At 45.4% G+C, this 144,179-nt stretch overlaps 2 protein-coding genes across 2 annotated transcripts in view; one reads left to right on the forward strand and one right to left on the reverse strand.

The window, feature by feature from the left end:
- uox (urate oxidase) overlaps positions 1–15,890 on the forward strand; it is a 21,636-nt gene extending 5,746 nt beyond the window's left edge. The window contains exons 4-8 of the mRNA XM_059983744.1: positions 1–60; positions 5,841–6,027; positions 8,437–8,560; positions 12,051–12,134; positions 15,720–15,890. The exon at positions 1–60 is cut by the window's left edge and continues 19 nt beyond it. Of these exons, the coding sequence (XP_059839727.1) occupies positions 1–60; positions 5,841–6,027; positions 8,437–8,560; positions 12,051–12,134; positions 15,720–15,794 (530 nt within the window). The 3' untranslated portion in view covers positions 15,795–15,890. The remainder of the gene's footprint in view (positions 61–5,840; positions 6,028–8,436; positions 8,561–12,050; positions 12,135–15,719) is intronic.
- An 11,965-nt stretch (positions 15,891–27,855) lies between these two features.
- Positions 27,856–106,061, reverse strand: samd13 (sterile alpha motif domain containing 13). Its single transcript, XM_059983746.1, has 8 exons — positions 104,858–106,061; positions 104,265–104,722; positions 71,348–71,480; positions 60,324–60,418; positions 55,121–55,202; positions 52,410–52,503; positions 48,351–48,459; positions 27,856–36,826 (listed from the first exon to the last, which is right to left on the reverse strand). Exons 2-8 carry the CDS (start codon positions 104,718–104,720, stop codon positions 36,677–36,679), a joined length of 1,119 nt encoding a protein of 372 aa, XP_059839729.1. The 5' UTR covers positions 104,721–104,722; positions 104,858–106,061; the 3' UTR covers positions 27,856–36,676.
- Positions 106,062–144,179: the final 38,118 nt, after the last annotated feature.

Below are 144,179 nucleotides of genomic sequence, written 5' to 3' on the forward strand. Positions count from 1 at the left end.
ACGCCTTCATTCATGGTGGAGACGCCACCCGTTTCTGTGTGGTTGAGGAGACCCAGAATGGTACGTTCCTACTCCCCGATCTGCTCAGAGGCTCAGAGTCCATTCAGTTTGGCTCGGCGGTGGGCTACCTCTGACGGGAAGGGGAATGCTCAGTGTAGCCTGGGCAATGCTGTGATACTCGACCCATGTGGGGAGGCCTCTGTGAGCGGTTGATAAACGTCACATACAAGGGAATATCTGCTGATGCTGGAAATCCAAGCAACACACACAAAATGCTGGAGGAGCTCAGCAGGCCAGGCAGCATCTAGGAAAAGAGTTCAGTTGACGTTTCAGGCCGAAACCCTTCTGCAAGACTGGAGAAAAAAGATTTAAAAGGTGGGGGGAGGGGAGAGAGAAGCACCAGGTGAGCTGGGAAGGAAATTGATATAAGAGACAGAAACCCATGGGAAAAAGAAAAGGGGGGAGGAGCACTATAGGGAGGTGATAGATGGGCAAGGAGATAAGATAAGAGAGGGAAAAGGGGATGGGAAATGGTGAAGGGGGAAGGGAGATCAGTGGGGAGGGTCAAATAGATGAGGGAGTCGTGTAGGGAGCAATCCCTGTGGAAAGCAGGAAGTGGAGTGCGAGTGTGGAGGGAAAGATGTGCTTGGTGGTGGGCTCCCATTGGGTACGGTGGAAGTGTCGGAGAATTATGTGCTGGACACAGAGGCTCATTCATCACCTGTTCCCAGGAGGCATGGCTCATAGGACATGGAACAGTACAGCATAGGAGCAGGCCCTTCAGCCCACAATGTTGTGTCAAAACAATTCAATTTGTAATCAAATGGCCAACTAACTAATCCCCTTTGCCTGCACAACATACGTATCCTTCCATTTTCCTACATTCATGTCTCTATCCAAATACTTCTTAAAAGTCCCTACAGTATCTGCCTCTACCAACATCCCAGGCAACACACTCCAGGCACCCACCACTCTCTGTGTAAAAAACCTGTTGCTCGCATCTGCTTTGAAATTACCTCCTCTCATCTTCAATGCATGCCCTCTGGTATTAGACCATAAGAACATAAGATAAAGGAGCAGAATTAGGAAGTATGCCCCATTGAGTCTGCTCTGCCATTTCATCATGGCTGATCCAATTTTCCTCCTAGCCCCAAACTCCTCCCTTTTCCTCCCTCCCATATCCCTTCATGCCCTGACCAATCAAGGAACTATTAACCTTTGCTTAAATATACATATAGACTTGGACTCCATTGCTGTCTGTGGCAACGAATTCCACAGATTCACCACACTCCTCATCTTCTTTCCCATCCTCATTCTATAAGGAAGCCCCTCTATTCTGAGGCAGTGTCCTCTAGCCATAGATCTTCCCACCATAGGAAACATCCTCAGAGCCATCGAATGCTCTTCATATGACAATTATTCAATCCTGGAACCATTTGTGTGAACCTCCTTTGAACCCTCTCCAGTTTCAGCACATCCTTTCTAAGACAAGGGGCCCAAAACTGCTCATAATATTCCAAGTGAGGCCTCACCAGTACTTTATAAATTCTCAACCTTTTATCCTTGCTTTTATAGTCTAGTCCTCTTGAAATGAATGCTAACATTGCATTTGCCTCCTCACCATTGACTCAACCTGCAAATTAACCTTTGGGGAATCCTGCACAAGGACTCCCAAGCCCCTTTGCACCTCATTTTTTTGTATTTTCTCTTCATTTAGAAAATGGTAATCCCTTTCATTTCTTCTACCAAAGTGCATGACCATACACTTCCCAGCACTGTATTCCTTCTTTGTCATTCCCCCAATCTGTCTAAGTCCTTCTGTAGCCTTTATACTTACTCAAAACTATCTGCCCCTCCACCTATCTTCATATTGTCTGCAAACTTTGTAACAAAAGCATCAATTCCATCATCTAAATCATTGACATATAACGTAAAGACAATTGATCCCAACATAGACGCCTATGGAACACTAGTCACTAGCAGCCAACCAGAAAAGGCCCCCTTTATCCCATTCTTTGCCTCCTGCCGATCAGTCACTGCTTTATCCATGCTGGACTCTCTCCTGTAATACTATGGCCTCATAGCTTGTTAAGCAGCCTCATGTATGGCACCTTATCTGACTGTCTTCCAAGTAGAAAACAGCAACTGATTCTTCTTTGTCAATCCTGCTTGTTATTTCTTTAAAGCATTTCAACAGATTTGTCAGACAAGATTTTCCCTTGAGGAAACCTGCTGACTACAGCCTATTTTATCATGTGCCTCCAAGTACCCTGAGACCTCATCCTTCATAATCGACTCCAACATTGTCCCCACCACTGAGGTCAGACTCGCTAGCCTATAGTTTCCTTTCTTCTGCCTTCTCTCCCTTCTTGAAAAGTGAAACTTCCACCATACAGCTGGTGTTTCCACAGTGAAGACTGAAGCAAAATACTTATTCAGTTCATCTGTCGTTTCCCTGTCCCACAATACTCCCTCTCCAACATCATTTTCCAGTTGTCCGATATCCACTCTTGGCTCTCTTTTACACTTTATGTATTTGAAGAAACTTTTGGTATCCTCTTTAATATTATTGGCTAGTTTACTTCATCTTTACCTTCTTAATGGCATTTTTAGTTACGTTCTGTTGGGTTTTAAAAGCTTTCCGATCATCTAACCTTTGCTCTATTTTAAATCCTCTAACCTTTGCTCTATTATGTCATCTCTTTGGCTTTTATGTTGGCTTTGACTTCTCTTGTTAGCCACAGTTGTGTCACCCTGCATTAGATCCTTGGGGATGTATATATCTTGTGCCTTCTGAATTGCTTCCAGAAATTCCAGCCATTGTTGCTCTGCCATCATCCCTGCCAGTGTTCTTTTCTGATCAATTCTGGCAAACTCCTCTCTCATGTCTCTGTAATTCCCTTTACTCCACTTTATTAGACATTACAACCATACTGTCGTCAACTCTATCTATGCCTCTTAGATCTCCACTCAACCTCCACCACTCCAGAGAAAACAACCCAATTTTGTCCAACCTCTTGTTATAGCACATGCCCTCTAATCCAGGCAGCATCCAGGTAAACCTATTCTCACCCCCTCCAACCTCTCAATATCCTTCCTGTAATGGGGTAACCAGAACTGTATGCAATACTCCAGATGTGGCCCAACTAGAGTTTTATAAAACTGCAACATAACTTCCTGATTTTTGAACCTGCACACCTAACTTCCTCTATCTACAACACTCCCCAGGAAACCCTGTACTTATACCCCTTGCTCTGTCTGTTCTACAACTTTAGGACACTCTCTCTGTTCTACAATACTCACCAGGACAACCTGTACCTATACCCTTCACTCTCTCTGTTTTACAATACTCACCAGGACACCGTGTACTTGCTGTGTTTCTAGGGATCTCTCAGTCCACCACTGATTCTTTATTACCCTTACTCTACGCTGGACTACAGGCTTAGCTGTGGAGTGTGCTTATCATTTTGCTTTACTGTTGACGTTCTTCTGTCAGGAACAGAAATCTTTCCTTTTGTTGATGATTAGCTCTACTATTTCATTGTCATTGTCATCAAACCGATCTTTGTTTTGCCTGGTCTTGTATCCAATGATTTTTTTACAAGTATCAAAGATGGTGGTCTTCAGTCTGGTCCAGTGTGCTTTGGGAATCTTTCAGTAAGGGTAGTCCGGAGATGTTGTATACTCGCTGTCTTCTTTAAGCTCTCGATGTTGAAACTGGGATGGCCCAGCTTCTTTTACACTCTACTCTACAAATGGACATTTGTGAGCAAATAAACTGTTGGTCTGTCCCGCCATCATCAGCATTGATCATGGCTCTTATATTCTTTACACCTCTGCGATCCTTCCTCCAAACAATGGCATAATCTATAAGATGCCAAGTCTTTGAACAGGGATGCATCTGTGAAGTTTTCATCTTTTTTTCTCTGATGGAACAGGGTGTTGGTGATGGTCAGATCATGTTCAGCACACTTGGATAGTAAGAGCACTCCACTGGAGTTGATGTTACCAACATCTTCCTTCCCAAATGTGCCTTTCTATGAGTCATTGTCCCTGCCAACTCTAGCACTGAAATGTCCAAGAAGAATAACCTTATTTTCCTTGGGAATACCTGATAGTATGTAGTCCAGGGGGGCACAGAATGTCTCCCTAACATCATCTGGTGAGTCTAGGGTTAGAGTGTGAGCACTCATAGCTGTAGCCATTTGGTTGTTAGCAAGCTGAAGGTGCATGGCCATGAGGCGTCCATTGAAGCCAACTGGCAATTCGGAAATGTGACCGATGATGCCGTTCATTATGGTGAATCCAACTCTATGGATTCTGCGTTCATCTGCCGATCTCCCTACCCAGAAAAAGATGTACCCACCCTTCTTCTCCTTCTCAATTGTCCTTCCTTGGCCAATCACACTTCAGAGAGAGTGGCAAAGACAATTCCGGATCTTTTCAGCTCTTTGAGGTGATGGCAGTACGTCTTTCAGGGTGATTGCTGGTTTCGCTCCCAGGATCCAAATTCATATGCTTTTGTTTCACACCACAGTATGGTGGTCCTGCTGGATGCAGTAATCCAGTCAGGAGTGAGGAGGCAGGCTACTTTCAGGGTACCTTTACTAGGCCCTTTCCCATGAGGGGTGGGTCCGGAAGAGAGCTGCTCAGCCATGGGGCCAGCTGCCAGTCTGTCTCAGTCCAAGATCAAGTGCCAGGTTGCAGCTGGGAGCTCCCAGACTTCACTCTCTTGCTCCTGTCACTGCTTCCTGATCGCCACAAGTTGGCTGATCCGACTGCCAAGCCAGGAAAAATACCTAGGCGTGAGGCCTTTTAACGTGGGGGGACTGATGCACAAGCAGCCACCTCACAGTCCTTGACAGAGAAAGGGCCAAAATCCAGTGGCGTGGAGACCGAGACCCTCTTCTGCTGCAGACTCTGATTTACCATAATCTCCTGCCTGCTCTACTGTTGAGGTCTTAGCTGCTCCACACATCACCTGGATCCTCCCCCTTGCCTTTACCACCAAAGGTGACCCTACCAGGGGCTAAACAGACAGCATCGCTCTCAGGATCACACAAGTGTCTCCATCACCATAAGGTACAGTACTCCGGACACCCTGTATAGGTTCTTCATGCTGGATCTATCTATTTATCTATCTATCTGTCTACCCATCTGGCTGCCTGCCTGTCTAATTTGCTTAGATCTATGTAGAACAGGGAACAAGCTGTGCCACCAACCAACCCACTTATTTAACACTAGTCTCATTACAGGACAATTGACAACACCAATTAACCTACTAACCCATACGTCTTTGGTCTGTGGGAGGAAACCGGAGCACCAGGAGGAAATCCAAGTGGTCACAGGGAGAACATACAAACTCCTTACAGACTATGACAGAAATGAACTCCAAACTGTGCGTTCCCAAGTGGTAATAGCATTGCGCTCACCGCTACACTACCGTGGTGCTGCCTCCTTTTCAAGATGTCCTTAATGGTGGTGAGGTTAGTGGCCATAATGGAGCTGGCTGAGTCTACAATCTTCTACAGCTTTTCCTTTTCCTGCGCATTGGAGTCTCTATACCAGATGATGATGCAACCAGTCAGAATGCTCTCCTCAAAGTGCTGGAGGAACTCAGCAGGCCAGGCAGCATCTATGGAAAAGAGTAAACAGTTGACTTTTCAAGACAAGACCCTTCATCGGTCATGCTTCCTGGCCTGATGAGTTCCTCCAGCGTTTTTTGTGCATTGCCTGTATTTCCAGCATCTGCAGCTTTTCTTGTGTTTAATAATGCTCTCCACGGTACACCTGTATAGATTTGATTATCTTTGGTGACTTACCAGATTACCTATTTGCAGAGCCAGCCGTGATTCATTCTGGAATCAAGGACATGCAGGTGTTGAAGACGACGCAATCTGGGTTCGAGGGCTTCCAGAAGGACCGCTTCACCACACTGCCTGAAGTGAAGGATCGGATCTTCTCCACCGTTGTGTACGCCAAGTGGCGCTACAGCACATCAAGGCCAATCAACTTTGATGCTGTCTGGTACATTGGTGCAAACAAAGTGCTGCTGTTGGTGGGGTTATTCAAGGCAACATCCCTCACATCAACCCCTCTCTCCTCAAATGTCCCGGCCACCGTGTCACTGGGATTGGGGATCAGTGTTTAGACCACACATCGCCCTGCAAGGAACAAGGAGAGATTCCTTGGAATGATCATTGTGAACAGTTTTCAGTCCCTTATCTGAGAAAGGATGTGCTTGCATTGGAGAGGGTCCAGAGAGGGTTCACAAGAATGAACCCAGTTATGGTGTGAGGAGCGTTTGACGGCTCTGAGCCAGTACTCGCTGGAGTTTGGAAGAATGTGGGGGAGGTGGGAATCGCAATGAAACCTAACAATTATTAAAAGCCTGGATAGAGTGGACGTGGAGAGAATGTTTCTTTTCATGGCGGAGTCTGGGACCAGAGGGCACAGTTTCATAATTGTCTTAAGAACAGAGATGAGAAGGAATTTCTTAGCCAGAGGGTGGTGAATCTATGGAATTCATTGCCACGGGTGGCTGAGGAGGCCAAGTCATTGAGTATAGAGCTCGAATAAGGCAATGTAACAGACTTCTAACATCGTAAACCAGCAAGGTGTTTGTTATGTCTCCCCACTCACTGGAAAAACGGAGACACCTTTTTCTCCCTTATTGGGGAGAGAGAGAATCTGCACTATGTCGAAAGCCAGGTGAAACTGCAAGTCTGTGTCTTTGCTAATGCTTTGCTCATTCGCGAGTGCTCAGTGACGGGCGCCGATGCTTGCTGGTGGGGAGAGGGGGGATTGTTGCTCGCTGCCGCTTCCGCGCGGGAGAGGGGAAGCTGGGGGGTACCTTGGGGTTCTTAGTTTATCTGTCGTTCATACTCTGGGACACTTCTCTGTTTTTGCAGATGGTTGCGAAGAAAAAGCATTTCAGGATGTATACTGTATATATTTCTCTGACAGTGGACCTTTCAACCTTTGATATTTAAAGTGGAGGTTAATGGGGTCTTGATTAGTCAGGGATCAATAGTCATGGGAGAAGGCAGGAGAATGGGATTGAGAAGGATAATAAATCAGACATGATGGAATAGTGGAACAGACACAATGGGCCGAATGGCCTGATTTTGCTCCTGTGTTTTATGGTGTGATGGTCTATGGACTTACATTCAGAGTGATGGATGCCTGGAATGTGCAGTCAGGGATGGTGTTGGACAGAGATACAATAGGGGCATTCAAGAGGTTTTCTTTCAGGCACATAAATGAGCAGAGATTGGAGGGAGAGGGAGGGATATGGACCATGTGGTGGCAGAAGAGATTGGGTGCCAGTAGCTCGGTCAGGTTTGTACAATGTCATGGGCGCCGGAAGTGTGGTGACCCTTGCACAATCATTGGGTGCAAAATTACACATTTCTCTCTGGGTTTCAATGTTTGGATGTCCATGTGACTAACAGAGCTAAACTTCTGTCTTCTAAAGCTAAGGGTGTGCTGGGGGCAGCCTACATGAGTCCCAGCACCAACATTGCATTCCCACAATGTTTGGCAGAACAACACAAACAACTACAAACCAAAATAACAACAACAAAAGAAGCCCCCTTTCTCCACCCCACCCATCCACTCACACACAGACACACACAGATGTAAATGGGAAACACACACAAAATGCTGGAGGAACTCAGCAGGCCTTGTAGCATCTATGGAAATGAATAAACAGTCAATGTTTCAGGCCAAGAGCCTTCATCAGGTCTGGGATGAAGGAGGAAGAAACCAGGACAAGAAGGTGGGGGGAGGAGAACAAACTGTCAGGTGACAGGTGAGACCAGGTGAGGGGGAAGTAGGGAAGGGGCGGTGAAATAAGAAGCTGGGAGTGCAAAACGTAAAGTGCTGAAAAAGGAGTCTGATAGGAGAGCGAAGGAGGAGGGGGAACCAAAGGAAGGTGGTAGGCAGCTATTGAGAAGAGAAGAGGCAAGAAGGGATCCAGAATGGAAAATGGAAAAAGAGAGAAGTTCAAAGTTCAAAATTCTATTATTGGCTAAGTTATTTATACCACATACAAACTTGGAATTCATCTTCTTGTAAGCAGCCACGAAACAAAAACAGGGAATCCACAAAAAAAGCCCACAACAAAGATCAACAAACATCCAATATGCAAAAGAGGATAAATTGCACAAACTGTTAAAAAGAAGTCAACAAGCAGTACATGACCCACAGAGAACAGGGAGTGGGGTGGTGGGAGGAATTACTGGAAGCTGGAGAATTCAGCGTTCACGCCGTACGGTTAGAGGCTACCCAGACGTTGCTCCTCCCTGTGAGTCCACACATTTACCAGTAAGGGTTCTGCCCTTCACCACCCTAATGCCGCTGGGGACCACGCAGCCTCTGAGAGAGTGGGAAAACAGAGGAAGCAGCTAACATTGAGTATATTGTTTCTCCTAGGAATACTGTGAAGGATTCCATCCTTGAGACATTTGCCGGTCCCTACGATCGTGGAATCTATTCTCCGTCTGTTCAGCACTCTCTCTATGAAGCTCAGTGTCTCAGTCTCCGCAGGGTCCCAGAGGTCAGTGCTTGTTCTCTGGAGTTGGTTTCTCCCATCGTGAACCCCTGAGAACCCAATAAATCTGGACCAATCTTTCGTTCACTTACCTGCCTATGCTTTGGACCACTCCACCCTCAATAAGCAACCCAACCTCAACCATCAGTTGCCCCGTCTCCTCAACAACTTCTCTTGTGGACTAATCCTCACCGACAGACTCTATATCAACCAGGTCATGGGAGTGACCCTGTTACTGGAATCATATTCTGTCTTCATTAACATAAGGGATTCTGTAGATGCTGGGAAACAGATACAGTTTTAGATTTAATATCACTGGGATATGTTATGAAAATTGTTGATTTGCGGCAGCAGTACAGTGTAATGCATAATAATAAAAAATGCAAATTGCTATAAGAAATATATATCTTAAAAATTACATTAAATAAATAGTGCAAAGAGAGAGCAAAAAAATAGTAAGACAGTGTGGAGATACGTCTCTACCAAAGGAGGTATAAGGCACTCCGTCCCTCCGCCAGCCTGCAGGGTGTAGGCATAGTACCTGCATAGCCCCCCCACACCGATCAGGGTCATGTGAAGCCACGGGAGCCGGTGGTGGATGGTCGTATGAGCAGCTGGTGCATATCACAAGTTCTAGTAATGTGACCACTGACACCAGGCAGACAATCTCTGAAGACTGTTGACAATGGCTGGGGTCACCTGTCTTGTAAAGACACTGTCCAGAAGAAGGCAATAGCAATTCATTTCTGTAGAAAAATTTGCCAAGAACAGTCATGGTCATGGAAAGACCATGATCGCCCATGTCATACAACACAGCTCATAATGATGATAAGTTCATGGGCTTATTGTCCATTCAGAAATGTGATGGTGGAGGGGAACAAGATGTTCCTGAAACAACACAATACAGGAGTCTTTGGGCTCCTGTACCAACTCCATGATGGTAGCAATGAGAAGAGGGCATGTCCTGGGTGATGGGGGTCCTTATTGATGGACACTGCCTGATGCTCATTGGTGGAAATCTTGAGCAACACACACAAAATGCAGAAGGCACTCAGCAGCATCTATGAAGAGGAATATACCGTCACCATTTCAGGCTGAAATCTTTCATCAAGATGGCCAGTTTCAGCCCGAAACACCAACTGTTTGTTCCCTTCCATCGACGCTGCCTGACCTGAGTTCCTCCAGCATTTTGTGTGTGTTGCTATATTCTATCTTCATCACATTCTTCCTTTGATCAGTCTCCAAACCAACCAACCCACTAACCTGTATGACTTTGGAGAAATTGGAGCACCCAGCGGAAACCCATGTGGTCATGGGGAGAATGTGCAAACTCCTAAACAGGCAGTAGTGGGAATTGAACCCAGGTCTCCTGTACTGTGTAATTGAACCCCAGTTGCTGGCTCTGTAGCCTTGTGCTAATGGTTACGTTAACATGCCAACCTCAATTAAAGCATTGTTTCTTCATCTTTGAATCCCAATTTCTCCTTCTAGAATTCTTAACTCTTTTAGCTAACAAGAAGCACACAACCCTCTCCCTCTGCAACAGAACATCACTGTCCCTATACTCCATGCCCGGACCAATGAAGGCCAGCTTGCCAAAAGGCCTCTTCACCACCCTTTCACCTGTGACTAGGAAACTATATATTTGTACCCTTAGGTCCTTCTGTCCTACAACACTCCCCAGGGACCTCCAGTGTAGGACTGCTGCAAAAATGAAAGCTTGATGGTTAGCAGGTTTCATAGCCAGGGGAGGTAGTGGGGATGAGCTCCCACTACTTATTAAATGTCCCCAATGGCGTATGTCCCAATTAACCACTGACAACCAAGTCCAGCTCCCGGCCTTCACGTGTGGCTTAGCTACTAAGCCCAGCGGAACTGTTTCTACTGACAGGAGAAGGGCAAAAGGAGGCTTAAGACCAGTCGCTTTGGGCAGATGGGGTTTGTCAGCTGTGATTGGCAGCTCATCTAGGAGAAGGAAAACTCCGAGTTCGAAGCTCGGCTGCCTCTCTACCCACTCATGGGGAAGGCTCTGGGAGCAAACCCAGAGGGGAAATTCTTGAGATGGAGTTGCTAAGGCAGTCCTACGCTGAGTTCAACACTGAATGGCAACTCCTGTGACGCTGCTGGTGCCAAACCGTGTTGGTCTCTGCCGTTTCTTTGGGTTCATTAGCTGCATGGAAAGGCAGAGACTGTTACGTAAGCAACAGCTTTCTCTCCATGACAGCTGGGACATAACATCCATGGTTGACCCTGGCCAATGGAGGGCCTCCTCTGATGGATAGGATGGACTTGATGGACTGAAGGACCCCTAGGTTCTCTAGTTACCTTGCATGCCCCATGGATTGTTAGTGAGTATGGCTGTATGTGGTGTGTGGGGGGGGGGGGGTGTTGAAATACCAGTGGGAAGTCAATGGGCAGGTGTGAGGGAACAGGATGTAGGGAATTGTGTGGGAGAACAGGACTGATGGAAATGTGCTGAGAGCTAGCATGGATTTGATGGGTGAAGTGGCTTCCCCATGTCGCATGTAGTCAACTAAATATGAGAACGTAGACAAATTTTAAAGTTCAAAGTAAATTTATTATCAAAGATAACCATATACCGGCCTGAGATTGATTTTCTTGTGGGTATTCACAATAACTCCAAGATACACAATAGAATCGATGAAAAACTGCACACAAGGAGACGGACAAACAACTAGTTGCAAAAGACAACAACTTGTGCAAATACAAAAAGAAAAATAAGCCATAATGATAATTAATTAATGAGCAACAAATATTGAGAACATAAGATGAGGAGTCCTTGAAAATGTCCATAGTTTTTGGGAACAGTTCAGTGTTGGGGTAAGTGACATTATCCCTCTTGGTTCAGGAGCCTGATAGTTGAAGGGTAATAACAGTTTCTGAACCTAGTGGTGTGGGTCCTGAGGCTCCTGTGCCTCTTTCCTGATGGCAGCAGTGAGAAGAGAGCATGGCCTGGGTGGTGGGGGTCCATGATGACAGATGCTGCTTTCCTTTAATAGCGCTCCATGTAGATGTGTTCAATGGTGGAGAGGGCTTCACCCACTTTTTGTGGGATTTTCCATTCAAGCGCATTGGTGTTTTAATCCCAAACTGGAAATCAGTTCAGAAAGAGGATAAAAATGAGAAGCGCAGCTTCATGATGTAGTTACCATGAGAAAATAAATACCTTTTTAAATGGAGTTAAACAAAATCCTGGAATTGTGGATGTTCCCCGAGTCAGAAAGCAACTTTAGGAACTCTGATCGGATGTGAATCTAATACAGAATATAGAATAGTACAGCACAGTACAGGCCCTTCGGCCCACAATGTTGTGCCGACCCTCAAACCCTGCCTCCCATATAACCCCCCACCTTAAATTTCTCCATATATCTGTCTAGTAGTCTCTTAAATTTTAAGTGCTGTAATACGGTGTTTAATCTAGGAAGACATACACTGCCAGCTGTAACACTTACCTTTGTGTGTCTCTGTTTTTCAGATGGAAGAGATTGAAATAGTTATGCCAAATAAGCATTACTTCACAATTGATATGACAAAGTTTGGGATTTCAAACAATAATGAGGTGAGTGTTGGGATCTGATGTTTTTAGTCGAAGGTTCTTTCACAAGTCAGGAAAGAGGCACAAAACTTGTTGTTTCATGATTATTTTATTATGTGTTAATACAACAAAGAAAAATTTTAAACAACAACACACACAAAATGCTGGTAGAACGCAGCATTTTGTGTGTGTTGTTGTTTGAATTTCCAGCATCTGCAGATTTCCTCGTGTTTGCTCAAAGAAAAGTTTTAAATGGGCAGTAACAGGATCAGATGCTAATGAGTGATGAGATAGAGAAGCAAAAAGAAAGAGGGCACCATAGATACTCCATTGATAAGAAACTTCCATTCAAATTCATGGATAAGAGTCCACCAATCAGATAGCTCCTATTCAAATAAGACAACACTGGAGAAGGTTCCAGAATCATACAAATATATCCACCAGGGATATACTGAACAATTGCATATACATACTGTGACCACTGGGGAACATACAAAACAATTACATGTAGTTATAAAAAATGCAATCAGGCATAAATTGTTAAATTGCAAACAAAATAACAATTAAGCTGTCTAATCCAACATGAGTCTGACGTGTTCTATCGGAAAGAGTGAGCTAAATTCCTGGAGACAGCAACAAGCTCACTGGATTCATCAAATCTGTACAGACTCCTTAATGTCAGACCTTAATGAAGTGTACGACAGCTTTGAAGTGGCTCGGTACATTGTATGTTGTTGGGTGTAAAAATATATGTTATAAAAGCAGTGTGCCATCTGAAATGCCACAGTTTTATAAATTAAATCCAGCATGTAAGGTAACAATGCAATTTGATCATAATGAGTACAAATTTCAAAAGTACCAGCAGGGCCATTTGACCTAAGGCAGTTAAGGATTCGAGATCATTTAATGTAATTTCCAGTACACGTGTGTAAAGGAGAATGAAATAATTGTTACTCTGGATCCAACGGAACACAAAAACACAGTAAGATAAAGAACACAATGACAATAAAAACACAATATATATATATATATATATATATGAAAATATATATAAAGGTGAAAAAAATGTGAAATGTGAAATGCAGAATTTGATTGTATGTCCATACAGTGACACCAGGCACAGGAATGTCTGGACATAAGGTGACTGACAGGAAATGATAAGGTAATGGTGGTTGGGAGTGTGGAAGGGTGGGTTACTGAGTGGAGATGTTGATCAGCCTAACTGCTTGGGGAAAGGAACTGTTTTTGAGTTTGCTGGTCTGGTTATAATGAATTCATTTAACTGCAGCTGTTGGAAATCTGAAATGAAATCAAAGTGCCATGAAGACACAGCAGGTCGGGCAGCTTCTGTGGAGAGAGTGATGAGGTGAAAACATCTAACTCAGAAATAGGGTTGGAATCAGATTTATTATCACTGATTTATATAGAATATATAGAACCAGCATTTGCTCATCAGCCCACAATTTTGTGCTGTCATTATTCCCCCACTTCCCACTAATTCCCATCAATTCACCCCAGATTCCAGCCCTCACCCACACACTGGGGACAATTTACAGTGGCCAATTAAAACTGCACAACACCTGCAGAATCCCTTGTATCATAGAACACTAGAGCACGGTACAGGCAGCCCTTCAGCCCACAGAGCTGTCCTGACCTTTTAACCTACTCTAAGATCAATCTAACCCTCCACTCCCACAAGCCCTCCATTTTTCTATCATCCGTGTGCCTATCTAAGAGTCTCCTAAATGCCCCCAGTGTATCTGCTTCTAGCAGCACTCCTGGCATGGCACCCGACCCTAAAACTCACAAGAGGCATGAAGTTTGTTGTTTTGTGGAGTAGTCCAGTGCAAAGACATAAAATGCTATAAATCACAAAATAAATAAGCGGGTCAAAAGGGAATAATAAGGGTTCAGAGTGTAGAGGAAAGACCCTTCATAGATGGAGTGGCCAGCTAAAGACTTTCTCCCAGGGCTGATGTGGCTAATACAATTGAGCATAATTTTAAGGTGTTTGGTGGGAAGTATAATGGGGCGTGTCAGGGGTAGCTTTTTTTTTTACACAGAGAAAGATAGATGCATGGAACTCCTGGCCGTGGAACTAGAGGCAGATACACGAGGGACATTTAAGAAACTCTTAGATAGGCACGTGGCTGATAGAAAAATGGAGGGCTATGTCAGAGGGAAGGGTTAGATTGATCTTCGAGTAGGTTAAAAGGTTGGCACAACATTGCCTGGGTTCTGAAGGGAGTACGTGGAAAGGTACAGCACAGAAACAGGCCTTTCAGCCCACTACACCAATGCCAACCATGATGCCAATTCAATCTACTCAGTGGCTGCACCTGGCCAATATCCCCCCCACTTCGTGTCTGGCTCCTTTGCCTGTATCTTTCAGAATTGATTTTAAAGTTCTCTTCCTTGTCTTTAAAGCTCTTAATGATCTAGAACTGGGTTACATCACAGCGGGATACACTTGTTTTACAATCATGCTCGAGCTCTCAGTTCCTCTCTTGCTGCTCTCTTGAAACTGAACCATCTCCCTCAAAAGATAATTGGCAGGTCAGCTTTTCTGACCTATGTTCCTAAACTGTGGAATTCAACACCTAAAGCTGTAAGGGATGCAGACTCAGTTGATAATTTTAAGCACTAGCTCAAGACTGATTTATTTAACCTTGCTTTTAACTGATATTCATGTCTCCTAGTTTCATTTTGATTTTTATCTTGACATTTGCACTTTATCCCAGTGTAAAGCACTTTGAACTACATCATCTATGTGATAAGTGTTTGATAAAGTTATTATTATCCTTATTATTTTTTCCTTCTTAGCTCAAGCTGGTAAAACCTGAGGTGCAGGCATAGCCAGGCCCGCTCATTTCTCAAGTGCTGGGAACTTCCGGACTGCTGTAGTGGTGTTTAGTATTGTGGCTTTCGATACTGGGTAACTGTTGATGAAGTTTTTCCTTTATGTTGTCATGTTGGTCCCAAGTTCTGTAACGCGGTAGTATACACGCACATTGAATGTGTTTACTTCTAATGACCATTTCGTGTGTGTCTTTCTTATCTTAACTGCTTGAGTGGTGGCAGTCGTAAGTGAACCACTCCCCTGAGCAGCACTTGTAGCAGTCACAGCCTGTGGTGTTGAGGGGCTACTCCGAATGCTGGCAGTACCTCTCTCGGGTTGCCCGGTGCCCACCCGCCTATTCAGCAGTGCACCGCTAGCGGTTTGCTTACCATCCTGCACAGCGCTCGCTCCAGGCATGTCCTGGCGATCTCCGGGCAGCGGCTGTATCACTCTGTTCCGTAGGCCTCTCTCCATTTCTAAAGTGAAAAGGCATTGCTTTTCATTCCTAACGTGGAGAAAAGACACTGACCTGAACACCACCCAATCTGGGTACAAGACGTGCCTGGATGCTATTATTATTAATGACTAGTTTCTTCATCCATAGAAGCTGCTTGACCTGCTGGGTGTTTCTAACACTGAAAGTTTCATTGTATGCCTGAATGTTCTCGTGATAAATAAACTTGAATCTTGAATCTGTGAAAGGCTGTTACCAATTAAGTGGATTCAATTAACTCACTCAAACACTGATGTCTGTTATTTACCTCCTATAGGTTCTGCTGCCGACGGATAATCCGTATGGGAATATTACAGGAAGTGTACGGAGGAGATTTGCATCCAAGCTGTAGAAAATGCCCAATTGGAGATGGTGCTAATCATGCATGCAGCAGAAATAACCACCGCTGTAGCCGTGTAATTGAAGTGTTCTGAATAAATGCAATAAAAATGTAAACCTTGTTTGGGGTTTGGTGGGCAGTCTAGGGCCCCCTATCTAGGAAAGGGTGCCCTGACATTGGAGAGGTTTCAGATGAGATTCACGAGAATGATTCTGGGAATGAAAGGGTTAATGTAGGAGGAGCATTTGAGGCCTCTGGGTTTGTACTCACTGGAGTTTCAAAGAATGATGGGGGGGATCTCATTACAATCTATTGAGTATGGGAAGCCCTGGACAGAATGGTCATGGTCATGGAGAGGATGTTTCCTGTAGAGGGGGAGTCCAGGACCAGAGTGCACGGACTCAGAATAGAGGGACATTCATTTAGAACTGGGTTAAGGAGGAATTTCTTTAGCCAGAGAGACATGAATCTGTTGAATTCATTGCCACTCCACGCTTCCCTTGCCTTTGAAACAGCAAATATCTTTTCGCAAAGTTTTCTCATTAAAAATGCTTTCAGATCGGGAGATTTACAACGTAGAAAACCTATGCCAAACATGTGCTTACTTCAGATATTACCTAGGGTTACCTGTAGCCCTCTATTTTTCTAAGCTCCATGTACCTATCCAGGAGTCTCTTAAAAGACCCTATCGTATCCACCTCCACCACCGTTTCCGGCAGCTCATTCCACACACTCACCACTCTCTGCATAAAAAAATTTACACCGAATACCTCCTCTGTACCTACTTCCAAGCACCTTAAAGCTGTGTCCTCTCATGCTAGCCATTTCAGCTTTGGGGAAAAGTTTCTGATTATCCACACGATCAATGCCTCTCATCATCTTACATGTTACCTCTCATCCTTCGTTGCTCCAAGGAGAAAAGGCCGAGTTCACTCAACCTATTCTCATAAGGCATGCTCCCCAATCCAGACAACATCCTTGTAAATCTCCTCTGCACACTTTCTATGGTTTCCACATCCTTCCTGTAATGAAGTGACAGAACTGAGCACAGTACCCCAAGCGGGCTCTGACCAGGGTCCTATATAGCTGCAACATTACCTCTCGGCTCCTAAACTCAGTCCCACGGTTGATGAAGGCCAATGCACCATACGCCTTCTTAACCAGAGAGTCAACCTGCGCAGTAGCTTTGAGTGTCCTATGGACTCGGACCCCAAGATCCCTCTGAACCTCCACACTGCCAAGAGTCTTACCATTAATACTATATTCTGTCATCGTAGTTGACCTACCAAAATGAACCACCTCACACTTATCTGGGTTGAATTCCATCTGCCACTTCATAGCCCAGTTTTGCATCCTATCAATGTCCTGCTGTAACCTCTGACAGCCCTCCACACTATCCACCTCCAACCTTTGTGTCACCAGCAAATTTACTAACCCATCCCTCCACTTCCTCATCCAGGTCATTTATTTAAAAAATCACAAAGAGTAGGGATCCCAGAACAGATCCCTGAGGCACACCACTGGTCACCAACCTCCACGCAGAATATGACCCATCTACAACCACTCTTTGCCTTCTGTGGGCAAGCCAGTTCTGGATCCACAAAGCAATGGCCCCTTGGATCCCACACCTCCCTACTTTCTCAATAAACCTTGCATGGGGTACCTTATCCAATGCCTTACTGAAATCCATATACACTACATCTACTGCTCTACCTTCATCAATGTGTTTTCCCACATCCTCAAAAAATTCAATCAGGCTTGTAAGGCATAACCTGCCTTTGACAAAACCATGCTGACTATTCCTAATCATATTAAGCCTCTCCAAATGTTCATAAATCCTGCCTCTCAAGATCTTTTCCATCAATTTACCAACCACTGAATTAAGACTCACTGGTCTATAATTTCCTGGGCTATCTCTACTCCCTTTCTTGAATAAAGGAACAACATCCACAACCCTCCAATCCTCCGGAACCTCTCCCATCCCCATTGATGATGTAAAGATCATTGCCAGAGGCTCAGCAATTTCCTCCCTCACCTCCCACAGTCATTGGCTGTAGGACTGTACAGGCCAATGGGCCTACAATGTTGAGCTGACCTTTTTTGGCACAGTTCAGCACTTTCTAGATGGGCCAAAAGGCCTGCTTCTGTGCTGTTGTACACTGTGAGTCTATAACTAATTTTGGAGTACAGGAGCTGGGATATTGTCCTGCTCTGTACATAGTTCATAGAAACATAGAAAATAGGTGCAGGAGTAGGCCATTCGGCCCTTTGAGCCTGCACCGCCATTCAGTATGATCATGGCTGATCATCCAACTCAGAACCCTGTACCTGCTTTCTCTCCATACCCCCTGATCCCTTTAGCCACAAGGGCCATATCTAATTTCCTCCTAAATATAGCCAATGAACTGGCTTCAACTGTTTCCTGTGGCAGAGAATTCCACAGATTCACCACTCTCTGTGTGAAGAAGTTTTTCCTCATCTCGGTCCTAAAAGGCTTACCCTTTATCCTTAAACTGTGACCCCTCGTTCTGGACTCCCCCAACATCGGAAACAATCTTTCTGCATCTAGCCTGTCCAATCCCTTTAGAATTCTATACGTTTCAATAAGATCCCCCCTCAATCTTCTAAATTCTAGTGAGTATAAACCTAGTCGATCCAGTCTTTCTTCATATGAAAGTCCTGCCATCCCAGGAATCAATCTGGTGAACCTTCTTGGTACTCCCTCTATGGCAAGAATGTCTTTCCTCAGACTAGGGGACCAAAACTGCACACAATACTCTGGGTGCGGTCTCACCAAGGCCTTGTACAACTGCAGTAGAACCTCCCTGCTCCTGTACTCAAATCCTTTTGCTATGAATGCCAACATACCATTTGCCTTTTTCACCGCCTGCTGTATCTGCATGCCCACCTTCAATGACTGGTGTACAATGACACCCAGGTCTCGTTGCATCTCCCCTTTTCCTAATCGGCCACCATTCAGATAATAATCTGTTTTCCTGTTCTTGCAACCAAATGGATAACCTCACATTTATCCACATTAAATTACATCTGCCATGAATTTGCCCACTCACCTAACCTCTCCAAGTCACCCTGCATCCTCTTAGCATCCTCCTCACAGCTAACACTGCCGCCCAGCTTCGTGTCATCCGCAAACTTGGAGATGCTGCATTTAGTTCCCTCGTCTAAATCATTAATATATATTGTAAACAACTGGGGTCCCAGCACTGAGCCTTGTGGTACCCCACTAGTCACTGCCTGCCATTCTGAAAAGGTCCCGTTTACTCCCACTCTTTGCTTCCTGTCTGCCAACCAGTTCTCTATCCACATCAATATCATACCCCCAATACCGTGTGCTTTAAGTTTGCACACTAATCTCCTGTGTAGGACCTTGTCAAAAGCCTCTTGAAAATCTAAATATACCACATCCACTGGCTCTCCCCTATCCACTCTACTAGTTACATCTTCAAAACATTCTATAAGATTCGTCAGACATGATTTTCCTTTCACAAATGCATGCCGTCTTTGTCCGATGATTTCACCTCTTTCCAAATGTGCTGTTATCACATCTTTGATAACCGACTCTAGCATTTTCCCCACCACCGATGTCAGACTAACTGGTCTATAATTCCCCGGTTTCTCTCTCCCTCCTTTTTTAAAAAGTGGGGTTACATTAGCCACCCTCTAATCCTCAGGAACTAATCCAGAATCTAAGGAGTTTTGAAAAATTTACACTAATGCATCCACTATTTCTTGGGCTACTTCCTTAAGCACTCTGGGATGCAGACCATCTAGCCCTGGGGATTTATCTGCCTTTAATCCCTTCTATTTACCTAACACCACTTCGCTACTAACATGTATTTCCCTCAGTTCCTCCATCTTACTAGACCCTCGATCCCTTACTATTTCCGGAAGATTATTTATGTCCTCCTTAGTGAAGACAGAACCAAAGTAGTTATTCAATTGGTCTGCCATGTCCTTGTTCCCTATGATCAATTCATCTGTTTCTGACTGTAAGGGACCTACATTTGCCTTGACCAATCTTTTTCTTTTCAGATATCTATAAAAGCTTTTACAGTCAGTTTTTATGTTCCCTGCCAGCTTTCTCTCATAATCTTTTTTCCCTTTCCTAAATAAACCCTTTGTCCTCCTCTTCTGGTCTCTGAATTTCTCCCAGTCCTCAGGTGTGCTGCTTTTTTTTGCTAATTTATATGCTTCTTCTTTGGACTTGATACTATCCCTAATTTCCCTTTGTCAGCCACAGGTGCACTACCTTCCCTGGTTTATTCTTTTACCAAACTGGGATGAACAATTGTTGTAGTTCATCCATGTGATCTTTAAATGCTTGCCATTGCATATCCACCGTCAACCCTTTAAGTATCATTTGCCAGTCTATCTTAGCTAATTCACGTCTCATACCTTCAAAGTTACCCTTCTTTAAGTTCAGAACATTTGTTTCTGAATTAACTATATCACTCTCCATCTTAATGAAGAATTCCACCATATTATGGTCACTCTTACCCAAGGGGCCTCGCACGACAAGATTGCTAACTAACCCTTCCTCATTGCTCAATACCCAATCTAGAATGGCCTGCTCTCTAGTTGGTTCCTCGACATGTTGGTTCAGAAAACTATCCCGCATACATTCCAAGAAATCCTCTTCCTCAGCACCCTTACCAATTTGGTTCACCCAATCTATATGTAGATTGAAGTCACCCATTATAACTACTGTTCCTTTATTGCACTCATTCCTAATTTCCTGTTTAATGCCATCCCCAACCTCACTACTACTGTTAGGTGGCCTGTACACAACTCCCACCAGCGTTTTCTGCCCCTTAGTGTTACGCAGCTCTACCCATATCGATTCCACATCCTCCAGGCTAATGTCCTTCCTTTCTATTGCGTTAATCTCTTCTCTAACCAGCAATGCTACCCCACCTCCTTTTCTTTCCTGTCTATCCCTCCTGAGTATTGAATATCCCTGGATGTTGAGCTCCCATCCTTGGTCACCCTGGAGCCATGTCTCTGTGATCCCAACTATATCATATTCATTAATAACTATCTGCACATTCAATTCATCCACCTTGTTACGAATGCTCCTCACATTGACACACAAAGCCTGCAGGCTTGTTTTTACAACACTCAGCCCTTATACAATTATGTTGAAAAGTGGCTCTTTTTGCCCTGGATTTGCCTGCCTGCCACTTTTACTTTTCACCTTACTACTTTTTGCTTCTACCCTCATTTTACACCCCTCTGTCTCTCTGCACTTGTTCCCATCCCCCTGCCACATTAGTTTAAATCCTCCTGAATAGCAGTAGCAAACGCTCCCCCTTGGACATGGGTTCCAGTCCAGCCCAGGTGCAAACCGTCCTGTTTATACCGGTCCCACCTCCCCCAGAACTGGTTCCAATGCCCCAGAAATTTGAATCCCTCCTCCTTGCACCATTTTTCAAGCCACATATTCATCTGAAATATCCTCCTATTTCTACTCTGACTAGCACATGGCACTGGTAGTAATCCAGAGATTATTACCTTTGTGGTCCTACTTTTTAGTTTATCTCCTAACTCCCTAAATTCACCTTGTAGGACCTCATCCCGTTTTTTACCTATATCGTTGGTACCTATGTGCACCACGACCACTGGCTGTTCACCCTCCCACTCCAGAATGTCTTGCAGCCGCTCAGAGACATCCTTGACCCTTCCACCAGGGAGGCAACATACCATCCTGGAGTCTCGTTTGCGGCCGCAGAAACACCTATCTATTCCCCTTACAATCGAATCCCCTATCACTATAGCTCTCCCACTCCTTTTCCTTCCCTCCTGTGCCGCAGAGCCACCCATGGTGCAATGAACTCGGCTGCTGCTGCCTTCCCCTGATGAGACATCTGCCCCAACAGTATCCAAAACAGTATATCTGTTTAGGAGGGAGATGACCTCAGGGGACTCCTGCACTACCTGCCTATTGCTACGCTGTCTAGTGGCCACCCCTTCCCTTTCTGCCTGTGTAGCCTTTACCTGCGGTGTGGCCAACTCACTGAACATGCTATTCACGACTTTCTCAGCATCGCGGATGCTCCAGTATGAATCCAATCGCAGCTCCAGATGCTCAATGCGGTCTGCCAGAAGCTGCTGCTGGACACACTTCCTGCACACATCATCATCAGGAACACTGGAAATATCCCTGATTTCCCACACACTGCAGAATGAACAAACCACGGGGCTGATCTCAGCTGCCATGACCTACCCAATACTTGCCTCAACTTTTGAAACTTTCTCCTTTGAAAGGAACTTACCCGGCCTTACCTCTCTTGGAGTGAAGTTCGTCCTCAGCCTCTGCTCGCTGAAGCCTCTCAAGACAAAGCCTTCCTACTCTGTCCCCCTCTACTCCGTCGCCCGCTACGATGTCACCCGCTCCGTCTACTGTTCTCTTTAAGTACTCCCGCTGCCTCACAATCCGACTTACACGCGCTTGCGCAGTCGTGCCCCCGTTAAACTGCAGAAGAAAAAGTCCTTTTGTTCCAGTCCCTTTGTTACCAGTGGGCTGTTTAGACTATTACAATGTCTCCTAACATCAGGGATTTTTTTAAAAAACCAGTTAAAATTATTAAATAATTAATTATTAAATTATTAAGAATTAAGAGCTTTAAATTTAAAGGCCCTTGGAAACTTCTACATATGCGCAGGTTTTATGGTCCGTTTTAGGCATCTTGCTAGATTACTGTTTTGTTCCACTTCACCCTATCTGATCAATTTTGTTTTGCTCTTTTGCTGAACAATCAGCTGGGATGGCATTGCAAACAAGATTTTTATTGTACCTCTGTACACATCACAATTATAAATGCATTCCCATCTACCCAAGTTACATAGCAAACATGAGGAATTCTGCAGATGCTGGAAATTCAAACCACACACACAAAATGCTGGTGGAACACAGCAGGTCAGGCAGCATCTATAAGGAGAAGCACTGTAGACGTTTTGGGCCGAGACCCTTCGTCAGGACTCATACGGCTGTAATAGCGGGTCTGGATCAAAATATGATCGAAAAGTTGAAGGGCCGAAGGAATTATAGATGGGGAGCAGCGGGAGAGGGTTTCACTGAACTCCCGTCGAAGAGAAGATTTAAACTCCTTCAGTGTAGGCATCACTGGCAGAGGCTTCGCAGTAGTGAATTTAAAGAGCAAACACGAGGAAATCTGCAGATGCTGGAAATTCAAACAACACACACGAAATGCTGGTGGAACACGGCAGGCCAGGCAGCATCTATAGGAGAAGCTGACGAAGGGTCACGGCCCAAAACGTCGACAGCACTTCTCCTTATAGATGCTGCCTGGTCTGTTGTGTTCCACCAGCATTTTGTGTGTATTGTTACCCCAGTTACATGCCACCTTTTAAAACCAATAATCTCCCTCCCTCAGTTCCTGTGCCCACTTCCTCTTGAAGAGGTAAATGGTTATTAATGAATAATCAATTTGTTAATGATCAAAGAATGATAAAATACAACTGAAATCATATTTAAATGACAGAAATCCAGAGCAACACACACAAAATGCTATAAGAACTCAGAAGGTCAGGCAGCATCTATGGAAATTAATTAAGTTTATATTTCAGGCCGAGACCCTTCTTCAAGACTGGAAAGGAAAGCAGAAGCAGCAGAATAAGAAAGTAGGGGGAGGGAAAGACGATGGCCATAGGCGATAGGTGAAGCCAGGTGGGAGGAAGGAATCAGACAGGGAGGGGAGGAGACTGGACCATGGGAGAAAGGGAGGGGTACCAGGGGGAGGTGATAGGCAGGTGAGAAGAGGTAAGAGGCCAGAGTGGGAAACAGAAGAGGGAAGGGGGAGAGAAAAATTTGTTTACTGGAAAGAGAATTCAATATTCATGATGTCAGGTTGGAGGCTACCCAGAGGTGTTGTCCCTCCAACCTGAGGGGGGCCTCATCATGCAACAAAAGGAGTCCGTGGACCAACATGTCACAATAGGAATGGTTGGCCACGAGGATGGAGCTGAGGTGCTCAATGAAGTGTTCCCCAATTTACAACAGGAATCAACACTAGCATTAATATTACTACTGATAATATATTTATAGAGCATCTTTCATACAGACGATGTACTTCTAAGTGCTTTACAGTGGGATAAAGTGCAAACACACAAATAAAAGACAGAATTATGTCGGCTAAAAACAAATGGACATCACGAAACATAGAACATCACAGTACAATACAGGCCTTTTGGTCCACAATGTTGTACCAACCTTTTAACCTACTATAAGATAATTCTAACCCTTCCCTCCCACATAACCTTTCACTTTTCTATCATCCATATGCCTGTCTAAGAGTCTCTCTAACATATCTGCCTGGCAGGGCATTCTATGCACCCACCATTCTCTGTGTAAAAAAAACTTACCTCCCCTAAACTTTCCTCCAATCACCTTAAAGTTTTGCCCTCTCATATTAGTCACTTCTGCTCGGGGAAAATTGTCTCTGGTTATTCACTCGATCAATGCCTCTCATCATTTTGTACTCCTCCATCAGGTCACCTCTCACCCTCCTCCTCTACAAAGACAAAAGCCATAGCTTGCTCTATGTATCTTCATAAGACATGCAAAAAGTGGACAAACTGGGCCTGTGGTTTAGAAGAGGGAGGAGACCTGGCTGATGAAGTCATCATTGAGGGGTCAGCGCTGGAGGGTGAGCATGTTGATGCAGTTACAAAGAAAGCACGGAAGTGGCCGTATTCATTAGGATTTTGAGGAGATTTGGTATATCATCAAACACACTTGCAAGTTTCTAAGAGCATTCTAACCACTGCATCGCTGTCCGGTATTGGGGTGGTGTGGGTGGGGGGCGGGGGGGTGTACACCACTGCACAGGATCAAAGTCAGCTGCAGAAACTTGCAAAGTCAGCCAGCTCTACAATGGCACTAGCCTCCCCAGCATCCAGGAATTCTTCAATGTGCCATGCCTCAAAAAGACACATTAGGTCCCCCATCACCCAGGGCAAGCCCTCTTCTTATTGTTACCATCAGGGAGGTAAAGGAGCCTGAAGACACAGCTTCTTCCCCTTTGCCATCAGATTTGTGAATGGACAATGAACCCATGTCACCACTTCACGATCTTTTCTTCCCTCTTTCTGCACTATTTTAAATCTGTAACTGTAATTTATTGTTTTTTTTTTAATTATGTATTGCAATGTACTGCTGCCACAAAACAACAAATTTCACAGCACGTGCCGGCGATATTAAACCCTATTCTGAAACATCTGGGATCATGAATGGTCTTCCAAAAAGTGTTTTCCCTCTAGTGGCAGAACTGAAAACTGCGGATCACCTCTTTGCACAGCGCCTGCAGAATCTGTTTCGATGAGGGATTCCCAGCCTGGGGTGTACTGACCCCTCAGTTAATGGCACAGGTCCATGGCACAAAAAAAAAGGTTTAGAAACTCCTGGTTTATGAGTTTATAAAGTAAAACCTGATTCTGATTCTGTTTCCATTTCCTCTTTAAAAGGAAGTGGACACAGGACCTGAAAAAGGAATTATTATTGATTAGAAACGTGACAGGTAATCGGGGTAGATGGAAGTGAATTTACAATTGTGGACAGAGGTACAGTAAAAATCTTCCGTTTGCAAAACACTCCCAGAAGAGAACAAAATTAATTAAAACAGAATACAACAGAACAGTAATCTAACAAGATGTATAAAAAGATCATAAAACCATCTGCAGATGTGCAAAAATAGCAAAAGTTTACAAGGTCCCATTACATTTTGAACTCTTTAAGTTTGTACATTTCAGTTAGTTCAGCTCTGAATTCTGGAGAGCAAGATTAATCCCTCTCCATACAACAAACCTCCCCCTCCCGGAATAAATCTGTAATAGACTGAGAAATAACTCTAAAACTTACCTCCTGTACCAAATAAAGTTGCTGCCGAGCACGTGTTTGTGGTCTTTGTTGCTGTAGCTGTACCTCTAGAGATGCTCTTCTGCACACCAGTGCTGTAACGTGTAGATATTTGAATTACTGTCACCTTCCTGTCAGCTTGAACCAGTCTGGCCATTCTCCTCTCTCATTAACAAGACATTTTCACCCACAGATTTTTGTCACTCAGTGGATTTTTTTCTGCACCATTCTCTGTGAACTCTAGCAGTGTTGTGTGTGAAAATCCCAGGAGATCAGCAGTTTTGGAGATACTCAAACCACCCCGTCTGGCATCAATCATTCCACGGTCAAAGGTCACTTAGATCACATTTCCTCCCCCATTCTGATGTTTGGTCTGAACAATAACTGAACCTTTTGACCATGTTTGCATGCTCTTATGCATCGAGTTGCTGCCAGATTCGCATTAACGAAGTGGCCACTGAGCATACATTGAGAGAGAATGAAAAGCTTTCGTTTACATGCAATCCAGACAGATCATTGTATTTACATCGAGGCAGTCAAACATAATCAGGATGCAGAATGGTGTTAAGAGTTTCAGAGAAAGTGCAGCGCAGGTAGACAATAAGAAAGGCCACCACGAGGTAGAATGAGAGATCAAGAGTTCATCTTTATTGTGTGAAGAGATCGTTAAATAGCTGCTTGGATCAGAGAGCATGTCTTATGAGGAGAGGCTGAGTGAGTCAGGGCTTTTCTCTTTGGAATGAAGGAGGATGAGAGGTGACTTGATAGAGGTGTACATAAGGATAGAAACATAGAAAATAGGTGCAGGAGCAGGCCATTCGGCCCTTCTAGCCTGCACCACCATTCAGTATGATCATGGCTGATCATCCAACTCAGAACCCTCTACCTGCTTTCTCTCCATACCCCCTGATCCCTCTAGCCACAAGGGCCATATCTAACTCCCTCTTAAATATAGCCAATGAACCGGCCTCAACTGTTTCCTGTGGCAGAGAATTCCACAGATTCACCACTCTGTGTGAAGAAGTTTTTCCTCATCTCAGTCCTAAAAGGCTTCCCCTTTATCCTTAAACTGTGACCCCTCGTTCTGGACTTCCCCAACATCAGAAACAATCTTCCAGCATCTAGCCTTCCCAATCCCTTTAGAATTTTATACGTTTCAATAAGATTCCCCCTCAATCTTCTAAATTCCAGTGAGTATAAGCCCAGTCGATCCAGTCTTTCTTCAGATGAAAGTCCTGCCATCCCAGGAATCAATCTGGTGAACCTTCTCTGTACTCCCTCTATGGCAAGAATGTCTTTCCTCAGATTAGGGGACCAAGACTGCACACAATATTCTAGGTGCGGTCTCACCAAGGCTTTGTATAAGAGGTATTGATTGGGTGGACAGCCAGAGACTTTTTCCCCAGAACAAAATGGCTTTAACCAGGGCATTGTTTTAAGGTGATTAGAGGAAAGTGGGGGGGGGGGGGGGGAAATGTGTCAGGAGATAGGGTTTAAAAAAAACAAACAGTGGTGGGAGCATGGAACTCACTGTCCAGGGTAGTGGTGGAGCAGATACGCTGGAGACAATTATGTGACTCTTAGATGATAGGAAAATGGAGAGCTCTGTGGGAGGGAAGGGTTGGGTTGATCTCAGAGTAGGTGAATAGGTCCAGACGACATCAGGACCTTCATGGTGCTGCACTGTACACTTGCACACTGTCATCCTTGCGTTGTGTTGGTTATTTCGATGTATACTTGATAAATCCGAATCACACGAAAGGAATATGGGCCAAGTCGACCAGGAGGGAATTTGAGGCCTCCATTGGTCCGCGTCAACCGTAGATGCTCTGTCCCAGCTATGTGATATGCAGAACAAGCATGCAGCAGGCTCCCCCTCTCCACACAGCTGGTGAACCCAAAGGAACGGCAGAGACCGATATAGTTTGGCACCAGCAGCATCGCAGGAGCTGCCAGTCACCCTTGAACTCAACGTCAGCTGACAGCTCCAGTTTTATCCCCTCGGGGTTTACTCCTGAAGTGTAGGTCTAGACACAAGGCGGCAGAGGTTTGCAATGAAAGTTTTCTGTCTCCGAGGTGAGCTGCCAACCATGGCCGACAAGAAACCAGGAGGAAGAAAGAATGCACGACCACTCTCCACAGTGTACACTTGCAGTTCTCAAAAGACCAGGCAGGACACATATTTCACCAGCACTTATTATTAAAAAAAAATCAATATAACATTTTCTCTCTTAAGCAAGAAGTATAAATACTTTGAATGTACATCTGTATTTTGAGATGACTGGTTACAATATGTTGATAAAGTCTGCAATATACACACAAAAATCATAACTTAACATTCCTCACACGTACAAAGCACGAGGGGAGAGGTCATCAGCTCTTTACTGCGAGGTGTCTCGCACAGGAGTTGCAGTCAACTCTTCCAAAGAGACAGACAGAGCCCATGAGGGGAGACAGAGGATCATTAGTTCCAACTGAAACAAAAGGTGTACTAGTCCAAAAAAACACTTACAGACACTGTGCAACGTTATGAGCTATGAAGTACGAGCAAGACAGGAAGGCAAAGGTTGTACAGAAGGGACTTCAGTATAGTCAAAGAGTTACCAATACAATTTTTAAACATTTGATCTTTCTCCCCCTTTTGCAAATTGCAAATGGTGTCAGTGTCACTGTGAGTTGGTCTGCAACTTCAAATTCCTCGGTAATCACGTGTAAAGCCCTCCCACATCACTGAGCTTGTTTACATGAAGCGCTGTCACAGGAGGGCAGCACCCAGCACCAGGGACCCCCCCACCATCCAGGCCTTGCTCCCTTCTCACTGTTGCCATCAAGGTGGTACAGGATCCACGACACCAGGTTTAGAAACAGTTATTACCCCTCAACCATCAGGCTCCTGAACCAGAGGGGATAACTTCACTTGACCCACAATCTATGGACTCCATTTCAAGGACTCTTCATCTCATGTCCTTGATATTTATTGTTTACTTTCTTCTTTATTGTCTTATTATATTACTATTTTACTTTGTTCATTTGTATTCACTGTGAAAGCTTGCAAGTAACTGGATCTCAGGGTTGTATATGGCGGCACATATATACTTTGATAATAAATTTGCTTTCAACTTTGATCTGGTCCAGCCTATGTTCAGGGCTGGCGACAGATCTCCCCCAGGCGTGGTCTCTGCAAGAACAGACTGGCAGTGGTGGGGAGAACACTCGCTTGCTGGCTTTGCGCTAACTGAGACTGGCGCACTGCACGGTGGGGTCTGGTACAACATTACCTGTACTCTGCCCTCAGCTGCGCCCCGTACGAACTCAGACACGAGGGAAGCTGGAGGGCAGAAGACAGACAAACAACATGGGACTACAGCTGACTGTGGAAGCTGTGTGACTGTCTTCTTTCTGAGCTGGGAGCTGATCCAATGATTTTTCCTCTCGGCTGTTAAATCTAAAAGGTGGCACAGTTGCACAGCAGCTGGCACAATGCTTTACAGCATCAGGTCCCCATTCTTACCCCTTCTCCTCTCCTCACCTGCCCACTGCCCCCCTCTGGTTTCCTGTTCCTTCCCTTTCTCCCATGGTTCACGCTCCTCTGCTATCAGATTCCTTCTCCAGCCCTTTACCCTTTTCACCCATCACCTCCCAGCTTCTCACTTCAGCTCCCTCACCTGTCACCAGCCAGCCTGTACTCCTCCCCCTCCCTCCACCTTCTCATCCTGGCTTCCGTCCCTTTCCGTTCCAGTCCCGAACTGAAACATTGACTGCCGATTCCCCTCCACAGATGCCGCCCGACCTGCTCGAGTTCCTCCAGCACTTTGTGTTTACAGCGGCAGCAATCGGGATTCAATCCCTGCTGCTGTCTGTAAGGAATATCTGTGCGGTCTCCGCATGGTCGTGTGGGTTTCCTCCTACAGTCCAAAGATGGGTTAGGGTTAGTGAGCTGTGGGCACGCCGTGTTGGCACAGAAAGGGTGACAACACCTGTGCCCTGTGCCCAGCACAATCCTCGGGCTGCGTTGTACATAACGTACGTCTTTGATGGACATGTGACAAATAATAATAAAAAATAATCTAACTACAAACGAATGCAAAACAAAGTGTTACCACGCCCTTCATTTGACACAGCAGCGTAGCCATTAGTGTAGTGGCACCACTGATGGGAAAAATCTGGACTCGCTTCCTGCTGCTGCCCACAGATGCTGCCTGATCTGCCGAGTTCCTCCAGATTTTGTGTTTCCTCCCACACTCCAAAGGTTAGTGAGTTGTGGGCATGCTACGTTGGCGCTGGAAGCTTGGTGACACTTGCGGGCTGCCCCCAGCACCATATTCGGACTGAAACAAGCCCTTCAGCTCATCGAGTTTGTGCCGATCATCAACACCAACCCTACCCCAGAACCATTTTATTCATGCCCCCTCATTTCCATCAACTCCCCCCAGATTCCACCCCTCACCCACACTAGAGGCAATTTACAGCGGACAATTAAAGTGGCAGATCAAAGAACATACATCACAGTACAGGCCCTTCGGCCAACAATGTTATGCTGACCCTTTTAAACCTACTCTAAAATCAATCTAACCCTTCCCTCCCCAATAACCCTTAATTTTCCTATCATCCACGTGCCTATCCAAGAGTCTTGGATAAATGTCCCAAATGTATCTGCCTCTAACACCAAGCCTGGCCAGGTGTTCCACACACCCATCAATGTGTGTAAAAAAACCTGCCTCTGACATCTCTCCAATCCTTTCCCCCAATCACCTTAAAATTATGCCCCCCTATGTTAGCCATTTCTGCCATGGGAAAAGGTGCTGGCCGTCGACTTATTTAGAGATACATCATGGTATGCTTCAATGGGTGCTTGGAGCTTAGATTTGCATCGAAAAGCGGACAGCCATCACTGCACCAGGCAAACGACAGAGAAGAAAGAAGAAACCACCAGTCATGCGACTGAACGTTAGGACAGTGGGCCCCGGCCTCTCAGACGACCTGCAGCAGATCAGCGACAGCAGGAAAACAGCAATCATCGACTCTGAGCTGAGGAGGCTGGACATCGACGTAGCAGCACTGCAAGAGAGCAGGCTTGCTGCGGGAGAGGGACTCTACCTTCTTTCAGCAGGGCAGACCACCTGAGGAACCTCGACCGCATGGTGTTGGCCTTGCTGTCAACAACAGCCTGCTGTCCACGATAGTTCCTCCCACCGGCGGGTCAGAAACCATCCTTTCCCTCAGCCCTTCAACGTCGTCCGGTAAAGTGAACATCCTGAGTGTCTACGCTCCAACGCTGGGCTCACCTCAAGAAGCAAAAGGTCAGTTTTACGAGGACCTCGATGCTACCATCAGCAAAATACCAGAATCTGAACGCATCATTCCGCTTGGTGATTTCGATGCTGGAGTCGGATCTGACCACAGCTCATGGCCAGGCTGCCTCGGACACTTCGGCTTTGGCAAGATGAACAACGGCCAGAGACCAGTGGAGCTTCGCTCCTATGGCAAGCTGTGCCTCACCAACACGCTCTTCAAGACAAAGCCTCGCCATAGAGTCTCCTGGTCCGGACACTGGCATCAGCGGGACATGATCACCACCAGAAGAGCTGCCCTCAACAGCTTGCTTCTAACACGCAGCTTACACGGTGCAGACTGCGACACAGGCCATTCCATGGTGTGCAGCAAAGTCCAACTGAAACCAAAGATCCACCACACCAAGCAGAAAGGATGCCCACGCGTCAACACCGCTAAGGCAGCGAACCCAGAACTTCGCACGAAACTCAACAACTAAATGGAGCAGGCTTCCAAAGCAAATACAGCCACAACCAATTCATTCGTGACACCGTCTACAACACCGCCATGTCATCCCTCCGGGAAGGAGGGAAGGAAAATCCAAGATTGGTTTGAATCTCAGCTGTCTGAGATTGAACCTGTCATCAATGCCAAGAGAGAAGCTCCGATCAACTACAAAAGGGACTTGTCAGAGCAGAACCTCACTGCACTGAGAATGGCAAGAAACAACGCTCAGAGGACGGCTAGGTGCTGCACAGTTGACTACTGGCAGAAGCTGTGCCAGAGCACGCAGACCTGTGCCGACAGTGGCAACGTGCAAGGCATGTATGAGGGGATGAAGAAAGCCTTCGGGACCAGGGACGGTGAAGTCATCAAGGACCGCGCTAAGCAGATGTAGAGGTGGGCCGAGCTCTACCAAAACCTGCATGCCGCTGAGAACATGGTCACTGAGTCAGCCCTTGCCAGTATCCCTGCCCCACTTGTCATGAAAGAGCTGGGCCTACCCCCAACAGAGGAAGAACACAACAAGGCCACCGACAGGGCACCGGGCAAAGACGGCATCCCTGTGGAAGTGATCCAGTGCGGGAAACCAGTGCTCCTAAGCCACCTTCAAGACCTGCTCGGCCAGTGCTGGGAGGAGGAATCCGTTCCCCAAGACATGCGAGACGCAAGCATCATCACATTGTTCAAGGATAAGGGAGACCGCAACGACTGTAATAATTACAGAGGCATATTCCTGCTCAACACCATTGGCAAGGCGTTTGCCCGACTGCAGACACCGGCAGAACGCGGCTACCCCGAGTCCCAGTGTGGTTTCAGAGCAGAGAGATCCACCATCGACATGATCTTCTCACTCTGGCAGCTGCAGGAGAACAGAGACAGCCTTTTTACGATGCCTGTATCGATCTGACCAAGGCTTTCCACCTGGTTAGCAGAAGAGGCCTCTTCGCACTCCAGAAGAAGATCGGATGCCCAGCAAAGCTGCTGAATCTCGTCGCCTCTTTCCATGACGGCATGCAGGGGACAGTACAATTCCCCATCCAAAGCGGAGTGAAGCAGGGTTATGTCCCTGCCCCGATGCTCTTCGGGATCTTCATCTCCCTCGTGCTGTTGTACGCTTTCAGGACAACTGATGACGGAGTGTACCGACACACTAGGCCCGAGGGCAAGCTCCTCAACCTTGCACGCCTCAGAGCAAAGACCAAAGTGCGTCAGGTCCTGATGATGCCGCCCTGACGTCACCCACACAGTCTGGTCTCCAGAGGCTAGTCAGTTCCCTGGCACATGCTTGCCAAAGAGTTTGGCCTCACCATCAGTCTGAAGAAGATGGAGGTCGTGGGCCAGGTCGTCAGCAAAGGCATCGGCGACCACACCCTGCAAGCGGTAGATGAATTCACCTACCGAGGGTCCACAGCCTCCAGCAACCTGTCCCTCGATCCAGCTGCCGAAGAGAGCGGGGAAAAACAACAAGCTCACCACAGCCACCGAGACTGCAGTGTACAGAGCCTGTGTACTGAGCACTCATCTCTACGGCAGCCAGAGTTGGACAACCTACGCACGCCAAGAGCACCACCTCAACCTATGGTGCCTGTGTCGGATCCTGGGCATTTCCTGGAAAGACTGCGTGCCAAACAAGGACGTCCTGGACCAAGCCAGCATGTATGCCCCTCTCACACAGTGACGACCGCACTGGCCTGGCCGCGTCCGCCGCATTCCCCCAGGACATCCTACACGGAGAACTCGCCGCAGGAGCCCGGCCCATAGGGCGCTCACTGCTGCGTTATAGGGACGTTTGTAAACGTGACCTGAAGTCTGCTGACATCACTTGGGGAGAGACACCTGCGAATCGCTGCAGCTGGCGACAGGCTATACGTCCGGGCGTCACCAATGCAGAGGAAAGACAAACTCGACAGTGGTGGGACAGGAGAGAGAGAAGGAAAGCTGCGGCAGTGACTACCCAGCTGCAGCCATCGGCCTTCGTGTGCAGCAGCTGTGCCAAGGACTGCCACTCCAGAGTCGGCTTATTCAGCCACAGCCGACGCTGTTCCACACCCAACTGAGTCCTAAACCGGCGCATCCATTGTTACTTAGACAGACTGAGCCATTATGGTAACAGGCCCTTCTGATCCAACGAGCCCACACTGTCAATTACAGCTATGTTCCCGATTACCTGCTAACCTGTACACCTGTGGAACGCGGGAGGAATGCAGCATGCCTGGAGGAAGCTCACGTGCTCACAGAGAGAGCATACAACCTTCTTACAGACAGCGGCAGGATTGAAAGCTGCTGTAACAGTGTTACATTGACCACTACGCTACCATGCCACTGTCATATTATACACCTCTATCAAGTCAAGACAATCTTCACATATCCAGACACAGGAACTGTTTAAATTCCAGCCACATCTTGATGTAAAGTTGTATGCTGAATGGAGAGATGATTGAATAATTTCCCTATAGTACTGATGGAAGTGCAGGAACTTCACATTATCTGGAAACCACACTACCCTTCCTGCTGGGATTATCCTGCTTTTACTGAGAGAGGTCACTGTAGTTTCTGTTAAACACAAGAAATTCTGCAGAAGGGTCTCAATTCAAAACATCCAACTGTACTTTTTCCCATTGATGGTGCCTGGCCTGCCGAGTTCCTCTGGGTTTCCAGCACCTCCAGATTTTCTCTTGTTTGAGACTCTGCAGATGCTGGAGATCCAGAGCAACACACACAAAATGCTGGAGGAACTCACCTATGGAAATGAATGAACAGTCAACATTTCAGGCCAAGACCCATCATTAGGATTGGAAATTGATTTCTCCTTCCAATACTTAATGTTTTCCTCCCTCCTCTTCCCTCTTCTTCAAGTCCCCACTCTGGTCTCTCCCCTCTTCTCCTCGACAGTCTATAACTTCTCCCTGGCGCCCCTCCTTCTTCCCTTTCTCCCACGGTCTACTGTCCTCACCTATCAGATTCCTTCTTCTTCAGCCCATTATCCTTTCCACCTATCACCTCCCAGCTTCTTACTTAGTCCTCCCCCACCAACCTGGCTTCACCCATCATCTTCTAGTTAGTCCTCCTTCCCTTCCCCCACCCTTTTATTCTGGCTTCTTCCACTCGATAAAGGCTCTTGGCCCGAAACACTGACTGTTAATTACTCTCCGTAGACGATGCGCGATGTGCTGAGTTACTCCAGACATGGGCATTGCCTGAGTTTCTGTCCTGGGATCCAGGCCTAAGGGTTGAATCAGGAGTCTGGAAGCCAAGGCCCACTGAACAGAGTCAAGCCTATGAACCCGGAGGTTAGTTGAAGCCCAATGTCTGCACAGCCCAATCCAAGACTGCTGGAGGTCAAAAGAAGATGGCCTGTCCTGGGGTTAAAGACCACGTACGTGCGTGGGTGGGAGGAAGGAACGGGGTTCGTTTTTACTGCTGCTGTTTTTTTTTATTTTATTAAACTGCTGCGTGGAACAGGCGCTTGCAGCCGCGCTGCCCGGCAACCCCCGATTAAATCCTATCCTAGCCACAGGAGCATTTACAGTGACCAAGGAGGAAACCGGAACACTGGGAGGAAACCCAACCCGTCGTGGGGAGAATGTACAAATTTCTTCCAGGCAGTGGCAGGAATTGAATATTGTAAATTATTGTGCCAACCACTACGCTGCTGTGCCGCCCGTTGTTTAGTTGCTTGTGTTCATCAAGGGCTACATTGGTGCCCGATCTGTGATGATTCTTGTCGGTCTGTCCCCAGCACATGGTTGGGTGTTGGATGTTAATGTAAAAAGACACATTTCACCATATGCTTCGATGCACACGTGATAAGTAAACTTGAATCTTTGTAAATTGAGTGTAGGCCTCAGCTCAAGCCTATCTCAGGCTGATACAATTAGCATTATGTCTTTTGCGTTAACAACCTACACGTGGCGATCTGCATCGAGGAGGACAGGAGCCTGAACACACCCAACATTTCAGGTACAGCATCTTTCCCTCCACCATCAGATTTCCAAATGGATAACGAGCCCATCATATACTACTTCACTATTTCTTCTCCTCTTACTGCACTACTCATTTAACTTAATTTTCATATATATACACACACACTTCTTACTGTAATTCACAGTTTTATTATGCACTGCTGCCGCAGAACAAATTTCACGACATATGCCAGTGATATTAAAACTGATTCTGAGCCTCAATACCTCACAACTTTCCACAAACCTCAAAGCAATTTGCTGAGATGTTTCCCGGCAACCACACCACAGCAAGGCTTCCTGCATCTGTGTGTGATCGATCATCTTCCAGCCAATCAGACCAGGGCGGGGGAGGCGTCAGGAATATCTGGCAAGTCTGCGCACTCCCTCCGTGAGGGACGCAGTGTCAGGAACCTCAGGATATTATTAACTCAGAGAGAGAGCACCGAACAACAGTTCCATCCCAATGTGTCTTACCGCCCAGCAACCCACCTATTCAACCCTAACCTAATCACAGGGCAATTTACATTGACCAATTAACCTACTAACCAGTATGTCCTTGGACCGTGGGAGGAAATCAGAGCACCCGGAGGAAATGCACATGGTTTACAGGGAGGATGTGCAAACTCCTTACAGACGGCGCAGGAATTGAAATCATACGCTCAGAGCTGTAGTAGCATTGCATTAACTGCTGAACTACCATGGTGCCCACCCCCACCTCATTCCAAAGTTCATGTGGTTCCCCTCGTCACCCAACCAGATTCCTTCCGGATAGGCACTGTCAGGCTGAAGGCCTCCCAACAGCGACACTGACAGCTAAACGTGACACTGAGAAACCCCGCTACCATCCATTTCCATCAAATCAATAGAATATATATTTCTTTTACAAATACAGTCACGTCTTTCCGAAGACATCCACAGTTAAGCAACGTGTTACTGCTGTAAGTGTGTGTCCCCATGGTTACAGCTTCCCACGATGCAACACCTCAGACAGGAGTTATGTACACAAAGTAAATATGCTTACTTGGGGGGGGGGTGCGAGGCAGGGGGGGTGCGAAACACAACTGCTCACAAAATCCAAGGCAAGGGTCCAGGCCAACATCTCAAGGGGTTTCGACAACACCTCGAACTTAAAAGAGGAGACTGACAAGTTTCTACAACACACAATCCACACTATTGAACATCCAATATCCTACATGCAACCAGGAAGAAGGGAGGTATTGACCCCAACGCACCACCTCCAGCACAGAAGTCGCCGGCCTCCTCTAACACTCCGAGGAACTGCCCTTCAAGTGACTCATTTGCAAGGCCTTCACGTGGAACTCGTAGATCTTCAGGGCGGGGCCCAGCTTGATCGACAGTCCTGTTAGAACGTCGCTCCGTTTCATGAGCAGCAGGGACTTGCCGTCGATTTCCTGCAGGTTTGTGGGAAGAGGAGACCGGATACAAGTCAGTGCTAGCCGGAACAGGAATGTTGAGTGATTGTGAAGGGGAATTGTCGTGCTGCAACGTCTTCATCACTGTGGCCTTGAGCACGTGAGACTGAGACTGTGAGAGTGCACTACAACCATCAGAACGTGAACCTCAGGTGAACACACAGTGGGACTCGTGAAGAGTAGTAACTGGTTCTGTTGGCTGGCTTACTTATTTAGCGACAGAGCTAACAGGCCCTTCGAGCCACCCACCCCAGCAACCCGACACTAGATAACCCACTCAGTGAGGGTTTGGACCGTGGGAGGAAACCCACATATTCCACGAAGAAGGCATAGAACCGTTCTAGAATTTAACTCCGGATTCCAGAACACCCAGCTAATAGTGTCTCGCTGACTGCTACCGTAACGTGACACCTGAGCTTGTGTTAATGTAGTGGTCCGTTTCTGCAGTATTTTACATTAGTGGGGAGGGTATAACGGTAGAGCACTTGGGGGGGGAGGGGGTGCAGACTAAGAGGCTTCACAGGTGGACCCCGGCTTGTGAACACTGGGGCTCGAGTTGGAAGTGCGCCTTCAAATTCGAACGCCAAAGTAAAAGGAGTTTCAATTTTTATTGACTCCTCTGTTGCATTTGTTCAACACGATATCTTTTCGGATCCGAATGGTAGATTTTTGTTAATTATGGGTTTACTTTGTAATAAAAAGGTTGCTTTGGTTAATGTTTATGCTCCAAATGTGGATTGTCCTGATTTTTTTAAGTCCTTATTTACTTCCTTACCCAATCTAAATGAATATAAATTAATAATGGGTGGTGACTTTAATTGTTGTTTAAATCCTTTGATGGATAAATCTTTATCTTCATCTGTAATGGAATTTGTATGTTTGTAATTTCTTTATTAACATATCATTTGTATTTTGTTCATATTATTATTGATAATAAAAAGATTGAAAGAAAGAAAATCTTTATCTATTCAGACTTTACCCAATAAGTCGGCCACTTGTATTAACTCCTTTCTGACTGATAATGGAGTTTTTGATATTTGGAGATTTCGGCATCCTAACGACAAAGAGTTTTCTTTTTTCTCACATGTTTATCATTCTTATTCGAGAATTGATTATTTTTTTATTGACTCTTGTTTTATTCCATCGGTAATTGGTTGTAATTATGATATTATAGCTACCTCTGACCATGCTCCATTAAAACTTTCCATTAAATTTACGGATACAGTTTCTAATGCCAGACAATGGCGATTTGACTCTACCTTACTGCAAGATCCGGACTTTATTAAATTTATGAAGGAACAGATCGATTTCTTCTTTTCAACTAATTCCACAGATGATATCTCTTGCGGAACACTTTGGGACACTTTTAAAGCATATATACGTGGACAGATTATCTCTTACTCTGTTGGTTTGAGAAAATGCATTAAGAAGGAAACTCTTTTATTGGTCGATAAAATTAAAGAGATTGATAAGAAATATTCGATCACTCCTAGTAAGGAGCTTTACAAACAAAGGGTTGAACTTCAAATGGAACATAGTTTATTACTTACATCTCCGATTGAAAATCAATTAATGAAAACCAGATCTGATTTTTATATACATAGTGATAAATCTGGTAAACTGTTAGCTAGTCAGTTGAAGAATGCTTTGGTTAAATGTCAAATCACTGAGATTCGTCAGCAGAATGGGGATTTGACAGTTAACCATGATGAGATAAATAAGTCATTTCAAGATTTTTATACCTCCCTGTATCAATCTGAATTCCCTCAGGATCGTAATACCATGTGTGATTTTCTTGGGAAATTAAATTTCCCAAGATTATCATCTGATGATCTTTTAATATTAGATACTCCTATTATGGACACAGAAATTAAAGGGGTTATTTCCTCAATGAATTCTGGGAAAGCACCAGGTCCAGATGGGTATACAGTAGAATTTTTAAAATGTTTTTCCACTACTCTTTCTCCTTGGTTATGTAGGGTTTTTGAGGAAGCAATTAGATTGGGGAATTTGCCACAATCTTTTTATAGAGCTTCCATTTCTTTAATATTGAAGAAAGATAAAGACCCTACTGACTGTGCATCCTATAGACCAATATCTTTATTGAATGTAGATTCCAAGATCTTTTCCAAGTTACTGGCATCCAGGTTGGAGAAGGTATTACCCCAAATTATTTCAGAAGATCAAACCGGTTTTATTAAAAATCGCTATTCTTTTTTCAACATTAGGAGATTACTGAATATTGTTTATACTCCCTCACATAGCACTTCAGAATGCGTGATTTCATTAGATGCGGAGAAAGCATTTGATAGAGTTGAATGGCCATACTTATTTAATGTGTTGGAGAAGTTTAATTTTAGTCCGACATTCATTTCTTGGATTAAACTGATTTATCACACTCCAGTAGCCTCAGTGTTTACTAATAATCCAAGATCTCCCTTTCTTTGCTTATTTCGGGGCACTAGACAAGGATGTCCTCTTAGCCCATTATTATTTAACATTGCTTTGGAACCTTTGGCAATTGCCATCAGAGAATCACAGGATATTTTGGGTATTAATCGTGGGACAGATATTCATAAGTTATCTTTGTATGCAGATGATTTATTATTATTCATTTCTAACCCTGAGAAATCTATTCCAGCAGTTCTATCACTGTTGGCTCAATTTAGTGAGTTTTCTGGGTATGTTAAATCTTAATAAGAGTGAATTGTTTCCTTTGAATAGACAGGTCCCAATATATGGAAATTTACCTTTTAAATTAGTTAATGACTCTTTTATTTATTTAGGGATCAAAATCACAAAAAACCATAAAGATTTATTTAGGTTTAATTGATCAGATTAAAGGCTTGTTTACTAAGTGGTCACCATTATCTCTATCTCTAATAGGCAGGATTAATGCTATTAAGATGGTTATTTTACCTAAGTTTTTATATATTTTTCAAGCGGTACCAATTTTTATTCCGAAATCTTTTTTTACTAATGTTGATTCAAAAATTTCCTCATATATATGGCAGAATAAAAATCCCAGGTTAGGTAAAATATATTTACAGAAGACAAAGAAGGAAGGTGGGTTAGCATTACCTAATTTCAGATTTTATTATTGGGCAGTTAATATTAGATATTTGTTATGTTGGTTGAAAGACTGGGGTGGATCTTTTGGCCCTCATTGGGTGAGTTTAGAAATTAAATCGGTACCAGGCTATGCTCTGGGTTCTATTTTAGGGACTTCTCTCCCTTTTGCTCTTTCTAAATTGCCGAAATGAATTGGCAACCCGATAGTTAAACATACTTTGCGTATATGGTTTCAATTTCGGAAATTTTTCGGGTTGACTCAATTCGTTTTAAATAGTCCTATTGTATCTAATTGCTTTTTCCACCCTTCCATTATAGATCAAGCTTATTCGGCTTGGAAAACTAAGGGATTACTAAGATTTTCTGATTTATTTTTGGACAATTGTTTTATGTCTTTTGGGCAATTATCTAATAAATATAATTTGCCTAGATTTCATTTTTTTAGATATTTACAGATTAGGCATTTTTTAAGTACTGTACTTCCTACGTTTCCAAATTTTGTGCCTTCAGATATTTTGGAGAGTTTGTTTGAATTAAACCCTTTGCAAAAAGGGCTTATATCAAAACTTTATAATATAATTATGAAGATACGCTCAGAGCCCCTTTATAAGACCATAAATGAGTGGGAAAGAGAGAATCTTATTATTCCTATTGAGAATTGGGATAGAATTCTTCAATTAGTTAATACATCTTCGATATGTGCCAAACATTCATTAATACAATTTAAGGTCGTACATAGGGCCCATATGTCCAAGGATAAATTAGCTCATTTTTACTCTTATATAAATCCTATTTGTGATAGATGTCAATTTGAAATCGCGTCTTTAACTCATATGTTTTGGTCATGTCCGCTTTTGAAAAAATATTGGAAAGATATTTTTGATATTATCTCTGCGGTTTTGAATATCGATTTACAACCTCATCCTATTATCGCAATTTTTGGTTTACCAATGATGGACTCACTGCACTTATCTTCTTCCGCCTGTCGAATGATTGCATTTCTAACTCTGATGGCTAGAAGATCTATATTGTTGAATTGGAAGGAAATTAATCCTCCCACTGTATTTAATTGGTTCTCTCAAACTATGTTATGTTTAAATTTAGAAAAAATTAGAAGTGGTGTATTTGATACTTCTATTAAATTTGAAAAGATATGGAGACCATTTATTCAATATTTTCATATGATGTAATATGACCCCGTTCCAAGTTCATTTGACTTTCCAGCTTTTAGCTTATGTATGTTGAGAGGATCAGAGTTGGCAACATTGATGATTATGTATTCTTGTCAGATATTAAAAACAGACCTTTTTTTTCTCTTCTAGTTTTTTTTTTCTTCCTTTCTTTGTCTCTTTTTTCTTCTTTATTAGTTATTAGATTAGTAGGGTAGTTAATTTTGCATTATATATATATTTTTTCTTTTTTCTGTTTTTTTTATATCATGTATTACGAAATATCTAACTTACCATGTTCATACATATACTGTATGGTTCATGTTTTGGTAAACTCATTTATACTGTAACTATTGCTTATGTATTTTTTCATCTGTAATGGGAATTTGTATGTTTGTAATTTCTTTATTAATATATCATTTGTATTTTGTTCATATTATTAATAATAATAAAAAGATTGAGAAAGAAAGGAAGTGCGCCACGGTGAGAGGGCTCGTGCATACCTAGTTAAGTATTTTTATGCTTCCTATTCTGTCCAAATGAACAAAGTATCATTACTGTCAGCGCAAAATTGGAACCTGCGACTTTCTGCCATACTGAGCCAATCCACAAAGCTTCTGGTACGGGTATCAGTGAATCAGGCCTGCAGCCCAACTTGTCCAAGATTCCCATCTAAGCCAGCTGCACCTGCTGGCGTTTCACCCATATCCCGCGAAACCAGGGGTTCCTAATCCGGGTTTAATGATATTAAAAAAGGTTGGGATCCCCTGCTGCTCTAAACCCTTCCTATCCACACACCTGTCCAAATACCCTTCAAATGTCGTTAATGTGCCTGCCTCAACCACTTCCTCTGGCAGCTCATCTGATATAGGGTTCACCTTCTGAGTGAAAAAGCTGCTGTAATGTTCTACATTCTGTGTTCTAAGTTTTATATCACAGAATCATAGAGCACTACTGCACAGAAACAGGCCTTTCGGCCCATTTAGTCCATGCTGAACTGTTATTCTGTCTAGTCCCATCTACTCGCACCTGGGCTGCAGCCCCTAAACTCCGTGTAACTATCAAACGCCTCTTAAATGTTGAAATCGAAGCTGCATCCACCCTTCCGCTGGCAGCTCGCTCCACACCCTCACCTCCCTCTGAGTGAAGTTCCCACTCATGTTCCCCTTAAACATCTCACTTTTCACCCTTAACCCATGACCTCTAGTTCTAGTCTCACCCATCCTCAGCAGAAAAAACCTGCTTGCATTTACCCTATCTATACCAATCAAGTCTCCTCTCATTCTCCCACGCTCCAGGGAATAAAGTCCTAACCTGTCCACCCTTTGAGAAAAGAGCATGGCTTCTGGTCAAGGTGGCACCTGTGTACAACATTCCTTTGGTCGACTTTTTCTGGCTAGGTCACGAAACCATCTTTTTCCACTTCTTTTATGTCCTTTACATCTGTTTCTCATCTTGAATGTGACCCTGGGACTGTTGGAGCCTGTGTTTTGCAATTTGGAGGTCGTTTGGGTGCTCTAGCAATCTGCAGTCTCTGAGACGGTTCTGGGAGGCAGAGGGAATGGGAGCAAACTTCGTGGCGAGACGGTTTCAGGACAACGCACGAGCCGATGTTTGACCCCCCATTTCACCGATTAAGGGAGAGCGAAACGTCAAGCCAATTGCAGGAGTTTGGAGATCGTTTGGGTGCTGCAGCGCACTGCAGTCTCACCGAGGCTTCCGGGAAACAGAGGCAGAGTGTGCGCGAACCTCGTGGCGAGAAGGCAGCGAGCCGATGCTTAGCTCCACTTCGCTGATTATACTTTCCATTGATTGCCGAGCAACGCACAGGCTGAGAGCTGGCTGTTTAACTTCTGGACAGTTGCTCGGCACCGCAGAGGGGAGAGAGAGCCTGTGCTGTGCCCGGAGAGTGTTACCCAGGTTTTTTCAGTGTCTTGGACTATAGACTCTATTTTTCAGACTTATAGCTTTCATATTCTGTGTTTTTCACCCAATCTTCTCATTTATTTTGTGCAGGGGGAAGGATTGGGCGGGGGGGGGGGTGTTGATATGACTGTTTCAATTTTTTTTATGCAGGCAGGGGTATGGATTTTGGGTTCAATGTGTCTGATCTGTTCTATTGTTTTTTTTGTGTGGGAGGAGGGATCTGGAGGTTGATCATGTCTGTTCCATTTTTGTTCATTCTTTTGGGGGGAAGGTGGGATTTGGGGGTTGATGTGCTGCCTTTCTTTTTTTTTTCTTGGTGTCATGGCGGAGAATTGAAGAATTTCAAGTTGTATACTTTGATAATAAATTAACCTTTGAACCTTTCCCTATAACTCAGGTCCTCAAGTCCTGGTAACATCCTTGTAAATTTTCTCTGCACTCTTTCAACCTTATTTACATCTTTCCTGCAGGCAGGTGACAAAACTGCACACAATAGGCCTCACATCTTGTATTTCCATTTCATCATAACACCCGAACTGCTATACTCAATACACTGATTAATGAAAGCCAATGTGGCAAAATGGCCGAATCTACCGCTAATGCCACCTTCAATGAATTATGGACTTGTAATGCCAGATCCCTCTGTCCCATGACACTCCTCAGCGTCCTACCGTTCACCATGTAGGATCTAGCCTAGATGGTCCTACCGAAGTGCAACTGAAACACTTTGCACTAGTCTGCATTAAATTCCATTTGCCATTTTTCGGCCTGTTTTTCCAGCAGATCCAGATCCTGCTGCAAGCTCAGATACTTTTCACTGCTGTCCACTACGTCCCCAATGTGGCTCATTCCTCCCAATCTCCTCAGCTCCGGAATAATTACGGATGTATAATAAAAGCTGACATTGTTAGAAATATCCGCACATCCTTGAATGAATAAAGAGAACCAGTGCCACTGGTACACAGTGAGACTGGGTACGTGACCTGTGAAAGCCTTAACATCAGACCGGCTTTAACAGAAAGTCTCCCGTGAGGACCTGATCTACAGCGAAGTTCTGATAAAACACAGACCTGCCTCTGACGCTGGTCTGCTGCCTGACATGCTGAGTTCCTCCAGTGTGTTTTAGACGTAACACACAGGAGCAGAATTAACCCATTTGGTCAATCAAGTCCGCTCCACCGTTCCACTATGGCTGATTTATTATCCCTTTCAACCCCATTCTCCTGCCTTGTCCCCATAACCTTTGACACCCTCTCTAATAAAGAACCTATCAACCTCCACCTAAAATATTTCCAATGACTTGGCCTGCAAAGCTGTCTGTGCCAATGAATTCCACAGATTCACCATCCTCTGGTTAAAGAAATTGTTTCTCATCTCTGTTCTAAATGGATGTCCCTCTATTCTGAGGCTGTGCCTGCTGCTCCGAGACTCTCCCATCATAGGAAACATCCTTTCCACATCCACTCTATGTAGGCCTTTCACCATTCGACAGGTTTCAATGAGATGCCCCTCACTCTTCTGAACTCCAGTAAGGATGGCCCACAGCCATCAAATGCTCATATGTTAACCCTTTCATTCCTGGGATCAATCTCATGAACTTCCTCTGGACCCTCTCCAATGCCAGCAAATCTTTTCTTAGATAAGGAGCCCAAAACTGCGCTCAATATTCCGACTGTAATCTCACCAATGCCTCATAAAGCCTCAACATTATAATCTTACTTTTATATTTTAGTCCCCTTGAAATAAACGCTAACATTGTATTTGCGTTCCTTACCAACAATTTTTTTTTTCTTCTTTTTCAATCTTTTTATTGATTTTCACATGTACACAAAACATAACATAATAATAAGTAAATTATGAATACAATAGACTTGAAATCACATTGATAATAAGATAACAATATCCTATTAAACATCAACAGAAGAAAATACCTTAATCAATCAAGTCCATATGATTATATATGAAAAAAAAACAAAAATAACCATTAAAAAAGAAAAAAAAAATTGAAAATATGTGAAAAAAAGTATATATTAAGAAAAATAAAACTCTAAAACTAAACTAACATGGGCAATAATAATAGTTTACAAGTATATGATAGTGTCAACCAACTCCGGAACTCCATACCTGAACATTAATAAGCAGAAAGAAGGTCTGGAAAAGGCCAAATTAATTCATATGAAAATGTCGAATAAACGGTCTCCAAGTTTCTTCAAATTTAATTGATGAGTCAAAAATAGTGCTTCTAATTTTTTCCAGGCTCAGATAAGAAATAGTTTGAGAAAGCCATTGAAACGTGGTAGGAGGATTTACTTCTTTCCAATTTTGTAATATAGACCTTCTGGCCATTAATGTTACAAAAGCAATCATTCGTCTAATTGAAGGGGAAAACTGATTACCATCTTCATTTGGTATGCCAAAAATTGCAGTAATAAAATGAGGTTGTAAATCTATATTCCAAATTGAGGAAATAGTAGTAAATATGTCCTTCCAGTAATTATGTAAAGTGGGACATGACCAGAACATATGGGTCAATGAGGCCACTTCTGAATGACATCTGTCACATTGAGGGTTAATATGAGAATAGAATCGAGCAAGTTTATCTTTAGACATATGAGCTCTATGTACAATTTTAAATTGTATTAAAGCATGTTTAGCACATATAGAAGAAGAATTAACCATTTGCAAAATTTTTTCCCATTTATCTGTTGATATATTATATCGAAGTTCTTTTTCCCATTCTTGTTTAATTCTAACTGATATTTCTGGTTGTATCTTCATAATCCTATTATAAATAAAAGCTACTAATCCCTTCTGACAAGGATTTAAGGTAAAAATCAAATCTGTAAAGTCCACCAAAGTTGAATTAGGAAAAGATGGTAAAACTTTATGTAAGAAATTTCTAATTTGTAAATATGCGTTCCTTACCAACAATTAACCTTGCAAATAACCTTCAGGGAATCCTACATGAGGAATCCCAAGATCCTTTGCACCTCCAGGTTTTCAGTTTTCTCCCATATTAGAAAATAGTCTATGCTTTTATTCCTCATGAACACACACCTCCCCGCACGGTATTCCACCTGCCACTTCCCCTTGAGGAATCCATGCTATTGCCTATTCTATCTTGGGCCTCCAAGCACCTCAAAAACTCATCCTCAATCGTAGACTCCAACATCTTTCCAACCCCCGAAGTCAGGCTAACTGACCATCTCTTCTTGTGTCTTCCTTTTTGTGTGTGTTGCTCTAGATTTCCCAGACTCCTGGATGTTCTTCCCACCTGAACTTCAGTTTATTTCGTTTGCAAAGCTGTTACACAGGGGTAGAATAACTTTTTCCAGAGAATATGGTGAGTTTATCAGGTTTACAGGAATCAAGCTCCTGCTAGGTTTAAAGGGAGCGGGAGACAGGGTCCCTGAGGGTTTAAAGGGAGCGGGAGACAGGGTCCCTGAGGGATTAAAGGGAGCGGGAGACAGGGTCCCTGAGGGATTAAAGGGAGCGGGAGACAGGGTCCCTGAGGGTTTAAAGGGAGCGGGAGACAGGGTCCCTGAGGGTTTAGAGGGAGCGGGAGACAGGGTCCCTGAAGGTTTAAAAGGAGCAGGAGACAGGGTCGCGGAGGGTTTAAAAGGGAGCGGGAGACAGGGTCGCGGAGGGTTTAAAAGGGAGTGGGAGACAGGGTCCCTGAGGGTTTAGAGGGAGCGGGAGACAGGGTCGCGGAGGGTTTAAAAGGGAGCGGGAGACAGGGTCGCGGAGGGTTTAAAAGGGAGCGGGAGACAGGGTCGCGGAGGGTTTAAAAGGGAGCGGGAGACAGGGTCGCGGAGGGTTTAAAAGGGAGCGGGAGACAGGGTCGCGGAGGGTTTAAAAGGGAGCGGGAGACAGGGTCGCGGAGGGTTTAAAGGGAGCGGGAGACAGGGTCCCTGAGGGTTTAAAGGGAGCAGGAGACAGGGTCCCTGAGGGTTTAAAGGGAGCGGGAGACAGGGTCCCTGAGGGTTTAAAGGGAGCGGGAGACAGGGTCCCTGAGGGTTTAAAGGGAGCGGGAGACAGGGTCCCTGAGGGTTTAGAGCGGGAGACAGGGTCCCTGAGGGTTTAGAGGGAGCGGGAGACAGGGTCCCTGAGGGTTTAGAGGGAGCGGGAGACAGGGTCTCTGAGGGTTTAGAGGGAGCGGGAGACAGGGTCCCTGAGGGTTTAGAGGGAGCGGGAGACAGGGTCCCTGAGGGATTAAAGGGAGCGGGAGACAGGGTCCCTGAGGGATTAAAGGGAGCGGGAGACAGGGTCCCTGAGGGATTAAAGGGAGCGGGAGACAGGGTCCCTGAGGGTTTAGAGGGAGCGGGAGACAGGGGCCCTGAGGGTTTAAAGGGAGCGGGAGACAGGGCCCCTGAGGGTTTAAAGGGAGCGGGAGACAGGGCCCCTGAGGGTTTAAAGGGAGCGGGAGACAGGGTCCCTGAAGGTTTAAAGGGAGCGGGAGACAGGGTCCCTGAGGGTTTAAAGGCAGCGGGAGACAGGGTCCCTGAGGGTTTAGAGGGAGCGGGAGACAGGGTCCCTGAGGGTTTAGAGGGAGCGGGAGACAGGGTCCCTGAGGGATTAAAGGGAGCGGGAGACAGGGTCCCTGAGGGTTTAGAGGGAGCGGGAGACAGGGTCCCTGAGGGTTTAGAGGGAGCGGGAGACAGGGTCCCTGAGGGTTTAGAGGGAGCGGGAGACAGGGTCCCTGAGGGTTTAGAGGGAGCGGGAGACAGGGTCCCTGAGGGTTTAGAGGGAGCGGGAGACAGGGTCCCTGAGGTTTAAAGGGAGCGGGAGACAGGGTCCCTGAGGGTTTAAAGGGAGCGGGAGACAGGGTCCCTGAGGGTTTAGAGGGAGCGGGAGACAGGGTCCCTGAGGTTTAAAGGGAGCGGGAGACAGGGTCCCTGAGGGTTTAAAGGGAGCGGGAGACAGGGTCCCTGAGGGTTTAAAGGGAGCGGGAGACAGGGTCCCTGAGGGTTTAAAGGGAGCGGGAGACAGGGTCCCTAAGGGTTTTAAACGGATTTTGGAAATTAGATCCCGGTGGTTTAAAGGGAGCAGGGAATGAGGTCCCGGTGGTTTAAAGGGAGTGGGAAATGGTGTCCTGGTGAATATAAAGGAAGCACAGGAACGAGCTTCCTGTCAAATTCCAAACCACTTTGGAATTGGAACAATGGGATTATCAGATGGAGATGGGGTTTGCCGAAAACTAAAACGATGCAGAGGGGCCATCTTGTGGAAAGAAGAGAGGATGCCTCACTCTACAATAGGAGGAAGACCAACTGAATAATTAAGCTGCTGAGGTTCGCAAGGCACCCACCACCTCCGAGGACCCTCCATGGACCCACCTGTTCCTGAAATGCTCCAGCCTGGTCCTCGAAGCCAGCTTTCTTGAAGTAGTTGAAAACGTCTAGGATCGTCCACTCCACTGGATCTAGCCGAGTGTTTTCCGTTGGACTAGGAAGACGGACACAATTCAAACAATCAGCCTGGATCTCTCAACTGCACCAGACAGCTAAACCAACCGTAAAAAATGAATCGGAACACGAAGATGAATGAGAGACAGGTGAACTGCAAGGGAAGGACTCTAACATCAGGGACATTTACAAAAGGCGATTTACAGGAAGGTGATCAGCCCTTTGCTCAGTTCAGTCTGCGTCCCCAGTGGAATTCTCTTTATGCAGGGGTGCTTCCCCTGTACACTGAGGACCCGGGGCAGTCCTGTATAACAGATTGCTGAGCAGGTTCACTGACTCCACGTCCAGCTGTCCATTCTGCAGGCGGGAGGAGTCAGTGTACCACGCGTACATGGAATGCGAGGGTCTTTTGAGTTTCTCAGGGTGCTGCTGCAGTTCCGGCTGCACTTTAGTCCCACGCTCCTCATCTACGGGCACCCAGTTCGGAAGGGTCTCCTGGTGGGCTTGGTTTTGGGCCTGGCCAAGATGGCCATCCAAGGGTCTAGGCGGCAGAAGGTGGACGGCCATCTCCATCCTGGGCCAACTGCCTGCCCCTTTTCTGAGGATACGTCTGTGGCCGGCTGTCCTTGGAGAGGAAGCATGCAGTCGCGGTGGACACATTGGGGGATTTCCCTGAGCGGAGGTCCCACCGCGGTATGGACTGTTCTATAGATGGTAGCATTGCAACCGTATTGTAACTTGAGTGTAGCAACCATCTTGTAAATATTGCTGGTCTTGTGCTGTAAATACACTTCTATAGTTCTGATATATAAAGAGAAAGGACATACCGGCTGATGGAAGGTGACTTTGGGACTACCTTTCAACCATTGGTATGTACATCGGAGTGTTGGCGTGTGGCCAAGTGGTTAAGGCTTTGGACTGGCGATCTGAAGGTCACTGGTTCGAGCCTCAGCTGAGGCAGCGTGAGTGTCCTTGAGCAAGGCACTTAACCACACACTGCACGTTTATAGCCCAGTGGTGGTGGTTGGTGCAGTATGGACAAGACCATAAAACCGAGGTATGGAAACTACACAGCGGCAGACAGGTAGTCCAATCTGCGCTACACATCACATCTCATGATAGGGGAATCTAGACTCAATAGAAGGATGCTCACTTAGATCAGAGGTGAGGGATTTCCTTAGTGAGAGGGTGGTGAATCTATGGAATTTGCTCCCATGGGCGGCTGTGGGACCCAAGTCGCTGGATATATTTAAAGTGGAGTTTGATCAGTTCCTGTTTAGCAAGGGCATCGAAGGTTATGGGGAGAAGACATTCAATGGGCTGAATGGCCCGATTCTGCTCCATGTCTTCTGCACAAGGTAACGAAAGCTGTGTGCTAAGCTATACAGTCAAAGGAATGCAGAGACAGGCCCTTTGACCAAAAATGATGGATTCCAGAACAAATTCAAAGGGCCGACTGGCCTAATTATGTTCCTGTGTCTTATGTACATTGAAGCACACATACAGTGAAATGCATTCTTTGCATCAACAACCAACACTGTCCAAGGGTGTGCTGGGGGCAGCCCACAAGTTTCACCGCACTTCCGACACCAACGCAGCATGCCCTCAACTCACCAACACTAACCTGTCCACCTTTGGAGGTCAAGTGTCAGCCTATGGCATCACACTTGAATTTAAACAGACAGTGTGGATTTTTGTCAATCATCCGAGTGCTATGTTCAGAAGGAAATGGCGTCTCCACTTGGGAAGAAAGATGGTACAGGGTTATGGGCTGGGACTCCGGGCTGGAAAACACACAGGTGTGGGAGAGCTCCTTCCACCCTTGAAAGGCGATGGTGTTCAATGCCTTAAGGAATTTCCTCACCTACTTACAAAAGAACATAAGAAATAGGAGCAGGAATAGGCTATCTGGCTTGACAAGCCTGCTCTGCCATTCAATAAAATCATGGCTGATCTGACCATGGACATCTCCACCTAACTGTCTTTCTTCCATTAATTCCCCTACTATACAAAAATCTATCCAATCTTATCTTAAATATATTTACTGAGGTAGCCTCCACTGCTTCATTGGGCAGAGAATTCCACATATTCACCACTCTGGGAAAAGCAGTTCCTCCTCCTAAATCTACTCCCTGAACCTTGCTCCCTAGTTCTAGTCTCACCTACCAGTGGAAACAACTTTCCTGCCTCTATCTTATTTTTCCCTTTCATAATTTAAGATTTTGTAAACTTAATTTCTATAAGATCTCCCCTCATTCTTCTGAATTCCAGCAAGTGCAGTCCCAGGTGATTCAATCTCTCCTCATAGTCTAACCCTTTCCCCTCTGGAATCAACCTGGTGAATCTCCTCTGCATTGCCTCTGAAGCCAGTATACCCTTCCTCAATTAAGGAGACCAGAAAATGCCCACAGTACACCAGGTGCGGCCTCACCAGTACCCTGTACAGTTGCAGCATAACCTCCCTGCTCTTAAATTCAATCCCTCTAGCAATGAAGACCAACATTCCATTTGCCTTCTTGATCGCCTGCTGCACCTGCAAACCAACCTTTTGTGATTCAAGCACAAGCACTCCCAAGTCCCTCTGCACTGCAGCGTGCTGCAGTTTTTTACCATTTAAATAATAATCTGCTCTTTCATTTTTCCTTCCAAAGTGGATGATCAACGTATTCCATCTGCTCTCTCACTTAACCTATGGATATCTCTCTGCAGGCTCTCTGTATCTTCTGCACAATTTGCTTTTCCGCTCAATTTAGTATCATCAGCAAACTTAGATACACTGCACTCGGTCCCCTCTTCCAGATCGTTAATGTATGTTGTGAACAGTCGTGGGCCCAGCGCTGACCCCTGCGACACACCACTCACCACTGATTGCCAACCAGAGTAACACCCGTGTATCCCCACTCTCTGCTTTCTATTAGTTAACCAATCCTCTGTCCATGCTAATACATCATCCCTTATCTTTACACTTTTCTTATGCATAACTCTTTTATGTGGCACCTTATCAAACGCCTTCTGGAAAGCCAATTAATAATGTCCATCTGTTCCCCTCTATCCACTGTGCTCATTATATCCTCAAAGAACTCCAGTAAGTTTGCCAAACAGGAGCTGCCTTTGCTGAATCCATGCTGCGTCTGCCTGATGGATCCATTTCTTTCCAGATGCCTCGCTATTTCTTCTTTAATGATAGATTCAAGCATTTTCCCAACTACAGATGTTAAACAAATGGCCTTTTGCCTACATCTTTTTTTGAACAATGGCATGACATTCACGGTCTTACAATCCGCTGGGACCTGCCCAGAGTCCAGAGAATTTTGGTAAATTATCACCAAAGTCTCTGCTATAACCTCTGCCATTTCTTTCAGTACCCTGGGATGCATTCCATCAGGACCAGGGGACTTATCTATCTTCAGGCCCACAAGTTTGTTCAGCACTGCCTCTTCAGTGGTATCTATTGTATTGAGGTCCTTACCTCCCATCACATCCATAACATCTCTCTTTGGCATGTTAATCACGTCCTCCACTGCGAAGCCTGACACTTCTGTATTTGAGACTCTTAGATACAGTAGATGAGCTTTATTTGTCACATGAACACCAAAACACAGTGAAATGAGTTGCTTGCGTCAAGCACCAACACAGCCCAATGATGTACTGGGGGGGGGGGGGGGGGCAGCACACAAATGTCACAATGTTTCTGCTATCAAAACAGCATGCCCACAACATAGTAACCCTCTGTCTTTTGGACTGTGGGAGGAAACCCAAACAGTCATGGGGAGAACGTACAAACTCCTTACAGATGGCGGCATGAACTGAACCCCACCACCGACCACTGATGCTGCAAAATGATGTGCTAACCGCTATGGTACTGTGCCACCCCCTCTACGTCATCATCCAAAGTATTTTCCTCAGTGAGCATCGGGTGGACACCGGACAGCAGAGGCCGGGAACGATTAGCCAAGAGCTCCCAAGCAAGAAGGGGAAATTGACACTCACCTCTCAGTGCCCAAGGAGCTGGTCTCAAACGTCTTCATCTCGACGGGAGACGCCGACGGCGTTGGGAGGCATGAGGCACCTCGGACTTCCAGAACTGGGAGAAGGGAAGAGGTGCAAGCAATCAGAATGAAGAACGGTACAGTGCAATTACAGAGAAGGCATGACAGCTGCTGTACTTCATTAGGAGTTTGAGCATATTTGGTTGTCTGCAAAGACACTCGCAAATTTCTACAGATATATCATGGAGAAGTTTCTAACTGGCTGCATCACTGCCTGGTTTGGAGTGGGCCACTGCACAGGATCGAAATAAGCTGCAGAATGTTGTGAACTCAGTCACCTCCATCATGGGCACTGGCCTCCCCAGCATCCAGGACAGCTTCAAGGCACAATGCCTCAAAAAAGGTGGCATCCATCATTAAGGACCCCCCATCACCCAGAATATGCCTGCTCATTGCTACCAAGGAGGAGATACAGAAGCCTGAAGGCACACACTCAAAGATTCAGAAACAGCTTCTTCCCCTCTGCCGGCTTTTGAATGGACATCGAACCCATGAACACTAGCTATTTTTTTTTTTCTTTTTACACTACTTATTTAACTTTTTACTGTAGTTCAGTTTTTTTATTATGTATTTCACTGTACTGCTGCCACAAAGACAAGTTTAACGACATATGCCGGTGATATTGAACCTGATTCAGATACATGCATGCACGTACGTACACACAGGCACCAGAGGTGGTGATGGGAAATTGACAAAAGGACATGGTACTCACGGCGTCTTTAAAGAACAACGCAATACCAGTGTCACTGTCTGGAAACCTTCTTGTGGTTCTTATGCGTTCACGAGAAGACACTACATTAATACACACAGTCATGTGCAAGTCTTGGACATGTACAGTATATAGCTAGGCTGCCCAAGACTTTCCCACAGTACCGTATTTCTCAACATGAATCTGAGAGTGAGCATGTAAATATGGCAGGAGCAAGGGATGTTGGGAATGGCTGGGGTGAAGCACCATGGGAGGGGTGTGGGACAGGTGGCAGAGAAGGAGTGCCGGGCCAGGGGTGGTGTGAGCGCAGACACAACCAGCCCTGAGATGCAAGATCATACGATTCCAAACAATTGGTTTATTGATCATTATGGACTGTTTCTATGGTGCTTCCCACTTCCTCCCCTCTCCCTGCCCCCTTCCCAGTCTCAGTCTACAGTAGAGACCCACATCAGAATCAGGTTTATCATCACTCACATGTGTCATGAAATTTGTTTCTTTTTGTGGCAGAAGTACAGTGCAATACATAAAATTACTACAACACCGTGCAAGATTCAAGATTGTTAAATGACATTTCCAGTAGACTTAATGTAAAGGAAAACAAAATAATTGTTACTCCAGATCTGACGCAGCACAAAAAGGACACAATAAATATGAATACATAAGATAGCTCATATACGTAGATTTTCTGTAAAGTGACACTGGACACAGGAGTGTCTGTACATAAGGTGGCTGACAGGAAGTGATAGAGTAGTGGTGGTTGGGGGTGTGAAGGGGTGGGTCAGTGGGTGGAGGTGTTGCATCAGCCTTACTGCTTGGGGAAAGTAATTGTTTTTGTGTCTAGTGTTCCTGGTGTGGATGTTGCGTCGCCTCCTCCCCGATGGGAGTGGGACACAGTCCATGAGCAGGGTGGGTGGGATCCTTTGTGATGTTTTTATATACTGAACAGCATATACATTCTATGTACATCTAAAAATATGGAGAGCAAATCATTAATATGATGTAAATCTTGTAGATGGTGGAAAGGCTTTGAGAGCCAGAAGGGAGGTCAATCACTTCAGGATGCCTAGTCTCTGTCCAGTTTGTGTAGCCACGTCAGTTATGTGGTTGATCTAGTTAAATTTCTGTTTGTTGGTGACTCTCGGGATATTGATGGCAGGTACCTTTTAACTAAAATTAACTATAGCACCAACAATACAGAGAACATTTTATAATTAATGAAAAAAGGTAATTTAAAGCATACAGAATCTCAGAAACAAATTAAGCCTCTAAATTCGATCACAGGATTATGTAATTAAAAATTCCAAAAACTGTACCAACATATTTAAACATACAAAAACTTTCTGCATACAGCTCTGGTCACTCCACTATTGGAAGGATGTGAAGGCTTTGGAGAGGGTGCAGAAGTTTTCCAGGAAGCTGCCTGGATTAGAGGACACACACTATAACGAGAGATGTTTACTCTGGAGCGGCTGATGGAGGTTTAAAGATTATGAGAGGCATAGATAGCGCAGACAGACAGTATCTTTTTCTCAGGGTTGAAATGTCAAATACCAGAGGGTGTGTATTTAAGGTGAGGGGGTAATTTCAAAGGAAGTGTGAGGGGCAAGTATTTTTTCCCCCCACACAGAGTGGTGGGTGCCTGGAGTACACTGCCTGGGTGGTGGCAGAGACGAATACATTAGAGATGTTTTAGACAGACACATGAATGTGAGGAAAATGGAAGGATATGGACCTTGTGTAGACAGATGAGGTTAGCTTAGGCAGCCATTTGAATGCTAACTGAATTGGTTCAGCTCAACATTGTGGATGCAGTTACAGGGAGGATGCGCAAACTTCACACAGACAGTGCCTGAGATCGGGATCAAACTCAGGTCCCTGGAGCTGTGATTGTAGCTGCACTACCCACTGCGCCAGGATCAGCAACAAGAGGGAAGCTTTACCTGCAGAGTTTCCTGAAGGGTCTTGGGTATGACCATTCAAGCCACGAGACTTCTTGTAGTCTTCACAATTCAAGAGTTCTGACTGAAACAGAAAAGGCATGGGGCAAAATCAGAGTGACACTCACAGAACGCTGTTGGAACTCAGCAAGTCAGACAGCACACAGCCAGGTATGAAAACGCCAATGCTCAGGAACAAAAAAGACTGCAGAAAGTTGTGGATACAGCCCAAGCTATCTCAGGCAAAGCCCACCCACCACTGAACACATTGACATGGAGCAATGCTACAAGTAGCAACCATCAAAGACCCCCAACCATCCCGGCCATGCCCTCTTCTCACTCCCACCATCAGGCAGGAAGCAGAGAATCCTCAGGTCCCACACCACCAGGTTCAGGAACAGTTAGTACCCCTCAACCATCAGGCTCCTGAACCAGTGTGGATAACTTCACTCCCCACAATGAGCCTCAGGTCCCACACCACCAGGTTCAGCAACATTCATTACCCCTCAATCATCAGACTCCTGAACCAGTGTGGATAACTTCACTCACCACAATGAGCCCCAGGTCCCACACCACCAGGTTCAGGAACATTCATTACCCCACAACCATCAGACTCCTGAACTAGCACAGATAACTTCACTCACCACAATGAGCCTCAGGTCCCACACCACCAGGTTCAGGAACATTCATTAACCATCAGACTCCTGAACTAGCATAGATAACTTCACTCACTACAACTCTGAACTGATTCCACAACACATTGATAAATTGTCGAGAACTCTACAACTCATGTTCTCAGCATCATTTTTACTTGTTTTGCACATTGGTCGTTTGTCACTCTTTGCCTGTTTATGCATAATTTTCATAGAATTATATTTTTTCTGTAAATGCAAGAAAATGAATCTCATGGCAAAAAAATGGGGATACACACATACTTTGAAAATAAACTTACTTGGGACATTGATATATGAAGGGGAATAAAAAGTCAACAAGACCCTTCTTCAGGGGAAATGTAGATGAGGTCACTGTTTTAGAAGCCTAAACATACAGAATTGATTTCTGATAAAACAGGGGTCCGTGGCTTAAAGATAGTTGGGAACCCGTGGTCTAAAGAGAGGCCTTTACCGCAGAGTACAACAGCCGATCAACAGAATTCAAGACCGACACACAAATAGCCATTTTATTTACCCAAACAACAAACATTGCTGGAAACACTTGGCAGGTCAGGAAGCAACTGTGGAGAGAGAGGAAAACGTTTTTTCCCTCTGGGCCAAATCATTCTTCAGAAATGAATGCCTTTATTCCATTAGATGAATCGCAAATTCTGGTCAGAGGAGGAAGGGTCTACAGTACTGTGGGGGGGGGCAATCTTCTGATCGAGGAAGTGGGTACAGATGTTGAGGAAAGTGGCGGTTTTAATGAAGGGATCTGGAATGTTAGAACACAGAAGTACAGCACAGGAACAGGCCATTCGGCCCACTACATCTATACTGTCAGATTAAGCTAATCCTATCTGCTTGAACATGATCTGTACCCATCTACTGTCTGCACGTTCACATGTCTAAACACCACATAAACACGGATATTTTATTTCATCATCACTACCTGCCGTGTTGTATGACGTGGGCAATCTTGGTCTTTCTATGACCATGATTGTTCTTGGGAAAATTTTCTACAGAAGTGGTTTGACTTTGTCTTCTTCTGGGCAGTGTCTTTACAAGACAGTGACCCCAGCCATTATCAATACTCTTCAGAGACTGTCTGCCTGGCATCACTGGTTACATAACCAGGACTTGTGATATGCACTAGCTGCTCGTACGACCATCCACCACCTGATCCCATGGCTTCATGTGACCCCGATCAGGGGGTTAAGTACAAGCCACACCTTGCCCAAGGGTGACCTGCAGGGAAGAAGCACCTTCACCTCCTTTGGTAAAGATATCTTCACCCCACAACCCTAATTTATTTTTATTTATTCAGTGATACAGCACAATAACAGCCCTTCTGGCCCAATGCACATCTTTGGACTATGGGAGGAAACCCACATAGTCACACAGAGGATACAAACTCCTTTCTGACAGGGTTGCCGGCACCATAAACTGTTGAGCTAACCACTACCCTACACCATTGTCTCTGCCTCTGGCACCATGTTCCAGGCACACAGATTCTCTGCCTAAGAAAACTTACCCTGCACATCTCTTTCAAATTTCTTCCCTCTCACCTTAAACTGGGGGGGTGGCACGGTAGCATAGTGGCTAGCACAACGCTTTGCAGTCAGTAGCGGCAAGTGGTGACCTGGGTTCAACTCCCACTGCAGTCTGGAAGGAGTTTGTCTGTTTGCCCTGTTGCCACGTGCGTTTCCTCTGGGTGCTCCGGTTTGCTTCTGCAGTCAAAAGATGCACTGGATGGCTGGTTAACTGGTCATTGTAAATTGTTATGTGATTACTCTAGGATTAAACTGGGGGATTACTGGGCAGTGCAGCTCGAAGGGCACGATGGGCCTGTGCCGCACTGTATCTCCATGAGTAAATAAACTATGTTATCCTGTATTTGACAAAAAGGCTCTGTCTGTCATATCTATACCCAGTCGGTGGAGATCAGCTATGGAGATTACATAAGCCAGTGTAGACGGTCTGTACACTTCTCGCTGTCTCAGTAAAGCAGCCAACATAATCAAAGACTGCACCCACCCAGGAAATACCCCCTCTCACTGGGTCGAAAGTAGAAGATAGAAAAGCCCGGAAGCTTGACCACCGGGCTCAGAGAGGTCCTGTCCCACCGTTGTAAGATTGCAAAACATTGTCCCAGTACAACAACCTGACAATCTACCATCATCATGCGTCTTATTGCCTGCCTGCATTCCCTTACACTCTCTCTGTAACAGGGTTTATTCTGCATTCTGTTATTGCTTTTCCATGTTCTACCTCAATACACCGTTGTAATGAATCAATCTGTAGGGGTGGCCAAGTTTTTCACTGGACCTCTATATATTTGACGCTAATAAACCAATATTGATTTATCTAAACCTGAGCACAAGTACCAACAGGCCCAAGAACAGCTTCTATCATACTGTCTTCAGACTCTTGGAGGGCCTCCGTTGGGCAGGATCCTGGCTGACTATGTGTCGATATGCAAGCCTGGGCACTATGATATGGAGAGAAAGCAGATGAATCCAAAGGAACAGCAGAGACTGATTCAGCTTGGGATCGCAGGACGTGCCAGGCAGTACTGAACCCAGTAGGATCGCCTTAGGGACACCAGCTCTGGGTTTTTCCCTCAGGTTTTACTCCTGAAGCCTTTCCCATGAGTGAGTAGAGCCTCAAGGCAGCGGAGGTTGTAGATCAGTCGTCCTTCTCCCAGATGAGCTGCCAAACATGACTGACCAGCCCCACCTGCATGAAATGACTGGCTTTAAGGTGACGGCGACCCGAATTTGCCCTTTTTCCTGTCAATAGAAATGGTTTTGCCAGGCTTAGTAGGTAACCCACACGTGAAGACAAGGAGCTGACACAGGTTATTTCAGATGCACACCATTGGGAGCATTTAACAGGTAGTGGGAGCTTATTCTCCATCCCCCCCTCACCACCCATCATGACAACTTTAAAACTCATAATTTTATACAGCTCTATTTAAGCATTTCTAAATGCCTCCAACTACGAAGGTTAAGAGCTGCATTTCACTGTCTGGAGTCAAATATAAGTCAGACTAGGTGAGGAGGGCAGAAAAAAGACAAAATGTACAGAAGCTGGAACTGTAGAGTGACACTCACAAACTACCAGAGGAACGCAGCAGGCCAGGCAGCATCAACGGAAAAGAGTACAGCTGACGTTTTGGGCCGAGACCCTTCATCAGGTCCAAGAGTCCTGAGGAGGGCAGATGTCCTTTCTCAAGAGCGGTGGACCAGGTGGTCACTGTCACCGGATTTACAACATGGAACAGTACTGCAGTGGCCATTCAGCCTACACTCTTGCACCAATCTCGCTACAAATTTAAACTAAATGTCCCCTTTCCATGTATCACCCACGTCCCTCCATATTCACCTGTCAGGCTAAAAGCCTCCCCCAAATTGCTGGCTTCCACTAGCATCCCCAGGTAGCCCATTCCGGGGACCTACCGCTTTTCATGCAAGAAACCTGACCATCACATCGCCTTTAAAATTCCCATCTAACCTTAAAAAATGCCCTCTGGTATTTGATGTTTCTATCCCTTGGGGAAACGATTCTGACCAGCTACCTTATCTATGCCTCTCAGAATTAAAAATAACCTTTATCATGTCTCCCTCCAGCCTCCAAACTCTTTAGGAGGGAGAACTGAATTTGATCAATGTGTACAAGAGAAGATGCACAGAGTGGACAGCCAGTCTTTTCCCTGGGTGGAAACAGCTATATTGAGAGAAGCATAACTTTAAGTTAATTAGATGAAGGTATAAGGGGGGGGGGGGATGTGATTATGTGGGCAATGGGAAAATAATCCTTTTGTGCTTCTTGATCTTGTCACTCGAGATTCAGTGTCAAGCAACCCTGCCTCTTTGATCTGGCCCACGCCTTCATTTACCGTGTCCAACGCTTGCCTTTATTGGGATCTTCCTCCTCCTGAAACAAGTCAACTCATCTGCGGGGGTGTGGCCAGGGTTAGTCGGCATGTGTAGGCCCTTGGACGTTAGGATGAGAGTTAAGGGTAGGGTTGGGAGTTTGTACACGTGGGGCAGTGGGAGACAGGGTCATGGAGTTTGGCGCCAGGAGGTATGTGGGGTTGTGGCGGATAGGGTTGCAAAGCCACTTTAATCAGGCCCATGCCTTTCGTTAAACTGGCCTGACAACACTTGGCTTAATTATCCGGTGTGCACCGGATCACATAATCAGTAACACAACCTGGGGTCTTTGGGTGTTTCAGATTTCAATCACTAGGCTCCCTCGCCTGGTCGACCCAACCCAGGCCTGGCTTGTGGACCATGGTAATGAAAGCAAATAAACAGTGGTGTACAGAAGAGCATCTTTGAATGCACAAGACATTGAAGCTTGAAGTGGGTGGGCTACAATCGCAGCAGACCACACCGGGTTCCACTCCTGTGCCTGATAGCGTGGCCACTGAGTGTACATTGTATGACAACCACCCAGGCTTGTCCAACCTTGAACTGACTGCTTTAATTTGTATTACCTGGCCATCATCACAACTGGAAAATTCACTATCTCGACATTGCCCTTACCGGCTCAGAGGTATGCGTGGGTTCAGGAGCCTTGGGAAAGTTGTCCACAGAGGAGTGTCCCACCGATTCCATCTCAGAGGCATCTTGCTCCAAATCTGGGGGAGAATTAAAAAGTTTGAACATTTTAAAAAGTGTCCACAAGATAGCATTTAACCATGGGCCGAAGAGTCTGTACTGTGCTGTAGTGTTCTATGGTCTATAATAAAACAGAGAAAAAAGAAACATAGAATTCTACCGCACATTACAGGCCCTTCAGCCCACAATGCTGTGCCGACCATGTAACTGACTCTAGAAACTGCCTAGGATTTGCCTGTTGCATTGCCCTCTATTTTTAACCTCCATGAATTTATCTAAGAGTCTCTTAAAAGACCCTATTGAACCTGCTTCCACCAGCGCCACTGGCAGTGCGTTCCATGAACTCACCACTCTGTGTGAAAAACTTAACGCTGACATCCCCTCGATGCTAATTTCCAAACATCTTAAAACTATGCCCCATTGCGTTACCCATTTCACCTCTGGGAAAAATCTTCTGGCTATCCACATGGTCAATGCCTCTCATCATCTATTCACCTCTATCAGGTCACCTCCCATCCTCCATCAATCCAAGGAGAAAAGTTCACCCAACCTATTCTCATAAGGCATGCTCTCCAATCCACATAATATCCTTGTAAATCTCCACTGCACTCTCTATAGTATCCACATCCTTCCTGTAGTGAGGCAACCAGAACTGAGCACAGTGCTCCAAGTGGGGTCTGACCAAGGTCTTATATAGCTGCAATATTACCTTTTGGCCCCTGTACTCAATCCTATGGTTAATGAAGGCCAACACACCATACGCCTTCTTAACAGTACTGTCAACCTGTGCAGCTGCTTTGAGTGTCCTGAGGGCACAGACCCTAAGATCTCGCTAATCCTTCACACTGCCAAGAGCCTTACCATTATTATATTCTGTCGTCAAATTTGACCTACCAAAATGAACCACTTCACATGTATCTGGGTTGAACTCCATCTGCCACTTCTCAGCCCAGTTCTGCATCCTAACAACGTCCCACTGTAACCTCTGACAACCCTCCACATTATCCACAACACCCCCAACCTTTGTGTCATCAGCAAATTTACTAAACCAATTCACTTCTTCATCCACATCATTTATAAAAATTACAAAGAGGAGGGATCCCAGAACAGATCCCTGTGGAACACCAGTGGTCACCGTCCTCCATGCAGAATATGAACCATCCACAACCACCCTTTGCTTTCTGTGGGCAAGACAATTCTGGATCCAAAAAGCAAGGTCTCTTTGGATCCCATACCTCATTACTAACTGAGCCTTGCAAGGGGAACTTTATCAATGCCTTACTGAAATGTACACACACTACATCCACTGCTCTACATTCATCAGTGTGTTTTGTTACATCTTCAAAGAATTCAATCAAGTTCACAAGGCATGACCTGCCCTTGACAAAGCCCTGCTGACCATCCCTAATCAGATTATGTCTCTCCAAATGCTCTTAAATCCTGACTGTCAGGATCTTCTCCAATAAACCTGAATCTGAATTGATTATGGAGGCTTGAATCTGAGAACTCTGAGTTCGGGGAAATAAGCAGTGAGGCTCAGGAGAGGCCAGTTGTGGGTGTAAAGGCTCTTAGGTAGGCACACAGATGTAAAAAAAAGGAGGGTGTTCTGCCTTTCAAGCAATTGATGTTAAGCACATTCAGCTTTTATTTTAATGAGCAGTTTCAGAGCTGTATTACGCACTTCCTGTGCAGGCAGGAAGTAGTAAGTAGGAATGCACATTGGCTGGCTTTACCTTAGGAACAGAAGTTTCTATCTAAATCCATTCTGTTATTTCCCCAGCAGAAGCATTGTTTTTTCATTGTACTACCCCTCACAGAAGTGTTGTAACATCAACTAGACCAGGGGTGGGCAAACTTTTTGACTTGTGGGCCACAAAGGGTTCTAAAATTTGACAGAGCAGATGGACGGAGTGTTTTGGTAATACACCTCATAAGAGAAAATAAAATATCATGGGATATGTAGAAAACATGTGCTTTAATTTCAATTGAAAATGAACAAATGCATTACAACAAAATATCCGTCTTTGAAGTCCCATGGTATTTAGCTATTGAAATGACTTTTAAAACACTGAAAATTAAATGAATAAAATACAGCTTTTTTTAATAGTAACAGATATTATTTTAAAGCACTGAAAATTCTGTTATCCTTCAAGATATTATCATCATCATTCTCCTCCTGACTGTCTTTATTTCAAAAACGGTAGGAGATGCAGGTCTACTTGTCCTGCTCCTTCTTATTCAATTGTCCCCTGTGCCAAAACTCAACAACGACCAGCACAAGGACAGAACAGTGACAGTGTGCCAGTATGCAGAGCGCGTTATTTGATCTGGAGCGCATTTTTTATTTTGAGAACGTACGTGCACCTGCGCACTACTGATGTCCATCACTTAACAGAAATGACATGTAACATGTAAGGCTTATTGAAAAAAATATTTTCAAATGCATTTTTTACATAACACAATGAAGAAACTTATTTTTAATTTCAGTGGGAACAGTGTTGTTGGTCTCCCTTTTTAGCCAGCGCATCAAAGTCTGGATTTAGTTTTGTTGTGGCGATTCTCAGGATGGATCTGAGGTGTTGGTCAGTTAACTTGGATCTGTGGCTGGCTTTGTTGATGTTCATGACGCTGAACGCCTGTTCACACAAATAGGTCGAGCCGAACAAAGAGTAAAGCGCAAATGTGGAGTAATACGCTGCACCTCAACAAAGGTCAATGTATATAGAGTGCGTCATCTATTGGGAAAACGCCAGAATTGCAGGGAAAAAACGTTAACAAGGTTTATTAATATAATTTCATCAAGTTCTGCAGGCTGGATTAAAAAGCTTAATGGGCTGCATATGGCCCCCGGGCCGTAGTTTGCCCATGCCTGAACTGGACAGTCAGCCAAACTCTATTTAAAAATAACGTGAGTCGGAAAATAGGCCTCTAGCTCCTTATTCACTGTGTCACGCCATTGTGTCTGCAATAAAACCAGGGAGCCAGGAGACTACACCCTGACTCTCAAGTCATTTCTGAGTAGAGTTGGGCCGATTGTCTAGTTAATGTTCCAACACCTCAGTACAGAGGGTTATGGGTTAAGTAGAAAGGAAGGGTTAGACTGATTGTGGAGTAGGTTTATAGGCGAAGGTCTTGTGCAGTTCAATGTTCTACTAAAGGTGGTGTTAGAGGCAGACACATTAGGGACATTTAAAAGGTTTTGCTAGGCACTTTTATGAAAGAAAAATGAAGGGTTATGTAGAAGGGAAGGGTTAGATTGATCTTCAAGTAGCTAAAAAAGTCATTGCAACATTGCAGGCCAAAGGCCTGTTCGCTGCCATTATGCGTTATATTCTTAAAAAAAACCAAAAGGCTTACGGTAGGGGAGGGGGAGAGGAAGCACCTTTCTTTCCCCCAATAAGAACAAGCCAACGAAAATCTGTGCTGACAACTGAACATCAACCTTGCTGAACTTTCACTTTCACTTCTGCCAGCAAGCTCCAGGCTCACGCTTTGGAACTAGTAAAGTCAGCAGATGCACAGGGTCACCTCTGCCCACAAGTCCCCCCTCTGAGCCACCCAACCTGGAAAAGGTGTGGCTGGGTTTGAATCCAGAAGCTCTGCTCCCCCCTCCCATAACACCACGATGGGAGCCCCTGCACCAGGACATTACAACTATCAGGGAGGAGGTACAAGGGCATGAAGACACACAATCAACATTTTAAGAACAGCTATCTTATTTACTGTATGTTCTTTTCCCCAGGGTGGAAGTGTCCAAAACCTGAGAACATGGAGTTAAGGTGAGGGCGGTGAGGGAGTTCAAAGGAGACATGAGGGGGAAGTTATCTTTTCCCTCACAGTGAGGGGTGGGTGCCGGAAATGTGCTGTTAGTTGTGGTGATATAGACCCAGATACGACAGTGGTGGTTGAAAGGCTGTTAGGCAGACACACGAATATGCAGGGAGTGCAGGAAGGATGTAAACAAGGTTGAAAGAGTACAGAGAAAATTCCCACAGAGCTGCTGGGTCTGGAGGACCTGAGTTATAAGACTGAGTGGGTTAGGACTGTATTCTTTAGAATGTAGAAGACTGAAAGGAGATTTGATAGAAGTATTAAAAATTATGAGTGGTTTAGACAAGGTAAATGCAAGCAGAAGCAACATGAGTGAATCTGCAGATGCTGGAAATAAATAAAAAACACAAAATGCTGGCAGAACTCAGCAGGCCAGACAGCATCTACGGGAGGAGGTAGTGACGACATTTCAGGAGTCCTGATGAAGGGTTTCGGCCCAAAACATCGTCACTACCTCCTCCCGTAGATGCTGTCTGGCCTGCTGAGTTCTGCCAGCATTTTGTGTTTTTTTATGTAAATGCAAGCAGGCTTTTTCCACTGAGTTTGGGTGTGACTACAGCCAGAGGTCATGGGTTAAGGGTGGAAGGTGAAATATTTGAGGGGAACTTTCTTCACTCGGAGGGTGGTGAGTGTGGGGAAAGAGCTGCAAGCACAAGTGGTGCATGGGAGCCTGACTTCAACATTCAAGAAAAGTTTGGATTAGTACATGGATGGAGGTTTGGCATGGGCTTGATGGGCCCGTTTCAGTGACGCAGTTTTCTAAGACTCTTATGACTCAACCACTTCCTCTGGCAGCTCATTCCACATACTGACAACACTCTGGGTGAAAACGCTACTTCCTATTAAATCTTTCTCCACTCGAATTTGTGAAGTGTTCCCTATTTCTGGGGCGGCACAGTAGCGCAGTGGTTAGCATAATGCTTTACAGTGCCAACAACTGGAAGATCGGGGTTCGACTTAATAAGGAGCTTGCATATTCTCCTCATGTCCGGTGCTCCTGTTTCCTCCCACATTGGGGTTAGTGGGTTAGTGAGTTGTGGGCAATCTACGTTGGTACTGGAAACATGGCAACACTTGTTAGCTGTCCCCAAAGCATCCTCGGACCGTGTTGTTCGTTGGTGCAGACGCCACATTTCACTGTGTTTTGATGTACTTGTGATAATTAAAGCTAATCTTTAATCTCTCCTTAAACCAGGGGTTCCCAACCTGGGGTCCACGGGCTTCTCGGTTAATGGTAGGGGTCTGTGGCATGAAAAAGGTTGGGAATCCTGCCTTAAACCGATGTCTAGGTTTCTGGGGAGAAAAAACAGGGTAGTACCCACAATCTTTCAAATGCATCTACAGTTCAAGGGGCTGAATAATTAACACCGTCACTTCCTATTTCTTACAAGGTCAAACCCCTGAACTTGTGTGGTTCCTGCCTCATTCTTGGGATGTCCCAGGACAATTTTGGATGAACTGATTGGAAGTTTTGGGGCAAGTAAGTACCCAGTGATATTTCTTGAGGAGACTGAGGTCCTTTAACATCTGCCAGATGATGCTGAGGATGTTCTACGAGTCTGTGGTGGCCAGTGCTATCATGTTTGCTGTTGTGTGCTGGGGCAGCAGGCTGAGGGTAGCAGACACCAATAGAATCAACAAACTCATTGTAAGGCCAGTGATGTTCTGGGGTTGAAACTGGACTCTCTGATGGTGGTGTCTGAAAAGAGGATGCTGTCCAAGTTGCATGCCATCTTGGACAATGACTCCCCTCCACTCCATAATGTACTGGTTAGGCACAGGAGTACATTCAGCCAGAGACTCATTCCACCGAGATGTAACACTGAGCGTCATAGGAAGTCATTCCTACCTGTGGCCATCAAACTTTATAACTCCTCCCTCGGAGTGTCAGACACCCTGAGCCAATAGGCTGGTCCTGGACTTATTTTCACTTGGCATGATTAACTTATTATTTAATTATTTATGGTTTTATATTGCTATATTTCTTCACTATTCTTGGTTGGTGCGGCTGTAACGAAACCCAATTTCCCTCGGGATCAATAAAGTATGTCTGTCTGTCTGAAACACAGCAGTAATGAACTTGGAACAGCACCAGTGACAAACACAAAGAAACCAGGGAAGGTACAACTTAAGCAAGAGATCTTGGCCTAAAAATGAGAAGAACTTCCCTGTCATGTTTGTTTTGATTAACCTCCGTAAGCAAGAAGGATCCCAAGCTCATTGTCTGATTCTCTCTGAACTGCTGCGAAGGTTTCAGGTGTGGACACACTCAAAAAAATGTTTTAAGGGCAACAGTGAAGATGAGGGTACTAGCATATTCTTAGAAGGCTTTTAACAAGATGCCACACATGAAGCTGTCCATTTAGTGCCCTTGAGATTCAGGGGCTTAGTACTGATGGGTACCCATATGATGATTACTTGTCGTTGAAGTTGGAGTTTTCGGAAGCAGATGTTGGAGCAACTGAGACTATTGACACACCAGAGTTGGTCTGCCCGGATCCAGTTACAAAGGGTGGAGCTTCCATTCTTGTGGGAACAAGTACTGCCGTTGTGAGAAGGCTCCTGGGAGCATTCGAGGAGAGGAATGGAGAGAACTTTTTGAAAACCTTATCCATTCACCGTGTTCAAAGCTGCTTTTGAGAAGGTGCAAGTTCCCCCTGAGCAGGATGATGAGCAGAAACGAGGAACTGTGCAGTACACCCAGTCTAAACCTGTCATGTTACATCCTGGAGGAGCAGCTAGAGCGACAGGAACACCCAAATTTACCGGAATGTCTGAAGAATGGAAAAGGGGATTAACTGAGAAGATACTGAGATGTGAAGATGCATTTTCTACTGAGGAGTCTGATGTTGGTTACACCAGGAGTACTTGCCACACTATTAGAGTGACTGAGGACACCCCTTGCCGAAAGAGGTCTCACCAGTCAGCACCAGCGGAGGTTGAAGATGTTTGGCAGCACCTGCTTAAACTGAAGGAAGTTACGTTCAGTCACGAAGCAGGGGTTCCTGAGCCACCAAGGACACAAGCGATAGACTGGAAGGGTCACAAAGCATGGTTGAAGCTGGAGGAGCCAAAGGTGGGTTAAGGAGGTCACAAAGAGTCAGGAAGCCCCCAGAGAGGCTGGCCTATGACACACCAGGGGAACAGAGTGTTGTGTCTATCCCCCTAGTGAGATATGTCACTCCGTTCACAAATGGATTGGAGTCCAGACATCAATAAACTCCTTTGGAAACTGTGTTATTAATGGTGGGTTAACGATGTTCAAAGTCATGAGGACATGACTATGTTTTGGTGGGGGGGGGGGGGGGGAAGAGAAGAGTGTAATCCCTGGTTAACATTTCTATTGCTATGCTGTAGGTACCTTATTTTAGCAGTTCCACAAGAGCAGTCTGTTTTGCTTTTAGCATGTTTGGGCTTCAGCTAGAGTTAAGGAGCCCTGTTGTTCAACTTGGGAATATTGTGTCAGCCAGTTAGGATGGTGGAATTGGGAGAAGGTTCTAGAGAAAGCTGTGCGGAGAGGTTTTTGGTGATGGACACTGGTGTGGGTTGAGGTTTTTTCGATGGGAGCTGGGAGAAGATGGGGGGGACAGGGGAAGATGGCTGAGGATGCAGTCCCTGTTGCACAAGGTGCGTTGTGCAAATGAATGGCCTCAAGGAGGCAGGAACAGTTACTACTGTGTGGGGGGGGGGGGTGCACCTGTTTGTTCAAGATGAATTTCGAGTGACATCGGAAAGTCACGCGTGCTTTCACACAGATTGTGGGTTCAGCGTGCGAGTTAAGACAACGTCAAAATGAGCTCAAACTTGAAAGCACATTTGGACCGAGTTAACTGTTCTTCTTTTTCCTTCTAACTGGTCAATAAAGCCGAGATTTGTAAATATACTTTTTTTTTTCCAAATTGTACGTGGTGGACGATCTGTTATTTCTTGCTGACAGTGGGCAGCATTTACACAGGATTCGGTCAGATTGGGAATTCGAGAAAGGTGGTTTTCTCACTGCAGAGTCCATAGGCTAATATTGTTAGCAAAGGGTTGACCAGCTGTGTTTCTAGCAACACCTGGTATAAAGGGGTTTCAGGAAGAATAAAGATGTAGACTATTTTTTTTTTAAATGGAATGAGATTTCAGAGATCAAAGGTGCAAAGGGACTTGGGAGACCTAGTACAGGTTTTCCTAAGGGTTAACTTGCGGGTTTATTTCTGGTAAGGAAAGCAAATGCAATGTTAGTGTTCATTTCAAGAGGACTGGAATACACGAGAGTAACAGTCATAGAACACTACTGCACAGAAATGAGCCGTTCAGACCAAACTTGTATTCTGCCTAGTCCTGTCGACCCACAGCCTTCCATATCTCTCCCATCCGTACCTCTCCAAACTTCTCTTAAATGTTGTAATCGAGCCTGTATCCACCACTTCCACTGGCAGCTCCTTCCACACACTCACCACCCTCTGAATGAAGAAGTCCCCCTTAGACATCTCACCTTTCACCCTTAACCTATAACCTCTAGTTCCAGGTTCACTCAACATCAATAGAAAAAGCCAATTTAAATTTACCACCCCAAATTTTATATATCTCCATCAAACCTCCTCTCATTCTCCTACACTCCAAGGAATAAGGTCCTAACCTATTAGTCTATAACTCAGGTCCTGAAGTCCTGGCAAGGATATAATGCTGAGGCATTATAAAGTATTGGTCACACCACATTTGGAGTATTGAGAGTAATTTTGGGCCCCATATCTAAGGAGGTTGATAGGTTCTTGATTAGTCAAGGCGTGAAAAGTAAAGGGGAGAAGGCAGGAGCACGGGGTTGAGAGGGACAATAAATCAGCCATGATTAAAATGGCCTAATTCTGCTCCTATAACTTATGGTCGAAATGGAACTGCCTGATTATTGTCACGTACCGAGGAAGAGTGACGAGCTTATCTTGCATACTTGCAGGTTGAGTCAGCCATAAAGATAGGCTGAGAGGGAACCTATATGTTTTTGATCAGCAACGGGGCTTCAGGGTTGGGGGAGTAAGGGGGAAGAGTGGGATGCCAGAATCCGGAACAGAAATTGAACTGCTGGAGGATCTCATAAGGTCAGGCAGCATCTGTGGAGGGAAGTGGATAGTCGATGCTTCAGGCTAGGAGCCTTAAGCATGATTGACCATGATCAGATGGTAGAGCAAACTTTAAAGGGCCAAATGGCCTAATTCTATTCCTTTATCTTTTGGTCCAAAAATCTGCACAGGTTAGGCTTTGGACCAAGGTTCAAGATTCTTTAATGCAGGGGTCCTCAACCCTTTTTAAGCCATGGACTCTTACCATTAACCAAGGGATCCCTGGACCCCAGGTTGGGAAACCCCGGTTAACATTATTTCCAGTACAGGTGTCCCCCGTTTTTCGAACGTTCGCTTTACGTCAACTCGCTGTTACGAAAGACCTATATTAGTTACCTGTTTTCACTAACAGAAGGTGTTTTCACCGTTATGAGAAAAGGCAGTGCGCGCACCGAGCAGCCAAGCCCCTCCCTCGGAACTGCATTCTAGCCGGCATTGCTTAAACACGTGCCTGTGAGCATCTGCGCTTTACGTCGATTTATTTTGTGCATCTGTTAGCAAGATGACTTCTAAGGTATCGGAAAAGCCTAAAAGAGCGTGTAAGGGTGTTACACTTAGCGTAAAACTAGACATAATTAAGCATTTTGATTGTGGTGAATAAAGTAAGGAAATAGTGAGTTTGGCTAAGGGTTTGTGGAAGTTGACGAAGAAGATGTTGAAGAGGTTTTGGCATCCTATGACCAAGAACTGAGAGATGAAAAGCTGATGAAGAGGAAAGGGTAACAAATGAACCCAAAGGCAGTAGCGAATGACCTGAAAGTGAAGACGTCCAGGAACTGAACGGGAAGCAATTGCGTGAGATTTTCACTGCGACTGACAACGCTGTAATGATTGCAGAAAAGTATGACTTTAATTTTGAAAGGGTACGTAGGTTTAGGGCATATTTGTAGGATGATTTGAATGCTTACAAAGAACTGTATGATAGAAAAATGCGCAAGGCTAAGCAGTCAAACATACTGTCGTTTTTCAAGCCTTCCACATCAGCCACAGCAGACGATGAAACTCGACCTCCGACATTGAGGCAGGCAGACATGGAAGAAGGGGACCTGCCTGCCCTGATGGAAACAGACGATGATGAGATGACACCCCAGTCTCGTGTACCTCCCACCAGCCCGACGACTCAGCCTAGCACACCATCATCAGTGTGCTCATTGTCTTCCCAATTCCAGTGAGTGAAACTACACTGGGCATATATTATTTCTACCTTATATAGGCTGTGTATTTTTATGTGTTACTCAGTAGCTTCATAGCTTAAAGGTTACTGGAAAAAGTGTTTCTGCCAGGAGTGCTTGCACTGTATGTTTCTGCTGGGAGCACTGCTGAGAGTGCTTGCGTGGAATTTTTGCTGTGGTGGACAGTGCTGCAATAATTGTAGAAAAGTATTCCTATTTTATACAGGCTGTGTATTTATCAGATCATTCCTGCTTTTAGTATATGTTACTGTTATTTTAGATTTTATGTGTTATTTGGCATGATTTGGTAGGTTATTTTTTGGGTCTGCGAACGCTCACAAATTTTTCCCATATAAGTAAATGGTAATTGCTTCTTCACTTTACGACATTCCGGCTTACAAACCATTTCATAGGAACACTCTACCTTCGGATAGTGGGGGAAGCCTGTACTCGAATGTCAAGGAGAACAAAATAATTGTTACTCTGGATCCAATGCACCACACAAAAAAAAAACAATAAGATAAAGAAGACAATAATATAAATATGTAAGATAGCTTCTATGCATAGATTGATTGTATGTCCATAAAGTGATGCTAGACACAGGAGTGTCTGTACATAAGGTAGCTCTGACAAGAAATGATAAAGTAGTGGTGGTCGGGGATGTGGAGGGTTGGGTTAGTGGGTGAAGGTATTGATCAGCCTTATTACTTGGGGAAAGTAACTGTTTTAGATAGGATTCATTAAATGGATCAGCAGAGATATGGAGAGATGAAGAGTTTGTTCCTGTTGTATGATTCTACGAGGCCCCCACTCAAACGAGTGAAACACAAGCGATGAGCCTCACCTAGACTGGTGCGTTCTTCGATCTCTGTCAGTTCTGGTTCCATACACTCGTCCGGAGTGTCGTCACCTGTTGTCGTGTTCGTTAAACGAGCATCCGCTTCGAAAGCTCGCTCCTTGCGAATCCTGGCATAGCCCTAGGGACAGGAGCCACAGAGACAACGTCAGGAGAGCAGTCTCCGAGCCCACGCAGCTGCCACATGACAACTCAACCCCACCAGGTCCCAATCACACCCCACACACCCATTAAACCATCTGGAAAAGTATCCGATGTTTTACATTTCTCAAGATATCCTGAATCTACAAGGACAAGAGGCACTTTTAAAGATTACCATCACAGCATGTGTCGTGTTGTATGATGATCAAGATCTTCTACATAAATGATAGAAGATCTGGTGTCAGTGGTCACATAACCAGGACTTGTGATCTACACCCACCTGCTCCACTGCCCTCACGTGACCCTGATAGAGGGGGCCAAGCAGATGCTACACCTTGTCCAAGAGGGATCTGAAGGCTAGTGGAATGAAGGAACAGCTTACAAATCCTGTGCTAGAGACACATCTCCACCCTGCTACCCAACTTTTAAAGATCAAAGTTCAAAATAAATTTATTATCAAAATACGTATACTGTATGTCCCAACCTTCTTGCAGGCAATCACAGTAAATTCAACGAAACACAATAGAATTAACGAAAGGCCACACACAAGACTGACAAATAACTGATGTGTAAAAGGCAATAAATTGTGCAAATACTAAAAGAAAAAAGTAATAATAATATTAAGGCAATAGAGAACACGAGATATCAGTGGAGGGAACAGTTCAGAGATGAGACAAGTTGCGTTGAGTCAAGCTATCCCCTCTGGTTTAAGAGCTTGATGGTTAAGTGTTCCTGAACCTGGTGATGTGGGTCCCAAGGCTCCTGTACCTCCTTCCTGATGGCAGCAGCGAGAAAAGAGCGTGTGCTGGATGGTGGGGGTCCCCGATGATGGATGCTGCTTTCCTGCAACAGTGCTCCACATAGATGTGCTCAATGGTAGGGAGAGCTTTACCTGCGATAATCTGCGTCGTATTCATTTCTGACCAGCTCTCCCTAGTCTGCACCCATTTAGATCGAGAGGCTCACAAATTCAACTGGGCATCAGTGAAAGTCACAGTGGAAGCAAACTCGTGACATGCGAGAGAATTCCTAGAAGTGTGGCTTTTCACAAACGATTCTGTAAACACGTAGACTTCATTCCCTTTAATAAGTAAATGCAGGCAAAACTCCAGACAACATAGTTTGCCACGCAATCAATCAGCAACGAGGCTCCCTTCATTCGTCACGATTGAGTTCCTGTAATGACGACCAATCAACTGATTGATCAGAAACTCCCCCTTTTCTTTCTTCCATGGCCTTTTATCCTCTCCCATCAGATTCCCCCTTCTCCAGCCCTGTTACCTTTCACCAATCAACTTCCCAGCTCTTTGCTTCTCTCTTCCCCCTCCCAGTTTCACCTATCACCTTGTGTTTCTCCCTCCCTTCTCCCCACTTTCTTACTCTGACCCCTCATCTTTTTTTCCCTCTAGTCCCAATGAAGGGTCTAAGCCTGAAACATTGACTACATTCTTTTCCATTGATGCTTCCTGGCCTGCTGCGTTCCTCCAGCATTTTGTGTGTGTTGCTTGAATTTCCAGCATGTGAAGATTCTCTCCTGTTTGTAACTGATTGGTAAATGTATAAAAGCCAACTATTAAGAGGACGGACAAGTGAAAGCACACTGATGATGTCTTCTCACATGGTGTGAAAATATTTGCAGATGGATTGCCAAGATCAGAGAACAACTCAACTCAACCGTATCTACATTTTGTAAGCATTTCTGTTCAAGGGCACTGGTGTTTCCATACCAGTTTGTGATACAACCAGTCAATATACTCTCTACTGCACGTCTGTAGAAGTTTGTCAAAGATTAACTTTATTTGTTACATGAACATCAAAACACACAGTGAAAGTCATCATTTGTGTAAATAACCAACACAGTCCAAAAGGATGTGCTGGAAACAGCTGGTACACGAAACTAACCAATGATAAACACAAGAGATTCTGCAGATGCTGGAAATCCAGAGCAACAGACACAAAATGCTGGAGGAACTCAGAAGGTCAGGCAGCATCTACGGAGAGGAATAAAAAGTCAGCGTTTGTGCCGAGTCCCTTCTTCAGGACTGGAAAGCAAGGGGGAAGATGCCGGAATAAAAAACTGGGGGCGTAGGTGGGGGAGGAAGGGATGCTGGGAGGCGAAAGGAAGAAAAGGCGAAGGGCTGGAGAAGAAAGAATCTGATTGGAGAGGAGAGTGGACCATGAGAGAAACGGAAGGGGGGGGGGGGGGGAGACACCAGGGGGAGGTGATAGGCAGATAAGGAGAATTAGTGAGGCTAGAGTGGGGAATTGAAGAAGACGGAAGAGGGAGGGGAGAAAAGTTCCAAAAGTTGGAGAAATCGATATTTATGCCATCAGGTTGGAGGCTCCCTAGGTGGAATATGACATGTTGCTCCTCAAACCTGAGATTGGACTCATCGTAGCAGAAGAGGTCATGCACTGACACATCGAAATGGGAATGGGGATGGGAATTAAAATGGTTGCTATCTTAACATCCAAACTCCTAGAGAAGAACATGAGAATCTCTTGTGTTTATGGAAAAAGACTCCTGAAAGATGAGCCTTATTTGTCACAAGTACATTGAAACATACAGTGAAATGTGTTGTTTATGTCAAAGACCAACACAGCCCAAGGATGTGCTGGGGTAGTGCATCAATGTCACCTTGCTTCCGACACCAACACAGCATGCCCACAACTCACTAACCCTAACCTGTACGTGGTTTCACCCTACATTCCAAACCAAGCACCTAGAGGAGACCCACGTGGACATGGTGAGAACATACCAACTCTTCACAGACGGCGACAGGAACTGAACCCGATCGCAGGCATTATGCTAACCACTACGCAAGGCCAAACAGGAATGAGCACAATGTCTGAACTGAACACAGGGCTGAATTAAACCAAGACCCTCCTGCACGTCACTGGCAGCCTGTCCTGGTCCAATCTCCTAGATGTCACAGCCAAGAAAGCCCATCAGTGCCTCTTATTACCTCAGGAGGTTTAAGAAATTTGGCTTGTCCTGGGCGATCCTCACCAATCAATCTTAAAAGTGGGTTAAAAGGTTGGTATAACATTGTGGGCCAAAGGGCCAGTACTATGCTGTAGTATTCTAAGTTCTACAAAGGGACATTGGTATACGCTAACTGGGTAATCATAGTAGACTCCTATGGCACAGAGAGAGGCCATTTGCCCATCATTTCCAAGGTGATCCCTGCAGTGAGATATACTTGGTTTGTGAGATTTGCCTGTTTTATAACCTCCCCATCATGTCTCTACATACTTACATGGGCTCTATCCACATATACTTACTGTTGTGGTGGCAGGATGGAGCTACGCTTGATCTCCCAATCTACTCATGGTGACCCTTGCACAAACGAAGCCTTCCCACTGTATCTTAGTACTAACATTGTTCGGGGTGGCATGGCAGCATTTTGGTTAGCACAACAGGGCCAAGTTCTGCTGTTCCAATTCCCATCTCTGTCCGTAAGGAGTTTGTACGTTCTCCCTGTGTATTTCCTCCAGGTGCTCAGGTTTCTTCCTGAAGTCCAAAAGTGTACCGGTTAGAATTAATAAGTAATGGGCATGCTATGTTGGCGTCAGAGGCATGGCAACACTTGTGGGCTGGCCCCAGCACATCCTCGGACCGTGTCAGTCAATCACACAAACAGCGCATTTCACTGTATGTCTCAAAGTACATGTGACACAGAAAAAGCTAACCTTTAATCTCACCTTAAACCAATCCCCAGGGTTCTGGAGAAGAGAAAAGGTCAAGCTGAAACCATAACCTTACTGAGTGAGAGGAGAGCATTTCAGGGGCCAAATGGTTTACCTCTCACCCTCACCCCTACTATTTCTTACAAGGTCAAGGTGGCAAAACTGAACTGGTATGGTTCCTGCCTCATTCTTGGGACGTCCCAGGAGAATTTGATGCACCTGTGTCATATAAACCTAATCTTTAAACTACTGTATGTGATAAGATGAAAGTTTAAAGTAAATTTGTTATCAAAAAGACCAGGCACAACATGGACAAACAACCAATGAGCAAAAGACAACAAACTATAAATACAAATAGAAAAAAAAAGCAATAAACATCGAGACCATGAGATGGAGAGACCTTGAAAATGAGTCCATAGGCTGTGGGAACAGTTCAATGATGGGTTGAGTGAAGTTATCCCCTCTGGTGTAGGAGCCTGATGGTCGAGGGGAAATGCTGTTCCTGAACCTGATGGTGTGAATTCTGAGGTTCCTGTCTCTCCTTACTGATAATAAACCAATTCCAATAAACCTGCCACATTGATCCAGAAGCATTTGCTTGCAATTGGCTTAGCAGCTGAGGTTGAGGTTGCTGGCAGTGACTTGGCTAAGAACAGAATGTGTGCTTACTGCTCGTCTCACTAGGAGCTTCAAACACAGCAGATCAATCGCCAGCTTTCTCTGAGGCTTCGGTAAGCTTCAGCAAGCAGCGCCCAGGGGTTGTGAGCTCCAAAGCCCGTTACAAACACCAGGCAAGCCCTCGACTGTGGTGGCATTCGCCCTGGCCCGAGTGTTTTGGATTGGCTGCTGCACTCTGCAGTAATAGCATTTACTTATTCCCTCTGCACATCAGTGATAACGAGGCAGAAAGCAAAGGCTCTCTGTCAAACTCTGTACATTTTTTCCCCATACTAGTGATATTTAAATGAAAATTTAATGACAGCACACCATGTCAGCTCAGCAAAACACAGAACACAGTCACGCAATGGCTGGCACAAAACCATTACAGCTTGGGGTAATGGAGTTCAGAGTTCAATTCCCGGGTCCTCTACGAGAAGTTTGTACATCTTTCTGGTAAGTGCCTAGGGCTTCTTCCAGGCACACTGGCTTCCTCCCACATCCCAAAGAGGTATCAGTTAGGAGGTTAATTTGTTACTTCATTACATGCTGTGTTGTATGATGTGGGTAATCATGGTCTTTCCATGACCATAACTGTTCTTGGCAAATTTTTCTGCAGAAGCGGTTTGCCATTGCCTTCTCCTGGGCAGTGTCTTTACAAGATGGGTGAACCCAGCCATTATCAATACTCTTCAGAGATTGTCTGCCTGGCATCAGTAGTCACATAACCAGGACATGTGATACGCACCAGCTGCTCATATGACCATCCACCACTGGCTCCCATGGCTTCATGTGATCCTTATCCGGGGGCTAAGCAGATGCTACACCTTGCCCAAGGGTGATGTGCAGGCTAGCAGAGGGAAGGAGCACCTCACACCTCCAAATTATGTATTTAAGTGAAAGCGAGAACAAATTACAGTACTTTAAAATTGTGTATTAGTATCCCATGAGATATCAATGAAGAAATTCATCCAGTGTACGACGCAGTGCTCCTTTGAAAGACTGTAAATGAACAAAATCAGCGCAGATACCTAGTAAATTTGTATCTCCACCCCACCACCCTAGCTGGTTAATCAGTGATTGCAAATTGTCCTGGGATCAGTCTGGTGTTGGGCAGTGCAACTCGTTGTGCCTAAAAGGCCCAATGGTATAGCACAGAAACAGGCCCTTCGACCCATCTTGTTTGTGCTGACCACAATGCCAAATTAAACTAACCTCTTCAGCCTAATGTGATGCATATCCCTCTATTAGTTATGAGTTCAGGCACCTGTCTATAGGTCTCTTAAATGTCATATCTGCCTCCACCAGCACCCAAGTCAATATATTCCAGGCATCCACCACTCTCTGTGCATTTAAAAAGAAATGTCTGCCTCATAAATTTCCTCTAGATTTTTCCCCTCAAACCTTAAACCTAGGACTTCCAGGATTTAACCTTTCCACCCTAAATAGGGGAGAAAAGACTCTTACACACAGTGGAATCTGGTTCTTTGGGATCAATACATTTTGGACCAAATAAGTGACAACCAAATTAGCTGAAGTTTCATGGAAATAATTAAAAAGGTATTAAAAAGCCAAATTACCGATTAGCTGAATAAGAAATTGTGTCTTTAAATGAAAGAGAGAACAAATTATAGTGCTTTAAAATTGTGAATTAGTTCCCAATAGTTAACAACGGAAGAATTCATCCGGTGTACACTGCCATACTCTTTTGATTGACTGTAAACAAACAAAATCAGCGCAGACACCTAATGAAGATCATGGACTGCCTTCATACAATGCTTTCTAATACTGTATCCCACAAATTTTCATTTTCATTGTAATATTCAAGATGATTGTCAATACCTTCAGATTCTTCATAGTTCTCAACTTCTTGTAGTAGTGAAATAGTTTCATTTTCACTCCCAGCTGTTTCTGGCAATTCCAAGACTGAATGCTTGAAACCACAGTGAACAAAACAGTTTCTACTGCTGACTTCTCACCAACTATCAGTGACAAAAATCATTGCTTTTTGAACACAAGCACGTACAGCTCACGCTATTTAAAAACTGTTTGCTCTAAGCACACAGTAGTGCCTAACCAGAATCCACTGTAATTTTTCCTTAACCTGTATTTACTTTTTCCCCAGGAAATGTTATAATCTCCCATTGGAAATGTCTAATACAAGGGGGCATGGATTAAGGTGAGAGAGGGCAAGTTTAAAGTAAATGTGAGGAGCAAGTTGTTTTTTTTTAATTACATAGAGAGTGTGGGGTGCCAGGAATTAACTGCTGGTGATGCTGACAGGGGCAGCTGGGGTGCCGCAGACTTTTGCACAGTCCTGCTTAATGGTTAACATAGGAAGGTGGTTGGGAAACAGAAATAAGAGCACTTATCATTGTATTAGCTCAGTTGTATTAAATGTTATTTGGTAACTGCAAAGATATAATACATCACTGTGTATTCCAGCTACATCCATGTTTTTTGCACAATACCGTCACTGCAGTGTAAACAGCATTATGACAACTGGTTTAAAATGCTTACAGTGCAGTGATGGGGGCAATGGACAGAGGGGTGTGGGGGGGGGCTAACTAGAATTAACCAGATTAACTAGGGAAGAAACTTCTAAAATGGTGTGGCTGCTGTTTTAATAGCCCTATAGTGCTTTCCTGGGTGGGGGGGGGGGGGAGATAGGGTAGGGATACACCTCTATCAAAGTCACCCTTAGACAAGGTGTTGCACCTACTTAGGCCCCCGATCAGGGTCACGTGAAGCCATGGGAGCAGCTGGTGTGTATAACAAGTCCTGGTTATGTGACCACTGACACCAGGCAGACAATCTCTGGAGTATTGATAACCGGCTGGGGTCACCCGGCTTGTAAAGTCACTGTCCAGAAGAAGGCAATGGCAAACCACTTCTGCATAAAAATTTGCCAAGAACAATCACGGTAATGGACAGACTGTAGCGGTGTGCTACATGCAGCGATAACGACACAGAGTCAATGAACTGCAGTTACAAAAAGATTTTATTCAAACTTCACGGCCTCGCCACAAGACCATGATTACCCACATCATACCACACAGCAGTAAACAAATAAATGAACAGTAGTGCTTTCATCAAGGGAGCTGTTGGGAAAGGTAGTTTGCAGGCTGGGTAATGTGTGACCTTTACTGCTGACCTGATAACACAGAAAGGTACTCTAACCAAACGAGTGGGAAGGCTGAACCATTCTATTTCCTGCCACATCATGGTCTTGACTCCATCCATCTCCATGGTAACAATCCAAATCTGGGTTTCCCCTGCCCATCTCCCTGCACTGTTTCTCCTTGGAGATGTTCTGTAAAACCTGGTCCTGCCACCAGCCAGCGGTCAGCAGGGACTCCATATCCGACTCATCCCTCTAGTCCGCAATTTGGTAATGCTTTTATAATTTCAGAAATAAACTTTACTCATAATAAATGATATATAGTAAAATAATATATAGCAATCATGGTAAGACTCTTGGCAGTGTGGAGGATCAGAGGGATCTTGGGGTCCGAGTCCATAGGACGCTCAAAGCAGCTGTGCAGGTTGACTCTGTGGTTAAGAAGGCGTACGGTGTATTGGCCTTCATCAATCGTGGGATTGAGTTTAGGAGCCGAGAGGTAATATTGCAGCTATATAGGACCCTGGTCAGACCAAACTTGGGAATACTGTGCTCAGTTCTGGTCGCCTCACTAGAGGAAGGATGTGTAAACTATAGAAAGGGTGCAGAGGAGATTTACAAGGATGTTGCCTGGATTGGGGAGCATGCCTTAAGAGAATAGTTTGAGTGAACTCAGCCTTTTCTCCTTGGAGTGTCGAGGATGAGAGGTGACCTGATAGAGGTATACAAGATAGTGAGAGGCATTGATCGTGTGGATAGTCAGAGGCTTTTTCCCAGGACTGAAATGGTTGCCACAAGAGGACACAGGTTTAAGGTGCTGGGAAGTAGGTACAGAGGAGATGTCAGGGGTAAGTTTTTTTACTCAGAGAGTGGTGAGTGCATGGAATGGGCTGCCGGCAACGGTGGTGGATGCGGATACAATGGGTCTTTTAAGATACTTTTAGATAGGTACATGGAGCTTAGAAAAATAGAGGGCTATAGGTAAGCCTAGTAATTTCTAAGATAGGGACGTGTTTGACACAACTTTGTGGGCTAAACGGCCTGTATTGTGCTGTAGGTTTTCTATGTTTCTAAACTTCAGTGGATTCCAGTTAATTGAGACACAACAGGACCAGTACATTTTGGCACAATTAAGCAGCTACCCCAAGTTTTATGACAATAGTTTTTTAAAAAAAATATATATATAAAAAAGACCAACTACATTTAGCTGAGTAACAAATTAGGTATATAAATGAAATACAGAATAAATCAGGATGCTACAAGTACTACTACAGTTCTATAAAACTCTATATTAGCTCCTAATAGTTATCGGTATTGGAATTCATCCTGTGTACACTGCCGTGTTCTTTTGATTGACTGTAAATAAGCCAGTGCAGCACAGAAAATTCACTGCCTTCTGATAGTGTCATCAATGATTGCACCCTCCAAATCTTCATTTTCATTGCAAATTTCAAAATAATTGCCAATACCATCAAATTCTTCATAGCTGCTATACTTAAGAACATAAGATACAGGAGCAGAATTAAGCCACTTAGTCCATCAAGTCTGCACTGCCATTTCATCATATCTGATCCAATTTTCCTCTCAGCCCTAATCTTCTACTTTCTCCCCAGATACCTTCATGCTCTGACTAACCAAGAATCTATCAACATCTGTCTTAAATATACATAAAGACTTGGCCCCCATAGCTGCCTGTGGCAAAGAATGCCACAGATTCACCACTCTCTGACGGAAGAAATTCCTCCTCATCTCCACTCTAAAAGGATACCCTTCTATTCTGAGCCTCTGTTATCTGGTCTTGGACACTTTCACTATCAGAAACATCCTCTCCACATCCACTCTATCAAGGCCTTTCACCATTCGATCGGTTTCAATTAGGTCATCTCACATTCTTCTAAATTCTAGTGAATACAGGCCCAGAGCCATCAAGCACTCTTCATCTGACAAGCTATTCATCCTGGAACATTTTCAAGAACCTCCTTTATACTGCTTCCAGTTTCAGCACATCCCTTCTAAGGACCCAAAACTGCTCACAATATTCCAAGTGAGGCCTCCATAGTGCTTTATAAAGTCTCAACAATACATCTTTGCATTTACACCCTAGTCCTCTTGAAATGAATACCAACACTGCATTTGCCTTCCTCACCACAGACTCAACCTGCAAATTAACCTTTGGCGAATCCCTCAAGATGGTACATCCTGTGCAGTGGCTTGTCCTGCCATGCCCCCTGGCCCTCTGGCTCTGCTTCACCCACTTCCATTTCCATGTCCCCTGCCTGTGTCTGAGGTATTCCCTCAGGGGCCATCTTCCTGACATACTCATGGATGTTTCACATTTCTTCCACGACTGTGGCTTTGACGCTTCCAAGTTCCTGTCCTCCTTTACTCCGGCGGGTGGTACAGTCACTCGACATTGAACTTCAGGTAGTTTCCGGGTCTTGATGTCAGCAGCTTCAAGTTCGTTCCATGGCCAGCACGCTTTTGTGGCTGAGTAATCTGATGACGGCTATGGCGAATGTGTTGATGGTTCTGATTTTGTTCTTCCCATTCAGCTGCTTTTGGACCTGTCTCACTCTTCGGAGGTATTTGGATGTTGCAGCCTTCCTTGTGTACTCATTGCAGCTTCCATGCACCTGAAGGATACCCATGTATTTATAGCTGTCCCGTACATACAACATAGAAAACTTACGGCACAATACAGGCCCTTCGGCCCACAATGCTGTGCCGAACGTGTACTTACTTTAGAAATTACCTAGTGTTACCCATAACCCTCTATTTTTCTAAGCTCCATGTACCTATCCAAAAGTCTCTTAAAAGACCCTATCGTATCCGCCTCCACCACCGTCACCAGCAGCCCATTCCACGCACTTACCACTCTCAGCGTAAAAAACTCACCCCGGCATCTCCTCTGTACTTACTTCCAAGCACTTTAAAACTGTTCCCTCTCATGCTAGCCATTTCAGCCCTGGGGAAAAGTCTCTGACTATCCACATGATCAATGCCTCTCATCATCTTGTACACCTCTATCACGTCACCTCTCATCCTCCGTCGCTCCAAGGAGAAAAGGCCGAGTTCACTCAAACTATTCTCATAAGACATGCTCCCCAATCCAGGCAACATCCTTGTAAATCTCCTCTGTACCCTTTCTATGATATCCACATCCTTCTTGTAGTGAGGCGACCGGAACCAAGCACAGTACTCCAAGTTTAGTTAATAACTCATTGGGAGTGATTGATAAGTTCGTGGCCTAAGGTAGGAGATGAGTTATTCATTTCAAACTTTCTGCATAATCACTCAAAGAGTTGACCTGCATGTGCATGTAACGAGAGCTGTATAACTCGTCTCCTACATCAAGCCACGAACTTATCAATCACTCCTGCTGTGGACACTTTCTGGAGGTCCAAAACCTGTATGCTCCATGACCGCTGGACTAAGTGTGTAAATGTAGGAGGGGACTATGTTGAAAAATAAATGTGTTAGGTTTTCTAAAGTAGACGCCTTCTACCTTAGGCCACAAACTTATCAATCACTGTGCGCGCGCACGTGTGTGTGTGTGTGTGTGTGTGTGTACACACACATATATAAAACAACTTTTTACTGTAATTCAGTTGATAATATGCTTTGTAATGTTCTGCTGCAGCCACAGCTGAAACTTCCATGACATGTACTGCTGACATTAAACACGATTGTGCTTACAGTTTCGTTTGGTCACAGGCAGAGCATTGGCTAAACCAAGATGAAATGCTTTTCATAAAGTGCATCAATCTAAACTGGTGAGGGTGAACAGGGACAGGTCAGGTGATTGGTACAAACCTGAAGCTCTCAACCCTCTCGAACGCTGATGGAGTGTGCGTGCTATAGTCAATGGCCAGATTGTTTACTGACATTGAGAGAAATGTTGTGGTCACGACACCACATGATTGGGCTCTCTATTTCCTTCCTGTACTGGCCACCCCATCCAGGCAGAACTCCCCCCTCCACCCAACACACCTGCTTTCTACGGCCAGGCCTCAGCACTCTCAAGGCGAGCGTGTCACCAAAATGAAATAATGAAATCAGTTTAATTAATTCCAGCAGCTGAATCGAAGAGCAACAGGTCTGCTCCACAGACCTCAGCAGTGAAGCACCATTATCCCTCCAGGCAGGGCCCTGCGCGTCAGCCATGCACCTTTCACAAGGGGCACTGAACCAATGTCACTTCAGCTCCAACATATACGTCACATGGACACTGAAACATACAGTGAAACGCGTCGTTTGCATCAATGACCACAGTCCGAGGATTGTACTGAGGGCAGCCTGCAAGTGCCAACACAGCTCGTCCACAACTCACTAACCCCAACCTGTACGTGTTTGGAATGTGGGAGTTCAGGGCGCATTCATTAACAAAGTATGTATAAATTATACAGCCTTGAGATTCGCCTGCTTACAGGCAGCCACAAAGCAAGAAACCCCAAAGAACCCAATTTAGTCAAAAAAGACCAACAACAGAGAGAGAAAGGAAAACACAAATCATGCAAACAAGAAAAGCAAGCAACAGCATTCAGAAGCAAATTGAGTCCATAGATCTGTAACGCCTCTGTCTCAGTTCATCACACAGCGGGACAAATCACCGAAGCTCTCAGGCACGATGTGTGTAGCAGCCGGAACAGTCTCACAGCGCCACGGAGAGGGAAACATTGCAGAATTAGCCTGATCCTCACCGCCGGTCCCCACACCCAGCTTTCTGGGCTGGTGTTTAAACACCGGGTTATCCTCCACACAAGGACCCAGGCCCTGGGCCTAGATCTCACCGCCCAGCCTGTGGCCGCAGCTGCTCTCAACCTTTCCAAACCAGCTTGGCACTCAGATCAACCCAATCCCGCTCCAGGTTCAGGTGGACGGGCTCCAAAACTCCTCCTTACCAACTCCTCTCCAATTCACTCGCGCCAACTCCATCTCAAACTTGCCTCGACCCTCGATTCAGCCTCACCATTGTTCCCCTCTTGTTTGGGATGACAGTCTACCACAATTTACCACAGGAGAAGTTTTATTTTTTCTGAACTACCAGTAACTCAACTTCAGTAGCACCACCTCAAACACGCAGCCACAGGGAGAATGTACAAAGTCCTTAATGACAGTGGCAGAAATTAACCCCGACTGGTAATCACTGCCACTATAAATTGATAGTGCACTAATCGCTGTACTACCGTGCTGTCCCGTTGCAGAAAATGCAATTTTGTCACTGCAGCTGAATCAGAAATTCTCTCGTTGCAGTGAATATTCTTCACTGCCGCATTAGGATGCTGCCTGTTCTCCGGATTTGTACAAGTTCAAAAGCCACAGGAGCAGAATTAGGCCACACAGCCCATCAAGTCTGTCCCGCTATTTTATCATGGCTGATTTATTACCCCTCTGAACCCCGTTCTCCTGCCTTCCCCCCTTAAAACTTTTACATCATGACTAATCAGGTATCTATCGACTGTCTGAGGGAGTTCATACATTCAACTTTGTGACTGCATGGGTTTTCTCCGAGTGCTCCGGTTTCCTCCCACAATCCAAGAAAGTCCGGGTTAGGATTAGTAAAATTGTTGGCACCAGAAGCGTGGCAACACTCGTGGACTGCCCCCCAGCAAATCCTGGGACTGTGCTGGTCGCTGACACGAAAGAAGCATCGAAACGAAGTATGCTTTGATGTACGTGTGACAAAGAAAGCTAATCTCATCGTGTGCAGAGTGCAACACCTTGCACTTGTAGATGGGTTCTCAATAGGCGGGGGTGGTGAAAGGTCACTGTGCGGGCAGAAGATCAGAAGCTGAGGTTAAAGTCAACTCAGCCACGTCAGTGAATGTGCAGCAGCGTGAGGAGACTAGTGACCCACGCTTCCTGGATATTTACATACCTACAGAACCGTGGGCAACAGGAGAGGAAGAGGAAATCTATGCAACGCACTATTGCGATCAAACAGAATTTCTGCAACTTAGAGAATGAAATTAACTTGATTCCCTTTCAAATATCCAATAACGTCCAAGTGTTACCATCACTCTCATTTGCTATCCCAATTCCAACGATTTTCCGTTCTAAATATAGAACACACATTCAGCGGTCACGTTATCTATTTATTTATTTTTATTTATTTAGATACTGTGTGGAACCCTAGCCTGATCACTGGTCACTGTCAACTGTCCTATTAATCCACTAATCGCAACATCTTCGAACTATGGGAAGAAACCAGAGCACCCGGAGAAAACCCATGTGTTCACGGGAAGGAACATGCAAACCTGCCCACACAGGACACTGGAACTGAACTCTGAACTCCAATGCCCCAAGCTGTAATGGTGTTGCACTAACCATGGTGTGGTACCTCTGTACCTAATAAAATCACCGCCAGCATGTATGTGTTCTCCTGCTGCTGTAGCCCATCCACTTCGAGATTCGATGTGTTGTCTGCTCAGAGATGCTCTTCTGCCCACCACTGTTGTAACGCGTGGATATTTGTGTTACTGTAACCTTCCTGTCAGTTTGAACCAGTCTGACCATTCCCTTCATACCCTGACCAATCAAGAATCTATCACTACTACTACTACTACATCGACTCAGGCCTCGGGGGCTGGCGTCGGGCACGATGACAGACTCTCCACTCCTCCCTCTCCCTCATCAGTGTGATCAATTCATCTGTATTAACCGCGTCGCTAACTTCTAGGAGCGTGTTGACCTTGGGAGGGCGCCCAGGGCTCATCCTCCCATGCTTGGTCTCCCATGTGATAACTAGGCTGGCAGGTAGCTCAGGGTGGCGTAGACAGTGTCCCGCTAGTTGCAGTCTTCTCGCCTCGATTCTAGCAGTGAGCATCGGTAGATCGTCATAGAGCTCGACGTTCATCATGTGCTGTTGTCAACTCACGTCAAGAGCCATCTGGAGCGTTCGTGTATAGCAACCATCTAGTGACTTTCGCCTGGTCCTGATGAGTGTCCACGTCTCGTGAGAATGGACTCTATGACTGCTATGAAGATCCTCTTTTTGAGCTCTCTGGTCAGGTTCAACCTCCAGATTTCCTTCATGTCGTTCATAGCCCTTCACGCCAGCACCTTCTGTATCTTTATGTTCTTCTCCAAACTCATCATTCTTGACCCGAGGTACTTGAAGTCTAAAACTTTCTTAATGGTATAATTCTTTACAGTCTTGAGAGCACCTTCATCACAGTTGAACGCCATGTACACTGCCTTTTTAGCATTTAGGTGAAGTCCAACTTTATTGCACTCAATTTCCACTTTTGTCAGTAGCTGCTGTGCTTCCTCCATCTGGTCAGAGAGAAAAATCATCTATGTCATCTGCAAAATCGAGATCTGTGAGCGTAACTGGTCTGACCCTTTTGGCTTGTCCTGGTTTTATGGTAAAACCAAGCTTGTCATGATCTTTGGTAGCTTGACATAGAGCGTATACAAGGACAATTATAAAGATGTAGGGTGCCAGAGTGTCTCCTTGCAGCACACCAGCTAGGTGCTCGAACACTGCTGTTTCTCCATCTGCTGATACAACTTTCACCATGATCTTGGTCTAGCTGGACTCTATTGCTCTCAGTAGATGGTCTGGTGCTCCGTCAGCTTTCAGGATCTTCAGCATTTTACCTTGGTGAATGGAGTCAAAAGCTTTGTGAAAATCAATGAAAGTAAGCATGGCTGGTAGGTTGTTCTTCTTGACTTCCTCGATGATTCTACGGAGAGCAAGTATTTGCATTACTGTTGAGCGCTCCTGCCAAAAACCATTCTGATTGAATCTTAGCTCAGGGTCAATGGCGGTGCGAATCCTGTTCAAGATCATCCGATTGTATGGCTTTGCTAAGATGCAGGTCAAGCTGATACCGCGGTCATTATCTGTCTTCGTGAGGGACCCAGACTTTGTGAGGGCCAGGGATATGTTTGAGAGTGACCACTGTTCTGGTCTGTCGCCTTTCATCAGTGCCGTGTTACACATGTCCAGCAAGATGTCCAAATCACAGTTCTTCAGGACATCTGGTGGTATCCCATCTGGTCCAGAGCTCCTGCCCTGTTTGAGTGCATACTTGGCCTTCTTCAGTTCCTCAATGGTGAATGGGCCGTCATCGATGTTGACTTGCGTTACTATCATGGGTATGTCCTCTTCTTCTTCCGTGGTCGTTGGAGGGCTTCCCAGCAGGTTCTTGAAGCAGGTAAACTATGTCTGGACACGGTCCTCTGCTGTTCTACCACTTATTTGACCTGATGGGGACTTCTTCCGTTTGCCGATCTCATTGACTAGGCACCATGCTTCTCCATGCTGCTTGTCTTCATTAGCAGCCTCTACCCCTCTAATCTTCTCAGCTAGTTCCTCTTCCTTCAGTCCGTCGAAGGTGGCAAAGAGATTCTTCTTTGCTGTCTTGAACTTGTCTCTTAGCTCTGCTGTTTCATTCCTTCTAAGTTTGGCAATGACAAGCATTGACCACACTTCTTGCTGCGACGACGTCAGGATGTTTTCAGATCCGGCTTTCTTTGATTTGGTTCACAGTAGGCAGACTCTTTGTTGCATCTGTGAATGCGTCTATGAGCCATTGATAGAGGTCGGTAGCAGTCTCTTCCTCCTCCTTCTCCAGTGGGCCGAAGCGATTTCTCACTTCCACAGTGTACTGGGCTTGAAGAATAGGTTGTGAGGAGAATGCCTTTCAGTCTATCTTCTCCTTGGGACCTGTGGCTTTGGGTTGCCGCAGGCTCAGTCTCACTTGCATTGACACTAGTCTTGTGGTCAGAACTGACCAAGCTGAAGGTGCTGTAGGCTTCTGTGTTGATCACACAATTACTTCATTTTGTTCTTACGAGGATGTAGTCGAGATGTTTCCTGTTGAGGGAGGCTCTGTTTTCGTATGTCCACAGTTTACCAGCTCACTTCTTGAACTGTGAGTTGGCGGCAATGAGACTGTGTTCCTGGATGAAATCAACCTGGTATCGTCCATTTCTGTTGGTAAAGTCGCGGTATGAGTATGGAACATCTTCCTGTCCGACCTGGGCATTAAAATCGTCGGGCACAGCCAGGAAGTTATGTGCTGGTATTGAAGTAACAGCTTCGTGAAGGTCTCCACCTCCTTCTCCTCGCTGCAGTTGTGCGGGGAATAACAGACGATGACAGAGGTCACCGGGTTTCTGTCGAATTCCGCAGTAAGGATTCTGTCACTGACTGAGACTACGCCCCTCAGTGCCTTCTTCAGCTTGCAGTTCAACATCAGCCCTACCTATGCAGACGAGGTGATGAGGTGCATCCCCTCTACCTCTGTGAACCTTATCTCTTCGTCTGGGTGTACGTGACGGTGCTCTTGGATCCCAAGGATGGAGATTTTGTATTTGCTTGCCTGTGATGCCGACTCTGTGCATCGAGGCAAGAGGCGGATGGTGTTTGCGTTGAAGGTTGAGATCATCGTTTTCACCTTACAGCGCAAAAGAGGCGCAGTTCGCTCGTCCCCCATGTCGGACTCAACCCTCCCTGTGGGGTCTGAGGTTGTATCTTCATACTGCCTGTCTAGGCCGAGGTCTGGGCGCCATGCAGAGTTCCTGAGCACTCCCGGCTCTGGAGGTACAGGGTTTGCTGGGTTGTCTGTCATCGTAACGCCTTACAAGGCTCAAAATGAAAGACTGTGTGGCACGCCACTCCTCACACAGTAAGTGGCCGTTGACTCACAAGGAGTTGGTCCGCCCTCTGACAGGTTTTGTTTTTAGTCCTGCTGGGTGCCTGTACACCCTCCTCCCTGGTTAACCGAAGCGCACCAGGGGGTGTGTCAGTTGAGTCGCTGACAACCCAACCCAAGACAGGTAGTACTGGGCTACGTGGTACCAGGATCTATCAACCTTTGCCTTAAATACAAAGTTGGCCTCCACAACTGTCGGTGAAGATTTCCAGATTCACCACTGAATGGCTAAATAAAATTCCTCCTCATCTCCATTTTAAGAAATGCTCTTCTGTTCTGAGGTTGTGTTCCCTGGTCGTAGACTTCCACCACAGGAAACATCCTCTCCTCTAAGGCCTTTCATCATTTGAAATGTTTTAATTAGGTCACCCTTCATTCTTCTGAATGCTAGTGAATACGGGCCCAGAGCCATCGAACGCTCTTCATATGACAAGCCACTCGATTCTGGAAATCATTTTCGTGAACCTCCTTTGAACCCTCTCCAGATTCAGCACATCCTTTCTAAGACAAGGGGCCCACATCTGCTCATAAAACTCCAAATGAGGCCTCATCAGTGCTTTATAAAATCTCAACATTACATCCTTGCTTTTATATTCTAGTCCTCTTGAAATGAATGCTAACATTGCATTTGCCTTCCTCACCACTGACTCAACCTGCAAATTAACCTTTAGGGAATTCTGCACAAGGACTCCCAAGATCTTTTATGCCTCAGTTTTTTTTTGCTTTTTTCCTCCATTTAAAAATTAGTCAACCCTTTTATTTCTTCTGCCAAAGTGCATGACCATACACTTCCTGGCTCTGTATTCCACCCACTATTTCTTTGCCCATTCTCCCAAACCAAGTCCTTCTGTAACCTCTCTACTTCCCCAAAATTACCCGCCCCTCCACCTATCTTCATATCATCTGCAAACTTAGCAACAAAAACATCAATTCCATCATCCAAATCACTGACATATAATGTAAAAAGTATCGGTCCCAACACAGACCCCTGTGGAACACCACTAATAACCGGCAGTCAGTCAGAAAAGGTTCCCTTTATTCCCGCTCTCTGTCTCCTGCCAATCAGCCATTGCTTTATCCATGCTAGAATATTTCTGTAATACCATGGGCTTGTAGATTGTTAAGCAATTTCATGTGTGGCACCTTGTCAGAGGCCTTCTGAACATCCAAGTACATAACATTAGGCAATTCCCCTTTGTCTATCCTGCTTGTTACTTCTTCAAAGAATTCCAACAAATTTGTCAGACAAGGTTTTCCCTTGAGGAAACCACACTGATTACAGCCTATTTTATCGTGTGCCTCCAAGTACCCTGAGATCTCATCCTTAATAATCAACTCCAACATCTTCGCAACCACCGAGGTCAGACTAACTGGCCTATAGTTTCCTTTCTTCTGCCTCTCTCCCTTTCTGAAGAACGGAGTGACATTTACAATTTTCCAGTCTTCCAGAACCGTTCCAGAATCTAGTGATTCTTGAAAGATCATTACTAATGCCTCCAGAAACTCTTCAGCCACCTCTTTCAGAACCCTGGGGTGTGCACCATCTGATCCAGGTGACTTATCTACCCCCAGACTTTTCAGTTTTCCAAGAAGCTTCTCTCTAGTTATGGTAACTTCATGGCCCCTGACTCCTGGAACTTCCACCATACTGCTAATGTCTTCCACGGTGAAGACTGATGCAAAATGCTTATTTGTTTCACCTGCCATTTTCCTGTCCCCCATCGGTACCTCTCCAGCAGTTTTCCAGAGGTCTGATATCCACTCTCACGCCTCTTTTACACTTTACCTACCCACCATTCTGTGTTAAAAAAAAAAATTTGTTCCACAAATCTCCCCTTCTCACCTTAATTGCATGTTTTCTAATATTGTCGATATGATAAAACACAGAACATTGGGGAGGAGCAGGTTAGCTGCCAGGGGTCGTGTGTAGAGAAGGCTCTGCCTTTCTTGGTGTCGATTCTCTGTGCGCAGAGCTCAGAAAAAGCAAAGCAACAGACTTTTAACAACATAAATCAGTGAGCTGTTTGTTATGTCTCCCCGAGGACACCTTTTTTTCTCTTATTAGGGGGAGAGAGCCTGTGGTAAGTCGAATTACCGGGTGAATGAGTAGTTTTTGGGGTACTAATGCTTTGCGGCATGCTTAAGTGCCTGGAGGAGGGGGCTGATGGATTTTTGCTGGTGCGGGGGGTCGTTGCCTTGCTGATGCTTGTGTTGGGGGGGAGCTGGGGGGGGGGGGGGCTTTGGGCTTCTAACATTTAACTGCCATTCATTCTCTGTTTTTGTGGATGTTTGCAAAGAAAAAGCATTTCAGGATGTATAGTGTATACATTTCTCTGACATTAAATGTACCTATTGATAAATTTATTGAAATTATTACATCTTTTCAGCACAAAGTAGTTACAGAGACTTACATTTTTCACGCCCATGTGTTACAGCAAACAAACAGCTACAAACCAAGAACACTGTCATAAATTCATCATAAGAGATAGGAGCAGAAACGAGCCATTTGTCCCACCGAGTCTGCTGCCACCATTCCATCATGGCTGATTTATTATCCCACTTAACTCCACTCCCCTGCCTTCTCCCTGTAACCTTTGACGCCCTTACTAATCAAGATCCTATCAACCTCCACCTTAAATATACCCAGAGACTTGGCCTCCACAGTCGTCTGTAGCAATGAATTTGACAGATTAACCACCCTCCGGCTACAGAAATTCCTCCTCATCTCTGTTCTAAAGGGATGGCCTTGTATTCTGAGGCTGTGCCCTCTGGTCTTAGACACTCCCCCACTATAGGAAACATCCTCTCCATGTTCACTCTATCGAGGCCTTTCAACATTCAACAGATTTCAATGAGATCTCTCTTCATTCTAAGCTCCAGCAAGAACAGACCCAAAGCCATCAAATGTTCCTCATACATTAACCCCTCCATTCCCGGGATCACCCTCCTGAACTTCTTCTAAGCCCCTCCAATTCCAGCAAATCTTTTCTTAAACAAGGCCCCCAAAACTGCTCACTATACTCCAATGGCAGTCTGACCAATGACTCATAAAGCCTCAGCATATCACAGAGCAAGATTCAACAAAAACCATTACAAAATATGTCCATCAGACTCTGGCACAGATGTAATGCTTGGTGGGACATCAAGGAACTCTCTCTGCTTCTTTACATTCCACACAAGAGCACAGGTGAAACTCCTGGTGAAAATACAAACCAATATAAATAAGAAGGATTGTTCTGAAACATTCAACTAGATGTTATGGATTTGAAGAAATTAGAGTCATAGAAAAGTACAGCACAGAAAAAGGCCCTTTGGCCCATCTAGTCTATGCCAAACAATTTAACTGCCTATTTCCATCAACCTGTTCTGGGATCACCGCCCCTCATATCCCTATCGTACCTATCTAAACTTTTCTTAAACATTGATATCAAGCTCTCACATGCACCACTTGTACTGGCAGCTCGTTCCACACTCACGACCCTCTGAGTGAAATACTCCTCATGTTCCTCTGACACTTTTCATCTCTCACCCTTAACCCATGACCTCTGGTTGCATTATCGACTTTTAAGTCGGAAGTGAGGAAGGCTATCATCTAGAATGAAGGCCAATATCTGGTGAGAGCATGTTTTACTAGTAATTTCAAAAGGGTAGTAGGTAAATGCAAAAGTGCTGGAGAAACTCAGCAGGTCAGGCAGTCTCCATAGTGTGGAATAATGAGTTGATGTTTTGGGCCAAGGCCCTTCATTTACTCCTTTCCACAGATGCTGCACAACCTGCTGAGTTCCTCCAGCATCTCGTGTGCGCTACTCTGGATTTCCAGCATCTGCAGAATCTCGTCTTTATAATTAAATCTCCCAGACAGAATTGTTACATTTTGAAGAAAATGACAAGTCATAAAGTGCTAAATCATGCATTAATCAGGTTTATTAAAAATTATTATGCATGATCCTCTCTTACCCTGTCAAGTCTGTGTTTCTGGATAAATAGGCCAATGGAGAAAGCGTGCAATTGAAGGATGGGCAAGTGAGACGAGAAAGCAAGCCCTTCAGCCCAATGAGTCTATGCTGACCATGAAGTTTCCATTTTTACTCTAATTCTATCCAGACCCATCTTATTTTCCCCAGATAAGAACAAAATACAGTCGGCTCTCCTTATCCACTGGGGATTGGATCTGAGGATCTGAGACACCCCCCCCCCCCACCCCCCCACGGATACCAAAAAGCACGGATGCTCAAGTCCCTTATTTAATCTGTTTCAGTGTGGTGGTCTTTAGGACCCAACGGAACCCCGGACTTTATTTAACCTGTCTCAGTGTGGTGGACATTAGGACCCAGCGGTGTAGCTCTGAATCTGCAGTGTTTCTGTTCACGAAAATAATCACGATCACAATTGAAAGTAAGGTGGAAGTAATAAAGCGATTGGAAAGAGGTGAAATGCCATCGGTCATTGGAAAAGAGTTAGGCTACAGTCGGTCAATGATCGGAACAATTTTAATGGAGTATTTGAAAGGTCCTGCCTTGATGAAAACTACTATTATTACTAAGCAACGCTGTGGTTTAATTACTGAAATACGTATGTTTCTTAAATGTTTTATGTGCATAGAAAGGTAAAATATGTACTATATACTAAGAAAAATGTTTGACTAACTGATGCTAGTTAATACAGAATGTACCTGTTCCGACTTCAAATCCAACTTAAAGATGGGACTCAGGAAAGGAATTCATTCATAACCTGGAGACTGCCTGCACCTTTAAGTCATTTCTAGATTACTTATAATACCTAATACAATGTAAATGCTATGTAAATAGTTGTTATACTGTATTGTTTAGGGAATAATGACAAGAAAAAAAATAGTCTGTACATGCTCAAACAACAAGTGCTGGAGAGAGAACTTCCGGGTTTTCCTGATCCGCGGTCGGTTGAATCCGCGCATGCGGAACCTGCAGATAAGGAGGGCCGACAGTACGTATTTAGGCCATTCAGCCCAGAATCTGCTCTACCACTCAATCATGGCTGAATTTTTTTTTAAACCCCTTTTTCCCCGTAACCCTTAAGCCCCTCCTCTCTACCTTAAATATGACCTTTTATTTTTATTTAGGGAGTGTGTGATCCAGGCCCTTCCAGCCAACAAGCCACACTGACCAGCAGCCCATCTATTTAACCGTGGCCTAATCACGGGACAATTTACATTGACCAATTAACCTACTGACCGGTACGTCTTTGGACGATGAGAGGAAACCCACACAGTCACAGGGAAAACGTGCAAACTCCTTACAGGCAGCACCAGACACCGCAATAGTGTCGTTACTGTGGCGCCCCAGTGCCCGGTCAGAATACTCAGCCAACCTGACGTGGTGACCCGCTGGGACTAGGATGGGTAGATAAGCTCCCATCCAGACATTAAGAATCAGCAGCAGACTTAGGCCTAGTCCACACTGCCATCCAATCACAGCTGATTTATTTTTCCTCTCAAATCCATCCTCCTGCCTTCTTCCCACAACAAGGTAGATTGTGAGGTCAAGAGTCCACCTTTTCACGCAACTGATCAATCCAAGGGTCCGATTACAGTGGAATAAAGACAGCTCTTGATGTGATGGTAATGATTTCAGGCTTAAAATAAATCAGAGAGCTGGTTTATGACTGAACGTGCTGCCAGGGATGTGCTGGTAGAAGCAGTGACATTATGGACACGTAACTGACTATTACGTAGACACGTGCATGGTAGAAAAGCGATGGAGATGTGGGAGGACTGTTGTAGCCAGGGGTGGTAATAGGGACAAGCTCCCATTACTTATTAAATGGTTCCAAAAGCATGCATCTCAAACAGCCTCTGACAACCAAGTCCAGCTCCTGGCCTTCACGTGCAGCTTAGCTACTGAGCCTGGCAGAACCCATTCTTCTGACAGGGGAAGGGGCAAATGCAGGTTACTGGCGCTTTAAATCCAGTCGCTCCTGCCATGGTTGGCAGCTCATCACTGAGGAGGAAAACTCTGATCCCAAACCTCTGCTGCCTTGCAGCTGTACCCACCCATGGGGAGGGCTTCGGGAGCAAACTCTGAGGGAAAAATCCAGAGCTGGTGTCCCTTAAGGCAATCTTGCTTTGGGTTCACACTGACTGGCAACTCCTACAATGCCACTGGTGCCAAACTGTATCAGTCTCTGTCATACCCTTGGGTTCATCAGATGCGTGGAGAGGGGGAGCTTGCTACATGGGCAACAGCTTGCAATCCATATCGTACTGCCCTGGCCTGTGTATCTAGACAACTGAGAAGCAACGTCCAGTGTCAGCCCTGACAGAAAGAGACCTCATATGTGGGAGGAAGGATTCGACTGACCTCAGAGTAGCTTAAAGATCAAGGGTCAGCTTTATTCCCCATATACAGGCTGTGGTGTGTTTGTCAGGGTGAGACATGCAACAAAAAACAATTATAAAAAATGATACAAAAGCATGCTGGAAGTGAAAGCAAAATGAGAATAAAAACCAGCATGTATTTACAATATAAACAATATAATAAGTGGTGCAAATTGTTTACAGTGCAGTGATGGGGGCAGAACATAGAGAGGTGGGGGAGATAACAAGAATGGTTGATCAGATTAATCACCCAGGGGAAGAATCTTTTAAGACAGCATAAAGATTTTATTTTAGTAGCCAGTCAGCACAAAATAATGGGCTGAAGGGCCTGTACTGTACTGTTCCGTGTGTTACAACAGCACCCTCTCTCCCTGATGGTGTGGAGCATCATCCCAGAGAGAGCTCATCACCTTACTGCATTTCAAATAATCCAACACTTCCCCACCAGGCAGGACAGCTTGAGTTATCAGGTGAGGCTGGAATGGGCCCACCTTCTCTGGAGCAGCAGAGGCTGAGGGAGATCTAACAGAGATTTATAAGGTTATGAGAGGCATAGGTAGACAGGCAGCATCTTTCTCTCACGGCTGAAATGTCTAATACAATGCATTTGAGGTGAGGGGGTAATTTCAGGAGATGTGAAGGACATGTTTGTTTGTTTGATTGTTTTTTAAAAACACAAATATGGTGGGTGCTTGGAATGTGCTGCCTGGGGGCAGTGGTAGAGACAGATACATGAGAGACTTAAGAGATGTTTAGATAGGCACGAGTCTGAGGAAAATGGAAGGATATGGATATTGTGTAGGCAGAAGGGATTAGTTGAGTTGGCTGTTTGTTTACTAATTTAATTGGCTCAGCACAACGTTGTGGACTGGGGGGCTGTCCCTGTACTGTACTGTCCTGTGTTCTATTAAAGAAGGGGTACCCAGCCCGGGGTTCACAGACCCCTCAGTTAATGGTAGGGGTCAATGGCATAAACCCTTGCTCTAAAGGCATAAATAGAGGAGACAGTTAGAGCCTGCTTCCCTTGGGGGGGGGGGGGGGTCTAAAACTAAAGAACATGGTTTTAAGGGGAGGAGGTTTAAAGGGAATCTCGGGGATAAATATCTCCACACGGAATAGTTAGAATGAGCTGCCAGAAGAGATGGTGGAAGCGGGACAGGAACAACACTCTAGAGGCATCATCGTTGTGTCATGTCGTATGACGTAGGTGACTGTGGTCTACTGACCATGATGGGTCTTCTGCAGAAGTGGTTTGCCATTGCTTTCTGGGCAGTGTCTTTACAAGATGGATTGACCACAGCCATTATCAATACTTTTCAGAGATTGCCTGGCGTCAGTGGCGATATAACCACCTGCTCCCATGGCTTCACGTGATCCTAATCGGGGGGTAAGCAGGTGCTACACCTTGCCCAAGGGCGACCTGCAGACTAGCGGAGGGAAGAAGCACCTTCCACCTCCTTTGGTAGAGACGCATCTCCACCCTACTGCCCAACTTAAGAGGCATCTGAACACAGTAACGATTTGGATGACAATCTGAAAAACTGCATCAGCATATTTCAAAGTAAATTTATTATCAAAGTACGCATGCGTTGCCATATACTACTCCGAAATTAATTTTCCTGTGAGCATTCAGAGGAAAATAAAGAGAACAATGCAAAAACTAACAAACAACCAATGGACAAAGGAAGATAAATTGTGCAAACAGGCACCAAGATTGGGGGTGCAGTGGGCAGGAGACTATGAAAGCTCACAGTGGGATCTGGACCAGCTGGAAAAATGGGAGATGAAATTTAATGCAGACCAGTGTGAGGTGCTGCACTTTGGGAGGATGAACCAGGGTAGGATTTACATGGTGAACGGCAGGGCACTGAGGAATGCAATAGAACAAAGGGAATAGGGAATACAGGTAAACAAGTTTTTGAAAGCAGCATCACTGGTAGAGAGAGTTGTAGGGAAAGCTTTTAGTCAGCCATAAATCTAAGTACCGAGTACAAGAGATGGGATGTTATGTTGACGCTGTACAAGGTGTTGGTGAAGCCAAATGTTGGAGTATTGTGTGCAGTTTTGGTTCTGGAAATTCTGATTCTTTATGCAATTCTATGGATGTGCTATAAACTTCCATAGATGTAGTGGACAGTATACTGACTGGCTGCATCACAGCATGTAGGGAAACAGCAAGGCCCTTCAATGGAAACTCTGACTAGAAGTAGTGGGTACAGCCCAGTTCATCATGGGTAAATCCCTCCCCATTACTGAGCTCATCTACACAGAGTGTTCTCATAAGAAAGCAGCATCCATCATCAGGGACCCCCTCCACCTCGGACATGCTCTCCTCTCACTGTTGCCATTAGGAAGAAGGTATAAAAGTCTCCGGACTCACACCAGCAGGTTTGGGAACAGCTATTATCCCTCAACCTCTTAAATCAGAAGGGATAACTTCATTCACCCCATCACTGAACTGTTCCCACAACCTATGGACTCACCTTCAAGGTCTCTTGATCTCACGTTCTCAATATTTATTGCTTATTTGTTATTATTATTGCTCCTTTTTTCCTTTTGTATTTGCACAGTTTGTTGTTGTTTGCACACTGGTTGTCAGCCCTGATGAGTGTGGTCTTTCACTGGCTATTGGATCTACCAAGTATGCAGGCAAGCCAATGAATCTCATGGTTGTACATGGTGACATATATGTACCTTGATAATAATTTTGAATTTAACTACAGGAAAGATATCAATAAGATGGAAAATTTACAAGGATGTTACTGGGTGTGGAGGACCTGAGATATAGGGAAACGTTAAATCAGTTAGGACTTGGAGCATAGAAGATACAGAGATGATTTGGTAGAGGCACACAAAATTCTGAGGGGTATAGATAGGGTAAATGCAAACAGGCTTTTTCCAGAGTGGGTGGGTGAGAAGTCACAGGTGAAAAGTGAAATATTTAAGGGGTACATAAAGAGGAACTTCTTCATTCATAAGCAGTTGCCAGCAGAAGTGGTAGATATGCGTTCAAGTATAACATTTAAAATAAGTTTGGATAGGTACATAGATAGGCATGGATTTGGAGAGATACAGTCTTGGTGTAGGTAAATATGTCTGGAAGAAGACCAGGCTGGTAAGGACTAGATGAGCTGAAGGGCCTGTATCTGTGCTGTCGTGCTCTGTGACTATGATAGGTAGTTGACTGAGCAGGACTCTGAGGGATATGGAAATAATGAAGGCAGGGAGGATTAGGGCAGATAAACATGATGGGTCTTCTCCATATCATATAGCTCTGTGATACTGTACTCCATTGGCCAAATAGGCAACCACAAATATAAAAAGCCAAAATGAGACAGCATCATTGCTCTTTGCATGAAACAGAACATTGTGCAGTTTGGATTGTCACCGAAGACGCGAGCAAGTTTCTACAGTTGTACCATGGAGAACATTCTGACTGGTTGCACCACCACCTGGTATGGAGCGGCCACCGACCAGGATAAGAAAAAGCTGCAGAGTCGTAAACTGAGTCAGCCCCATCACGGGCATTAACCTCCCTAACATCATGGGCATCTTCAAAAATTAATGCCTTAAAACATGGCCTCTATCATGAAGGATTCCCCCCCCCCCCCAATCACCCAGGACATGTCCTCTTCTCATTGCTACCATCAAGGTAGTGGTATTAGAACCTGAAGACCCACACTCAATGTTTCAGGAACAGCTTCTTCCCCTCCACCATCAGATTTCTGAATGGATGTTGAACCATGAACACTGTCTCACTATTTTGCTCTTTTTGCACTAAATTTTTTTATTCACAATGGATTCCAATTAATTGGGACACTTCAGGACCAGTACATTTTGGTCCAATTAAGTGAATGCCCCAAAAAGCCAAAGTTTCATGGACATACAGATATAATAGGGTCTTTTAAGAGGCTCTTGGATAAGTACATGGAGCTTAGAAAAACAGAGGGCTATGGGCAACCTATGTATTTTCTAATTACATGGTCAGCACAGCATTGTGGGCTGAAGGGCCTGTATTGTGCTGTAGGTTTTCTAGGTTTCTAATTGTTAAAAAGGAAAACTACTGTTTAACTGGGCAATAAATTATGTAGTTAAATAAAACACAGAACAAACTAGAAGACTATTAATACTACTACTGTAGAACTGTATTAGTTCCTAATAGTTTTCAACAGAGGAAATCATCCAGTGTACACTGCCACGTTCTCTTGTTTGACAGTAAATGAACAAAATCAGCACAGGCACCTAGTGCGGATAATGGACTAACTTCATGCAGTGCTTTCAACAACTGCATCCTTCAAATCTTCATTTTTATTTTAACATTCAAAGCGACTGTTGAAACCTTCAATTTCTTCGTAGGTCCTAATCTGTTGAAGTAGTGAAATGGTTTCATTTTCACTCCCAGTCATTTCTGGCATCTCCAAGGCTGTACAGTTGAAATCACTATGAGTAGAACAGTTTTGTATTGTCTTACTGTTTACTTCTTGCCAACTATTGTGACAAATAGTTTCTGAACACAAACACACACAACTGACACTATTTAAAAACTGTTCGCTCAAAGCATGGTGTAGTGTCTAATGGCTACACAAAGTGCATGCAACTGAAGCTAACTCGAAACGTCGGCAAGTCTCCTGTCCCAATTAAGCAGCACAGTGTCCCAAATAAATTAACGGAATCCACGGTATATACAGTATTAGTTGTCATAACTTGTATCTCTCTGTACTGCTACCACAGAACAAATTTCACAACATACTGTATGTCAGTGACAATAAACCTGATTCTGAAATTACTTGAATGGTTCAAGGAAAGATTGATATTGTTTACAGTTTCCGAACTTTGCCAAGCTCACTAAACAGGTTAGCTGAAATGGCTGTTAGCTCGCATGGGCAAGCAAAGAGCTGTTTTCATACTGTATTCCTCCGTGACCATAAAACTGAGTATACAGGTACTGTCACCTTGCCCATATGACATAGGAGCAGAATTGGGCCATTCAGCCATCAAGTCTGATCCACCATTTCATCATGGCTGATCTATTATTCCTCACAACCCCGTTCTCCTGTCTTCTCCCTGTGACCTTTGACACCTTGACTAAGCAAGAACCTATCAGACTCTGCTCTGAATATATTCAATGACTTGGCCTCCACAGCCACCCACAGCAATAAATTCCACAGATTCACCACCCCCTGACTAAAGAAATTTCTCCCCCATCTCTGACCTTAGTGGGCATCCTTCTATTCTGAGGCCGTACCCTCTGGTCTTAGACTCTCCACTGCAAGAAACATCCTCTCCACATTCACTCCATCTAGGCCTTTCAATGTGATCTCCTGTCATTCTTCCACATTCCAGCAAGTAAAGGCCCAGAGCCATCAAACACTCCTCATCCCGGATCATTCTCGTGAACCTCCTCTGAGCCCCCACCAACGCCAGCACATCATTTCTTCAACAAGGGGCCCAAAACTGCTCACAATACTCCAAGCGTCATCTGACTAATGCCTCAGCATTACATTCTTACTCTTGTATTCTAGGTCCCTCAAAATGTCTAGATGAAGAGTCTTGTGAATTCCTGAGATCTCAATAGGGACACCATCTGGAGTTTAGCCATCTAGAATTTAACTCATGGTAGGGCTATCTATGGTAATAAGGTTGGGGGGAGGGGGGGGAGGTGGAATTCTAGACAAAGAGTGATCTAACCAAGACCTCAATGGTGGAGCTGAGGAAAGATGAAGACATCACAATGGCAGTGAAGACAAAGGAAGTCTGCAGTAGTGAAGGGTCCCCATTCATCTTTGATACCATGCCAATGGACTCTGATCCCAGTTTGTCCAGGACTGTGTGGTGGCTGCTCATACATCAGCCTCTCCACGTCAAACAGTCACACATAGGCATTCCACATTAAGGGAATTCGCCATAACCCACCAATAAACCACCCCTTAGGTGAACATCATGCTCGACTTGCTGCCCTCATCAATCCTCTACCTTCTTCTCAGGCAATCCCCCTGGACCTGGGATAACTTGCTGTCAGTCCCAGTGCTCTGGATCCTGAGGGGGCCAACAAGGACAATGCAAGATCCATGGATTTTATCAAGACCAATAAAGTGGGGGGGGGGGGGGGGTAATGCTTTGACTGTGCTTGGTGCCAGTCTACAGCGAGGTTGGTTCTATTACAAACCATTGGTTTAAAATCATGGCTTAAGGTCACGTGGTCAATGTACAAAATGAGTCTTTTCCAAGCATCGTCACCTTGTCATGGTAGAGAAGCATTTGAGTTCCTGAGATCTTGAGAACAATGCTGTCTGGATTTTAGCTCCTGGTAGGTTCTCCCACGGTGGTAAGGTCGGGGTGGGGGTGGGGGGGTTCAAGATGAAGAACCATCCAACCAAGACCTCAATGGTGAAGCTGGTGGAAGATGATGACACATCACAATGGCAGTGAAGGTAGATGAAGGCTGCAGCAGTGAAGAGTTCCTAGTTAACTTGCATTCCATGCCACTGGACCCAGGCCTTGTGGTGGCTGCCTGTGTATCAGACCCCCCCCCCCCCGTGTTAAACAAAGTCACGTACAGGCATTTTCCACTTAGTCAAGTCACTTCTTATTGTCATTTTGACCATAGCTGCTGGTACAGTACACAGTAAAAATGAGACAATATTTTCCAGGACCATGGTGCTACATGAAACAATAAGGAAAACATCACACTCAACTTGAGTGACCTCACTACCATACTTTATACACACAACTCTGCAACAATGCGCCAGCAGTGCTTAACTCTTCCAGTGATATCCAGGACTGAAAAAACAGAACTGTGAAGAGAAATTATTTCAAAATGCACTGGATGTCTGACAACTCCCACACCATGGGGCAAGTTTAAAATTATCCATGCTTTCTTTCACAACTCTGCCTGGTTTCAGCAGACATGGAGAGATGAGTCAGTCTCAGTAAGTGCAAAGTCTCTCTATATTTCAACATCCTACTGTTAGCCATGGTAGCATGGCGGCTAGCACAATCTTATTACAGCTCAGAGCGGAGTTCTAAGTTCAATCCCCACGGCATCTGTAAGGAATCTCTCTATGTCCTCCCTATGAGAACATGGGTTCCTCTGACAGTCCAAAGACATGTCAGTAAGTAGGTTAATTTGTCATCATAAATGGCCCCATGATTATGGTTAAATCAGGGGCTGCTGGGAGGTGCAGCTCGAAGGGCTGGAAGGGCCTATTCTGCGTTGCATCTCTAAATAAATTTAAAAATTAAAACCTCCAAAAATGATTGTAAATTATTCACAAAAAAGCAGGGGAGAGTGGTTCTTCCATGTTGCAATAACACTGGCTCATCAACACTAGATGGGGTGACAGGGTGGGGATAGCTCTCAGCCCACAAGGAGATTTAAAGTGCTCCTTCTCTCTGAAGGTGTGGCACCTGCTTAGCAACACCCCCGATCAGGGTCACGTGAAGCCATGGGAGAGGGTGGTGGATGGTTGTCTGAGCAGCTGGTACATATCACAAGTCCTGGTTATGCGACCACTGACGCCAGGCAGACAGTCTCTGAAGAGTATTGATAATGGCTGGGGTCACCCGTCTTGTAAAGTCACTGTCCAGAAGAAGGCAATGGCAAACCACTTCTGTAGAAACCTTTGCCAAGAGCAATCATGGTCCTGGAAAGACCGTGCTCACTTACATCATACGACACACACATAACAAACAGACATCTACACCAGAAACCTAGTTAGTGCAGAATATACCTGCATCACCAAACACTGACTTATCCAACCTTTAAGGGCAATATTATGGATGGAAAATGCAGTGCCAGGTTCTGCATTGTGCATTCAAGAACAACTTCGGATGTTTCCAAAGGCATTCAACAACAAAACAATTGGAACTTAGCAGGTAAAGAACACAGAAGGAACATGGGGCTTAACTTAAGACTGACAGCAGTTAATGCTAGAAGCAGGTACGCACAACACAAAATACAGCAAAAATACAACAGACTCACGCTACTAGGCCTTATTTGTCAATTTATGCATGACCTGGATGTCAGAATTTGATGCAATGCAGAAACGTCTACCCAATTACTGTTAGTTATCTTGTTAAAATATTAGATTTAAACAAACTTTGACCTATAATTGCAACCTATAAAAACGCGAGCACAATTTTTATGATGCACAGAATTGCACTGAAGTAGCGGCTTCCACGCTACCAGGAAGCCCCTCTACCTCCGTCTCCTCATACCTACCTTCTCCCAGTGCCACAGATCTTCTTTCTTCGGTCTTTCCTCTCGCTCCTCACGACAAGCCAGCCGTCAATCAAGAGCACCTGTGCGGACGCACTGCAGCGTGGGAGTTGTAGTCCATGCCCCCGTTCCACGCAACGGCGCGGGCGTCACCGAGGACGACAACTCCCAGCCTGCCCAGCGCCGCAGGCGGCTAGACTGCAACAGCAACGGCTTCAAACGCATTCCCACTGCCCGAGTGACGTTTGGTTGCAAATATAAAACAGAACAACAACCTCGAGGCATTCCCGTTGAAAATAAATCTACAAATCGCTAACCTAGCGTTATATAAATTACCCGGGTGCACCCAATTCAATGCATATTTGAATCTTCAATGGTCCCGCAATATCAGAAACCCGGTACGCAAGCGTTTCTGGGAGATGTAGTTACCAAGCTCTAGGTAGTAATGGAACTCAATTAGAAAGAGGGTGGGGGGGCTTAAAGCTAGTGAAAGGAGACCACCCTGTGCTTCGAAGGTGGTGTTTCCTGTCCAAGGACACCGTTTGCAATCTCTTAATACAATTGTATTTAAGTTTAGTCAACCTGTCCCTCCAAACACGCCTTAAAAAAAGTTTTTAATATGATGGATAGTTTATCTGCATGCTAATAGGGCGCTAAGAAGACAAACGTGTGGTCCAGGTTGCGAGTCAACACGCACCCCGTCCCTCCCTCCCTTTCCCAGGGCTACGCCGGACACGGGAAAATTTGCGTACCAGCGGTGCCTATGTTATTATTGCAACTGGTCTGAATTCACTGCAAATATGCACCTTCTTTCCAGTAGAAATAACAAATCCGGAACCCCGCGAGTACAGAATTGCCTTTTTTCCCCACTCACGATCTGGTTGCCGCCTCAGCGCCGGGGGCACGGGTCACTAGGCTGCGATGTATATAGGGGAGGGGGAGAGAGAAGAGTGGCGGAGAAAGAAATGCAGCTGTATGTGTGTGTAGGGTGGTTTTGGAAATGAATACAATACGCGCGCAGGGGCATGCACACGGGAAGGGAAATAAATAATTTCACCGACCTTGTTCGTGGGAAAAGCCCGGCAGGACGCGTTTGAGACTTTTGCACCGTCCGCCCTGACTTGCGGCTGCGGGGAGCCGGCGTGCGGGAGTCTGCCGCGGCTCAGCTCCCGTTTCAGGGCGAGCTGCAGCCTCCCGTTGCCGACTTTCCGGCTGGCCAGCGCCCGTCGACCCGTGTCCGGGGGTTGCTGCGGGAGCCCGCCGCCGCTCTCCGGCCCCTTCCTCGCTTTGCTCTTGTACCACTTGGCAGCGTTGCGGTAACTGTTGGATCCCTTGTACGCCACTTTGACCACCAGCTCGGCCCGCACTAGCTTGTCCAGTTGCTGCTCGGTCTCGGCCGGCGAGAGCCCGTGCCTGCGCTCGATCATCCGGCAAATCCGCTCCACATCGGGCCGGGCTTTGCGGGACCGCAAAGAGTCGATGGTTTCCAGAATCCACTCTTTGTATTTAATCTCCATTCCTACAGCAAGAGACGAAAAGCAAAAAAAAAGGTAATTACACACAACTTTAAACAAAAAGACAGGCATGCATCTATTAATAAATCTGCCGCTTCTCGAATTAAAAAAGAATCAAATGAATGGGTTATAATTTTTGCCTTTTTTTTCTTCTTCTTCAAAAATAACTGTCTCAAAAAAATAAAGAAAGGCGGAAGATGAGTTGTACGCCTGCGTATCCGACCCCCGTCTAGCGCACTAGGCAAAATCTTCGGCCGAAAGCGGAGAAAATTCCAAACCGGCTCTCCTGGCAAAAGAATCCTTCATTGCAACCAACTGCGCCCATGTCGGGGAAAAGAGCGCCCGGCGCTGGCAACTGCGCCTGGGTTTTGCAATGCGGCCGCAGAATAAAACTTAGCAGAAACAAATGTCCCCGCATAAGGTGCGGGCGGACTCGCTCAGGAAGGTCTGTTTGCGGGGAATAAACGGACGGCGCGGAGTCCCGACAGCGGTGTGTGCTCACGCGCACTCACACTCACACACAAAGCCCGGCGCGCACACACCGACACACAAAGCCCCGTGCAAACACGCACACAAAGCCCGGTGCACACGCTCCAACACACACACAAAGCCGGCGCACACACTCACACGCACATACAAAGCCCAGTGCACACTTCACACGCAGACTCACACTCACACAAAGACCGGCGCACACTTACACACAAAACCATAAAACACACGCGTGCTCACTCACAAAACCCAGTGCACCCACATGCACACGAGCGCACACTTACACGAACACGCACTTAAACACATACTCATCCATAACTTACACGCACACTTATTCGCACAATGGTACCACTCGCAATTCTCATTCCCACACACAGACACACTCAAGAGGCGTGCGTTCACATTCAACAACTTCCCCACACATACGTTCACACGCTGAAATCCACGCACACGGTCTTGCACACTTACTTAACACTCTACCGCGTCGTCACAATCGCGCGCGCTCATTTCATACAATCTGCTCTTCCACACTCAAACGCGGGTCTGATTTTGCGCTCTCATATTCACACACACGCACGTCTGATCTTGCACACTCACACACCAGCCCTCACACTCGTGCACACTGACACAATCACCACGCCCTCGATACACCACACTCCCGTGCCTTAATGATCCGCATACCAACACCCCACACTTGCAAAGACACACGCACGCCCGCACACGATCACTCCGCGCCCGCACAAAGCGCGGCGCGATCACCGGGACAGCGTGCGGCAGCGGCAGTCTCGGCCGCGGAACCAGGGCCAACTCCCGCAGGGGTTTAGTGCCCGGCCCCGAGAGCGATGCACCTGAGCCAGTAAATCCCGCCTCCCACCCTCTCCTCCTCTGGGTATTTGCATCTCTTGTGTACCTCTGCAACACCCCCCTCTCTCTCACACACACAGAATCCCCCCTACCCCTCTCTCCATACTCCTGTTGCTCGCTGACTTTCACAGCCCGCCTCTCGCCGACAACCTGCCCCCCCTTTTTTTGCCTAGTTTTTGTTCAAAATCTTTTTTTTATTATTTTCACGCTCAATGCCGTTGCTATCTCGGTGCCGGTGGGCGGATTGCGAAGCACGGGGGAGTGCAGAGAGGGACAGTCACTGACAGACAAAAAAAACACCGTCTTCACCAGCCCGCTCCACATTCAAGAGCGAAAAAAAATCAGCGCCTCTCCCCACCCTCCGGAAAGGGACCTGCGCCCTCGCGTATCCCCGAGACACGGAGCCCCATTATCGCTTACAATAGCCCACGGGGTAAAAATCCTCACCATTAACTCTGACCGGGTCACGGCTACCGAACAATAGCCCTTGCCTCGATTTTATTTACAACGGGCCGAGTCCCCGCGTTAAAAGAAAATCCCTGGGACAAGATGTGAAAGAACTTGGTGTTATCTTGTTGTCAATGCCGCTTGCATTTATGCAGTGTCTCCCACAGTTCCAGCTTGTGGTCACGGTGTGATCTACGAACTATGGCACCCAGGGTGTGGAGAGCGAGCGCCCACAGACCCGGTGTCGGCGGCTCTGCCTCTTTAGCTGGGATACCGTTCTACCTGCCTCTTAGCCGAAGAGTCATACAGCACGGAAGCAGGCCTCTCGGCCCCTTTGGTCTATGCCAACCCCCCCCCCCCGCTATTTTCTCTCAACCCACGTTCGGCCCATAACCCTCAGTCTCTCCCCTTCATGTGCCTTTCCTAGAGCCCTCCCGCACTACAGCGCAGATACGCGCCCTTCGGCCTTTCTAATCCATGCTGACCTGACCTTCTGCCTTGTCTGGTCTACCTGCAACTCAGACCATAGCCCTCCATACCCCTCCCGCCCATGTACCTATCCAAACTATTCTGAAATGATTCAGTTGAACCCAATTCACTACTCCCTCTGGCAGCTCATTCCCCACTCACCCTCTGAAGAAGTTCCCTCTCAGCTTCACCTTAAACTTTTCAGCTTTCACCCTTAACCCATGGCCACTAGTTCTAGTCTCACCCAACCTCCCTGGGAAAAGGCTGCTTGCATTAACCCTATCAATACCCCTCATAATTTTGTATGCCTCTATCAAATCTCCCCTCAATCTCCTACATTTCAGGGAATAAAGTCCTGAGTGTACAGAGATAGGGGGTTGAGGAATCTGCCTGGTGAGGCACCAGCGTCAAGGATAATTCTGGCAGAGGTGTTGTGTCCCACCCTTATTGATTGTGGTTCTGTTGGCCAGGAAGTTGAGGATCCTGTTGTAACTGTTCCCACAACCTATGGACTCACTTTCAAGGACTCTTCATCTCATGTTCTCAATATATGTTGTTTATTATTATTTATTTTTTCCTTGTATTTGCAGTTTGTTGTCTTTAGTGTATTGGTTGTTGTCCGTCTTGCTGGGTGTGGAACTTCATTGATTCTATTGTGTTTACTGTACTTACTGTGAATGCCTGCAAGAAAATGAATCTCAGGGGTTGTATGTGGTGACATATAAGTTCTTCGATAATAAATTTACTTTGAACTTTGATCTAGGCCAAGATTAGATCAGTTATCATCACTTTTCCCTCTAAGCTGTGGTGGTGCACGGCCGCGCTGTAACTGAAATGCTCCCGCACACGTAGCCTTTGTGGCCGAGCAGCTGGGATTGGACACAGCCAGAAAAAGATTATGAAACATGAGAGATTTCCTTTGTTGTACTGTACTTCATTATACCCTTCAATTAATAAATAAAATCAAAAGTATGTGTGATTTCTCAAATTTTATTCTAGATATTTAATATTTGCATATGACAAAAAAAATCAAAGTGCCGTGCAATTTTCACGCCATGTAAAAATTGTTAGTTATCTTCTTATTCAGTGACGTAACAGTCTCACAGGGCCAATTGGCCAAGGCCTGTTCCTCTTCCTTATGTTGGATTCTTGCAGAGCATGATCCCACAAAATGCAACACAGTGGAATTACCAGTTCTACCAGTTTTTAACCGCTAGGTTTTTGGGAGGACATGACCAAGAGGATTGACGGGGGTTGGGTGGTAGATGTAATCTACATGGACTTCTATTTTTTTTTATTATTCAGAGATACTGTATGGAATAGGCCCTTCCAGCCCATCAAGCTGCACCACACAGCAACTTACCCGTTTAACCCGAGCCTAATCACAGGGGAATTTACAATGACCAATTAACCTACTAACTGGTTCATCTTTGAACTGTGGGAGAAAACCGGAGCATCCAGAGGAAATCCATGTACACATGGGAAGAACTTTCTTACAGAGGACACCAGTATTGTACTCGACACTCGGATGCCCCGAGTTGTAATAGCAACACACTAACCGCAACTCTACCAGGCATCCTTTGACGAGGTCGTATGGTAGGTCAGATTGGCAGGTGAGAGCACATGGGATCCATGGTGAGCCAAACTGACTTTATGGTGGGAAGCAGAGGACGGTGGTGCAGGGTTGCTTTAAGATGTTGAGCCGAAGGGACTGGTATTGTGGGCTGAAGGGCCTGTTCCTGAGCTATACTGTCTAAGATTAGGGAACTGTGATCAGTGATGTGAATAGGGATCAGCACCGGTCCTCTGTTAATTGAATGTTAATGATTTGGAAGAGAAGGTTGGTGTCATGATTAGAAGGTTTGCAGATGACAACAGACTGGTGGGGGGTTGTCTAAGGTTACATCAGGATCTGTGGAAACAAGAGGAAAGTGGGGCAAGGAATGGAAGGGAGGGAATTTAACTCATACAAGAATGAAGTGATGTACTTTGGAAAGTTAAGGAGGTTCAGGAGAAACATATTGAATTGCAGAGCCTTGGGGACTGTTGAGCAGAGAGAACTTGGGGTACAAGTACATAGTTCCCCACCTTATTTTGGCTTTTACGCACTTCCTTTCCAGTCCTGATGAAGGGTCTCAGCCTGAAACATCGACTGTTTATGCCCCTTCATAGATGCTGCCTGGCCTGCTGAGTTCCTCCAGCGTTTTGTGTGTGTTGCTCTGGATTTCCAGCATCTGCAGAATCTCATGTGTTGATTAGTTCCCTGAAAGTAACAATGGTACCTCAGCTGATGAAGGAAGCCTGGGTCCTGATTACAGGAGTTGGGTTGTATTGAAGCAGTTGTACAAAATTGTGCTGTGCTAACTGAAGTATTAGGTGCAGTTCTGGTCACCTAGCTGTACAAGATTTGAGATTCAGATTTATTTTTCACATGTACATCGAAGCATACAGTGAAACACGTCATTTGTGTTAACAACCAACAACCCCAAGGGTCACCACACAGTCTGGCACCAAGACAGGATGCTCACAATGCTCTTCAGAACAACACAGAACACAACAGGAAGAAACAGGCAGTTTCAGAAACATGTCGTCTGGATTGGAGTGTACGAGTTATAGGAGGGACAGGATAGGCTGGGGTGGGTCTATTTTCGAAAGAGGCTGAAAATCAACGTAATAGACAATAACATTATGAGAAGCATCAAATGGGTAGAGATGGCACTGTAGCAGTTAGCGTAACACTTTGCATTCTCAGTGATTGTGGTTCGATTCCCATCACCACCTCTGTAGGAGACACACACATCTATCTTCTGCCTGTATTGTAGTTTGTGGTGCATTGGTAGAACAGTACAGCACAGGAAAAGGCCCTTCAGCCCACAATGCTGTGCTGTACGAATCAAACTAATTCAATGCTGAGCTGGGCTCTCTCCTCACACCGCACAGCTTGGAGAGTCACATTAGCAGTTAGCGTGAGGCTATTACAGCTCGGGGATTCCAGGGCTCTGAGTTCTGGAAGGAGTTTGTACATTCTCCCCGTCACTGCTCGGTTCCCTCCAGGTGCTCCAGTTTCCTCCCACAGTCCAAAGACGCATCAGTCAGTAGATTAGTTGGTCATTGTAAATTGTCATGTGATTAGGCTAGAGTTAAATAGGTGGGTTGCTGGGCTCAATGGACTCCATGCTGTATCATTAAATAAATAAATGAATAAATAAATAAATAATATCCATATCCATTTCCTGCACATGCATGTGCCTACTTAAGAGCCTCTTAAATGCTTCCACCGTTGTATTTGTCCCACACCATCTCTGGCTGTACATTCCAGGCAACCACTGCACTCTGTGTAAAAAAAAAGCTTATCCTGCACATCTCCTTTGAATTTCCCCCTCTCCCCTTAAATGCACCCAGTATAATCAAGGACTCCAGCCACCCCAGACATTCTCTCGTCGACCCTCTCCCATCAGGCAGGAGATACAAAAGCCTGAAAGCGCATTCCATCAGACTCAAGGACAGCTTCTACCCCACTTTTGAATGGTCCTTAAGACCCCAGTCAGTCTGAGTTGGGAGCAATGTCTCAAGCACCACCACACTGAACACTGGTGCCCCATGGCTGTGTGCTCAGTCCACTACTGACTCACAACTGCCCTGCCAGATTCAGCTCAAACCACATCATCAATACTACAGCAGCTGGCCTCTTCAGCAACAACGATGGTACGGACGTTTGTCAAATGGTGTGAGAACAACAACCTGAGTCTCAACACGGACAAGACAAAAGAGATGATTGTGATCTTCAGGAGGGCGCAGGTTGACCACTCTCCATTGCAGATCAATGGCTCTGTCATAGAGAGAGTGAAGAGCACAAAGTGTTCACATAACGGACAATCTAACCCGGGCCCAGAACTCCTTTGTTAAGAAGACACAGCAGCGTCCACACTTTCTGAGGAGACTGAGGTATACAAGGCTCCTCACCCCCATTCGAACAACTTTCTACAGGAGCACCATGGAGACTGTCCTGTCTGTCTGCATCATTGTGTGGTACGGAAGCTGCAAGGCATCGGACTGCAAGACCCTGCAGCGGACAGTAACGACTGCGAGAAGATCACCGGGGTCCCCCTGCCCCTATCTGTGACGTTTACCGGGAGCGTAGCAGACAATGGACCCAAAGCATTGTTGAGGATCCCTGCCTTGCACCCCACAATATCTTTGACACACCGCTCTCACGAAGGAGGGACACGAGCATCAGGACTAGGACCGTCAGACTGGGTAACAGCTTCTTCCCTCTGACTGTGAGACTAATGAGTATCCTGTCACCACCGAGGTCTCGTCACTAGGACAGCGAGCTGTTTACTGTTTGCCTACATGCATTTCAAATTGTATTTCATTAACTTATTTGTGGAAATATTATGTTTTCTGTGTTGTATGTGTATATGTTTTGTGGATACACCATAGTCTGGATGAACATTGTCTCGTTTAGTTGTATGTACATACAGTCAGGTGACCCTAAATTTGAACTGGAAGATAGGCTCTTGATCTCACGATTTATCTTGCTACAACCTTCCACTTCATTATTAACCTGCACTGCACTTTCTCTGTAACTGTGACAGTTTATTGTGCATTCTCAGTACTTGAATTGATCTCTATGAACTGTATGCAAGACAACTTTTGCAATGTACCTTGGTACATGTGACAATAACTCAGTTTATCACTTTACCCTCTAGTACTAGAAGTGTTCTAGAGGGGCGGCATGGTAGCATAGTGGTTAGCACAACGCTTTACAGTACAGTCGGCCCGGGTTCAATTTCCGCACTGCCTGAAAGGGATTTGTAGGTTCTCCCCGTGACCATGTGGGTTTCCTCCGGGTGCTCTGGTTTCCTCCCACAGTCCAAAGACGCACTGGTTGGTGGGGTCATTGGTCATTGTAAGTTGTTCCGTGATCAGACGAGGGTAAACATGGAAAGTTACTGGGTGCCATGGTTCGAAGGGCAAAGAACTATTCCATGCTGTATCGCAATAAGTAGCAATAATAAATAAATAAATAATAAGTAAGTTTCCTTTTGTGGGGGTATCTAGAAGTAGAGGGCAGAGCCTCAAAATTGAGGGGTGACCTTTTAGAACAGAGGCAAGGAGGAATTTTTTTTTCAGCAGAGAGTAGTAAATCTCTGGCATGCTCTCCCACGGACTGTGGTGGAAGTAAGTGAATGCGTATATTTAAGGCAGAAGTTGATCGTTTCCTGAACAGCCAGGGCATCAAAGGTTATTGGCGAGAAGACAGGTGTATGGGGTTGAGTGGGATCTGGGATCAGCCATGATGGAATGATGGAGCAGACTCGATGGGCTGAATGACCTAATTCTGCTCCTATGTCTTATGGTCACCAGAGTATGCTACCCACCAGCTACCCTCACCTGGTTTAGCCCACCTGTAAAAATGGTGAACTGGGGTGTGGCCACAGCCACATGCAAACAGCCATAGGTTAGAGCTGAGTGTCCGGTGGGGACCAAAGGTGAGTGAAATGCCCTGGAATGGACGTGGCAAGCCCCTTTACCACAGGTGCTACCCCTCCCTGGACACCTCATACACCTTCTTTACTACATCAATACTGGTATCAATGATTGGTTACCAATGGAGCTGATGATCATCCTGCTGCCCTTTTCTTTCTTGGTTTTATGGCTATCTGGAGAAGAAGAATTTCAAAGATGCATACTTTGATAATAAATGAACCTTTGAACCTTTATGTACCTTAAGTGTCCTGCCATGTAGTGTTGTTTTACACTTGATTTTTGTGTTTTTACATTTACACTTTAGCTCCCAATATGCATTGGTTAAACTCCTTTTGCCGTTTCTCTGCCCATATCTGCTAATGATCTATAACTCTCTAACCCATTGATTCACAACACTACACTATCCACAACACCAGCAATCTTCATATTATCCGTGGAATCACCATGACTACTTCTTTGCTTCATCACACTCTTCGTCTTCACAGAGTGATGAAAAACCACCTTCTTGGAGGTTGGACCTTATTGTAGATCTCATGCACCCAGTCCACCAGAGATGACTTCTCATTCTAGGACAGGCATGTCCGAGTGGATCAGAGGGCTAAACTTTTCACACAGAGCTGTTGGCATCTGGAATGAACTGCCAGAGGAGGTGATGGAAGCAGGAACTGTAACAACTTTTAAGAGGCATCTGGACTTGAGGTACTGTGGGGAACATTCTGACTGGTATACAGGCACAAAAGCACAGGATTGGAAACAACTGTAGAACATTGTAAACTCAGCCAGCTCCATCATGGGCACCAGCTGTCCCACCATCAAGTACACCTCAAAAAGTCAGCATCAATCATTGAGGATCCCCGTCACCCAGGATATACCCTCTTTTCATTCCTACCATCTGGGAAGAGGTTCAAGAGCCTGAAGACACACACTCAACATTTTAGGAACAGCTTCTTCCCCTCCAACCAGCATATTACCAAATGGTCAATGAACCCTTGAACTACTTCACTGTAATTGTTCTCTTTTTTGTTACTTATTTTATATTACTTATTGAAATTATAGTAATTATAGTAATTTTTAAATATATTGCACTCTACTGCTGCCAGCCATCAACAAATTTCACAGCATATGTCAGTGATAATGAATCTAATGCTGACGTAGATTCTGAATGAGCAGGGCACAGATGAAATGCAAATTAATATACGGAAGTAGGACTCATTTAGGTAAGGATGGTGGTGTGTAGAGATTTAGCAGGCTGAATGGCCTGTTTCTGTACTATACAATTCTGTGACTCTGTGTGAATTCAGCAGTTTGTGTTGGTTAATGTTTGCAGGGGTTAATGGGCCCACTTCCTGTTTCTCCGACATCATTCCTCTCTGTTCATCCCCCATCTCCACAATCTTTTGTTGATTCCTGGGATGCAAAGCACAACAGTGCCTCTATGTCCTCAAGAAGCAAAGGAAATTCAGCACCAATATTTTAGAGACGTATCATAGAAATCATCCTTGGCTTGGTGATGAACTATCAGTAAGGATATGCCATGACTCCTTCACTTGTGTCCCAATAGGGTTGAGTCCTCAGCCTCTACTCTACTCCCTGTACACTCACGACTGCATGCTCAGATTCTGCTCTAACTCTGTCTACAAGTTGGCAGATGACACCACGGTACCGGGCTCCATCTCAAGTAACGATGAGTTGGAGTACAGGATGGAGACCCCAGTGACACGTTGTCATGACAACAACCTTTCCCTCTGTGTCAACCAAACAAAAGGGCTGGTCGTTGGCCTCGGAAAGAGGGGTGGTACATATGCAGTTGGAGGAACTCAGCAGGTCAGGCAGCATCTATGGACGGGAATGAAGAGTCAATGTTTCGGGCCGAGGCCCTTCATCAGGACGGTACATGTGAGAGTGGTGGGTGCATGGAACACCCTGCAAGGGGTGATTGTGAAAGGCAGATACATTAGAATCCTACAGGCCCTTCGGCCCACAAAACTGTGCCAAACATGTACTTACTTTAGAAATTACCTAGGGTTACCCATAGCCCTCTATTTTTCTAAGCTCCATGTACCTATCCAGGAGTCTCTTAAGAGACCCTATTGTTTCTGCCTCCACCACCACCGCCGGCAGCCCATTCCACACACTCACCACTTTCTGCATAAAAAACTTACCCTTGACATCTCCTCTGTACCTACTTCCAAGCACCTTAGAACTGTGCATTCTCATGCTAGCCATTTCAGCCCTGGGAAAAGGCCTCTGACTATCCACACGATCAATTCTTCTCATCACCTTATACAATTCTATTAGGACATCTCTCATCCTGTGCTGCTCCAAGGAGAAAAGGCCGAGTTCACTCAACCTATCCTCATAAGGCATGCTCCCAATCCAAGCAACATCCTTGTAAATCTCCTCTGCACCCTTTGTATAGTTTCCACATCCTTCCTGTAGCGAGGTGACCAGAACTGAGCACTGTACCCCGAGTGGGGTCTGACAAGGGTCCTATATAGCTGCAACATTACCTCTCAGCTTCTAAACTCAATCCCATGGTTGATGAAGGCCAATGCACCATTTGCCTTCTTAACGACAGGGTCAACCTGCGCAGCAGCTTTGAGTGTCCTATGGACTGTCGTAAGGTCAATCTTAGGAACTGCCGGCTTGCGGATGTCAAAGACTTTGGGTTGTTACCCTGCTCCTCCCAGAAAGTGTGTGCACCACTTACTCGACTGCTGAACAATTTCCCAAATCTCACCAAGCCCACATTCTCCATTACAGTCACAAAACCTGGGGTGCAGCAGCACATTTCTGGTTCGTGCCCGTGCGCGTAGACTGGACTCGGAAAAGCTGGAAACTGCGAAGGCTGAGGTTTGCCAACAAGAAAGACTTGGCATTGTACTGCTGACAAGTAGCCCCTGGGCGTCACCCCTCCATATCGTCCCTAAGACCGATGGTGGTTGCTGCCACAGTAAGGAGGCCGTCACTACCCGGTCCCACACATCTACAACTTTCTGGCACTTTTAGATGGAAAGTTACTTTTTTTCCAACTTTGATCTGATAAGGAACTACTATCGGGTGCCTGTGTGCTCAGAGGACGTTCCCAAAACAGGTGTGGTAACCCCGTTTGCCCTCTGTGAGTTTCTGCACACTGCCGTTTGGGCTGAAAAATGCAGCACAGACCTTCCAACGGCTGATGGACTCTGTAGTAAAAGACTTGGATTTCCTTTTTTTCCCCCTGGATGACAAACTTTTCACCAGCATGTCTAAATCTGAACACGTATCTCATCTCTGCACACTTTTCGAGCTCTTATGCCAACAAGTGTTGATTATTAATCCTGCTAAATGCCAGTTTGGGTTGTCAACCATTGACTTTCTCGGCCATCGCATCTCTGCAGAAGTTGTGAAACCCCTCCCATCAAAAGTAGCCGCTATTATGGATTTCCCACCGCCCTGCACTACTAAAAAACTAAAGGGGTTTTTAGTCATGGTGAATTACAGTCTCCACTTCACTCCACGAGCTGCTGATCTTATGCTCCCCTGTATAAAGCGCATAAAGGCAATACCCCTAATCACAGGGTTGACTGGTCAGTGTACGTGACCCCGGCATTTGATGACACCAGACAAGCTCTTTCCAACATGACCCAATGGCGCACCTGCTCCCCAATGCACCTATGTCCATTACTACTGACACCTCAGACTACTCTGTGGGTGCCGTGCACGTCGGAGGCACATGGCAGCCGCTCGCCTTCCTCACCAGACAGCCCCATCCCCCTGAAAGGAAGTACAGCATGTTTAACCACGAGCTTCTCAATTTCTGACTGGCTGTTCACCATTTTTATTTTATTCTAAAGAGCTGCCATTTCACAGCGTTTGTTGACCACAAACCCCCATGTGCATGCAACGACCAGAGTATTAGGCCTTTCGTCTGCACAGCAGCAATGCCACCTGGCCTAGGTATCTAAGTTCACAACTGATATGCAACATATCAAGGGGGATCATAACGCCATGGCTGACTGCCTGTCACGGCCAGCCTGTGAGACCGTGCACATAAGGGTTAACTAAGCCAGCGCAGCAGCCGACGAAGCTACTGACCCCGAGGTCCAGGCCTACCAAACAGTCACTGGCCTGCAATCGGCTGACATTAAGCTCAGCCTCCTGTGCAGTGTCTCGACCAGTCGCCCTCGCCCCACGGTGCCCGGAAACTGGAGGCGGAATGTTTATGACTCCATACTTGCCCTTCTGTATCCGGGCCGGAAGGCCTCTTGGAGAACGGTTGCACTAAAGTTTGTGTGGCATGGCCTTAGAAAGGACATGGCACCATTGTCTCCCTGAGCGACGGTTTGACCACGTCAGTGTGGACCTTGTTGGTCCTCCTCGCCTCTCTCGCGGTTTCACACACCTCCTTACTATGGTGGACCATCCCACCAAGGGGCCAGAGGTCGCCCCTCTAGCATCGACGACAGCCGCAGATGTAACTCAGAACCACCTGGTTGACCTGTCAACACCCTTCCACCCTCCTCAGTAAATTCAATTCCTCTGCACCTAGTCTATTATGGCCTAAAGCACTCTTAGGTTCCTGTTGACCTATATCCCGCCTCGTTTGTTTTCGTCCACCATGATGCACACCAACATTCCCTTAGACCCCCTTATGGCCCGTTCTGCAGTTTGGAATGAAGAGAAAAGACTTTTATCACAGGTAAGAGCAGTAAGCCTAAATGTGTTTCGGTAGATCACCTTACACCCGCTCACCAAGACTTGGAGGATTCCACTAACATGCCCCTGCCGTCAAAACATGCCAAGTCAAATCAAGTCAAATTCATTTATAAAGCACATTTAAAAACAGCACATGTTGACCAAAGTGCTGTACAAGCCATAACAGGTAGCTAACGTGACCATGAGCTTGTCAACACACCTCGGGACGAGTCAAGTACCTGCTGTTCCTCCACTCATTTGAACATTGGACCTGAGCCAGACAGGCTCACAATGCCGGTTTCAGTAAATTCTGTGGGGGGGGGGGGGCTCTAATAAAGTTGGTGGAAATGTACATAATTTCCAACCACCGACATTGAGGTAGGGTTCACTTTAAGAAGCTGATCTGATGTGATGATGTAATTACATTAGAGTGCTTTTATCACGCATTTTGTTCAGGTTTTGGAGTACAATAAATGTGTTGTTATGGTTTTCTTAAACTTCAAATACCTCACATCATGTTTTGCAAAAACCTACAACATCGCAGTACAGGTCTTTTGGCCCATGATATTGTGTTGACCTTCTAACCTACTCAAAAATCAATCTAACCCGTCCCTCTACTTGTTTCTCTCTTGAACAATGAGATGGACGCTAGACCTTGCAGTCTACCTTATTATCTATCAGACGTATCCATATTACGGTGGAGTAAAGGGAATTACAGAGGCATGAGAGATGAGTTGGCCAAAATTGATTGGAAGGGAACACTGGCAGGGATGACGGCAGAGCAGCAATGGCTGGAATTTCTGGAAGCAATTCGGAAGGCACCGGATATATACATCCCAAAGAGGAAGAAGTATTCTAAAGGAAAGATGACACAACCATGACTAAAAGAGAAGTCAAAGGCAGCATAAAAGCCAAAGAGAGGGCATATAACAGAGCAAAAATTAGTGGAAAACTGGAGGATTGGGAAGCTTATAAAAACCAATAAAAAGCAACTAAAAAGGTCATTAAGAAGGTAAGGATGGAAAATGAAAGTAAGCTAGCCAATAGTATTAAAGGATACCAAAAGTTTCTTCAGATACATTGTGTAAAAGAGAGGAGAGAGTGGATATCGGACACTGGAAAACAATGCTGGAGAGGTAGTGATGCGGGACAACAAAATGGCGGATGAAATGAATAAGTATTTTGCATCACTCTTCACTGTGGAAGACACTAGCAGTATGGTGGAATTTCCAGGTATCAGAGGCCATGAAGTGGGTGAAGTTACCATAACTTGAGAGAAGGTTCTTGGGAAACCGCAAAGTCTGAAAGTGGATAAGTCACCTGGACCAGGTGCTGTACACCCCAGGGTTCTGAAAGAGGGGGCTGAAGAGATTGTGGAGGCATTAGTAATGATCTTTCAAGAATCACTAGATTCCAGAATGGTTCCGGAAAACTGGAACATTGAAAATTAGGAGAGTGGGCAAAAAAATGTCAGCTAGAATACAGTGTCAGGAAGTGTATGGTCATGTGATTTGATAGAAGAAATTAAAGGGTTGACTATTTTCTAAATAGAAAGAAAATACAAAAAACTGAGGTGCAGAGGGACTTTGGAGCCCTTGTGCAGGATTCCCTGAAGGTTAATTTGCAGGTTGAGTCAGTGGTGAGGAAGGCAAATGCAATGTTAACATTCATTCCAAGAGGACTAGAATATAAAAACAAGGATATAAGGTTGAGAATTTATAAAGCACTGGTGAGGCCTCACTTGGAGTATTGTGAGCAGTTTCAGGTCCCTTGTCTTAGAAAGGATGTGCTGAAACTGGAGAGGGTGCAAAGGAGGTTCATGAAAATTGAATAGCTTGTCAGATGAAGAGCGTCTGATAGCTCTGGACCTGTATCTGCTGGAATTCAGAAGAATTATGGGTATCTTCATTGAAACCTATCATACAGTGAAGGACCTTGATAGAGGGTATGTGGAAAGGATGTTTCCTATGGTGGGAAAAGTCTAAGACCAGAGGTATAAGCCTCATAATGGTGTGGCGCCCTTTTAGAATGGAGATGAGGAGGAATTTCTTTAGCCAGAGAATGGCAAATCTGTGAAATTCTTTGCCACAGGCAGCTATGGAGACCAAGACTTTATGTATATTTAAGGCAGGTCCTTGATTGGTCAGGACATAGAGAGAAGACAGGATATTGGGGCTGAGAGGAAAATGGATCAGCCATGATGACATGGCAGAGCAGACTCGATGGGCCAAATGGCCTAATTCTGCTCTGATACCTTATGGTCTCATTATGCCCTTGCACCTTGTTGTCTGCCTGCACTGCACTTCCTGTGTACCTGTAACACTTTATTCCACACTGTGTGGCAGATGGGCAGGCTCTGCCCTGTGTGGTGTCTCTCTCTTTTGATGAATGTCGGTGATATCCTAGGATAGTATCGTGGTTCTGCGATTATGGATTGCACTATTGTGTTTGTGGACTGTGGACAATTTCAGGCTTATGGTTTTTATATTCTGTGTTTTTTTAGTCACCCATTCCTTTTCTGTTTTGTTGTGTGGGGAAAGTTGGGGGTTGACGTTCTGTTAGTTTTTTGTGCGGGGGAGTGGTTGTTCTTTGGCGGTCGATGTTCCTGTTCCGTTTTGCACGGGGGAGGGGGGTTTCGGGGGGGGGTTGATGATCAGGAGGCTGTTCTTTTTGTTGTGGGGGGGTGTGGCTTCGATGTTTCTCTCTGAATGACTTTCATGCTCTTTCCTTGTTTCGTGGCCGTCTGGAGAAGACAAATTTCACGTTGCCTATGGATACCTGCTAAATGGACCTTGGATACACTGATGGGATGAAATGTTCTGTATGGACAGCAGATAGAACAATGTTATTCAGTGCCTGTGATGGTAAGTAGTCAAATTACCAGTGTACCAACATGGATAGCTTCTACCTCATTATGTCCCTCATACATGATTGTTTACCCGCACTGCACGTCCATGTACCGATCTGTGCTCTAGGTTCACCACCCTTACTCATAATACTCCTCGCATTAAAATAACATACTTCAAAATATCCAACCCAACAAAACTGCGATTTTGATTTCTTGCCTTTTAATGCCATGGCACCGGGATTACTGTCTTGGAGGTCCTTCCCTTCAGCCTCTTTCCTCTTTCCCCTGTCATTTGAGAACTTATTCTGTGGGACATATCTATCCTGTGCCTTGTGAACGATTCCCACAAACTTCAACCATCTCTACTCTGCTGCCAGTATCCTCCTCCAATCCACCTGGGCAAGCTCCTCTCTCATGCCTCTGTAATTCCCTCTATTCCATCACGATACTGATACATGTGAGTTATGTTTCTCCCTGCAGTACGAATTCAATCATATCATGATCACTGCCTCCTAAGAGTTCCTTTACATTAAGCTCCCTAATAAGATCTGGGTTATTACACAACACCCAATCTAAGATGGCCTTTCCCTGAGTAGGCTCCAGCACAAACTGCTCAAACAAGCCATCTCGTCGGCATTCAACAAATACCCCCCTCTTGCGATCCAACACCAACCTGATTTTCCCAATTCCCTTGCATGTTGAAGTCTCACATTACAATTGTGACATTACCCTTGTTTCTTACCTTTTCCAGCTCCTTTTGTATCCCTGCAGTTTCTAAACTCCACCCACAAAGATTCAACATTCTCTGACCCCATGTCACCTCTTTCTAAAGATGGAATTCCATCTCTTGCTAACACCCCTGCTGACTGCTCCTGTGGCTCCTCTCACAGACCCCTGTATAAAGGCGATCAAGGCCTGAGCCCGGACTCTCAGTCTCCAGGATGTACTATGGTGGTCACTCACTGTTTGTTCCTTCTTCCAGTCAATAAAAGCCAATATCTTGCCTTCACGTCGTAGAGTGAGTTATTGATGGTGCATCAGCATTTCAATGTCAACAAAAAAGCTAGTTATTGACTTCCGGCAGACGGGGCAGTGCTCATGCTCCTGTCTACATCAACCGTGTTGAGGATTCTGAGTGGTCAAAGCTTCGGGCATCACCAATAGCCTGTCCTAGTCCAACCACATTGATGTCATAGAAAAGAGACGTCGACTTCCCCAGGACACCTCCATTCACTCTTACCAATTCTTATCAAAGCACCGCAGAAAGCATCCTGTCTGGATGCATCACGACTAGGTGTGGAAACTGCTCTGCCCATCACCACAAGAAACTGCAGAGAGTTGTGGTCACACTCAGCACATCACAGAAACCAGCCGTCCCTCCGTGGAGTCTGTCTACACCTTTCACTGCCTCGGTAAAGCAGCCAACATAATCAAAAACCCCTCCCACCCCGGACATTCTCTCTTCTCCCCTCTCCCATCAGGGAAAAGATACAAAAGCCTGATAGCATGAACCACCAGGCTGAAGGACAGCTTCTATCCCATTGTCATAAGACCATTGAATAATCAGTGAATAATAATCATTGAATAATCAACCACCAGTACAATAAGCTGGACTCTTGACCACACTATCTACCTTCTTGTGATCTTGCACCTTATTGTCTACCTTTGAGGCTTGTTTCCTGTGGCTGTTACACTTTATTCTACATTGTTATTGTTTTACCTTGTCCTGCCTTAATGCACTGTGTAATGATTTGATCTGTTTGAACTGTATGCATGATGCACCATCAATAACTCACTCTGAGACGTAAAGGCGAGTTATCGGCTTTTATTGACTGGAAGAAGGAACCAGCAGTGAGTGACCACCATACTACATCCTGGAGACTGAGAGGCCGGGCTCAGGCCTTGATTGCCTTTATACAGGGGTCTGTGGGAGGAGCCACAGGAGCAGTCAGCAGGGGGCATGTCCAGACAGGCACACGTAGTTCACCACAGTGCAAGACAAGCTTTTCACTGTACCTTGGTATATGTGACAATAATGAGCCAATTCCAATACCAGTACCAATTGTGTCCATTTTTCGGGACAAGAAATCTTGGCCTAAAATGCCAGCTGTTTATCCCCCTCCACAGATGCCGCCTGACCTGCCGAGTTCCTCCAGCATTTTGTGCTGCTCTGGATTTCCAGTGTCTGCAGTTCCTGAATCTCTGAGTTTGGATTTTTTCAAATCAACTCAAAGTCAAATCAAGTTTAATTGTCATTCAAACCAGACTTGGATACAGCCAAATGAGACAGTGTTCCTCTGGGGCCAAGATGCAAAAACATACTCGCGCATTCAAAATAATGAGAAAGGAAAAAAAAACGAACATAGTCACATCAGAAAATGCATTTTTAGTCAGAACCCTGAGTGACAAGTCCCACAAGCTGATGGTTCCCACCAGTCCAGCCTGTAATTCCTCTGATCGGCCACTGGAGGGCATCACCAACATGAGCGGCCACCCCTAACTGAGCCTGGTCGCCGTGCAACAATACAAGCCCAAGGATTGTGGCCTATTCCTCGCTACAACCGAGGCGGCACTGTGGCCTTGCAGCCTGTCTTTCCACCAGGCCTGTGGCAATCAATGTCCAACAGGGTCTTACAATTGCAAAAGAACTGTCCAAAACTCGCGGTTTCACTGCACACTGCCTTTGCGCCAACTTGAAGGCACCAACTCCAGTGCCTCAGAGTAGAAGGCAGCAGCCAGGACAGCTTTTCCGAACTCCATCTGGCATCTCCTGCGGTCCGACGGCCTGACATGCCCTCCCAGGCCCGATTCAACCTCCCTGGCCCAATTCACCTTCTCTGAAATGTCAGCTGCCTCTTGTGACATCCCAACTGGCTACTCCAAATATTGAGCAGCTCTCTGATGCGAAGGACCTGCTGTACACGTAGTTGTTGGAGTCAAGAATAGTCTTACTATGTCTTTTCAGGCTCCTGCACCTCCTCCATGATGGTAATAATGAGAAGTGGCTTGTCCCGGTTAGTGATGACCTCACCGCCTCTTGAAGATGTCTTTGTTGGTGGTGCCCATGATATCAGCTGGCTGAGTTTCCAACCCTCTGAAGCCCATTTCAATCTTGTGGATCCAGTCTCCAGTCCAAATGCTCTCCACCAGATAGCTACAGAAAATTGCAAGAGGCTTGGGTGATAAACTGAATCTCCTCAAATTCCAAACAGAGTAGAGCTGTGGCTTGGCTCTTTGTGATTGCATCAATGTGTGGGGGTTGGGATCGATCTTCCATCCTTTAAATACTCAGTCTCAGTTGCAGAACACCTGAATTTCAAAACTAAAGCCGTCCCTTTCTGATTCCTCCCTGTTCTTCTTCCAGCGTCCAATGTCATTTGAAAGTTACAGGGAGAAACAAGCTGCTGTAGCCTTGGGCCTAATAAAGTCAATCAGATCCCAGAGAGACTAGCAGTGTAGAATCCTTGACTTGTCCTGCCTGTCCCAGGAAAGGAACATTTATTGTTCTAGAAAGAGGGAGCTGCAGGCTCTCAGCTACAGGCAGGACATGGTTGACTGCCTAACATTCAGTTATCTGAATTACCCAGTGGTTACCTTGCACAAAGACACTAATGAACGATAAGGGGGAAACAACTACACAGTGAACACCAAGGATGAGGCTCCAACTGCCTCAGTCTATAAATGTACCACCCCCTCATGGGCCCCATGCAGGATGAGCTGAGGAGAGCAAGTGAGAGGAGGGGGTGAGGGGGCACACCCATTGACACAACCTTGTTCCCTCAGACCTTCCCGTCTATCGAGGAGCCTCAATAGAGTAGATGTTTCCTCAATAGAGGAAGTTTCCTATGGTGGGTGAGTCTAGGACCAGAGGACACAGCCTCAGAATAGAGAGGTGTCCTTTTAGAATAGAGGTGAGAAAGAATTTCTTTAGGAAGAGAATGGTGAATCTGTGGAACTCATCGACACAGGCAGCTGGAGACCATGTCATCGGGTATATTTAAGGCAGAGGTTGATAGATCCTTGATTAGTCAGGGCATAAATGAATATGGAGAGGGGGAGCATAAGATTGGGGGTGAGACAGAAAATAGATCGTCATGATGAAATAGCAGAGCAGACTTGATGGGCCAAATGGCTCAATTCTGCTCCTATAACTTATGGTCATATAGTCTTTTCCCCAGTGGGGGTTTAGGGCCAGCTTCTTCCCCTCTGCCATCAGGTTTCCGAATACTCAGTGAACCCACAAAAGGTACCTCAGTATTCCTCTTATGCACTATTTCCCATTTGTCTTTCTATCAATTAGTCTGTCTATCTATCTATCTATCTATCTATCTATGTAGTGTATATGGATTTTAGCAAGGCGTTTGATAAGGGACCCCATGCAAGGCTTACTGAGAAAGTAAGGAGGCGTGGGATCCAAAGAGAAATTGCTTTGTGGATCCAGAACTGGCTTGCCCACAGAAGACAAAGAGTGGTTGCAGACGGGTCATATTCTGTATGGAGATCAGTCACCAGTGGTGTGCCTCAGGGATCTGTTCTGGGACCCCTTCTGTTCGTGATTTTTATAAATGACTTGGATGAGGAAGTGGAGGGATGGGTTAGTAAATTTGTTGATGACACAAAGGTTGGGGTGTTGTGGATAGTGTGGAGGGCTGTCAGAGGTTACAGTGGATAGATAGGATGCAAAACTGGGCTGAGAAGTGGCAGATGGAATTCAACCCAGGTAAGTGTCAGGTAGTTCATTTTGGTAGGTCAAATATGATGGCAGAATAGGTTGAGTGAACTCGGCCTTTTCTCCTTGGAGCGACGGAGGATGAGAGGTGACTTGATAGAGGTGTACAAGATAATGAGAGGCATTGATCGATGGATAGGCAGAGGCTTTTCTTCAGGGCTGAAATGGTTAGCACGAGAGGGCATAGTTTTAAGGTGCTTGGAAGTAGGTACAGAGGAGATGTTAGGGTTAAGTTTTTTACATAGAGAGTGGTGAGTGCATGGAATGGGCTGCTGGTGGCGGTGGTGGAGGCAGATATGATAGGGTCTTTTAAGAGACTCCTGGATGGCTACATGAATCTTAGAAAAATAGAGAGCTATGGGTAAAGCCTAGGTAGTTCTAAGGTAGGGACATGCTCGGCACAGCTTTGTGGGCCAAAGGGCCTGTATTATGCTGTAGGCTATCTATCTATCTATCTAGCCATCTATTTATCTATCTATCTACCTAAATATCCATCTATCTGTCTGTTATCTATCTATCCAGCCATCTATCTATCCATCTATCTCTCTATCTATCCATCTAACTATCTATCTTTCTTTCTAACTATCTATCTATCTATCTATCTATCTATCTATCTATCTATCTATCTATCTATCTACCTACTGATCTACAGTAATTATTATAGCATACACTTAATGGCCACTTTATTAGGTACATCTGTACACCTGCTCATTAATGAACATATCTAATCAGCCAATCATGTGGCAGCAACTCGATGCACAAAAGCATGCAGACATGGTCAAGGGGTTCATTTGCTGTTCAGACCGAACATCAGAACAGGGAAGAAATGTGATCTATGTGACTTTGACCATGGAATGATTGTTGGTGCCAGACAGTGGATTGAGTATTTCAGAAGCTGCTGATCTCCTGGGATTTTAATGCACATTATTCTCTAGAGTTTACAGAAAATGGTGTAAAAACAAAAAAAAAAATTAGTGAGCAGCAGTACTGTGGGTGAAAACACCTTGTTACTGAGAGAGGTCAGAGGAGAATGGATAGACTGGTTTAAGCTGACAGGAAGGTGACAGTAACTCAAATAAACGCACATACGTATTGCAACAGTGGTGTGCAGAAATGATGCACGTATCAGAAACTCCATTCCTGCCAATATGCTTACTGACAGAACCACTCAGTGACAGATGTTATAGCATCTGCCATGTACCTGGCCCTGACACACGTAGACAACAAGGACACTTATGCCAGAATGCTGTTTCTAGATTTTAGTTCAGCATTCAACACTATTGTCTCACAGACCTACTCATCAGCCTAAATACATCACTGCGCAATTGGCTGTTGGACTTGCAACCAACAGATCTCAGATAGTCGTGGTGCACAACCGCTCCTCCCCACCGACCGTCCTTAACATGGTGTCCCCCAGGGCCTATTGCTGTACACTCTGCTCACACATGGCTGCGTGGACAAACACCCGACAAATCACATTGTCAAGTTCACCAATGACACAACAGTGGTGGGGCTCATCAACAGCAATGAGACAGCCTACAGTGAGGAGGTGGAAGAACTCAAGTCAAACAACCTCTTCCTCAGTTTCAACAAGACAAAGGAGATGGTTATCGACTTCAGGGGAACCTGTACCACTCACACCCCACTTTACATCAGCAGCACAGCAGCGGAAACTGTGGACCAGTTCAAACTCCTGCGACTGCACATCTCACATAACCTCCTATGGTCATCATATGGTCATCCTACACATCAGGAAAGTTTACCAACACCTCTACTTTCTGAGGAGGCTGAAGAGAGTTGGACGATCCACATCTATACTCAGGTCATTCTACAGATGCCCAGCGCAGAGAACCCTCACCGGCTGCATCACTGCTCGGTACGGAAACTGTACAATGGCTGACAGGGAGGCTCCATGATGGGTAGTCAAAACTGCCTAATGGATCACCAGAACCAGCCGACCTGCCATCAAGGACATTAAACACAAAGCACACTACAGATGCTGTGGTCAAATCAAGACGTACAAAAACGCTGGATGAACTCAGCAGGTCGGGCAGCATCCGTTGAAAGGAGCAGTCAACGTTTCGGGCCAAGAACCTTCATCAAGGACATACAGTGTATTCAGAAAGTGGATACAATAGGGTCTTTTTGGAGACTCTTAGATAGGTACATGGAGCTCAGAAAGATAAAGGGCTATGCGGTAGGGAAATGCTAGGCAGCTTCTAGATTAGGTTACATGGTCAGCACAGCATTGTGGGCTGAGGGGCCTGTAATGTGCTTTAGATTTCTATGTTTCTATGCCGGAAATGTGCCAGCACCATCATGAAGGATCCCACACACCTTGCTCATGGACTGTTTGTCTCAGTCCCATCAGGGAGGAGGCTACATAGCTTCCACACCGGGACCTCCAGGTACAAAAACAGTTACTTTCCCCAAGAAATGAGGCTGATTAACACCTTCATCACTAACCCACCCCTCCACACCCCCAACCACCACTACTTTATCATCTCCTGTCAAGGTCACCTTATGTACAGACACTCCTGTATCTAGCGTCACTTTATGGACATACAATCAGAATCAGAATCAGGTCTAATATCATTCGCATATGTCATGAAATGTGTTGTCTTTATGGTAGCAGTACAATAAAATATATGATAAATAAATACAGGGAAAAAACTGAATTACAGTAAGTAAATATATATGTCTATTAACTAGTTAAGTTAAAATAAATAATGCAAAAAAAAAAGAAATGTATTGAGGTGGTCTCCATTTAGAAATTGGATGGCAGAGGGGAAGAAGCTGTTCCTGAATCAATGAGTGTATGCCTTCAGGCTTCCATACCTTCTTCCTGATGGTAGCAATGCGAAGAGAGCATGTCCTGAGTGATGGGATCTTTAATAATGGATGCTGCCTTCTGAAGGCACCCCTCCTTTAAGATGGCAAGGATATTACGCAGGCTAGAACCTATGATAACAGCTGACTAATTTTTTTAGGTTTCTGCAACTTACTTCGATCTTGTTCAGTAGCTGCCACATACCAGACAGTGATGCAGCCAGTCAGAATGCTCTCCGCGGTTCATTTGTAGAAGTTTTCTAGTGTTTTGGTTGACAAACCAAATCTGCTCAAACTCCTAAAGAAATATAGCCATTGTCTTCCCTTCTTTATAGCTACATCGATAAGTTGGGGCCAGGTTAGGTCCTCAGAGATATTGACACCCAGGAACTTGAACGTGCTCTCTTTCTCCACTTCTGATCCCTCTATGAGGATTGGCTTGTACACCCCCGTCTTACCCTTCCTGAAATCCACAATCAGCTCTTTCGTCTTGCTGATGTTTCATGACAATCTATGTATGTAAGCTATCTTATGTATTTATATTTCATGTGTTTCTTATTAGTATGTTCTTTATCTTATTGTGTTCTTTTTGTGCTGCTTAGGATCCAAGGTTACAATTATTTTGATTTCCTTTACACTTGTGTACTGGAAATAACATAAAATAAACGCGCAACATGTTGAAACTTGAAGTGGCCGGGCTGCAGGAGCAGCCGACCTCGAACAGACACTCAGAGGCCACTTCATTAGGTACCGAAGGTTCACAATAAAGGAGCGACTGAGTGCGTAGTAATGTTTTTTGCATTGCACTGTACTGCTAGCACAAAACAACAAAATTTCACAACATATGTTAGTCATAAACATCTTGATCTGAATCAGATTCCTTACTGGAGTAACTACACAAAGAAGCCTTCAATATTATACTTCCAAGAAAACTCATCTCCAGACTCCTAGATCTGGGACCTAACACCTCCCTTTCCAAATGGGTCCTTGACTCCCTGACCAATGGACCACAATCAGCAGAAACACCTCTTGCAACATTATTCTAAACACTGGTGTTTGTCAAGGTTGCATTGTCCTCTACTCTGCCCTCTGTAGAGCAGGGTAGAGCAGCCTTTTTCATGCCTTGGACCGAAGGGTCTGTGGACCCCAGATTGGGAGCCCTACTGGAGTCATGACTGTGTGGCCAGATTCTATATCTCTATCTCCAAGTTTGAGGGTGACACCACTGTATCGGGCCACATCTCAAACAACGATGAGTCAGAGTACAGGAATGAGATAGAGTGACGTGTTGTCATGACAACAACCTTTCCATCAGTGTCAACAAATGAGCTGGACATTCACTTCAGAAAGATGGGAGGTACACATACTCCTGTCTACGTCAACAACACTGGGGTTGAGAGGGGTGGGAGTTTCAAGTTCCTAGGAGTGAACATCACCAATAGATGGTCCTGTTCCAATCACGCAGACATCACCGCCAGGAAAACTCACCAAGGCCTCTACTTCCTCTGGAGGCCAGAGAAATTCAGCATGTCCCCTTTGATCCTTCCCAGTTTTATCAATTCATCACAGAAAGTATTCTATCACTGCCTGGTACAGTAATTGCTCTGCACAGGAAACTGCAGAAAGTTGTGGACACAGCTCAGCACGTCATGAAAACCAGTATCCCCTCTAGGGACTCTGAGCCTACACTTGATAAAGCAGCCAATATAATCAAAAACCCCTCCCACCCTGGACATCCTCTTTACCCCTTTCCCATCAGGTAATAATAGGCGTCCGTTAGTCTCGTGAGACTATGGATTTGCGCCTTGGAAGGTTTCCAGGGCACAGGCCTGGGCAGGGTTGTATGGGAGACCGGCTGTTGCCCAAGCTGCAGGCTTTCCCCTCTCCACACCACCGATGTTGTCCAAGGGAAGGGCACTAGGGCCCAAGCAGCTTGGCACCGGTGACATCGCAGAGCAATGTGTTGATCAGTGCCTTGCTCAAGGACACAACACGCCGCCTCAGCTGAGGCTCGAACCAGTGACCTTCAGATCACTAGACCAATGCCTTATCCACTAGGCCACGTACCAACAGGTAGAAGATGTAAAACCCTGAAAGCACGTACAACCAGGACAGCTTCTATCCCACTGTTTTAACAACCCCTAGTACAATAAGGTAGACTCTTGACCTCACAATCTACTTTGTTATGACCTTCCACCATATCATCCTGCTCTGTCTGTAGCTGTAACACTTTATTCTGCATGCTGCTGTTGTTTTACATTGTACTGTGGGTGGTGGGGTCTAGGGGAGGTGATGGGAAAGTGGGGACAATGGAATGGGATTAGACTGGATGAGTGGCTGGTTGTCATCATGGACTCAGTGAGCTGTTTCTGTGACATATGAGTCAACAAAATGTTTATGTGTGAGGCAAGTGACTAACAGGTTCCTTGAACTCCTGTCAACACATGGAGCAGAATGGACCTGTGTAAGATTTGGGAGTAGATGAATGGAAGCTGGACCTCAGCAGGGAATTGTTAAATTGGTAATTTGCTCTATTATTGTCACATAGACTGAGGTAAGCTGATCCATACAGACCATTTCATCACTTCAGAGCGTGGGGTATATCAGCTGATATTTTGGGCCGAGCCCCCTCATCAGGACTGGAAAAGAAGCAATTCTGGGTGAGCTCATAATCGAAGAGTTGGAGATCACAGAGGGGGAGCAGTGAGGGAAGGACTCACTGAACTCCCATCACAGAAAACCCATGACAGGAGGCTTGATAAATGCCCAAAACGTCAACTGTTTATTCCTCTCCGTAGATGCTGCCTGACCTGCTGAGTTCCTCCAACATTTTGTGTGTGTTGCTCTGGATTTCCAGCATCTGCAGAATCCTCATGTTTATGATTACAAAACCATTTTGGCATCTTCTGTACTTTTTCCTGTCAGTCCCTGCCTCCTCTGGAAGAAATCCCAGGCAAGTGAGCTAGATATATGAGAACAGTGAAAATGTTGAAGGAATTGTGGGAACCCGGATCAGTACAGCCAACTTTATTTATTTATTTATCTAGCTAGCTAGCTAGCTAGCTATTTATTTATTTAGAGAAACCATGCGGAACAGGCCATTCTGAGCTGCACTACCCAGCAACCTACCAATTTAACCCTAGCCTAATCACAGGACAATGTACAATAACCAATTAACCCACTGACCGGTACATCTTTGGACTGCGGGAGGAGGCCTGAGCACCCAGAGGAAAGCCGCCACACATGGGAAGTCTGTACAGAGTTTCATTCAGACAATGCCAGAATTCATCTCCAAACTCCGATGGCCTGAGCTGTGATAGTCAGGTTAGGTCAGGTTTGATGACAGAATATAATATTAATGGTAAGACTCTTGGCAGTGTGGAGGATCAGAGGGATCTTGGGGTCCGTGTCCATAGGACACTCAAAGCTGCTGTGCAGGTTGACAGTGTTATTAAGAAGGCATATGGTGCATTGGCCTTCATCAACCATAGGATTGAGTTCAAGAGCCATGAGGTAATGTTACAGTTACTTAAGACTGTAGTCAGACCCCACTTGGAGTACTGTGCTCAGTTCTGGTCACCTCACTACAGGAAGGATGTGGAAACCATAGAGAGAGTGCAGAGGAGGTTTACAAGGATGTTGCCTGGATCGGGGGGCATACCTTATGAGAATAGGTTGAGTGAACTTGACCTTTTCTCCTTGGAGCGACGGAGGATGAGAGCTGACCTGATAAAGTGAGGTCCACACAATCAATGAGAGGCATTGATTATGTGGATAGTCAGAGGCTTTTTCCTGGGGCTGAAATGGCTAACACAAGGGGGCATAGTTTTATGGTGCTTGGAATTGGGTACCAAGGGGATGTCAGGGGTAAATTTTTCACACAGAGGGTGGTGGGTGAGTGGAATGCACAGCTGACGGTGGTGGTGAAAGTGGATACAATAGGGTCTTTTAAGAGCCTCTTAGATAGATGGGTATATGGAGCTTGGGAAAATAGAGGACTATGCGGTAGACAGTTTCTAGGGTAGGTCAAAAATAAAAACACAAAATGCTGGCAGAACTCAGCAGGCCAGACAGCATCTACAGGAGGAGGTAGTGACGACGTTTCAGGCTGAAACCCTTCATCAGGAGTGAAGTAACATGGGATGGTGGAGAGGGGATAAGAAGTGGGGGGGGAGGGATGAAGTAGAGAGGTGGGAAGTGATAGGCTGGAGGGAAATGGGCTAGGGAGAATTATGGGAAATAAAAGAGAATGAAAGGTAGGACTGGGGGGAGATTATAGTGAGGGGGAAAAAGAGAGAGAAAGAAAACCAGACTAAAATAATAGATAGGGATGGGGGTAAGGGGGAGCAGGGGTATCAATGGAGGTCTGTGAGTTAACAACCAACATAGTCCATGCAGTCCATGGATGTAAACACAAAGTACACTGCAGATGCTGTGGTCAAATCAAGGCGTACAAACAAGCTGGATGAACTCAGCAGGTCGGGCAGCATTCGTTGAAACGAGCAGTCAACGTTTCGGGCCGAGACCCTTCGTCAGGACTCGGAGGTGCTGGGGGCAGCCCACAAGTGTAGCCCACATTCTGGAGCCGACACAGCATGCCCACCAGGTGGAGCAGAACAACACACAGCTAACAGCCAGCAAGATCGACACAACGACAGCAAAACAAACCTCTTTCAACTCCCCAACACCACTGGGGATCACTGGCCCTCGTTCGAAACTGGGACTTGACAACCTCAGTGGTGGCCTGCCCTCCTCCTGGGGGGCCAGCTGGCTGCAGTTCCTCACCTCGGGAATCACAGATCTTCATTCTCAGCACCTGCCGTTCTGGTTATCGTCCACTGGAGTCCGACATCCGGACCTACTGACTCGCCTCCGTCTTCTCCACCTGCCCACGTTGACCTCTCGCTCCAGGACTCTGGGATTGATTTACATTTTCCAAAGGAATATTCAGTAAACTATCAGAAATAAATTGAGAAGGTACAGGAGCCTGAAGATCCCCACCCCAAGGTTCAGCTCACAAATGCAATCACATGAAGGTGCACCAACATCTTTACTTCCTTATGGAGGTTCAGCTTGTCACCAAACACACTAACAAATTTCTACGGTTGTACTGTTGAAAGTATCCTGACTGGTTGTATCACGGCCTGGTATGGCAAATCAAATGTACATAAACACAAGGCACTGAGGAGAGTAGTAGACTGTGCCCAATGCATCCTGGGCACATTCCTCACAACCCCAAGAAGGCAACATCCATCCTCAAAGATCCCTATCATCTGGGCCATGCCTTTTCTTGCACTGTAACTAAACCCAATTTCCCTCAGGAACAATAAAGTATGTCTGTCCGTCTGTCTATCGTCCATTCAGAAAGTACAGACACCTGAAGTCCCACATTACCAGGTTCAAGAATATTCACCTCTGTTCTCATGCTCATCACTTCCTTCCATCCAGTCCATCTTCACGGTAAGTTAGAGTGACAGAAAGACAAAGCCATGCAGCACAGAAACAGGACCTTCAGCCCAACTGATTCATGTCAGCCAATAGCTCTGCTGTGCTGTAATGTTCTATTGTTCCTCCCATACACGTTTAGGACATGGTCTCCTCTACATGTGAGAAACCAAATGTAGCTTGAGTGATCACTATTGCATGGCCCCTGCGCTCAGTCCCCATAGGAGATCCCTGAACCAGTTGCCAATTGTTTTTATCCACACCAGGACCACCAGACTCAAAACCAGTTACTTTCCCCAAGCAGTAAGGCTGATCAACACCTCCACCCACTAACCCATCCCTCCACACCCCCAACCACCACTACTCTATCACTTCCTGTCAATCACCTTATGTACAGACACTCCTGTGCCTAGTGTCACTTTATGGACATACAATCAATCTATGTATAGAAGCTATCTTATGCATTTATATTTATATTGGCTTTTTATTATTGTGTTATTTATTTTATTATTTTTTTTGTGTTGCATCAGATCTGGAGTAACAATTATTTCATTCTCCATTACTCGGTGTACTAGAAATGACATCAAACAATCTTGAACCTTGAATTTTGTGATTCTCTGCTCCGTATCCACTCTCACCTTTCAGTCCCCAGACTTTGTATTTATTGTAGAGAAGGAGCAACTTCTTCACTTCCATCCACACACATCGGCATAACTCTGTTTAGAATTCAGCACTTTCAGATAGACAGCTGTTCCAGTTTGTAATGAAAGGATCTTCAGAACTCTTCCTTTCTAAAGAAAGGACAAGGACATCTTCCCCCTTTCCTTCCATCCTGGTGACTCTTCAGCCCAAAATGTCGACTGTTTATTCATTTCCACACATGCTGCCTCACCTCTTGAATTCCTCCAGCATTTTGTATGTGTTGCTCTGGATTACCAGAATCTGCAGAATCTCTTGTGTTTATGAATTCTGAAGTAAGATGGTTCAAGCTCAGAGCACACCGACATGTCTCCTTCCTCACTACGTTCTCTCACCAAGCAACCCATCATGGGCACAGCCAGATCGAGTGATCAAGCATAATGCAATGAAGAAACTGTCTGAATCTTACACTGCGGTCTCTGCAGTGGGACTCGAACCCACAATCTTCAACAGTAAGGAACCACTTAGCGAAAGAAGATACTATCAAAGATTCCAGTAAATTTCCACGGATTTATCATGGCGAACATTCTAACTAGTTGCATCACCATCTGGTATGAGGGCCACAGGACAGGATGGGAAGAGCTGCGAGCTCTTTCCCACATGGAGCCAGCTCCATCACAGGCACTGGCCTCTCCAACTTCAAGGACATCTTCAAAAGGCAGAGTGTCAAGAAGGCAATGTCCATCATTAAAGACCCTCACCCTCTAGGACATCCCATCTTCTCATTTCTAGCAACGAGGAGGAGGAACAGGAGCCTGGAGACACACACTCAACATATCAGGAGCAGCTCGTCCCCTCCACCATCAGACTTCTGAATAGTCAATGAATCCATGAATATTACCTTGTAATGCCCTCTACTTGTACTATTTATTTATTTATGTAGTTTATCATAATGTTGTCTTTGCTATGTAATGGCACTGCAAAACAGCAGATTTCATGATGTCTAAGCCACTGTAAATAAACCAAATTCTGAGTATCCCTCTCCATAAACCATAAGGCATAGAAGAATTAGGCCATTTGGCCAATTGAGTCAATTCATCATGTCTGATTTATTATCCCTCTCAGCTCTTATTTTCCTGCCTTCTCCCCATAATCTTTGACGTCCTGACTAATCAAGAACCTATCGACCTTCACTTTAAGTATTCCCAATGAATTGGCCTCCACAGTTGTCTGAGGCAATGAATTCCACAGATTCACCACCCTCTGGCTAAAGAAGTTCCTCCTCATCTCTGTTCTAAAGGGACATCCCTCTATTCTGAGGCTGCACCTTCTGGTGCTAGACTCCCTCTCCACATCCGAGTATAGGCCCAGAGCCGTCAAACACTCCTCATATCAGCAGGCAGAATACTGTGACATCTTCTCAAATGAGGCTATTAGCACTTGGTGTTTTAAAATAAAAGTCTTAAAAATAGAGTCATCACTTTCAGCAATTTGATCTCTAAATGAGGTATAAGTCTCAAGGCTCAGTCTTTTAATTCTACATGCTTCTGTGGCAAAATACTGCTAGATAACACTATCTGCAGTTTAAGCACGAGGAATAATTAGAGCACAGAACATAGAGCAGCACAGCACAGGAAAGGCCCTTCAGCCCACAATGTTGTGCTGAACCAATTGCATTAGTAATCAAACATCCAACTCAACTAATCCCTTCTGCCTACACAATGTTCATATCCTCCATGTTGAGGAAAAACTTCTTCTCCCAGAGAGTTGTGGAGGTGTGGAATGCACTGCCTCGGAAGACGGTGGAGGCCAATTCTCTGGATGCTTTCAAGAAGGAGCTAGATAGATATCTGATGGATAGGGGAATCAAGGGATATGGGGACAAGGCAGGGACTGGGTATTGATAGTGAATGATCAGCCATGATCTCAGAATGGCGGTGCAGACTCGAGGGGCCGAATGGTCTACTTCTGCACCTATTGTCTATTGTCTATTTTCCTCACATTCATGTGCTTATCTAAACACAAAAATACAACTGCGGATGCTGTGGATCAAAGAATACGTACACAACGCTGGAAGAACTCAGCAGGTCAGGCAGCATTCGTGAGAAAAGAGTAGCCAACGTTTCGGGCCGAGACCCTTCATCAGGAATGGTGCTTATCTAAATGTTTTTCAAAAGTCTCTAACGTCTCTACCTTTACCACCACACCAAGCTGTGCATTCTAGGAGCCCTATGTAAAAAAAAACCTGCCACTCACATTTCATTTGAAATTACCCCCTCTCATATTCATTGTATGCCCTCTGGCATTAGATATTTCAACCCTGGGAAAAAGATACCATCTGTCTACTCTATCTACGCCTCTTGTAATCTTATAAACCTCCATCAGATCTCCCCTCAGCCTCCTCCACTCCAGAGAAAACAACCCAAGTCCCTCCAACCTCTCATTACAATCTTGGTGTACCCCTTCTGGATTCCAGCCGGATTTAGCTCTTGGAAGGCAGGGTCATGTCACCAGCAAAACCGCCTCCTGTGCAACAGGTTGCCGGTGGTTCAGAAGACAAGAAACACGGCTAAGAATATTATTAATAAAGCCTTTGCTGAGGCAAGTTGTGGTAAACTATCACAAGTATTGAAGGGGCACGTGAAGGCGAGGCTGACTCGAGGGTGGAGCTGTGCTGGTGCCTTGCAAGGTCAGAGCATAGCATGTTTGAGGCCGTGTCAGAGACAGAATTGGAGAGAGTGATTCAGAGAGGAATCAAGGCGGAGGAGTTTCAATGTCCGTCCACCTAAACTAGGCGTGAGGTCCGGTCACTCTAAGTGCCGAGCCAATTAGGAAAGGTCGAGAACGGCCCTGAGCATATCGCTGCAGCAGGCCCTGGTTCCCAGTGCTTGGCGTGACCCCATGTTTGGACAATTTAAGCGCCAGCCCAGATTGACCGGAAAGGCAGGGTGTCGGGACTGGAGGTAAGGGTTGGGCTGATTTCGCTCGCTCTCCCGTGATGTTCACTCCTCTATCTCTGTGTCATGGTCCCTTCTGGCACCTGGCTGTCTTACTCAGGAATTGGGCCTTTAACACATCGGTTAGTTCCCAATCTATTCCCAGGTTCCAATAATTACCAACACCTGCATGCCATCAACCAGAGTAGAATGAGAGTCCTGCGACCACTACTAGAAGGTGCTAGTTTGTAGACTTACTTGTGTATGAGTAACCTCCCTCCATGGTGTTTAGGACTATCAGTTCTAAGTCTAACCTTGTTCTGGAATTATCTACCAAGACTCTGTGTAAAACACCCCTTGGAACCCTTCCCATGCTCACTACAACAGCAGCGTCTCCTGACTCGGCCTCCGCTCCCATGTTCAGCACTTGGGTTCGTTCCACTGCCACGTCCTTGCGGCACTCTGCGGTGCTGAGGCTCTGAGTCTGATCTGGCTGGTACTCGCTTCATGACATTTGCCCTGCTACGTGATGAACTGCGGCCGAGGCTTTGGGTTCCCTCTGGCAGCTCTGGGACTTGTGGACTCAGTTTGGTTTGGAATGCTGTTACTTGCTTCTATTGGCTGTGTTATTTGTGTTCTTTTTTTCTTTCTCTGCTCATTGGGTGTTGGTCTTTTTTTTAATCGGGTTCTTACAGGTTTCTTGCTTTGTGACTGCCTGTCAGCAGACAAATAGACAATAGACAATAGGTGCAGAAGTAGACCATTCGGCCCCTCGAGTCTGCACCGCCATTCTGAGATCATGGCTGATCATTCACTATCAATACCCAGTCCCTGCCTTGTCCCCATATCCCTTGATTCCCCTATCCATCAGATATCTATCTAGCTCCTTCTTGAAAGCATCCAGAGAATTGGCCTCCACCGTCTTCCGAGGCAGTGCATTCCACACCTCCACAACTCTCTGGGAGAAGTTTTTCCTCAACTCTGTTTTAAATAACTGACCTCTTATTCTCAATCCATGCCCTCTGGTACTGGACTCTCCCAACATCTGGAACATATTTCCTGCCTCAATCCTATCAAATCCTTTAATTATCTTAAACGTTTCAATCAGATCCCCTCTCAATCTCCTCAATTCCAGTGTGTACAAGCCCAATCTCTCCAATCTCTCTGCGTAAGACAGCCCTGCCATCCCAGGAATCAACCTAGTGAATCTACGCTGCACTTCCTCAATTGCCAGAATGTCCTTCCTTAAACCTGGAGACCAAAACTGTACACAATATTCCAGGTGTGGTCTCACCAGGGCCCTGTACAATTGCAAAAGGACATCCTTGCTCTTGTACTCAATTCCCCTTGTAATAAAGGCCAACATTCCATTTGCCCTCTTCACTGCCTGTTGCACTTGCTCATTCACCTTCATTGACTGATGAACTAGGACTCCTAGGTCTCTTTGCATTTCTCCTTTACCTAACTCGACATCGTTCAGACAATACTCTGCCCTCTTGTTCCTGCTTCTAAAGTGGATAACTTCACATTTATTCACATTGAATGACATCTGCCAAGTATCTGCCCGCTCACCCAGCCTATCCAAGTCTCCCTGTATTCTCCTAACGTCCTCTTCGCATGTCACACTGCCACCCAGTTTAGTATCGTCAGTAAACTTGCTGATATAGTTTTCAATGCCCTCATCTAAATCGTTGACATAAATCGTAAAGAGCTGTGGTCCCAATGCAGAGCCCTGTGGTACCCCACTAGTCACCTCCAGCCAGTCTGAGAAACACCCATTCACTGCTACCCTTTGTTTTCTATCGGCCAACCAGTTTTCTATCCATGTTGAAACCCTGCCCCCAATGCCATGAGCTCTGATTTTACTCACCAATCTCCTATGTGGCACCTTATCGAATGCCTTCTGAAAATCTAGGTACACCACATCCATTGGCTTACCCTCGTCTAACATCCTTGTTACACCCTCAAAAAACTCCAACAGATTAGTCAAGCATGATTTGCCCTTGGTAAATCCATGCTGGCTCGGCCTAATCCTATTACTGCCATCAAGATATGCCACTATTTCGTCCTTAATAATGGACTCAAGCATCTTCCCCACGACTGACGTTAGGCTAACAGGGCGATAGTTCTCCGTTTTCTCCTTCCCTCCCTTTTTGAAAAGTGGGATAACATTAGCCACTCTCCAATCTTCAGGAACTGATCCTGAATCTAAGGAACATTGGAAAATGATTACCAATGCATCCGCAATTTCCTGAGCCACCTCTTTTAGAACCCTCGGATGCAGACTATCTGGACCCGGGGATTTATTAGCCTTCAGTCCTACCAGTCTACTCATCACAGTTTCTTTCCCAATGTCAATCTGTCTCAATTCCTCTGATATCTTATGACCCTGGCCCATCCATACATCTGGGAGATTGCTTGTGTCCTCCCTGGTGAAGACAGATCTAAAGTACGCATTAAATTCTGTTGCCATTTCCCTGTTTCCCATAACAATTTCTCCCAATTCATTGTTCAAGGGGCCAACATTGTTCTTAACTAACTTCTTTCTCTTCACATAGCTAAAGAAGCTTTTGCTATCCCCTTTTATATTCCTGGCTAGACTGAGCTCATACCTGATTTTTTCTCTCCGTATTGCTTTTTTAGTTAAGATCTGCTGTTCCTTAAAACTTTCCCAATCATCTGTATTCCCACTCATCTTAGCCCTGTCATACTTCTTTTTCTTTAATGCTATACAATCTCTGACTTCCTTTGTCAACCACTGTGGCCCCTTCCCCCTCTTTGAATCCTTCCTTCTCATTGGAATGAACTGCTTTTGTATCTTTTGTATTATGCCCAAGAATATCTGCCACTGCTGATCCACTGTCTTTCCTGCCAGGGCATCCGCCCATTTAACTTTGGCCAGCTCTTCCCTCATGGCTCCGTAGTCTCCTTTATTTAATTGCAACACTGACACCTCTGATCTGTCCTTATCCCTCTCAAATTGTAGATAAAAACTTATCATGTTATGATCACTACTTCCTAATGGCTCCTTTACTTCAAGATCACTTATCAATTCCTGTTCATTACACATCACCAAGTCCAAAATAGCCTCGTTCCTGGTTGGCTCAAGCACAAGCTGTTCCAAAAATACATCCCTTAGACACTCCACAAACTCCCTATCCTGGGGTCCAGCACCTACCTGATTCTCCCAGTTCACCTGCATGTTGAAATCTCCCATAACGACTGCATTACCTTTAGCACATGCCAATGTTAACTCCCTAATCAAATTGTACCCAATATCCATGCTACTGTTTGGGGGCCTGTACACAACACCCATTAGGATCTTTTTACCCTTACTGTTCCTCAGCTCAATCCACACAGACTCTACTTCCCCTGTTCCTAAGTCACCCCTTGTTAAGGACTGAATCTCATTCCTCACCAACAGGGCCACCCCACCCCCTCTTCCCATATTTCTGTCTCTACGATAGCACGTATACCCTGGTACACTCAATTCCCAGGCCTGATCCCCTTGGATCTCAAGGATGTGTAATTTATACATACTTTAAAATAGCTGTCATAGGTTACAATGGAACATTGATTGACAGGCTGCAGAGATGGGCTGATAAGTGACAGATAGTTTAATCCAGAAAAGTGTGAAGTGATTGATTCACTTTGGAAGGTCGCACTTGAAGGCAGGATACAGGGTGAATGACAGGATTCTCAGCAGTGTGGAGGAGCAGAGAGATCATAGGGTTAATGTTTGTAGATCTATCAAAATTGCCACACAAGTTGATACGGTGATTAAGAAAGCATGTGATGGGGGATTGAGTTCAAGAGCCCTGAGGAAATGTTGCAGCTAGTTGGAGTATTGTGCTTAGTTCAGGTTGGATGTGGAAGCTTTGGAATGGTGCAGAGGAGACTTGGCAAGATGCTGCCTGGACTCGAGTGCGTGTCTTATGAGGATAGGTTAAGTGAGCTCAGGATTTTCTCTTTCGAGTGGAGGAGGATGAGTGGTGACTCGATAGAGGTGTACAACATGATAAGAGGCATAGATCGAGCGGACAGCTAGAGAAACTTTCTTAGGATGACAATACGAGAGTGAATAATTTAAAGTTGGTAGGAAAGGTTGTTTGGCACTTCTCCTGCTCCCTGTTTTGTGGCTCTTGGATGTGGAAAGGTGTAGGCTGAGCCAGGTAGGAGGCTCCCTTATTCTTACAGCTTCGGCCCAGCTAGTCTGTGCCAAAATATTATTCTGCCTAATCCCATCAACCTGCAGCTGAGCCATAGCTCTCCCTAGCCCGGGGGTCGGCAACCTGCGGCTCCCGAGCCATTTGTGGCTCTTTCACCTCTGTGCTGCGGCTCCCTGTGGCTTTGGGAAATAATTGGTCAGTATTTAATTAAAATGTATTTTATGTTAGTTTGTTAGCTTTTGAAATGTAATTCTAAATTTGAAGATTATGGTGATCTTGTACAATCTAAGTGTGGCGACACATTTCCTCACAATTAGCCAGCATTCCGGCTAAGGGAGATAGCCTACGGGGGTTTGTGAGTACGCGTCTTTTGCAGCATCCGCGTCCATGGGGGCTGGGTTGAGGGAGGCTTAAAAGCAAGGCTGTTTAGTTCGAATAAAGTTATTCGACTGCAGTTTACTGACTGCGTGAGCACACCGCTGCAACGTGTTTTTATCGCTATTAATATACGTCACCACTGCCAATACCTGACACCCGCCAGTGCGCGATTTCTTTAATTTTTCGATCCAAGGTAAGCCAACTATGGAGAATTCTAAAAAAAGAAAAGTGACTGAAGAAAACAGAACGTTTAATGATACGTGGACAGATTCATTTGCTTTCACTGTTGACGAGACTGGTTTACCGGTATGCTTAATATGCAATGAGAAACTAGCAAACAACAAAAAGTCAAATGTCGCAAGGCATTTCCAGAATAAACACGCAGCCTTTGCTCAAAAATATCCGGATGGAGATGAGAGAAAAAAAGCCGTTTCGGAACTGATGCGGAAGGTTGATCTGAGCAAAAATCATTTCCAGAAATGGATGAAGTCAGGAAAATCAACGACATACGCCAGTTATATTGCCGCTCAGGAAATAGTCAGGCACGGGAAGCAGTTTACAGATGGTGAATATATAAAAGAATCTTTCATTAAGATTTCAGAACATCTATTCACGGACTTTAAAAACAAGAGTGAAATTGTGCAGAAAATCAGGGATATGCCCCTCTCTGCAAAGACTGTCAAAGACAGAACCATAAAAATGGCAGAAGACATCACAAGACAGCAAATTAAAGACATCAATTCAGCTGTGGCCTACTCGATTGCCTGTGACGAGTCTAAAGACAAAGGTGATATTGAACAAATAGCGTTGTTCTGCCGGTATGTAAACTCTGCCGGGCCACAGGAAGAACTGATTGAGTTGATACCTCTAAAAGACCAAACACGGGGGGAGGACATCTGTGAGGCTGTCTTGAATTGTTTAAGAGCCAAAGGAATAAAGACCACCCATCTGGTGTCAGTAGCTACTGATGGGGGCACCGAATATGACGGGAACGCACAAGGGAATTGTGGCTTTACTGCAGAAGTCGCTGGACAGAAAGCTGCTGACTTTTCACTGCATCTTGCACCAAGAGGCACTGTGCGCTCAAACATTTCCTCCGGAATGCACAGAAGTAATGGATGTTGTCATTCAGATTGTCAATAAAATAATGGCAAAAAGTTTAAATCACCGTCAATTCCGTTTGTTACTGGACGAGCTGGAAATTGCATATTCTGATCTCCTGCTGCACAACAAAGTCTGATGGTTGTCCAGGGGGGAGGTGCTGAAACGCTTTGTCGCGTGTCTGGAAGAAGTGAAAACTTTCCTGGGCAGCAAAGGGCTCAACTTTCCTGAGCTGGAACAGCCAGAGTGGCTGGAAAAGCTACACTTCATGGTAGACATGACAGCGCACCTGAACACGCTGAACACAGCTCTTCAACGGGGTAAGGACGTACAGCCCTGCACATGTTGGAGGATGTTTTGGCATTCGAGCGCAAGTTGACGTTGCTTGCCAGAGATTTACAGAAAGGCACATTGTCTCACTTCCCCAATTTGAGAGAGTTCAAACAAGGTCACGACATGATAAATTCGGAGTATTTACATTCTGCAATCATCGCAATGCAAACATTGTTTGGGAAACGCTTCTGTGAGTTCAGAGAGGAAAAAAACACATTATCCTTCCCGGTCACTCCCCTAAGCATCGATCCATCCCTACTAAATACGACTGCATTGTCAGGTGTGAGTCAACCTGAACAAGTATGATAAATATTTTAATTGCCTATTATTTTACGTATATTCATATGTTTTCATTGTTCAGTGAAATAGTCCTTTTATTTTTCAGGTTGACAGCTGGCTGACGTTATTTTTGGTTTGCTGCTGGCGGCAAATTTAAGTTTGGCGTTTTTCATAAATACAAGAAGGACTCAAATAGACGTTGAGTATTTTACTTAAAAGTAACCTTCAACCCAACGTCTTTTTTTCGGAGTTCAAAATGTTTTTGTTGCATGCAGAAATGTAATTTCATTTTCTCTGCAGGAGTTCATCAATTTCATAAATGCAACACATTATAGTTTGTTTATACATAGCATAAAGGCAAAACAAAACGTTGTATGCAGTGTTATTTCATTTTAAATGTCAAACGGGTTTTGCGGCTCCTAGTGTTTTCTTTTCTGTGGGAAATGGGTCCAAGTGGCTCTTTCAGTGGTAAAGGTTGCTGACCCCTGCCCTAGCCCTTCCATCCATTCACTGAACTTAGACAAATTCTCTTGAATGTTGCTATCAAACCCGTATCCACCATTCCACAGGCAGCTCGTTTCACATTCTCACAATCCTCTGCATGAAGAATACCCTCATGTTCCCCTTAGATTCACCTTTCACCTTTAACCTATGAACTCCAATTGCACTCAACCTCAGTGGAAAAAGCCTGCTTGCATTTTTCCTAACTATACCCGTCAGAATTTTTTATACCTTTATCAAATCTCTCCTTATTCTCCTATGCTCGAGGGAATAAAGTCCTCAGCTATTCCCACAAAGTTGTACAGACCTTTTTGCCTACTTCAACATCAATCTAACCCTTCCCTCCCACTCAGCCCTCCATTTTCTATCATCAATGTGCCTATCTAAGAGTTTCTTACATGTGTCTCATGTACCTGCCTTTCCCACCGCGCCTAGCAGCATGTCCCACCACTCGCCACTCCGTGTAAAGAACTTGCCTCTGACATTCCCCCCATGCTTTCTCCCAATTGCCCTAAAATTATGCCCCCACATATTAACCAGTCCCATCTGGGGAAAAGTCTCTAGCTGTGCACTTGATCTATCATCTTGTACACTTCCATCAACTTACTTCTCATCTGCCTTCTCTTCAAAGAGAAAATCCTCAACTCGTTCACCCTTTCTTCGAAGGACATGCTCTCTAATCCAGGCAGCTTCCTCTGCATCCCCTCAAACACTTCCACCTCCTTTCTAAAATGAGGCAACCAGAACACGTTACCATAAAATGAGAAGTCCTAACCTGATCAACCTCCCCCAATAACTCAGGTCCTCAAGTCCTGGTAATTTTCTCTGTACGCTTTC

Source organism: Hypanus sabinus, chromosome 11, assembly GCF_030144855.1.
Source record: "Hypanus sabinus isolate sHypSab1 chromosome 11, sHypSab1.hap1, whole genome shotgun sequence".
NCBI lineage: Eukaryota > Metazoa > Chordata > Chondrichthyes > Myliobatiformes > Dasyatidae > Hypanus > Hypanus sabinus.

Excerpts from the sequence above, each read along its gene's own strand:
- samd13 (XM_059983746.1), bottom strand. The coding sequence starts at position 104,720 with ATGGAGATTAAATACAAAGAGTGGATTCTGGAAACCATCGACTCTTTG. Across the intron at positions 71,481-104,264 it reads GGGCTTTTCCCACGAACAAG|GGCTATGCCAGGATTCGCAA; the intron begins GTCGGTGAAATT and ends TCCTGTCCCTAG. Across the intron at positions 60,419-71,347 it reads CGAAGAACGCACCAGTCTAG|ATTTGGAGCAAGATGCCTCT; the intron begins GTGAGGCTCATC and ends ATTCTCCCCCAG.